The 140883-nt window shown below is 33.4% G+C and overlaps 16 protein-coding genes, 1 long non-coding RNA gene, 2 other non-coding genes and 2 pseudogenes across 30 annotated transcripts; 14 read left to right on the top strand and 7 right to left on the bottom strand.

Annotated features, from left to right (window-relative positions):
- Positions 1 to 6870: 6870 nt before the first annotated feature.
- On the bottom strand, positions 6871 to 11978 carry LOC11437395 (thaumatin-like protein 1b). 3 transcript variants are annotated; one of them, XM_024779845.2, is made up of 2 exons: positions 11031 to 11961; positions 6871 to 7496 (listed from the first exon to the last, which is right to left on the bottom strand). In XM_024779845.2, exons 1-2 carry the CDS (start codon positions 11795 to 11797, stop codon positions 7283 to 7285), a joined length of 981 nt encoding a protein of 326 aa, XP_024635613.2. In that variant the 5' UTR covers positions 11798 to 11961; the 3' UTR covers positions 6871 to 7282. The 3 variants fall into 3 exon arrangements, with proteins under 3 accessions (XP_024635613.2, XP_039688120.1, XP_039688121.1); XM_039832186.1 differs by lacking the exon at positions 6871 to 7496 and adding an exon at positions 7511 to 8269 and having other exon boundaries at positions 11031 to 11978; XM_039832187.1 differs by lacking the exon at positions 6871 to 7496 and adding an exon at positions 9382 to 9693 and having other exon boundaries at positions 11031 to 11977.
- Positions 11979 to 14914: 2936 nt separating this feature from the next.
- On the top strand, positions 14915 to 15017 carry LOC112420544 (small nucleolar RNA Z279/snoR105/snoR108). The gene has a single exon (XR_003010724.1). It is a non-coding gene; the product is annotated as a small nucleolar RNA Z279/snoR105/snoR108 (small nucleolar RNA).
- Positions 15018 to 16320: 1303 nt separating this feature from the next.
- LOC11426019 (protein PSK SIMULATOR 2) lies at positions 16321 to 22322 on the bottom strand. 2 transcript variants are annotated; one of them, XM_024779972.2, is made up of 12 exons: positions 21859 to 22322; positions 20240 to 20553; positions 20058 to 20150; positions 19832 to 19922; positions 19424 to 19517; positions 18931 to 19028; positions 18638 to 18707; positions 17765 to 17865; positions 17564 to 17680; positions 17334 to 17410; positions 17140 to 17184; positions 16321 to 17005 (listed from the first exon to the last, which is right to left on the bottom strand). In XM_024779972.2, the coding sequence occupies exons 1-12, from the start codon at positions 22084 to 22086 to the stop codon at positions 16504 to 16506; spliced, it is 1830 nt and encodes a 609-aa protein (XP_024635740.1). In that variant the 5' UTR covers positions 22087 to 22322; the 3' UTR covers positions 16321 to 16503. The 2 variants fall into 2 exon arrangements, with proteins under 2 accessions (XP_024635740.1, XP_003603769.1); XM_003603721.4 differs by having other exon boundaries at positions 17765 to 17862.
- An 18141-nt stretch (positions 22323 to 40463) lies between these two features.
- Positions 40464 to 43615, top strand: LOC11442516 (tubulin beta chain). The gene is made up of 3 exons (XM_003603717.4): positions 40464 to 41087; positions 42283 to 42552; positions 42647 to 43615. Exons 1-3 carry the CDS (start codon positions 40688 to 40690, stop codon positions 43327 to 43329), a joined length of 1353 nt encoding a protein of 450 aa, XP_003603765.1. The 5' UTR covers positions 40464 to 40687; the 3' UTR covers positions 43330 to 43615.
- Positions 43616 to 50841: 7226 nt separating this feature from the next.
- On the top strand, positions 50842 to 52548 carry LOC120579642 (uncharacterized). The gene is made up of 3 exons (XM_039832184.1): positions 50842 to 51152; positions 51241 to 51331; positions 51403 to 52548. Exons 1-3 carry the CDS (start codon positions 50845 to 50847, stop codon positions 52489 to 52491), a joined length of 1488 nt encoding a protein of 495 aa, XP_039688118.1. The 5' UTR covers positions 50842 to 50844; the 3' UTR covers positions 52492 to 52548.
- Positions 52549 to 55596: 3048 nt separating this feature from the next.
- Positions 55597 to 59017, bottom strand: LOC11442507 (FACT complex subunit SSRP1). Its single transcript, XM_003603716.4, has 4 exons — positions 58623 to 59017; positions 58389 to 58520; positions 58230 to 58300; positions 55597 to 56124 (listed from the first exon to the last, which is right to left on the bottom strand). The coding sequence occupies exons 1-4, from the start codon at positions 58884 to 58886 to the stop codon at positions 55800 to 55802; spliced, it is 792 nt and encodes a 263-aa protein (XP_003603764.2). The 5' UTR covers positions 58887 to 59017; the 3' UTR covers positions 55597 to 55799.
- Positions 59018 to 61877: 2860 nt separating this feature from the next.
- Positions 61878 to 64851, top strand: LOC11432127 (ER lumen protein-retaining receptor erd-2.2). Its single transcript, XM_003603714.4, has 6 exons — positions 61878 to 62234; positions 63242 to 63441; positions 63892 to 64032; positions 64176 to 64256; positions 64357 to 64481; positions 64566 to 64851. Exons 1-6 carry the CDS (start codon positions 62012 to 62014, stop codon positions 64612 to 64614), a joined length of 819 nt encoding a protein of 272 aa, XP_003603762.2. The 5' UTR covers positions 61878 to 62011; the 3' UTR covers positions 64615 to 64851.
- Positions 64852 to 66975: 2124 nt separating this feature from the next.
- LOC11437115 (arginine decarboxylase) lies at positions 66976 to 67436 on the top strand (the record flags this gene model as incomplete). The annotated part of the gene is made up of 1 exon (XM_024779093.2): positions 66976 to 67436. A coding segment is annotated over one exon (417 nt), but the record flags the coding sequence as incomplete, so codon positions are not given.
- Positions 67437 to 71930: 4494 nt separating this feature from the next.
- On the top strand, positions 71931 to 86230 carry LOC11428882 (gibberellin-regulated protein 11). 4 transcript variants are annotated; one of them, XM_039832183.1, is made up of 4 exons: positions 71932 to 72101; positions 72195 to 72243; positions 72627 to 72814; positions 86046 to 86230. In XM_039832183.1, exons 1-3 carry the CDS (start codon positions 72021 to 72023, stop codon positions 72806 to 72808), a joined length of 312 nt encoding a protein of 103 aa, XP_039688117.1. In that variant the 5' UTR covers positions 71932 to 72020; the 3' UTR covers positions 72809 to 72814; positions 86046 to 86230. The 4 variants fall into 4 exon arrangements, with proteins under 4 accessions (XP_024634967.1, XP_039688117.1, XP_039688116.1 ...); XM_039832182.1 differs by having other exon boundaries at positions 72627 to 72847; positions 86079 to 86230; XM_024779199.2 differs by lacking the exon at positions 86046 to 86230 and having other exon boundaries at positions 71931 to 72101; positions 72204 to 72243; positions 72627 to 73139.
- On the bottom strand, positions 79704 to 81367 carry LOC11428173 (zerumbone synthase-like; annotated as a pseudogene).
- LOC120579641 (uncharacterized) lies at positions 81431 to 83524 on the top strand. Its single transcript, XM_039832181.1, has 3 exons — positions 81431 to 81916; positions 82343 to 82729; positions 82896 to 83524. Exons 1-3 carry the CDS (start codon positions 81895 to 81897, stop codon positions 83492 to 83494), a joined length of 1008 nt encoding a protein of 335 aa, XP_039688115.1. The 5' UTR covers positions 81431 to 81894; the 3' UTR covers positions 83495 to 83524.
- TRNAP-AGG (transfer RNA proline (anticodon AGG)) lies at positions 81505 to 81576 on the bottom strand. Its single transcript has one exon. It is a non-coding gene; the product is annotated as a tRNA-Pro (tRNA).
- On the top strand, positions 83924 to 86035 carry LOC11436127 (uncharacterized). Of its 2 annotated transcripts, XM_024779557.2 has the most exons (5): positions 83924 to 84690; positions 84783 to 85052; positions 85180 to 85291; positions 85380 to 85446; positions 85902 to 86035. In XM_024779557.2, exons 1-5 carry the CDS (start codon positions 83944 to 83946, stop codon positions 85924 to 85926), a joined length of 1221 nt encoding a protein of 406 aa, XP_024635325.1. In that variant the 5' UTR covers positions 83924 to 83943; the 3' UTR covers positions 85927 to 86035. The 2 variants fall into 2 exon arrangements, with proteins under 2 accessions (XP_024635325.1, XP_039688114.1); XM_039832180.1 differs by lacking the exon at positions 85902 to 86035 and having other exon boundaries at positions 85380 to 85597.
- A 4131-nt stretch (positions 86231 to 90361) lies between the features above and the next one.
- LOC11426828 (uncharacterized) lies at positions 90362 to 94462 on the top strand. Of its 3 annotated transcripts, XM_024777736.2 has the most exons (14): positions 90362 to 90489; positions 90659 to 90800; positions 90880 to 90986; positions 91057 to 91114; positions 91213 to 91319; positions 91420 to 91597; positions 91706 to 91946; positions 92036 to 92102; positions 92179 to 92236; positions 92357 to 92411; positions 92517 to 92610; positions 92740 to 93096; positions 93182 to 93409; positions 93681 to 94462. In XM_024777736.2, exons 2-14 carry the CDS (start codon positions 90746 to 90748, stop codon positions 94086 to 94088), a joined length of 2013 nt encoding a protein of 670 aa, XP_024633504.1. In that variant the 5' UTR covers positions 90362 to 90489; positions 90659 to 90745; the 3' UTR covers positions 94089 to 94462. The 3 variants fall into 3 exon arrangements, with proteins under 3 accessions (XP_024633504.1, XP_039688113.1, XP_003603753.2); XM_039832179.1 differs by having other exon boundaries at positions 90399 to 90800; positions 92378 to 92411; XM_003603705.4 differs by having other exon boundaries at positions 90401 to 90800.
- Positions 94463 to 98212: 3750 nt separating this feature from the next.
- LOC11439888 (WEB family protein At1g75720) lies at positions 98213 to 100286 on the top strand. Its single transcript, XM_003603702.4, has 2 exons — positions 98213 to 98647; positions 99596 to 100286. The coding sequence occupies exons 1-2, from the start codon at positions 98492 to 98494 to the stop codon at positions 100082 to 100084; spliced, it is 645 nt and encodes a 214-aa protein (XP_003603750.2). The 5' UTR covers positions 98213 to 98491; the 3' UTR covers positions 100085 to 100286.
- Positions 100287 to 101586: 1300 nt separating this feature from the next.
- On the top strand, positions 101587 to 106011 carry LOC11428881 (transcription factor E2FC). The gene is made up of 14 exons (XM_024778176.2): positions 101587 to 102044; positions 102687 to 102876; positions 102978 to 103022; positions 103113 to 103198; positions 103345 to 103433; positions 103534 to 103588; positions 104455 to 104507; positions 104588 to 104638; positions 104721 to 104769; positions 104854 to 104919; positions 104998 to 105074; positions 105228 to 105426; positions 105530 to 105588; positions 105703 to 106011. Exons 1-14 carry the CDS (start codon positions 101958 to 101960, stop codon positions 105728 to 105730), a joined length of 1134 nt encoding a protein of 377 aa, XP_024633944.2. The 5' UTR covers positions 101587 to 101957; the 3' UTR covers positions 105731 to 106011.
- A 1715-nt stretch (positions 106012 to 107726) lies between these two features.
- On the bottom strand, positions 107727 to 110703 carry LOC11435492 (putative HVA22-like protein g). Its single transcript, XM_024777811.2, has 7 exons — positions 110454 to 110703; positions 109499 to 109539; positions 109296 to 109394; positions 109166 to 109222; positions 108978 to 109041; positions 108674 to 108883; positions 107727 to 108316 (listed from the first exon to the last, which is right to left on the bottom strand). The coding sequence occupies exons 2-7, from the start codon at positions 109528 to 109530 to the stop codon at positions 107924 to 107926; spliced, it is 855 nt and encodes a 284-aa protein (XP_024633579.1). The 5' UTR covers positions 109531 to 109539; positions 110454 to 110703; the 3' UTR covers positions 107727 to 107923.
- A 3977-nt stretch (positions 110704 to 114680) lies between these two features.
- LOC112419809 (uncharacterized) lies at positions 114681 to 116674 on the top strand. Its single transcript, XR_003009867.2, has 3 exons — positions 114681 to 115583; positions 116017 to 116267; positions 116396 to 116674. It is a non-coding gene; the product is annotated as an uncharacterized lncRNA (long non-coding RNA).
- A 4901-nt stretch (positions 116675 to 121575) lies between these two features.
- LOC11442506 (uncharacterized) lies at positions 121576 to 123861 on the top strand (annotated as a pseudogene).
- Positions 123862 to 128703: 4842 nt separating this feature from the next.
- Positions 128704 to 130568, bottom strand: LOC11432126 (FBD-associated F-box protein At5g56370). Its single transcript, XM_024779145.2, has 3 exons — positions 129522 to 130568; positions 129279 to 129434; positions 128704 to 129162 (listed from the first exon to the last, which is right to left on the bottom strand). Exons 1-3 carry the CDS (start codon positions 130068 to 130070, stop codon positions 128872 to 128874), a joined length of 996 nt encoding a protein of 331 aa, XP_024634913.1. The 5' UTR covers positions 130071 to 130568; the 3' UTR covers positions 128704 to 128871.
- Positions 130569 to 134436: 3868 nt separating this feature from the next.
- Positions 134437 to 137323, top strand: LOC11437114 (probable diphthine methyl ester synthase). 3 transcript variants are annotated; one of them, XM_003603696.4, is made up of 6 exons: positions 134437 to 134574; positions 134853 to 135150; positions 135247 to 135476; positions 135650 to 135689; positions 135896 to 135987; positions 136831 to 137323. In XM_003603696.4, exons 2-6 carry the CDS (start codon positions 134876 to 134878, stop codon positions 137016 to 137018), a joined length of 825 nt encoding a protein of 274 aa, XP_003603744.1. In that variant the 5' UTR covers positions 134437 to 134574; positions 134853 to 134875; the 3' UTR covers positions 137019 to 137323. The 3 variants fall into 3 exon arrangements, with proteins under 3 accessions (XP_003603744.1, XP_024633605.1, XP_039688110.1); XM_024777837.2 differs by having other exon boundaries at positions 134459 to 134574; positions 134856 to 135150; XM_039832176.1 differs by lacking the exon at positions 134437 to 134574 and adding an exon at positions 134729 to 134759.
- The last annotated feature ends 3560 nt before the right edge of the window (positions 137324 to 140883 follow it).

Genomic DNA, 140883 nt, shown 5'->3' with positions numbered 1-140883 from the left:
TATTAGTCTTCAAAATCTGTCTGACGCTCCTCAAAATCGGAGCACGATTGAACTCCATCGTAGCCCGATTTTTTACGTAGCAAAGGATTCCAAACTTGACCAGAAATCGGACTACGATGCCAGAAATCGGAGCACGATTTCCTGCATCCTTCAAGTATCAAAATTGTTCTTTCTGTAGCTTCAAACTTATGCAAAAACACCTGAACTCATCTAGAATTACATAAAAACTAAGCCAAAAGTAATGCATGATCTAGTGTCATCAGTGAAAATTCAATGACCTATTTGATGACATTTTCACTAATTTGAGGATCGAAATGATGGATATGCATATAATTCAAGGACCAATGTGATTGAATTTTTTTGACAGAAAGGTTTCATTCATTCATTGACAACCTATTTTCATTACAACATTACATGGACTTGGCACAATACAATAACATTTTAAACAACTCAGTCAAACAAAATACTCCTATCAATATCTTAATCAATCTAAGCTCACTTCCTACACAATCAACTTTATCCATCAACTTTGCCCTCCAAACCTCTTCTCTGCCCCTATCATTTGGCTTCTCCATCAACCTTGCATTTCTTCCATGACCAACACCGTTGTTTTTAAAATAGCCTAATTCTTCAGCTTCATCAACCCACACAAAAAATTTACAATTTTCACAATCATCCTATACAATCAAAAGACAAAATCAGTATAATTTAAACAAAACATTCATACATCAAATAACCATTGTTAAACAAACCTTATGCAGAGGGCAAACATTAAAAGGCCTTCCTGGGTTATTGACAGTGTTTGCTGTTCTTACAACACAAATTCTAGGACACCAACATTGAAGCTCTCTCACATCATCATTGTACATAGAGCTTGAAGATGAATACCGATTGTTGTAGTTGTTTTTGCCCATTCGCGCACCACCCATCAATTCTGAACACTGAATTTACAAGGCAGACCACTTGATTTATGAATTTCAAATTTAATCAAAAAAATTAGGGTTCTAAGTTTTTTGAATTGGGGAAGAAATTTGACATCAATTCATGGAAGAAATTTTGGGGATTTTGAACTCTATGTAAGGAATTATAACATTAGGGTTCCAAATTTATATATTTGGGGAAGAAATAGCCCGTAATGAGGAAGAGGAGAAAGGGTCGTTACTCACAAAGAAGGGAAAGAGCCGTTGCCAATTTTTAAAAAATCCATCAATTTGGTCCTTGGAAATTTTGTGTAAATCCATCAATTTGGTCCTTGGAAATTTTGTGTAAATCAATCAGTTTGGTCCCTGCTTGCGTGGCATCTGACGTGGTAAGCTTTGTCAGAGGTTAACGTTACACGTCACCTCCGTTAACAGATCAACTTAACGGAGGGACTGATTTGATTGACATTTTGTAAATTCAGGGACTAATTTGATATTTCGCAAAATTCAGGGACGAAATTGACCGATTTTTCAAAATTCAAGGACAAATTTGAGGTATTAGTCAATGTATGAATATTAAGATGAAGAAGATGAAGAGAAGGAAAAAGGTTAATTTGGGGTTAAACTTAACGGTAGGGATTTATTTGGCAAACGGAAGAAAAAGTGAGGGACCAAACATACATTTTATTAATTGTAAGATCAAAATGAAAACTTGAAATTATTTAGGGGACCATTCGATCAAATAAGCCTTTTTAGTATAATGATTTATTTATTTATTTTAACCAAAATATAATGATTTGTTTATGTGAATGTCTTATCGTGTTCTTCTCTATTTGCAAACATTCTATTGTATTTCAGATTTATTCGTCTAAAAACGTAAAATACATTAAAAAATTATCTATTATTCGAATTTTAGAATCCGAAAAATGGACGTGCAAGAAGTTTGAAGGATAAGAAACTCATTTTATTTCAAGATGAGTGTGCCATCATCAAAATTTGCGAGACTTCAAACAATGTCCAAATTGAATAAACTACTATAAACTAGTCCATTTTTCTGTTAAAATTTGTTTTTTTAATATATTTTCATTTATATAAAAAAAAATTCCTATTTCTTTTCTGTTTTTCTCTCTCTTATCTCTTTTATCATATTTTTCATATACTCCATTCATTCTATATATTAAATTATTTTATCCTTCTATTTTGTTTTTAATTCAAAATACTAATAAGTAGTTTAGAAATAAAAAATTTGGTTATAACGAAAAATGTATAGAGTAGTACAACATTATCCTTGTTTAGTGTAATTCAAATAGTGAGTTGAATGTGTTTAAGGTAATCAGGAGTTTAATTACTTGCCGAGGAGTGCTAGCTATACAGACTCTAATTGATTAAAATTAAGATGGATTTTACTAAATAAGGTAGGCTTCACATAAATTTTATGGGACCTATTTAAAATCCGATCAATTAAAAATAGTATGTCGCTAGCATAATTCTTAATTGGCTGCCTTCTTAATTACCGAGCATGAAAGTCTATTTTGATATGTGAATAATTATTCCAATGATATGAGGAAATAATACAGTTGATATTTTTCATTCTTTATTGTGTGTGACTCTCCCTACAAAGTTATAATAAAATCATGGTTTTGATTCAAGGAGTGAGTTCTTGTTGATTTCAATCTGATGACTGTGGTGCGTTCGATTCAAATATATTAAGATGTTGATTAATTCGTGCGAAATAATGAGAATGCATATGGTGTAGATGATAAGGCGAAACTTCAATCCCCTCGAAGACAATATGAGTTGCTGACGCTGAGCATGAGTTGGGAAGGAAATAACTGGTGTGCACTTGATTAGTTCGTTTTAGAAAGAAAAATTCACGTTGAGAGTATTTATAATTGGAAACTTCTATGGTACACTCACAATTTTGAGTGTGCTGGTACTCTTGTTTCACAAAATATATAAATTAAAGATCACTTTAATGAAATAAAAAGGTATTTGTTAATATTTATATTTTAGAAAACATCATTTCATAAGAAAAACTATCATTTCATTGTTTATAAGGATCATATTACAAAATTTACATTTTGTCATAAAAAATAATCAATATTCATTGTTATGAGTAATAAAAATTCTTAAAAATTAAATTTTATTTCGTCGAAACTTTTGGTATATAAAATTTAATTATCTTAGTTGTCAATGATAAAAAATAATTATTTTTCTTCAAAAAAACAACTCATTTATTATTAATTTTACGATTTGGTGTACCGATACACCCAAATTTATTTGGTGTACCGTAGAATTTGCCTTTATAATTAAGACGTTTGTTTTAACGAGATTGTTTATAGTAAGTGAAGTATTTGTACTCTTAACATTAAAAAAATGTAAATTTGGAAAGGGCGATGCTATTTATCGCGACTAGAGTATCTCACAAATTTCACGAATGTGCTTTTTCTTTCTAAAATAACATTAAACAATAAACTCTTAATATAGCTAAAGGTGTTTATTCCAACAATTCAAAAGAAATCACCGTCACCGCTCAAGTATATCACATAGATGAAGTGGAGAGAGAATAAGGAAATCACATAGTGCCATGGAAAGAAATATGAAGTGGATGGAAGACGTGAGATAACAAAAGACCTAGATTGAAAGAAACGGAGAGGGCAAAAATGATAAAAAAAAAAAAAAAATGGAGTTGGTGTGCCACATCGTGATATTCTCGCAATGCTTAACTTTGCGAGATTAAACATTAAACAACTTGTTTATATTGTTTGAAACGTGCTAGTGGCTTGGCATGAATGACAACGCGATCAGCCCACGCTGGCAAAAGAAAAGTGTACACTACACAAACACTATCTAACTTATAATAAAAAGTGTCTTTACAGATATGATAATTGATTATTGATGGTGTCTCAAAACCCAATTCAGTTGAGCTACACTTATCAGCATCTGAGTTTGACTTTAAAGATTGATATTGGTTATTTTCTCTCAATAGAGATTCCTGTAGTTGCAGGGGTGGGTGGATTGATCATACGAAAGGGAAATTCCTCCTAACAATAGGAGTATTAGGAAAGATGCGCCATATACCGGCTATTCATAGATCATATCATAATCATAATTATGGAATATATTACTATGAACACCGTAGTTTGTTGAAGCACAAGGTGTACCATAACAATCACGAAGAGATCAAAATTCTGACAAAATTACAACAAAGTCAATCAATGTCCATATATAAAAGCGGGCTCGACCATCAATTATGAGTACCAAAATTAAAGACTACACAACTAACTTTCAACCACCACAAGGTATGTGATTTTACTTTATCTAACAATAGTGGTATAGAACTTTGACAATTCCGAAATAACATGTCATTCCGTTCTTTCCATAAAACCCAAACACAAAAGTAAATACCCCCTTAAAAAAAAAGTAAAGACTCCCTCAACATAAACCCATTTAAATAGTAATGTTTAAATCTTTGGCTTAATAGCAGTTTTCGCTCCCTAACTTTTACGAAGTTGCGATTTTTGCCACCTAAGAAAAAAACTACAAAATTGCCCATTAAAATTTGCAACTGAAGCAGTTTTGGCCCCCCAAAGCCAATTTTTGGTAAAAAAAAATTAAAAAAATAACACGTGACACATCACTTAGGGTGTCAAGTCAGCGTAGACCGAGTCAAAATTGGTTTTGGAGGCAAAACTGCCACAAATGCAAAAATTTGGGAGATAGTTTTTTCCTCAAGGGTCAAAATTGCAACTTTAGAAAAGTTAAGAGGTTAAAACGGCTATTAGGCCTAAATCTTTTACTGCAGCTATAAGTAGGATTGTCCAGGACTCAATTCAGAAAGAAAATTGTTCACATGTCTACAATGTTGCAGTCATTGTACAACCCTACAGCCATGTTGTAAACGATAATATAAATTATATGTAACACCTGCTATGTGTCCTTGTCGCGAAACTAAATTGACAATAATAGAATTAGGTTATCTTTCAAATTTCAGATAATAGGATCAGATTAATAACTAATAAACACTTGGCTGCTAGACATTTGCGTGATCACACCACTTATAGCACCTCTAATGGGGTCCATAGTCAATTTCATAACTTTACATTATTGTATTTTAACTCGTTTTGCTTCTCATTGGAGCAATTTTGGGGTCTATTGAATTGAGATTTCAATGGATTTTAAAAGATTTTTTTGTTTTAAAAAAGTCTCGTGGTATTCAATCAAGATTTTTAAGGAAGGTAAAACATTCTTGTGCTATTCAATTAGGATTTTCAAGATTTTTTAATGAGTCCAATAAAATCTGGTGGTATTCAATTGAGATTTTGCATAACTTAGCCTCAAAACTTTTTTGTCTCCCCCTCGAATTTTTTTTTAGAAGATACATATACACTTTTTTTTGTCTGATTTGTTGTTATTTTTTAGTCCGATTCTTTCTATACATGTTTTTTACATACCAATTTCTCGTTTTTTTTTTCTTTCGTCCAATTTGTTTTATCTTTACAACAATTCATTGTTATTATTTTATTTTATGATTTGTTGTTACTTTTTCTTTTCACAATTGTTTCCCTGATATTATTTGTTTATATTGATTAATCATTTTCTTTTTATTGATATTGTGTTGTTGTTCTGGTTGTTGTTGTTGTTGTTGTTGTTATTATTATTGAGTGTTGTTTTTATTATTAGGTAGTTTTTCTCTTTGTTTTTATTGAATATATATTATTTGGTATATAGTCATCATACTTTTGACAATTAAGAAACAACAATTGTTTTAGGAAAATAACTAATTCGTTCTTTATAGTGATCAATAAACAAGAAAACAATCGAGAGAAGAGTAAAGATAGAGATAGTTATGTAGCTTGTACCATTGATGAAACTATTAGGTTGTTGCACCTCCTTGTGGATGCTATAAATAGGGGATTGTATGATGCCAATAAGTCGTTAGCAAACAACAAAATGTAGAGCGAATTTTTACGCAATAATCACTTTTTTTATTACAGAAAAACACTGGTTTTTCTTTATTCAAATTAAAAAAAAAAATCTTAAAAAAGTAGTGTTATAAATCCATTGAAATCTTTCTTATAAATTCATGAAAATTTGTGTTATAAATTTTGAATGTAAAAAGTCTTTTAAAATCTTAAAGAATCAATACAATATTACAAAATCTTTTAAAATCTCAAAGACTTCTTTTATCAAAATATTTCATGTTGTGTGATATGCTCCCTCTCGTAGCGTCCACTATATAGCACCTCTCATTGTGTCAGTTAGTTTACACGTAATTTACTTTAACGGTGTAATATTTTCCAAGAGTTGCAAGTGAAATCGTTTTTTAACAAATGAGTAAAAAATCAGTAGTTCATAAATTGATCACTGTTTTGTTTTAAAAAAAAATAAATGATAGTTACAAATAAAAATTTATGAGTGCATTGCATATTTTATTTTTTGTTGTTTTAGATGAAGTGGTAAACCCCTAAAATTAAACTCACACATAATTGTGAGGTATCATGTTCAAATCCGGATCACAACGTCTGACCTTGCAATTTCAGCATTTGCCAGTTGTGCTCGAACTTCTAAACCGTTGCATAAAGATTATATCACTAGACCAAAATATACCCGACCTATTTTTTTTTCTTCTGCTTTCTTCTAACGCACCCGACCTATTTAAACATAAGGAAAGGCTAATGAGTGTTCTATGGACGCTCCTAACAACCTTAAATAGTAAGAATTTATAAAAATTGATGAATTCAATGAATTGAAATTTAAACTATTTAACTTTTTAAATAAGTATTTTCTTAAGGAGAAATCTTTAAAGAGTGCCGACACTCGTTAACAAGACCCTTAAACATAAACGACAATGGGACAAGTTGTTGGAGTAACATAACAGTCGTTCCGCAACAAAAAATTTATTTCTTAAAATTGACTTCATTGTTTAATAATTAATCATTCATGCCACTTTGAAGAGAAAATAATTATAAACTACTAAAATACGAGTCCATTTGCTCGTCTGTTAATTATTATATTATCATCATATCATATGACAAATAAATGAATTCCATATCCCACAACATAAATAATTCTAATCTATTCTATGTATGATACCTATTCATCTCAATGACAAGGAAATAAATAATTGCCACCCACTCCCCCTAGCTTTTAATCCATGTGTAAAATGCACGTACCAGTTATAGCATTACCGGGAGATGTTCACAGTGTTGAACCACAGTTTCTTTTTTAATCAGGTGAGCCATGTTTTAGGGCCCAATGAATTAAACAAGGGATATTAAGGTCCCCACCATTGTTTTAGGCGTAAAAAACGTGGCTCATGAACCTAATTTGGTGGGAAACATGGCTCTTGAACCTACTGTTTAGAAATGGAAAAGCCGACACAGAAGCCACATAGCCGTTGTGATGGTAAGAATAGTTTGGGATTCCCACACATTGATACACGTGGCCCACGATATTTCACTCTGATCAAAGCCACCAACGTACACCATTGAGTTTGAGCCGTTGTTAAGCTGAGGCGATGATGATGAGTCGCTGCCATCTGATTTCGGATTTTGTCCCTGCCACGCCTTTTGACTGCAAAAACCAATTATCAACAACATGTATAAAACTTGATATCAGCTGAATTGAATTAATATGAAAATTTTAACATGATTGATTGAAGTGAGTCTAGAAAGAGTTGCATCTCACCTAACATAAAAACCTAATAAAATCTCTTAAATTCTAGTATGAACATGTTTTTTGTTATCTTGATTCTTAAATTGTACGACTAGTTTAGCGTCAATTCATGTAAAAAAAGTTATTAAATCAGATCACTAGCCGTGATAACTCAGAAAGTGAATTTTGACTAAAGATGAGTGAACCACATGTGCTTAATTAATAATGTATCCACCTAAAATTCTAATCCATAGATAGAATCAACTGAGATTCGGTATACTTCAATTGGAGTATAAACGACTTCTTTTCAACAAAAAAAATAAAGTATAAGCCACTTTTCCTTTCCTTTCTTCAATATCTGCTCCATACAAAGAAGACCAGATGCAGTGCATTATAAATCACTTTTAGTAGCCCTTCGAGCTAAGCAAGCATAGAGTTGCAATTGTTTTATTTAATTCTATGGTAGCACTGATAATTGATAGATTTTGTATAATTGGTTTTATAAAGTTGAGGTGGAACAACAAGTTTTGACATTAGAAAGCACATACAGAATAGTTAATTTAACGTTTTAAAAAACGGTTAGTAAATTTGTCACTCAAGAAGTAAAAAATTGTAACGTAAGACTAATAGAGTACTAAGTACTAAACGGTTTAGCGGCAAAATCTCAATCATTTCTGCATCCAACGTTCATACTTCATTCAAATTTTTTTACTAACGTAAATAAAAAAGCTTAATTGATTTGCCGGTCCCTTAACTTATTTTTTTATTCAATTTGATCTCATAAGTCGTAACTTTCTCAAACACGTTCTTTAACTTATTTTTTTTATTCAATTTAGTCCAATTTTAATAATTTTAATCCTCTAAAAAAGGAGACCGTTGGATTACGGAGGTCTATCAGATTGTATAGTGTATCACCAACACCTAATTTATTCCCTCATCTTCATCTTCATTCATCCTTCATTATCTTCGTAAAATAAAATTAAAAAACCCAATTTTTAATGTGCAACCTTTCCATCCATCGCATCTTTTGCAGCATCTTCATTTGAAAAGATGACAAATCCAAAGCCTCTAACTCTACCACTATTAAACTAATAATCATCGTCATCGTCATCAACATCAGCCCAAGAGGTTGCATTCAACGGTGCCAGAGCCTAGAACGCCTGCGATTCCGATTTTGTTGATTTGGAAGAACCCTTGTTCTTCTTGTCCTTGTCCGATTTCTTCTTCTTCTTCAAAGTATCAAGCACTGCAAAAAAACGTTTTCCGCTTCAACCATTTCATCTTCTTCCAAATATTCTTGGTGCGTTATTCTTCCTTCGTTGTTGATTGAATTTATTGGTTGCGATTCGTTTTGATTCACCGTTCTGTGAATTTGATTCGTGTTCCCTAATTTGCAATTTTTCATCTTTAGTACGATTTGATTTGTGCTTTTGCAGAATTGTGCTCTTGCAATTTCTTAAAACCTCTGCAAATCATTTACTGCTGTTACTGCCTCCTGCTCCGCCGCCACACCACCGTTAATTCCTGATGCACCGTTGTGACTTCCCTCCGCACCGCCCTTACGGTGTTATGGTTTTCATTTAGCATTCTATGGTTCGTTTTAACAGGTTCTTCATGTTTGAAATGGGTTTGTCTTTGTTTTTTAAGAATTTGTTGCTCAAGGGTGTGATTTGCATCAAGTTAGTGTGTGTTTGATAGAATTGAGTTTTATATAATTGATTTTGGTTAAAAGTGAGTTTGATGTAAATTGATTTATGTTTGGATACACTTTTTTAAAAGTGATTTTTATGAGTTGATTTGTTTGGATAGTTTAAATCAAAATTGATTTTGAATGTACAATGACCAAATTATCCTTTTAATTAAAACCAAATTATCAAATACTCCAACACAGCCCAAAACCCAATGGTAAAAAAAATTAAAAAGGTCCAATTTGTGTCACTCTTGAGATCATCACGTCTCCCTTTCTATTTCTCGAGAAGCTTCAATACTCTTCTACCCATTTCCATCTTCTTCTCCACCTCTCATTGCACCAACTCTTGTTGCCTTTCTCCTTCCTCATCTCACTATTTGTCTCTCATTCTACCATTTCTCCATCACTCATCAATTAAGAACAAATCTGAAGAAAAAAATAGGATAGATATGCAAAAAAGAAAGAAGAAGAGTCTACTACTTCAAGTGATGTGCAGTAATAAAGAAGAAGAAATATGTTTTTTTATGGAAGAAGAAGAAAGATGTTGTTTATTCATGGGAAATTGGAGAAGAAAACATGGGTATATTGGTAACTATACTTGTCATTGAAAAGTTAAAACTGTGAATCACTTTTCACTGCCGCTGAAGCTTTAAATTCCAGCTTTAGCAGAACCGGCGTTATGGATCTAAAACGTGGTTTCACAGATCTGCTTTTCCTTCATCCAAACAACACAAGAAATTGGGAAACGGCGTTTGGCAAAAGCAACCCACGTTTTGAGCTTAAAAAAGTGATGCCAAACACATACTTAGTAGTGGAAATTAAACTTTAAGATCTAAGAGAGATGGTGAATATCATAGAGCCAGATCTATTGCTACGCTTCAGTTTAATGGGTTGAGTTTGTTTGAGGAAGATGATGAACTTGTTGGTGATGCAGGTGATGTTAGATCAAGTGTGGTGTGTGTATGTTGAATGAAGATGAAGATGAGGGATACACTACAAAATCTGGTGATTGTTGACTGTTGGTGATGCAGGCGATGTTGTGAATGAAGAATGAAGTGTGAAGTAAAAAAACTAAGTGTTGGTGATACAATATGATAGACCTCCATAATCTAATCTAACGGTCTGGGATTAAAATGATCAAAATTGGATCAAATTGAATAAAAGAAATAAGTTAAGGAACGTGTTTGAGAAAGTTAAGGCTTATGAAATCAAATTGAATAAAAAAAATAAGTTAAGGGATCGGCAGATCAATTAAGCCAAATAAAAATCGAGTAAATAGTCAATTTCCCCCCTGAAATTGTAAGTTTAATCAATTACTCCCTGAAATTAACAAAACTTCAATTACCCCCTTGAAATTTCACAACGTTAATCACTTTAAAAAATACATATTTTTCCCCATTTTAGAGCCTATTTTGATGTATATATGCATGTAGTTTTCCCAAATTCCAAAATTAATAGTTAGTTTTAATATTTAACTATTAATTGTTTGTTTTTAAGAAAAAAATAATATAAATATTTAAGTTTGGGGGGCATTTTGCACATAAGTGCAAAACTTCAGGGGGGTATTTGCAAAACGTCATGTTTACTAACAGAAAAATTTGACGGAGGGGGTAAATTGACTGACGTTGTGAAATTTCAGAGAGTAATTAAAGTTTTGTTAATTTCAGGGGGTAATTAATGAAACTTATAATTTCTGGGAAAAAATTGACTATTTATTCAATAAAAATCATTTAAATATGTGAAAAATTAAATAAAATAATCACCTTGGGCTGTTGTTAGTGGAGGGGCAAAAAGTGATTGTGTATTCAGCCGCAGAAGCACATGTGAACGTGCTTGTCTTATCGTCGTACGCGTAGCTATACGCGCGTGGGCAAGCACTTTTAAATAACTCAGAATAACTCGAAGGTTTGCAAGTGTTGGGTGAACCATACGCGCCGCTGCAACAATACTGCGCCGTTCCAAACGCTTCACAAGCACTTTTACACGCCACACTCTCTTTCCCATCCACGGTCGTAACCTTAAGCTCTGAAGGACACGCACCGAGCAAATCCCTAATACAACCGGTATTCGTACAGTTATCACCGGAGCCACCTTGTGGAACCACAAGCATTGGAACGTTGTAACCGTCAACTAAACTCACGTCGAAGAAATCGAGTCCACCGGATCCATCGAGAGTGAATTCCGCTAAGGTAGCTGGTGGTGTTGCGCCGTTGCCAGAGCATTCGACTTTGCCGGAGTTACAATCGCCGGTGAGACAGGAGAATTTTCCGGTGGAGTCTTGGGAACAGACAGTACGGCCCCAGAAACGGCCTCCCCAGGAAGCGGGTGGGGTGATTGATTTGGAGTCGCCGGATTGAAGAACGAAACCGGTGGTTGGAAGCGGTGCAACGCCGGCGTTGGAGAGAATTCCCGGCCATACCGTGTAGTTGCATTTGTTAACGAGTGTGAATGTTGTTGATAATACCCCTGATATTGAAAGATTAAGTATGATAAGGAAAATTGAAAATAATTTAGTACTTAGTTGATCCATGTAATGATATAAGAACTTAACTTAATATGTAGAAGAAGAAGAAGAAGAAGAAGCTAGTTATGCAAGTTCTTCTTTCTTCTGTGGTAATTTAGGAACAAAAAGATTACGGAATTGGAATTTGGAACTGAAAGGTGACATTAACTTTAAGTTATATATAGACAATTATTTAACAGAAAATGAACACGAATTTCAGGGCTAGTTCCAGTGTAAATAGTTTAGCAATTTTACCGGCCATATGAAAAGTAACGTTCTAATCAATTTATCTCGTAATTCATCTTAAATTTACAGTGAAAGTCTTATTATCGTCTCTCAGAAAATACTGGAAATTTCTCTAAACAATGTAAACTAGCTAATGTTAGTCGTCAAGTTTCCAACACCTATAATCTATGGGTTTTTCTGAATTGTAGCATTGTTAATTAACTTGCTTCAGTAAATGGTGATGTGTGTGGATTCATTAAAATGTATTTTATATTGGCAAAATTCTATGTTACACCAATAAAATTTTGATTAAATGAGTTGTTTTTTAAACAAAATGAATTATTTTCTATCATTGATAATTATAATAATTAAATCTTATTTACCAAAAATTTCGACAAAATAAAATTTACTTTTTTTTAATTTTTATTACTCATGATAAAGAATATCGATTATTTTTCTTTGATAACTAGCTAATGAGTTGTTTTTTGAATTTTTATTACTCGTTGATAATTATAATATTGATTATTGAGTATTTCACTAAAATATATATATTTTTCCTTTTCTTCTAATATAAATTTAAGATAAGTGGATGATGCTTTGTCTTTCAAGTTTATAAATCGCTTAGAGTACTATTCATATATTTACCTCTCTTCAAATTCATTAGCAGGGCTCAAATCCATGACTTTTTATACAATATGTTTATATATTTTTTTATATGTAATGTTTACAATAACGACTTACTGTTATTTCCTTAAAAAAGAAAAAATAATGTCTTACTGTTATATTTGTTCTATTGTCAAATTTTAAAAAAAAATTGCCAACGAATTGATTAAAAATAATAGATTTTTTTTCATGATGATGGACTCCGGGATGAGGAGTAAGGTCACTTGTATAAATTTCGAGGGTTTAAAATTTGAGTTTTTGGCATCTTGTATATGTAAATAGAGTTGCTGATATCATGTGATAGTCTTAAGTGTTACACTTTGTGGAGTGTTATATTTAAAATGAGGTTGGATAAAATTAGATTAAGTGTAATCTTGTTAATCTGATGAATTGATGATACTATGAGGACTGAACTTTTGATGTTATTGTACAAACAGTGGACATTACTTACAACATTTTTGATGTTATGATGTTAACTTCATCAGAAAAGTCAGGGCCGTCTTAACAAATTCATAGGCCCGGTTTTAATTTTATAAGGGATGCAAAAAAAAAAAATCTGGGTCCCAAAAAAATAAATAAGTTATTTAAAAAAAATAATATTAAAAATCACACATTTGTGGGTCTTGAACACATGACCTCACACTCATCAAAAAGTGGCCACACCACTAAAGTAAGCTGTACAAATTGAACTAATTTGCTTTTAATAGATATATAACCATTATTTTCGTGGCTTACATATAAAAAAAAATTTGGGCCCCAAAAAATTGGAGGCCCGGTGTCGTCGCCCAGCCTCGACGAGCTATGGGCCGGCCCTGAGAAAAGTCATTCTCATAACTTCACCATAAAATTTTCCTTTTTTTTTGTAAATGATTTAAAGGGTCCAATAACATTTTCATTTTATATATGGTCTAATTTAAAGATTAGAATAAGGCTTTGAAAGTGTTCCAGAATGACTAAGATGAGAAGAAAAACTCATGTGACCTAAAATAGTGACAAAGATAAGGAACAATTTGAATGGCATGCCAGGGAGCATGGATGTCCTCTCCTTCTCCCGCCTCCCCATTTTGACAACTCTAGTTGATTTAGCTATCAACTTGAAATCGTATAAATTTGAAGGGATAAAGTATTCACTAGAATAAAATATAAGTAGATAATTTGGTTACTTTTTCGGAGTCCAGAACAGAGGCATATGTTACAAAGCACTTAAACAAATCAACTCAGTGCATTTTTGTTGCATCATAAGGATATGATCTAAAAATCATGTCAGGATTCCCTCAACAAACTCTACAACTTTCTGACCAATTCTCCTAAAACTGTATTTATAAACAGGGTAATATTAACAGAAGTAGAAAGATACACACAATTTATTATGAAATCCTCTCATCCATTTCTTTAAAAGTTGACTTGAACATCAAAGTATTTTCATCTACAATCCTCCACAAGAATCGTGGTATTCTAGTAAACCAAATAGGTAGCAAAATATGTATCCTTCCTGTCATTCTAGCAATAGGCCAACTATGTACAACAAGTATTCGTCATATATTCGGATTTAGCTATATTTTTGCTACATTTCCACATCAGTCCAAATAAAATGGCCACATTTGATGTGTAACCTTCTATCTTGAATTGGTCGAAGAGGAATTGAAGTGATAACAATGTTTAAGCTACCCCGCAATCATCCGCATCCTTTCAATTCCAATATCTGAGATAACATCAAATTATGCAAAAAGCAGGCAAATCAATTAAGAGTTGGTATTTACTTATAATAATAATATATATTTCTGGAAGATTAATTATTCTAATACCAATTTGTAACAAGATTTATATTTTCTAACACCAAGCTTTTGTAGTCTCCAAACAAGATTTATATTATGCTAAGGGATTTCCAACTTTTTTAATTCCCACTTGTACCAAATAAAGTATAGCTTGGCTTAATTTTGAGATGGTTGACGAAATAGAACTGTAGGCACTCCATCATTTAAAAGCTGTGCTATCTTGGCACGAAATAGAACTGTAGAGTAAAGGGGAATGAAAGGAAGATAACATGTTGTATTTGATTGTACCAATAAGGATTGGTGGATGCAAGAAAAAAGATAGCTAGCCAGGCATGAAAAAGTTGTGATTTGGCAAAACAAACAAGTAAGTTTGGTGAGACTTATGTCCCACATCGTTTAGAAACATAAGCTATAACAAGTTCAGGTTCTATAAGATGTTAACATGAAATGTAGTATAGCTCATGATCCTTCAGGCAGAACGGGGAAATGAGGAGTGGTTGGATCTCACCAATTTTGTGAGTTGAGTGTTCCGCCCACAGCCTGGTTACGACAATTGGGCACTCTCCCAATTCCAATCTGATCCCTAACCTGAAGGATTAAATTCAAAACAAGATTTATTTATTTTTAAATCTTTTTTATGTTGTTTTTAAATTTATTATTCTTTTTTGTTGCTAATATATGATTTATTTTGGTATGGTATTTCTTTCTAATGCTTACTCTCTTTGGTAGGATTATCAATGTATTTGGGTCTATATATTATCAATGTTGTAATCGGAGGAAGTATTTTGTTCAAATATTGTAAGTAAAATTACTTTTTATCAATGTTATGAAAATTAAATCGGAGCTTGTGAATAATGAAATTAATAAATAAACAAGGTAAGGGATTGGTCCTCTCAAAAAATGAAAAAAAAAAAAAAAGGTAAAAGATTGGTGAAATGAATGAATAATGTAAAAGACCAAAACTTGTTGAACCATGATTAACCAATTCAATTTAATTTGATCAAACTGTAATACAACTGAAATCAAACAAATTCAACTTAAAAGATTGAAAAATGATGAAATGGATAAATAAATAATGCAAAAGATGAAAACTTGTAGAACTTCTGTGTGACCAATTCAATATAACTAAAATCAAACCAGTTGACGAACATGTGTAGTATCACTTGAGAAAATTATTAAGCTGCAGTCGAATATTTCATGCAGTCACACAAATATATGTCGGATTAACCGTGCATTTCACATTTCACCACCTCATTTGTTCTCCCAAAATGAGACAAACTCCCCTGTTTTTGGTGAAAAAAAAAACTCCATTTACTGTCATTGAATGAAGCTTCGATGATATACTTCACTCATAATGAAGGCAAACTGGTGAGCTTATGTGCAATAACTTGTTACAAGTCAAATCACAACATAAAAACAAAACAATCACTTGCAATTTCAATGCTCGGTAAAATCAAAGTGGGCTTCTTTCTTGGATCTGTAACTGGCTTTGACACAGCAGTTTGATGGCTCTTCCGCAGTTGTGGGTTGCATTGACAGCAGTTGAAGCAGTGGGGTGGTCTCTGTCAAGGAGAGATGTGAGTGCTATTGTAGGTAGTGAATGGCTCCACCTCGGTTATGGGTTATGGAAGAGGACAGAGAAACATGAGCTACTGCAAGAGAAGAGGGTGAGAGGGAGGTGACCCAGTATCGACAGAAGAAGACGGAAGAGAAGAGTCACCACTGATGGTATTGGTAACTACAAGTGAACATGTGGTGAAGTAAGAAACACCTGGTTAATCCAATGATCTATTATTTCCTAATTGCAGCGACTGAATAGTTGACTTCAAATCCAAATCCATCCCAAACACATGTAAAATTTAAAATAAACTCCACTGGAGAGACAAATTTTTAGGCAAAATTGATTGCAAACTATTTCAGTATAAAATGAGTTTATATATGGATATATACATGATTAAGATTGTACAAAAAAAATGGATGGTGAATAATTGTCGGCATAAGGAAAGTGAAGTACCAAGAATCTTCAAAAGAAAAAATAAACAGCACAAGGCCTATAAATAAACGACGAATTCACGATCCTAAGCCATCCATAATATCCAAAACGTTATAGCTTTGGCGGTTGGCAATGGGTGTGGTACCCAAGAACTCCTTATCAGGTGAACTCCTAGCACTTTTGGTCTTGAGAGGGTGTCTGTCTTGAGTTTTCTTGGCAGCACCAAGTTCCTCACTTTTGCTAATGCCCGGGCTCCTCCTCCTTGTCATTACCTCCTCTAATAGTATCCTATCTTCGGGAGAAAGTTGAGTTCCTAATGGCTTGTTGTTTCTGTCTAATGATAGAATCAAAAACTGCCGCATCTTAGACTGAAGTTCAGGTCTCTTGGGAGGAGAAGACCGTATGGGCATTGCCATTGGCCTCGAGGCATTTTGTCTGGATCTTACAGAGCTGATCAAATGGTGAATCCATACCAACAATTCAATAATGTAAACATCTATCTTCTGCTTATCGGCATAGTAAAGTGTCTGGAGGCGAATTGGGTTGCTTTCTTTGGTCGTGTTATCACCAAAGTCGTTACTGCAATATCAAAACAGCAACATCAGTTATCATGGATTCTCATGGATCCTGCTGGCTCCACTTGTTATTTGTTCACATTATACAGGTAAACAGTAAACACAATCACCCAAGAGAGATTCATGTTTATAACTAACCTTGTGTTTGCCCATTCACCAACCCATCCAAAGCCTTGATGAGCCCTGTTAACAATATTGACAAGTAAAAGAAACGCATGAGCAATTGTAGTGAATGCTATTTCCATCTAAGAAAACAAGGCCAGCATGGGGGGATTTTTTTTTTAAATCTGACAGGTATGGACAAAAATCAAACAAACATTTGCATATCTTACTTGATTGTATTTGCCGCAAATGGTACGAGCCACTGAAGAGTCTTATTCATTTCCGCTTTGATATGAGTGACGGAGTGCTACAGAAAATTGCAATTACATTAAGCATAATTCAAAACAAAATAAATTTCAATCTTCATGAGGCAGGTGTGACTAACCCAATACCCACCAAAAAATTAAAAAGGACTAGAAATCGCAAGACAAATGGATGTCCAGGAAAAGGGAGGTTATACCTCTTTCTGGATGGAAATGGATTGCAACCGAGATGGAAGGGCACTCTTAATACTGTTTGGCAAACCTTGATATAATGTGTCCCTCGTATTTGGAGGAAGGGAGGCTGGGCGAGATGCCTGATAGAAACAGAAATTGCTTTTTAAACAAAACAACTATTTGATTAGGCAACACAAATTCTGTTAGCGCAATAAAAAACTTACAATCATATATATCTGATTGATCATGTTGGCATAGTGTAGTGCAAGACCAGCTTCACCTAGTCTTTGAGGACCTTTACCATTCTTGACAGCACCAGTACCTACCGTTAACCCACAATTTCATAACAATTTAGATGATTAACCATTAGATGTTATGAGTTATGACCTTCCAACGAGTTCTATGCAATAGATACAACACATGATGCAACATAGTAGATTATCGTAAAAGTCAATATGTGATTGCAACACAAACCAAAAAATGATTAAGGAATTCCCTTAATGATCTCACAGTTTTCCAAATGCTTTTACTTAGTAAGCCAATCCATCCAGAAAAAATGATTTAGCAGAACAATTGTAATCCTAATCAGTTATTAGAGCCATGGAATAAGACTGTAACAACACAGTATAATTTGAAATAAAAATTAGCAGCGAATATACCATGATTCCAAATAAAGCTTTCACCAGAAAAATTTACAATATATATAGCGTTTATTTACAAGGGCTTGTTTTCTTAATAAATAATCTGATGTCTTTAAGTTTCATGTAGCTCAACCACAAAAATGAGGGCAGTTATTTACTACAAATTATGTTAAAAGTAAACAAGAGCATAATTTTTATTTTGAAAACTGAGCATAAAAAAGATTGGAAAATTAATCTATAGTCAGCATGCTTTACTAAGACTCATGTCATATAGATAGGCAGGGTTGAAATTTTCTTCAATAAAAAGAGAAGGAATGTGGGCAATAGAGGTAGGTCAGATGTCAAAACCTAAGCATACTATATGTGATGAATTCCTGGTGCAGAAGATGATGCACATGCTTTAATTATTATTATATGCAGCATTTGCATTTTACTTTATACAAGATATGTTCGTACCATGATTTCCAAGGAGCTCGCGAATTGCTTGATGTATATAGGTAACAATATCAACAAGCTTCTCAACTATCTGCAATAAGCAACTATGATTATGAGTTCAGACAAAATAAGTCAGTTGTTGTAATTTTTTCTCAAAAAAAAGAAGTCAATTGTTGTAACTTTTAAAATCTGCAGCCACAAGATATACACGGCTACACTAATATCCAAAATTTCATTCAGGTAGGGGAACATGGGAAGGGAAATTACTGAATTCAACTAAAATACTAGAAATTATTCCTTTATTAATAAGATACCTCCTCTAAATATCTGGACCAAAGAGATTTCTTTTTCAGGTTTGTCACAAGCTTTTTTTGATGCTTTAACTCACTTTGGAAAATTGTGATACTCTCACCTGCATTTATAAAGAGTGTATAGCCGTCAATCATTAGCTAACTTCTGAGGATTTAAATTCTTAGGTGTCCTGCTGATAGACTGTAAGACAGACTGAAAATCTTCATCTGAAAATATTTCTCAGGTCACTGGTAATGAATATATTTTAGCCAAAAAAAGGAATTACTTACTCCTATCAATGGGTAACAGATGTTTGAAAACCAAATTCTTATTGTGATAACTATTACGAGATAAACTCCACCTCAAATGGTAAGATAAAATAGCAAATGAAGAAAAAAAACTATAACAATAATTTGAATACCGAGAAGTATTCATTTTAATAAAAAAAAATACAAAGATTTGACAAAAATTAGGGAAAGATTGGAATTTTATATTATTAAGTTTCTAAGTTCTAACCTTTCAGAGGAAGATTCAAGGACTCCATTTCCTTAATTTTTTGTTGATAATCATGTTGAAAACGTTCATAAGCACTTAATTCATGGTATAACTCCTACATTAAAACGAGAAAATTAGATATTTGAAAAAGAAACTACAAAAAGCATTCAATGGAAACCCTAACTTTAACAAGCAAAGAACTCATAGCAAATCAGAAGCAGGGAAACCTAAATAATATGAAAAACATATGAATACACCTGGCGATACAAATGAAAACTGCATATATATAATATAAAAGATCTAGGAATTAAGGATATGCATTTAGACATGCAAGAAACTAAAACAATGACAATGGCTTTGCTCATCCATCAGTTCACCAAGGAGATAAAAGATTATGCAGAACTATATTTGAAATGCCAATAAGCTTACCGCAGTATGATGAACTAGACTAGTGAACTCCTGCATTGTCTTTTCGGCATCTACTTGATTTTGTTTGTCGCCCAAGACATCCGAGTCTAATCTGATATTTCATTTTTGGACAAAGATTTTAACATGAAAAGTTTATTAGTTTTGTTAATTAATTATGAGTTGGATTAAGATAAGTCGGCATAATTTTCTCAGTTATCATAAATAAGCAATGTATAAGGAAACTCACCTAGAGAAATATCGATGTAGGTTGTGCCATTGTGGGTCTTTACACATATTTCCAAATCTAACTACTTCCCGTGAAAAGACATTGAATTCTTCCCTAAAAATTTCAAAAAGATAAGAGATAAGGAACACAAAGTAAATTCAGAGCAAAAACAAGAGCATGCTACTCATTAAACAAGCCAGCACCTTTTGTCCACCTCAGCAAAACTTATTAACTCTTCCATATCTGTTGAGACTAATTGTTGAATGCCTTCTGAATTTAAAACCTCCTTCTTGAGGAACTGAATGTTTTCTTCAGAAAGTGAGTGAAATAAAATAGCACCTTTGGTTATTGTATTAGCTACTTCAAATGCCAATATTGATATTTTCTTCCCTCTGGAAAGCTTGCCAGAGACAAAACCACCACTGGTGTTTAACTTTGGCATGCCACTTCCAAGTGTATCAAGAACTTCCACCGCCCTATAGCTAGCTTTACCCAATAAAGAGCCCTTTCTAGTGACCTATGATAATAAGAGACACCAATCATGAAACACTAAATTTCAAATGAAGAAGTTCCACTACAAGACCATAACATGCCAATGCTATACTAGAATCTCAAAGTGAAAGTAAAAAAGTAATGAAGTTAGGAACTACTTGATATGTTGCTGCTTATAATCTGACAATTAAAGCAGTAAGCTAGCAACAAGAGGCATTTGTATGGGGGGCTCACTTATCCATATCATGGAAATAAACAATCTATATAAATTAGGGGAGGGGGAAACTATTAGTAATTAAAGTAGCACCAGTGTTGTTAAACAGAGACCATGGTGGAATGTCGTGGGGTATTTTTGAACAACCGCGATAGACAACTTGTGAGGAATGCCTGCCATTGTGGTGCCAAGGGCCACAATGGCTTGTTCATATGGCAGATTTTTGGCCTCTGTCATATTACACTTATGCATTCAACAGCACTAAGTGATACTAATAGTAAAAAGGGCAGCCCAGTGCACTAAAGCTCCGGCAAGTGAAAACGCAGGGTCCAGGAAAGGGTCCCACCAAAGAGGAAAACAGGATTCGAACTTGTAAATAGAAACTCCATATCGGCCAACACAGAACGACTATACCAGCTATGTTTTTAAGTGATTCTAATAGTCATTTTACAAATATCCCTTAGGGAATTTGAACCTTGTCTCTTGGGGTTACAAGGTCAAGCTCTTACCACTACACCTCATGGACACAATATGCCCGAGTAAAGCAAAAGTCGCGCAATGAAGATTTATGCACCATTTCAGGAATTCCATAATCTTAAGAGTTTCTCTTGCTTAACTCATTTGAGTTGGCCTAGCGGTGTTGGCTTGAGACCATGGAGTGTGCTTCTCTCAAGGTCTCAAGTTTGATTACCCCGGTGCCAATTTTGGTAGGCCAGTCCATACAGAGCTTTGCCCTGGCTTTAAAAGATGCGACAATAGTGGACGGTGGGATTGGGCCCCTCGGATTAGTCGGTCCTTAGACCGTAGACGAAATTTTCAAACAAATTTTGAATGCATAAATTCAGCTTTCTTTCTTAAACATGTTTTAAATTGCAGACATCAGACGCAATTTAACATATTTTGAGGTCTCCTCAGCAGCATCAAGACCGCAATTTCGATTGTATGAGTCACATTTTTTCTGAAATATAACTGTGACCACAATTTAAAACCATAACCATGTCTTTAAGCTTAACTATAAAACATATCAGAAATTTCAAGTTTTACTATGTCTAATTACCAGCAAATAATAGTACAATCGCAACTGATTGAAGCGTAGAGAAGAAAAAAAGTAGTTACCTGTTTTTCCCCTATTGAAGCGGAAGTAGATAGACCGAATTCATCGGAAAACCCATTTTCTAGCTTGTTTTGCTTTTTGCTAGAAGACCTTGAATCTGAAAAATCATCTTTCCGATTTGTAAAACTGTTTTCCTTCTTGAGAACCTTCCCAGAAAACCCCAAGTTGTTCACCCCTCCAAGTTCTTCTGCATTGCTCTCCGCCATCCCCGCCGAACAAACCGCTCCCATTTTTATCTGTATTCTTCTTCACAATTCACAATCAGAAAAAGAAGAGTATATAGATTACAAAAGGAGAAGCAAAGGAATTAGGAATGGGTTGGGAAATGAAGAAACAGAAATGTCGCTGAGAATTTACGACTCTGATGTTTGACTTTGAACTTATTGAAATAAAATATTCAACAATAAAGATAGGTATGACGTGTACGTTCATGTTTATGGGATATTCATAAAGAGCAGTGGTTGAATTTTTCGAAGTAAGGAATAAAAAAATAATAAAAGGAAGGGAAACTTATAAAAGTAAACCATATAAATGGAAAAACGCGCAAATGAAATGGAAATTTTTGTTCGAGCAAGGAGGGAAATAAAAGTGAAGACGTGGCACCCCCAAAAATTAACGGGAAACGTCAGACTCTACCTTCCTCTTCTGTAGCGGTATACTACTACAGTACTAGTAGCACGAGTCGTGACACATCAATATGTGAAAATATGGAGGAATTTTAATTCTATGTAACCAGATAAATGATGTTTGACCATACACGTTAAGAAGCAAAGATGTATTTTTTATAAAAAGAAAATTGATAAAAAATGATTAAATATTTTAATGATAATGTTTTTATGTTTGGCAAGAATACCTCGAGAACACGTGCTCCTTTTATGAATTTTTTCGTCCAAAAAATTGTGATATCTTCTAAGAATGTTAACTTAATAAATGACATGTATACTCAACCTAATAAAGTAAATAGCATTTTATTAACTATTATTATTGACTAATTAAATTCACTTTAATTTTTTACTTAAAAGTTGTTTTAATTGACAAGATGAACAATTAATTTTTCTTGACAAACTTAAAGTTAATGTTTTAAAAATAAATAAAATGATATTTGTTTTCCATAATAACCTTGTAATTAATTTTTACATGAATAAAATGAAATTTAAATTGGAAAAATGAACTCCTAAAAAAATAAATTTCTCCTCCTCATAAAAAGTGGGAAAATGAACAAAATTTATACTTGAAACAACAAAATTGTATACTTTCAATGTTTAAGTCAGATTTATACATGGTTATAAATCTTAGGGTGTGTTTGTTTCAAGTTTATCCAATTTATTTCTAAGAATAACATTCCTTGAAATATAAAGATGGGTATTTTATTCCAAGGTATTTAGGAAAAATATGTTTGGTTAACCTTATAATATTCCTAGGAATCATAAAAATAGATATTATAATAGGTAACTATTTATGAATTTATTCTCATCTCCATGGGAACTTTATTCCCACCCTTTTTCTTGGAAAAAATTTTCTATTCCCAGAAACATTTTATATCCGGGAATAAAATTTAGTAAACTTGTAACAAACATAAGCATATATATTCCTATCATTTTATTTATGGGAATCAACAAATATAACTTGAAACAAGTTTTTTTTTTAAGGATGATTTTTTTCAATATATTAAATTAACTCACTCAAATTAACACCGAAGATAATCAAATCTTGGATATCGTATCGTTTTTGCAGATTGGTTATAAACCTTCTCTGAAACTCAAATACTACAAAATGGATGTACTGTGTCTCCTGCGTATCATGCACTGATACCTTCCCGATACGTATCAGAAGAGCATCCGAAGATTATATTTTATTTTATTTTTAAAACAATTATCCAATATTTTTCAGATACATCTGGGATACGAGCGATAGGCGGTGGAAAACCAATATGAACGAGCTATCTGATGTTTCTATTATATTTGGTATATATGTAATTGACTAAGTAATGATGTTTTTTATTTATGATATATCATATATGTAATTGATTAATTGACACTTTATTTATTATCAATATTACTTACATTTATGTTTTTATTGTTGTCGCCGTCTGTTTTGTGTCTCTTTGTTTGTTTGAGAACTATGATATTGTTGATTATTGTGTGAAAGGCAATTTCATTGTTGTTCATTATCGTTTTTCTATGTCTACTTGGTATAGATTCTGCGCTAATTTCTTTCTTTTTGAGTTTTAATCCATATTTTTTATTTTGAGTTTTAATATATAGTTTATATTTAATTTTTTATTGAAGTATCTCGGCCATATCGTATCTTGAATTTTAAATTTTTTTTATATCAGTGTCTTATCGTATCATGTATCTTGGCTTCATAGGAAACCTTAGTTGTTGTTTTTTTAACAAAGAAACTTTTGTTGTTTTTTTTTTAGCAAGGAAACCTTAGTTGTCGTAAACTCACATTTGTAGTTTAGTGTGATTTCTAGTTTTTAAGGGAGTTTACATTTTCTTCATTTTTTACCTTTTTTTATAGTATTGTTTTATAAAATTATTATTCTTGACTTTAATTCTGCACATTAATTTGGAGCACTGATTCTGGACATTAATTGGGTAAAATTTACTCATTAATTCTGGGTGTTCTTCCATTTCAATTGTGAATGTTAATTTACCTTATTCATTGGTTCTGGGCGTTGATTATGATTTATGAGCATTAATTTACCTTCTTCATTTCAATTTTTTATTAAGCCATTGAAATTTACTCATTAACTCTATGTGTTATTTATAAACATCAATTTACCGTACACCAACAAAAACAATTAATTTACCTTCAATTGTAAAAAAAAAAATAACAATGCATTTAAATATAAGGATCTCGTTAACGAATGTCATGAGCCACTTTTTAAACATTCTAAAATATACTACATCCGTCCCTAATTATAATGTCCTTTTGAAAAAATAATGGGAATTAAGATAATGGATATTTGTATTAAATATGTTTGTAATTACTATTGTTTTTACAATTTTATCCTTTAAGAAAGATGGTTGGCTTATGTTTTCAACATTCTATTTATTGCTGATTGAAGAAAAAGATGCATAATAAATAGAGGCATGTATGTAAAGAAATAATTAATGTAGTTGGAAATAGAAAAGAAGTCTTATAAAAAGGGACAAAAAAAATTCTCAAAAGGATCTTATAATTAGGGACGGAGGTAGTACAATTTTTATATTATTTAAAAAAAAAGTTAAATACTTTCATCTCTATAGTTTACGTTGAAGGTTGAATACACACATTTTCACGAGTATTTATCATTTATTGTCTTTAAAAAGTGTTATTGGGACATTTGTCAAATCATCCATAGCAACTATCAGTGTCTTTTCTACTTTCACAAGTGCACCTAGTAATTTGTATAGAGTTTATATTTATAGGGTCCTGCTAACCGGTGCCTCCGGGGCACAGGTTAAGCATAAAAAAAAAAAAAAAATCTTACCATAAAAGAAAGTTTTGTTGACTTATTTATGGATTAATTAAACAATTTTCAATCCAGTAATTAACATATAATTTCCCTATTTATTATCCTTAACCAGCAGTGCCCTGGGGGCACCGGTTAGTATTTCCCTTTTTGTTTTAATCATTGTACTTCCCCCACTTTTTTTTTTTGGTCAAGTAGCCTAGTGGCTAGAGCTCACACAATTTAATTGCGGAGAAGTGGGGTGTCCGGGGTTCGAACCCCGGCCCCTACATATAATATGCAATATCCCTACCAACTGAGCTAAGCTCACGGGGATCCCCCACTTTCTTATTTAAGCAAATATTCCTTTTGGTCACATTCATAATCAAATATTGTTTTTTTCAGGTTCATTGAATGATTTATGTAGATAAGGAGTTATTTAATAAATCTAAAAAAAAAAAAAATCTTATAAATGTGACTGGATTAAGTGTTCTTTTTGAAATTCATCGAACAACTGATTTATCAATTATTAGATGAATTCGAAGAAGAAAAATTATTTATATACAAGATCATAAAGAGTACCTTTTTATATGTATTTAAAAAATTGGATTAATTAAGTAAATGGTCCCTATAAATATTCATAATTTTGTTTTTAGTCTCTATAAAATAAAATCATACTTTTTAGTCCCTGTAAACTTTTTCATCAGCATTTTTAGTCCCTATAAAACTTTTCAATCAGCATTTTTAGTCCCTGTCAAAAATTTCCATCAACATTTTTCGACTTTCGTCCCTAAAATGTTTAAGGAAAATGTTACAGTGACTAAAAACAAAACTGTAAATATTCATAGGGACTAAAAACTTTATTAACCATAATATAAATTAAACGACGTTCATTTTAAAACAAATGAAATATATTTTAATCTTCGTTGTTTCCTCTTCTTATTATGGGCATCTTCTCCGTTTCAACTAGTATTATGGGCATCTTTCTAATTCGGGCGCTAACATATTACTAGAGATGAATACTTACTTGGGCATAAATACAAATAAAAATATTCTAACACAATAAAAAAAAATATAACTAAATAATCGAGAGTAGTATTATGATGAATGACCTCCTGAAAAGTCTTTGTGTTGCACCTTTTGTCTTTCAAATAAAAAAAAGAATATAACTAAATAATATCAATTGAAGTGACTAAATTTTTTTTGCTTAATTTTGTTGATTTCATATGAGTATATCCATGTCCATGACTAATGGATAGTTTTTTTTTTTAAGAATAGTAGCTACGCATGCTAGCTAGTGTCTTAATTAATAGCGGGTTAATATTCTTAGCAAGACTAAAAGAAATACATGTCAATCTATTGGAGAAATGAAATTTTTGACAATTATATCTTCCATACTTTTCTGGTGTTTTTTATATTTCTCTTGTTTTAGTATATATATGTCCCATTTTTTTCATTTGTCATTTAAAAGTACAACAAACTAAATGAGTATACCTATATTTACTTTTTTATTATCTAAATTATTCCCTTACACAACTTTTTCTATAATTAAGATTGTTGTTGGTGTCATTAGAAAAAGTAAGAATTTAGAATATATTTTTTGGTTATATTGTTTGTGTCATTGAAATGGATAATCATAATTAATTTAGTTTTTTTTGTGATGGTGAAGGTTTGAACCTCAAACCTTGCATATTTTATGCATTGTCCATATCAATTGAGCTAAGCTCACGAGGACCATGGTTAGTTTAGTTTGTTATAACTTAAAAGCAACAAACATTTATATTTTTAGTTTTAATTAAAATCGAAATAAAATAAAGACAATTCATAATATATGTAAGGTTCAAGGTTCGAACATCAGACATAAAAAAATCAATAGAAAAGAGGGTGTGTTGAGAAAAATGTGTTATAACTCTATAGTTTTTTTTTTTTTTTTTAAACAGTGTTATAACTATATAGTTAAGATTATACTCTGGCGTTGATTGTATGTCGAGAGAATCAGCCAGAAATTGATCTTATTTTCCTTCAATTGTTCTTATATTCAAAAAATTGTCACACATTACCCCTAAAAATAATAATTGTCGTATATTAAACTTGGAGGGCTTCATCACGTTGTATAGGATTAGTCCCTCCCCGCTAGACAAACCTCGTTGATAAAACCCAAATACCCAATTACCGTTTTAGCGTTTAATGTCTAACATGTTCATCTATACCTATTAATACCTATTAATAAAGGCAATACTTTCTTTTAATGTAGTTTATTTTCTTTCCTATTTTACCCCTAATTAATTGCAAATATTCCAAAAACAAATAAACTGTTTGAAGTGAAGTTAGTTACCGAAATTCAAAATAAAAATATAACTTCTTCTTTTTTGATAAAAACAAATGTAACTTCTTCTGCCTCTTTTCCATTACAACCTTCGATTACAATTTCACCTTCTACCTTTTTTTTTTTATTACAACCATTTCTTTCCATTGATACCATTTTTTTATTACTATCATTTCTTTCCATTGATATTCTCAACATGAAATGAGGTGGGCTATTTAAATTAATTCATTCCTTAATCCTTTCTTCTTATAATTGTATACAAATATCTTATAATGGAAAGAGATAACCAAAATATAACTAAAGGGGGAGGAGTTGAAAGTAACTGGTAAATTCTATGGCATGTTTCAAATCAAAGGCTGTGACTTGAAATCTAATTTCTTTTCTATGATATCTCTTCTTTGTTTCTTTCCATTGCAACTTAATTTTTTACTCCTTTCTTTCTGTTTTTATTCTTCATCAACAACAACCGTGAGTATTATTGCTGAAAAAGGAAGAGACGTATTTTGTCACTAGGACTTCATTCAAGTTGCTACATGATGAGTCATTTATTATCTATTTTAATATGTTATTTAGTTTTGTTTTATTTAGATTTAAGTTTATTTTATTTTAATATTATTTCCTTTTTGAGCCATTTTACTACAATTGCATATTGTTATATTTCATGAACGAATATTTGATGGATTGAGTCTTGGAGCAAAATAAAGGGGTTTTGGAGCTGATTCGGTACGAAAATACGAAGATTCGGAGACAAAAATATATCTCCCTCAAGTCAGAAACTTGGCACGGCCCGTGCTAGGCTTGGCACGACCCGTGCTAGGCTTGGCACGGCCGTGCCACCCTCTAGAACTACTTTTGCTGCTTTTGTTTAGATTTTAAGCTACTCTGTTTTAGTTTACTTGTGGAACATTCTAGTGATTGCTTAGATTTTAAGTCGAATGTAAACTATAAATAAAGTAGTTAGCCATCACAAATATTCATCTTTTCTTTGGAATTCAATAAGTGACAATTGTCTTTCTAAAAAAAGTTCTTTTCTTTTCCTTTACTTTCTTGTCATTTACTTTTATGCTTTCTCTCTTCTTCTTCATGTCTACGATGAACATGAGTGAGTAGACTTCTCTTTGTCTTGGGATTGTTGGATAAGTTTAAATGACATAATCCTAATCAAGCCAAGCTCTAAGCCTTAATCTTATGTAACCCTAATTTCTTATCTAAATTCACCGCTTTAACATGGATCAACCATTATCAAACTGTGGAAACGAAAGTGGAGGGTTTGATAATTGTTTATCCATCATCTCAAATATCAATTCATAAAACGAAAGTGGAGCTTTAATATTCGAACAAGTGAATTTAGACAAGGATTGCAAAGGCAGCGAAATAGTCTTTGCAATCTTTGAGACATATAGTTTCGATCTTCAAGGGAACTAATAATGATCAAGTCAGCGAAATATGCTTGGTTGTTAGAGAAACCAAAATCTAATAGTAATCAAGTCACCGAAATAGGCTTGGTTGCTATAGGAACAAAAGAGAATCTGTCTTGAGAAATTAGGTCTAACATAAAGTTATAAGCTTATAGTTTGGTTTGTGAAGGACTTGTCATTTAGATGAACCAATGATCCCAAGGCTCCTTTTATTATATTATCTTTTAATCTTTTGAAAACCCCAACTTGCAACTCGATTCTCCTCTAATCATCAAAGGTTAATTGAATTAAACTACTCCCTGTCGGAACGATACTCTTTTCATACTACTTCGGTAAGACCGTGCACTTGCGGTTTTATGTCATCACTACAACGATCCATAACCGGTAACAATTCAATATGGTGCATTTTTTCTAATGTTTTCTCTTATTCATACTGTCTTTTTTTTTTCCTTTTTTTTCACATTTTATTTCCTTATGTTTTTATCACAAAATCATTAATTTACTCTTTCATTTGTTCTTTAATAACTAGAGTGACCGTGGCAGTTAAAGTGTCGCCGGTTTGACATTATGGGCTTTTTCCCTTTGTTTCTTTGATTTTTTTCTTACTCATATTCTTTCTTTTTTATACTTCTGATTTCCTTATTCTTCTTACTCATATTTCTTCTATGGGGATGCTCCAAGTTTGAGACTGCATCTGTAACTACTGGCCCATGGATTGGAATGAATGACTTTTTTGACTCAATATTTCTTCTATGGAGTGAAAGACTTAATGCATTCTTTGTTCCTTCCTTAATTTGCTGCCTTTATTTTTGTCTTTGATATTGTAATTTACGGCTAAGTAGTTGCTCCATTTTTTGTCACGCTGCTAACACAATTTTGAAAAGAGTGTGTTCTACTATATATATGAAGCATTTTAATTATTGGGTTTTTTTTATTGGGTTGATTAGATTTATTTTTAGTTGATTAATTATTGATTCTGTCACCATATGAATCAGAATAGGTTGTTATGTTCATTTTTATATTTTCATCGAGTTAGATGTTTGTAACAAATTACATTTAAGTTTTTTCTGTACCAAGTTATTTTTTAGTCCGTAAAAATTTATGACTTTAGCCTTTGAGTATTGAAGTTCATAAATAACAATGTCATTTTTTTTTTACTTAGTTCTTAAATATTCTTTAAGAAGAGACATAAAAATAGCGGTTTCATAACTGTAATGACAAGTTTTGCCTCCAACTCTAAGACCAACGTGGAAGGCATGAATTATGTAAGCAAAATGGATATCTTTGAATTTTGTATGATTGATGATTATATTTATCATTTTGAACGATGTTGAACTCTTGGGTCTCATTCCTCATATAGGATAGAGATTTTAGTTTTGCAGTAATCTTCAATACCATCGAGATTTTGTCAAGAGATATTTATTTTCATCATTCTCGACGTCATATACCACACTATTTTTCTGATATGTATTTTTTTGAACGTAACTTTTTTATGATATGTTAAACAACATATTTATGTCTTGCAAGACAAAATATTTAACTGGTGAGTCATCATAATTATACTATGTGTTAATAATTATCTTCTCAATATGCAGGAATGGAAAAAATATCTTCCACCAAAACTTCAAACACTATGTTTTCAAAAAGGATTATCGGAATCTTGGGGAACAAGATATGGAGAGGTCCATCTTTCACCAAAGTTTCTTTGATTGTCTTGCTTGGATGTATTAAACAATTTTAATTTGTGTATTAAGGAATTGTAGGTTTCTTCAACCAAGAGAGGAAAGTAAGAGTATAACCAAGCTTGACAAATGATGTACTGTGTAGTTGAAATTGCTAAGAGAATGTGCAAAAAACATGAAAACTAAGCACATAGTGGGGGTGAAAATGCCAAGCAACAATGGGATGCATACATGTATGTTCATCTTTGTATCAATTTCAAATAATTTCAAAGTATAATTGACATTTTAAGATACTCAATATATATTTTCATCTTTGTAGTTACTACAAGTTTTTATCCTATTGTCAAGTATCAATTTTTTAATCGTGGAATAGCCCAACGGAGAAAACTTCTCAATGTAGTTTCCTTTTAAATTTATATTTTTTTTACACGAAAGTAATTTCATCATAATTTGTGTGCTACATATAAGGAATGAATAAAAAAACAGCATGAAGAAGAAGTAAGAAAGGATGAAGAATACCTAAGTCTTTGGGTAGGAGTCGTCCTTGACAATGATGATATTTGGGTGGAGAGAGATATACATATGGATACAAAATGTAAGAAATTAGTAAGGCGACACGGTGGCAGCAAGAGGGCAACCAGACTCGCGATGGCTTTGTTGAAGGCCAGCCCCCCTATTCTCACTCTCATGGTCTTTCTCACAAATATTTTGGTTTCCTTCTATTTGAAAGATTCCAAGTTTATATTTAGCAGTTTTATGTAATATTTTGGTATCATTATGATATTTTCATGTTGGATCATGTAAATGACATGATAACCGAGTGAAAGAGATTTTATGCTTCTTGACAGAGGGATTGGAAAAAATTTCAAAACTTTGTTTTCGTTCCATTTTTGCATGGAACACTAAATGAACAATATTTTTGTATTTATATATGCGTTAGCACATAGAAAAAGCGTACAAACGGGCACATAAGTTTTAATGATAATGCGAGTTTTAATTTGTCAAGTGCAATAGTGTATTTTCACTTAACATATATTCTACACTCATCTTATATATTAAATATGTATTTTCATTTTTTAGTTTTCAACTTCATATTTTGTATAATCCATTTTTTAGTTATGTTGAAAATATATATGTCAAAAACGTAGTAAAGTATATAGATACATTAGCGCAGTAGAAAGAGCGGACAGACGGGCACGAGAGTGCCCGTCTGGACGCTAGTCTCTAAAATTGCAAAACACTCAACTAACCATGTAAATATTTTTTAGGCTAAACTACAGTTTTGACCCCTAAGTTTGCCAATGTTGCGATTCTGGCCCTCTAATAAAAAAAAATGAAAATTTTGCCCCTTTGCAATAGTGACCTTTTGTTCAATTTTAACCGGGTCAACGCTTAGTTGTCACGCCACCTGTATATTTTATCATTTTTTTAATACAAAATGCAACTTGTGTTATTACTTGAATAAAAAATAAAATAGTTAAAGGCTTGGCACGTGAATCACAAAAATTGAAATTTCATCTTCCAAAAATTGAAAATTTCATCTTTATGTTCATCTTCACCAAATTCCAGAATCAACAATCAAACTTTATTCCCCCAAACTTTCATTACAAAAACTGAAATCTCAATAGCATAAAGGTGATAGCAAGCTTGAAAGAGAAAGGAACAAAGTCGATCTAGAAAATAAAAACACAACAAAAGCAACAACACGGTTCCAACAAACTGGTGCTTACAATAGAAACTAGCAGCCATGTTAAAAAAACAGTCCCAGCAAAATAAATAAAATCCCTATATACAACACAGCCAGAACTGGCAGGGTTTGTTCGAATTTTAGGAACAAATTTTTGGGTTTGTTTGAATTCTATTTTTTGGTTTTTGGGTTTGAATCAAATTTGAATTTGGGGATTAGGGTTTGAATTGAAAAGAAGGAAGAAGAAAAGGAAAAAGAGAAGAAAAAAAATTGGGAAGATTAAGGTTTTCTAGGTGTTGTGTGTTGTTGATGAAGATGATGAAGGAGGAGAGATATTTTTTTAAGAAACTAAATTAGCCCATCTAAACTGGTATATGGGATAATCGAACACGAGACCTTGATGAGGATTATACTCCCCAGTCCCATATCAATATCACCATATTAACCCAAGTGGATTCCCATATGAGATATTAATGACCGTTCAATCAAGATTTGATAGATTAGGTTCGAGTTCAGTATCTTAAATTATAAAAATTAAAATTTACATTTCTTTTTTTGTAATGTCTCCTCTTATTGGGATTCCATGCATTTGGAATATCAGTGACGGTTCAATCAAAATTGCATAGTTTGTGCTCAAGTTCAATATCTTAAAATATAAAATTTAAATCTCCTTTTTTTGTTTTGTTTAATTTTTTAATTTTAATTAAACTACAAATGTGCAAATGTGATATTCTTCTCGTGATGAATGGAGTCCAAATTCCCAACTCCACACCCACCAAACAAAAAACATCCAACCAACGTGGTCAAACGCAAATAATTGAGCTTGATAACCATATAGTAAAATGTCTAATCTCTAACAATATTTATTTATTTATTTTTAAATTCAAAACAAGATTTATTTATTTTTAAATTTTTTATAGCGTTTTTAAATTTATTATTCTTTTTTTTTTTAAGGAAAATTTATTATTCTTTTTTGTTGCTAATAAAAAATTATAGAGACATAATTTTTTTTTATAGAGACATAATTTTATTATTCTTATTATTCTCACACCGTTTTTTTATAGAGACATCATTTTTTTTTTTTAAATCTCCCCTTGTCTTTGGTATGGTATTTCTTTCTAAAACTTACTGTCTTTTGTAGGATTATCAATGTATTTGGGTCTATATATTATCTATCCTCTCTCTTCTCTCGTTCTCAAACCCTAACCATCACCATTTTCTTCTTCTTTTTAGAGGGGTGATTTAGGGTCAATTTTGACCCAAAAATCACCCATTCGAATTGTTTTTCCTTATATCCTAATTCAATAAGTGATTTCACATATTTTATGTTTTCTTTCGTTTGTTTTTGTAATTTCGTCGTATTTGAACGACTCTGTTTGTTTTAATTTCCCGTCTTTGTGTGGTGCGTTTTTGATTTTCCGTCTTAGTGCAGTGTTTATTTGATTCAGGTTGAAAGATTAGCTTTGAGCAAGTGCAAATCCGATCAATGACAATGACTTTGGCGTCGTCAACTTTGCAGATCCGGAGACATGAGTATTCCGAAGACATGAATATAGTCATATTAGTCATATTTGTAGGCATATGTACTTTGCCTTTTTACGCTATTAACATGGATGTTGTGAGTTTGTTCACAGATTATTCATTTTTGTTTTTAGCGAATTTGAATTTGTATTGTATCGATGTACTCTATCAATTTAAATGAATGAATATCGTTTATTTTTGTAAAAAAAAAAAAAAACAATATGATGGAAAAAAAAAAGTTTATAGTTAATCAATTTCTTAAGTATATCTCACAACTCAGTATTAGTCTCTCAATTTTGCTTAGAAATACATGAGTGAATCAGAGATATAAGGTTGACGTATCTGAACTATAATATGGTCTAAATACATCAGTTATGTAATGAATTTGAAAATGAAATAATTGTGACCAGAAGGAGTATAATTTTGAGATGACTTTTTCGCTTCTAATTTTTCATTAATTTAAACTATTATAATTACAATTTTATCTATTTTACCTTATTTTTGAGAGGATCACTTTTTTTTTACGTTGATGTTTAACTCATTAATAAAAAAGACGTTATATTCCATTAAAATAGAAACAACATCTTGTCAGGAAAAAAATAACAAGAACACCAATACAATAAGAAAGCTGTATATATTTTTTTGCTACCAGTAGCCATTAGGAACACTATTTTACACTATTAAAATAACTTATTTTAATCTTATTTATTAAAAATATTTTATTATAATATATACAATTAAGCTAAATCGTATACCATCTTTTTAAATTATACACGATTAAGTACCGTAAAAAATGGATAGACATACACGTAAGTGTATGTATTTTCACAAATAATAATAATAATAATTGAAAGTGTATTTTTCCTTAAAATCTAAGGTTTGATTTTTTCCATGCTGATTTTGATGGATTAATTTAACTTCTAAAAAAAAAATTAAAAAATCATTGAAAAACAAAATGCCATCAACATTAAGTCATCTTTATTGTGCAGATGCTACTAGGCTTGCAACTTGTGTCGGCGTAATATATCGGTTGTTTTATTATTGGACCTAAATCCAAATCCTAAATAATTAAACATTTATACCATCTAGTCTAGCACAACGACTCACAATCATTTTGGCAACTTGGCTATCACAAATATTATTTTCAAATAATAACAATGGCAACATACTCCTTCACGGAAAATTCTTAAATGGACACAAACACAATCTAAATTATTTAGTGCACACACAACAATATACATTAATCAATGTTTTTATTATAATAAAAACAAGTTGATTTTTTATTTATTTATTTTACATGGTTTATTAGGCAATGCTAACCGGTGCCCCTGGGGTACTGGATAAGGAATAATAAATAGATGAATCTCACTTGATTTACCTTAATTAAAGTGTAAAATATTTCAACTAATTAAAATTAATAAATGTTATATTCAATATCTCTTTGCCATCATCAATACCATATTCAATCTTTTTTTTTTTTAACTTTTTTTTATCTTTCAAAAAATAAAATATTCAATCTTTTTTTTACGCTACGTTCAATTTATTAGGTATTATTCAAAAAAAAATTGTTCTTTTTTTTACATCTTGTCTTTATGTTTTTATTTTTATTTTTATATTAGTGTTTTTATTTGTAGATGATAAATAACATCATTGATGATGTTAGTGCTACAAAAACAAACAATAAATACAACTATATCTTATTTTAATTAGTTGACTTATATCTCACTTTAATTTAGATAAACCAATTGAAATCCATTTATTTATTGCCTATTTATTATTTATTATCCAGTATCCCAGAGGTAGTGGTTAGCAACACCCTACTTTATTTTGTATGTGTGCAGTGTGCCTAAAGCAATTATATTTATAATTGTGACTACACAAGAATGCTCCTCTTTTACACATCATTTTTAACAAACTCTTTTTTAGCGGTTAAATTTCATGCAAGTAATTCTTGCAGGTAATATATGTTAGAATGCGATGCTAACAGATCACCTTATTATAATATGCTCCATTCGTTTTCTGTTTTTGTTTTTGTGTAGCTTGATTACGGATTTTTGTGTTTATATTCACCGTTGTTTTGATAGTTTAAGAATATAATTTGTCAATTATACTTGTTATCAATTACTATTACTTTACTTATTCGTTTTCAATCAAACTAATTAATATTTTGTATTTGAAAAAAAATTGTTGGTTATAATATTGAATCCATAAAGAATTGAAATTATATAAATCTTGCAAAAAAGTAATCTCATCATTCAAATTATACCACACGGTGTGAATCTAATATTTGTTGAAGTTATATTTGGAGCCAAAACATTGGTCAAAGGGGTTGGAGGGAAGCTGAGTTTTGAGGGGAAATGGGGTGGGTGGGTAGGCAACATAAATTGACAATTGTGTGTGCAGAAGAAGAAAAAAGGATTTTCTTGGAAATATAGAGAATGTATAGCTTGTTTGTTATGCGAGAAAGGAAAAATATTAATTTATTGGTGTATTAAAATAAGAGTATAATTTTTTTTTTTGAAGAAACTAAATGATATATATATATATATATATATATAAAATAATCAGTCCCTTAAGCACAAGATGTGCTAAAGGAAGCTGAGAAAGTTAAAGACAATACAAAAAGGCTAAATCCGCCATAAAACAAAATCCAAAAAACAGACTTTACACAATAGTCTGTAAACAAGGTAAAGGGTTTTGCCTCCAATAAGAATAATCAAAAACGAACAATATGTAGTTAGCTTTCAACCACCAAAACGTTTGGAGTTTAACCCTTTCAAGAAGAACTTCCAGATGAACAATTTGGTTTTGAAAAATCCTCCTGTTACGATCTTTCCAAATAGTAAATAAGACCGAAATCCAAATAATAGAAAAAGCTTGCACAGAATGCTTTGAGAATCCTCCAAGTGCACAAAACTGATTAGCATGTGAATATAAATTGTCATTGAGAACCGTAACAATACCTAACCAATCCGATAGCATAAGCCATAACCGACCATAATAATCACATTGAAAAAACAAATGATCTCTTTCCTCCTCCTTGCCACATAAAGCACCACAAAAAACATTGGTAGCCTCGAGGACATTCCTCTTGCGAAGATTATCCTTTGTAGCAAGTCGATTCTGAAAGAGCCTCCAAACAAAAATATTAACTTTTAAAAGTATAATTGAAAAGACAAAAAACTCTAAAAATTCACTTCCTTAATTTGATTTTACTATTCTAAAATGACATTAAAAAAAGGGAGGGAGTAGAAAACAATAAAACGATATTTGGCTAAAAAAAAACACGACAATGTTAGTGTTGGTGTGTTTAAATTCAAATCAATCCAAAATAAAAATTTAAATCAATCACAAAAAAATCGAAAAGCGCATAAAACCGACTATTGTTGGATATTGTTTGTGAAAACTCCTTGGGTTGAATTTCAAATCACTTTTTCAAAATCAAATCGAACAAAACCGCATAAATAAATTTTCATACTTATCAAAGGAAAAAACAAACACCTTCGTTTTGAGATTAAAGTTGTCCTTAATCCAATACATGAGATTAATGTGTTTGTTTTTGGGAAACACATTATTCCCAGGAATAACATACCCGGGAATGAAAATATGAAAATTTGATTCTTGGGTATTTGTTAAAAAAAATGTTTGGCAAATAACTTGACATTCCTGGAAAAATTGGAAGTTACATTTTTTTTTTTTTTTTAAATCTATGCATAATATCATGGGAATGCACATTCTCATCTCTTTACATGGGAATAAATTCATGGGAATAATGGAAGTTATGGGAAGTTACTCCATTCTCAGGAACCTTTATACCTAGGAATATTTTTTTCTCAACCTGATAACAAACATGGGTATAATCATTCCCTAGCCATGTATTCCCGGGAATGTCATTCTTAACCTTGAAACAAACACCCCCTAATAAAAGGTGTTCACATCTCTCGGATAAATCCTTCAATACCTTCTGCTATGAGCCGACAACCTTATCTCTTGGAATCAACATATTCCTTATTCCTTGTACAACATTCATTGGAGCCAGGTCATGTAAACTTGGTCCTTAAGACATGCAAATAATGAAAACAAGGTCGTATACTTGTACGACCCGTACAGAGAGATCTTCAACGTTATAGCTCCATACTCCTTTCCAGCACTATATCTTATTACATTTTTAGTATGCTTCACAACGTTGTAGCTTTCAACATATTCTCATGATCTTTCATTCAAACCAACACTAGAAAGCATAAAAGGTTCCTAAAACTCAAATAAATATAAAAAACTATAAAAGACTAATTACACTGAATAAAGGCTAAATAAGCTTTGCATGCACTCGAGGATCGCATGAAATGAGAGATAAATGCAAAGTTATAATTGTCATATTTGCCGGCTATCACTTATAAAATTTGTTTGGTGCTACCCATTGTCTATATTAACAAGATGCATATTTTTTTCGGTAGCCAATTTCATAAGAACTTCACAGTTAACCGTGCTTAACTTGGAGCAATTTTGGGATGGGTGACCTTATGAGAAGTTTCCCAAAAAGCGGGCGAGTGAGGACAAAACATGTTGAAAAGACTCATGTTAGTTTGTGGGGTCAGTCAACAATCCTGACAGTAGTATGGAAGTTACACGCTTTGTCTTCGCCACAAAACTGTCAAAGTACCGTAAATTGTTTTGCTCGACATACACCCCGTCGACAAAAAAACTCTCAATGTATACAATAATTTATCAGAAATGATAACTGAACACATTTTTTCAAACACAATACAGACATCATGGGTAATTGTGACATTTCAACTTTAATTGGAAGTGCAATTTTGTCATTTTCCCTCTTATTCTTCATCCTCCTTTCACTGTTTTTCCTCTTCTCTCTCTAACTGATCTTCTTCTATGTAACATCACCTTCCATTCACCTTTCCTTCCTCAACAAAAGTAACAAAAACATATCAGCAGATTAAATTCACATAACAGACCAATATGAAAATAGAATCTGAGTAGACTTTTCTTCCGAAGCATATCCTAATTGATAACGGATCGGAGACAATGGGAACGACCGGATCTGAGAGGACCGGAGATCGAGCCACCGGACACATCCTAATTGATGATGGACGGTGGCGGTTGTGATGGTGTTGTTACATTCAGGACATGGCGGTAACAACAAGGGGAGAGAGAGAGAGAGAGAGAGAGAGAGAGAGAGAGAGAGAGATGGAGGACAAGGAGATGTTAGTTGGAGTGACGTAGGGAAGCGGTGGACGACGTAGGGAGGCTGTCAGATGAACGGAGGCCTGTAAGAGTGAGGCCATGGTGTAAGAGAAAGAAGTCTGTTGTTGAAGAAAGGAGAAAAGGAAATTAAAAAAATAAAATAAAATAGATGTAATGAGCAAATAGTATACGGTGTCATTTTTGTGTCCTATATTTTGTGTTTATTTATCATTCTTCATAATTTATCCACACTTACAGCCGAACACAAATAGCTTTAAGAAATGATCAACTCGTAACTTGGCTCGTAAACACACAGTCTCTCCTTTAGATCTTCAGCAAATTTAAATCATTACTAAAAATTACATACCAACGATTTAGGGAGCAATTATTTTTGTTATCATACCCTTCATTATTTACTTTCTCTCTCAGTTATTTTAATCTCTTTTTCCCATGTCATTAACAACGATAATTTTGCAAATTCACTTGCAATATATTTTTTTTTACAAAATTAACTACATTCCTTAGTATGTGTGAAAATGTCAAAACAACTTATAATGAACAATAGAGGCAGGGGCGTCCCTCAGGGGGTGCAAACAGCTCAAACGAGCTGGGCCTCCACCAAGGATGGGCCTCAAGAGTGGGGGTTCCTCATGATTGATTTTGGTGTTAGGTGGGGGTTCCTCATGTATACGGTAGTCATTTTTATCTCTGAGTGTACCGCATATATACGGCACCTTGTATTTATCTTTTAAAAAATATAAATAGAACATCGCTCTTTTAAAAAAAAAAACGTTTTGATTTTATCACTGGTCTCTTTTCATTCCCCGAACTGAGCCTCCGAATTCTCAGAGACGGCCGTGATAGAGGGAGTAGGAGGCAAAAGTACATCAACAAACCAAACTCTTAATCTTAATCCTAATAGCACAACTCAGTTCTTCAACATACAAACAACGATAAAGAATAATAAAAGATACACCATCTTTAACTACCTTCATTCTAAAAAATAATATTGTTATTGGTATTCACTCATTTCAACTATACATGTTCTTTAAATTGACCAATTCAACCAGGTTGATAAGTCACAAGTAAGGCTAAGAAATCAATTTACCTTAGTACTAGTAAAAAACAATGAAATGATTGATGATGCATAATAAAATCGTGAAAATGCACCGAAATAGATGCGATCCGAATGCAATAATGCAGCAATGGGGCAATAACGTAAAAAGAAGTTAAGAAAAGTGGGGTCCTTGAGGATATCGTGATCAAAGTTATGCGCTGGTTATAGTTGGTGTTCCTCGTGCCTGTAACATGGTTGTAACCCTTCAAACAAATGAAATGAAACGAACGGCTCCAAAACAAAACAAAACAAAATAAAAATATCCCTCCCGCCCCTCCATTATTACCATATTAACCCCCGCATTTCCCTCTCTTTCCATAAATAAATCTATCTGTCCCTCTCTTCGATTGGAACCGCTCAATCATATTCTTTTGTTTGAGCCATTTCATTTCATTTCATTTCCCCAAACACACCAAACCCTAAATCTCATTCTTCATCAACGATGAGAGAGATCTTGCACGTTCAAGGTGGCCAATGCGGTAACCAAATTGGATCCAAATTCTGGGAGGTGATATGCGACGAACACGGCATTGATCCAACTGGTAAATATGTAAGCGAAGGTGGAAATGATACTCAATTGGAAAGGATCAATGTGTATTACAATGAAGCTTCTGGTGGAAGGTATGTTCCTAGAGCAGTTCTTATGGATCTTGAACCTGGTACTATGGAAAGTATCAGATCTGGTCCGTTCGGTAAGATCTTTCGTCCTGATAATTTCGTGTTTGGACAATCTGGTGCTGGTAATAATTGGGCCAAAGGTCATTATACCGAAGGTGCTGAGTTGATTGACTCTGTTCTTGATGTTGTTCGTAAAGAAGCAGAGAATTGTGATTGCTTGCAAGGTAAAAATTTATGTTTCTCATCACTCAATTGAGATTAATGTTTCTTGATTCTCACAATGTCATTTGCTTAATTAACTTCGTTCAATTTCGATTCATATCTAGATCCGTTGAATTTCATTGTTCATGTTTATCTCTGTTTCTATGTCTTGATTATCGATGATTGAAATCGTGACGATTCAGAGGTTATAAAATCCTGCAGTATAATTGAAGTAAGTTGAAGAATGTGCACTCTGAAAATTCTAGAGGATCCAATTCAATTTTTGGAAGATCTATGATATCGATGCCCACACTTAACTTAAAATGCATTAAAATTTGCTGATATTTTGTTTAGATCGGTTGTTTGTTTGATATAAAACGAAGCTTCCGTGACTTTTTTGTGTAATGATAAAATATTTTAGGGATTGATATGATACGGAAATAAATAAAATCAGTGATACGTCAACATTCCTGACTTTCTGGATCCCTCATACTTTTTGCTATCTGTAGATCTTGGGAAACATGATGATGATTGAAAGGCATGTAGGGGGGACCACCTTATCTTTTATAGTAGTGCATAATTAAATAAAATTATTTATAAAATAGGATTATTTTCTAAACAATGCTTTTAAATAAAACATACCGACATATATATATTTTTTATAATTGCTTGTAGTCACAGAAATGGGATCCTATGATTACAACCACCGGCAGTTCCACCAAAAAAAATCATGGCACGTGACATGATTTTACTAACATCATTCTCTTCCAATTTTACAAACATTGGAATTAATTAAGACAAAAATAACCATGAGATTGAATTGAATTACCATGTGCAGAATAACCAATGTAGATCCACGAAATAAATTGTTGTTTAATTTTTAAAACATTAAGCTATTACAGTAGTTAGTAGTAGTAACTCAAATCATAGTAGTGATCTATAAGCTACATGAAACTGTATATTTTTAAGAAGGTAGACTGAAGGGCTTCTGAAAAGTATTGTTACACAGTGCTATGATCAAGGTTCCCTTACTGGGCAAACAATATAATGGGGCTGTTATGCTTTGATGATCTTGTACTTTTGTAATATGGCACAGAATTGGTGCATACTGCTGCAAATAGTTTAATAATTTTCTTATGATCTTTATGTTAGATTTGTGGACTTGGGTATTTGCAATCTATTATTCAGAAGTCTGAAAATTTCATTCAATTTTGTCAGGTTTTCAAGTTTGCCACTCCCTTGGAGGAGGCACGGGTTCTGGCATGGGAACACTATTGATATCAAAGATTAGGGAGGAATATCCAGACAGAATGATGCTTACTTTCTCTGTTTTCCCATCTCCAAAGGTATCTGACACAGTTGTTGAGCCATACAATGCCACATTATCTGTCCACCAACTGGTAGAAAATGCAGATGAGTGTATGGTTCTTGACAATGAAGCACTTTATGACATTTGCTTCAGGACATTAAAACTCAGCACCCCTAGCTGTAAGTATCATCTCTTCTTTTTTAGTACCTCAATTAATCAAAGGTTGTCTAAATAGTAACTTTAGTTATTTCTTTCCTCATTGTGTAATTGCAGTTGGGGATCTGAACCATCTGATTTCCGCAACTATGAGTGGGGTTACCTGTTGTCTGAGGTTTCCTGGACAATTGAACTCTGATCTCAGGAAGCTGGCTGTCAATCTGATCCCATTCCCACGTCTTCACTTTTTTATGGTTGGGTTTGCACCTCTCACTTCTCGTGGGTCTCAGCAGTATGTATCCCTTACTGTCCCGGAACTGACTCAACAAATGTGGGACGCCAAGAATATGATGTGTGCTGCTGACCCTCGACATGGTCGATACTTAACTGCATCTGCAATGTTCAGAGGAAAGATGAGCACCAAAGAGGTTGATGAACAAATCATCAATGTGCAGAACAAGAATTCTTCATACTTTGTTGAATGGATTCCCAACAATGTGAAGTCTAGTGTGTGTGATATCCCACCCAAGAATTTGAAGATGTCGTCCACTTTTATTGGGAACTCTACTTCAATTCAGGAGATGTTCAGGAGGGTCAGTGAGCAGTTTACTGCAATGTTCCGGCGCAAGGCCTTTTTGCATTGGTATACTGGGGAGGGAATGGATGAGATGGAGTTCACGGAGGCAGAAAGTAACATGAACGATTTGGTAGCAGAGTACCAACAATACCAGGATGCAATAGCTGAGGAGGAAGATGATTATGAAGAAGAAGAAGGTGAGGAACATTTTGTGGAGCAGTAGCTGGATCAAACTCTTGGGGTAATGCCCTATTGGTAACTATGTTTACTATACAACTTTGCTGCTATCCGTGTATCTACTACAGCCATAAGCTTTTCTTTTATTCTTATTTTTTTCATGCTTCTTTACATTTTGCCAATTTCATTTGAAGTGTAATACTAGTATTTCTGAACTGTTTGAAAATCTGAATGCGTCCTGTCAGACAGGGTTATTCTATACTTCTATTATTCCTATAATGCTATGAATGTATTCATGTATGTGTGTGAATTAGAGTTTTATTTCCTACCTATTCGCTTTGTTTTAAGAAAATGGTTGGACTTGGAACTTTCCTATCATTGCTTTATATCCGATACCATGAACTCATGGTGTGTGTTCACATGGGAAGGTTGATTCCTTTTCAACCATGGGAATTTTTTTTAAACCACTAGATTGAAAGGGAACATTAATCTTACTATAAACTATCCACACTATATCTTTCTTTTTATTGTCTTCTCATGAACCACCAATAGACCCACCACCGATTCCAAGAGCCACCCCTAAACCATTGATTTCAGCCTAAATCTTTTCTGCTCATCATCTTCATCCTCTTCCCAATCCCCCACCCAAAAAAAAAAACAATTTCATTATCTTCTCAAATCCAAAAGTTAAAGAGCATATATCTTGGCTATTGTCCCTAAATCAAATGACCTTTAACCCATTTTCTAAATCCAGTTATCTTTAACCCATTTTTCCTGATTCCAACAAGCTTCAATCTTATTTAACGGAAGCTTCTGCAATCTTTTACTATTGACGTTTTGTGTTTTTAGATAAAATTGGTACTGAGAAATGAGTTTTTCTTGAGAATTTGGGGGGTTTACGTAATCTTCAACATTTAATTAAAAAATATATTCCAGGATTGCAAAAAAGGGGCCAAATCAATGGAGTAAAAAAAAGTATAAGCTTTTAACACATGATGGCATAGATAATCATATATTTTCCATGGAATTTTTAAGGTTAAAACATTTATGATTTTGTCCATTTTTTCATTTTTGATTTCTGCAGTAAATGTTGAAGATCTCATCTTATCCTTGAAGATGATTTTATCATCTCTATCATTTGCCATTGAATATGTTGGCTGGGGGTATTGATAGCAGAAAGCTTTTTTTTTTTTTTGTTTGAGAGAGAAGCAGAAAGCTATGCCTCTCAATAACATGAGAGATGGATGACAGTGAGAAAAAATATAGTGTAGACAGTCTATGGTAAGATTAATGTTCCCTTTTAATCTAGTGGTTTAAAAAAACTTTTTTATGGTGGAAAAAAATTCCCATTTCCCATGTGAAATGCCACCTGAACTCATCCCTTACTCCTAGATTCATGCTTCATTTGGAAGCTGGAGAAAAAATTGCATGGAACAGTTAAATAGTGTGCACACTGTTTGGTTGAGAAGATATAATCAAAAAGTGGAATCTTTGATTTTTTTCTCTTTGGCGTAAGAGAAACGAGTGTATAGATAGATAGTATGGTCCATACATGACGTATCATCAAATGACCAATATTTATACTTTTTTACAGTTACAATGCTACAGAGGTTGAGCTCTCTTATTGTTTTTTGACAGCGTCACATTAATTATTGCAAGAAATTGAATTCCAATATCCACCACATATTCATTTAATGGAGATAAAAAGATTGTAATGGGACACAATTTTCTGTCCAATAACATTTTCTGTCCAAAAACATATCCAAACACACGCTACACTACACCTAGAACAATCTCTCAAAACACTGATCATATTGGATCCCCTTCCCTTTAACTAGAAGATGGTTGAAAATTTAGAAGTAAAAATATTGTTCACCAGAATATACTAACAAAACAATTAACATGAACTCGTCCAACCCAAGAAACTATATAGTTGGGCATATTGGCGAAGGTTGATAAAACCACCCATTATCTTCCATTATTTTTCACAAATTTCTTTTTTATTGTATTTAATTTCTCTCTTAAATATTTTTGAGGTGTCATGTTTTAATTGGATGTGACCAAATGCCATTTCTATGTGAACATCGAAGAATTTCTCTTCGTAGACACCTTAGCAGTTACTGAGCATGTTTTGCACTAACATATTTAAGGCTTGTTGTTCAATAACGTCTTTCAAAGGACCATTATTGTATCCTAGAGAATCCACAATGAATACCCTCAATCTTAAGCTCTTAAACGGATCCCACATTGAAACGTCACTTTTTCATAATTTTTAATTATAGTACCTAATAGATACTCAACCACTCCAATAGAGACAATCTATTAAAAGATCTAAATAGAATCCACCAATAACTCTTTATCATTTACATTTCAACAAAAGTAACTAAACAATAATTATTTTATTAAAAAGTTGTGTGGGATCCACTTAAGAATGAGGTCTTTAAGTGAGACCCCGGTCTTAAGAGACCCCCAAATAATTTTCCCACAATGGGGTACCCAATAGGTACCATGTCTTAAATGGTTAAGACCTCACCATTGTGGATGGTCTAATAGACTCTTGAAAAACATGATCAGCTCCTAATTTATACTATTGAAAATAAAGCTCATCTTGATCTAACACTGTAAATCTAAGTTTGAAGGAGAATATAATCTTGAAGTGTAATCATTAGGATGCGGCTAAGATGAAAATGGAGAAAGAAATAAAGGAAGATGATGGAAGAACCAACGTTTTTAAAATATGAATTTTGGCTCTATGAATATTTTTACAATGTATGATTCATCATACATTGTATGCCATGTAAACCACTTTATAGGTGATGATGACAACATAAACTAAAATTAAAAACATTCATAACTTACAAGGATTGTGCGAATTTTTTTTTTTTTGACCCACTTTTCGAAAAAAAATTCAAGTTTGACCCCCTTTTGAAAAAAATTCCCAAAATGACCCACTTTTGGTTTTTTTTTTTGTCTTTTAGTGGCGTTCCCGCCACCTGAAATGGCGGGACTGGCCGCCGGATCTGACAGCCGTCGCGTCAGGCTGGCGCTGCTTTTTTTTTTAATTTTTTTTTTCGTTCCCGCCGTTTCATCTGGCGGGACTGATTATTTTATTATTTTTTTCGTTTTTTCTATTTTACAATTAAATAATAATGATAAATAATAATAATAATAATGATAAATAATAATAATAATGATAAATAATAATAATGATAAATATTTAATAAAAAAACTACTTTCTCCGCGGAAACCAATTACGCCAATATAACCTATGACCTCCCGTAGCACATAATTTATCTTTTTTTCATTTTTTCTTTTTATTTTTTTGGCAGCATTGTTTTACAATTTTTTTTTTTTGAACAAATAACATTTTTTTACATAAAATAAAACACAACAAATAATAATGATAGATAAAAATATATTAATTTATTTGAACACATAATACATAACGTTATTAACTACCGATTATTTAAACTCGGACAATTTCTCCTAATATGACCGGTATGCCGACACAACCCACACCGTCTCGGTGTTGGAGTCCTCTCCACCACCTCCTCGTCCATTTCAGTCCTTATGCGGGTACTATTGGGTCGACCTTTCTTTAGTCTTCGCATGTTTGGATTATGGCAAAGCACGAGACCGTCGTATGGAAGCCAATAACTCTTGTCGTGGACTACTTTGAAGGCTGTGTTGTAGATGGAGTAAACACTCTCGTTTTTGAACACAGGTGGAATAAGGGTTGTGTAATCATGGCGAAATGAAGAACACGCGGCTATGACATGAGAACATGGCAAATGTAAAGCTTGAAATTTCCCACAATCACACCACCCCGCTCGTAGGTCCACCTTGAAAGTTCCCATTGGCCTTCCTTCCCTGTAGTTGACGGTCTCACGGACTGAGAAGGTATACCTTTCTCGGTCAAACTGTTCGACATGATGGGTGTTGGACTTAACAATGTCATCCTGAATCGCATTTTGGCAATATTCACTGACCAAATCTCCGGAACCTACCCTTGCAAACGCTTTTTGAGCCCTATCAGCAAAGAGACATGCCAGCCTATAGTAGGTTGATTGAACTATAGGTGTAACAGGTAGGTTGCGTGTTCCCTTAAACACAGAGTTCCACGACTCAACGATGTTGCTTGTCATGTGGCCCCATCGTCGACCCTCATCATATGCTTGAGTCCACTTTTCTTTCGGAATATTGTCCACCCAATCTAATGCACGCTGATTTGCCTTCTGGATTACACCACGATAGTAATTGAACAAGGGTACGTTTAGGGCATATCCTGCATGTTAAGAAAAAACAATTAGTTAGATAGTGAACCTATTTAATAATAACACGATGTAAAAAAAAACTGTAACATAATATTCTTACCCATATTATTGACAACATCCTTAAGATCTCCATCCTTGATTGTCCTCATGAAATTCTGCTTAATGTGTCGAATGCAGTACACATGAGCTGAACCAGTTGCTTGCCAACCATTCCTTGGGTCATTGAATGCGCTTTTAATTGATTCATGTCTGTCGGAGACCATGCAGACAGATATTCCCTTTGTGACGTGCCTTCTTAGATTTTTCAAAAAAAAACTCCAGCCCTCCTTTGTCTCACCTTCGACAAGCGCAAAGGCGATTGGAATCGTTTTGTTGTTTCCATCTTGTGCTACCGCAAGCAACAATGTTCCTTTGTACTTGCCATACAACCACGTCCCGTCGACATGGACAACTGGTTTGCAATACTTAAACCCATTGATGCATGGATAGAAGGCCCAAAATAGACGATGAAATTGTGTCTCTCCATTCTCGCCAATCTGCGTTTTTAAATCGAAGACGGTCCCTGGCATTGTCTCCTTCATCACATTCAACCATTGCGGAAGATCCTTATATGATTCCTCCCATTTCCCGTAAATAGATTCGATGGCAGCGTTCTTTGCTAACCACGCCTTTCGATACGTGGTTGTGTAGTTAAACTTTTCTTTAATGTGCGCAATGATCAATTTTGGCGTTACCGAGGCATCCGCATGCACAAGTGTTTTGATGCTTTGGCTTATAAGCTTATAGTTGAGCTTGCGATGATCCTGCGACATTAAAGTCGAAGTGCAATTGTGTGGACCCATCATGGTCCCAATCTTCCATTTGCCTGTCTTTTTTCTAAAGGAAGCTCTCAACTTAAATTGACAAGTCTCGAGGGTACATTGAATGACATATCTTGTTGGATCTGAGTGTATAACATCGTAATCCAGCGATCGTCGAATGTGGAAAGACTTGATTGCATGCAAACAATCTTCTTTGTTGTGAAATGTCATTCCTTCTTGAATAGCCCCATCGACAGGAACATTCGTATTCCAGTGATCGTCGGTAGTCAGAGCATCATATGCATCAACGTCAACGTTACGCATATGCAACGGGGGACAGTAAGCGGCTCTGATCGGCACTGCCTCTAGCGGTGGTTGTGGTTGTGTACCAGCCATAATGTTCCTCCAAATATTTTCTTCTTCATTTCTGTTTTCATGTTCGTCTTCTTCATCCGCATCATGCTCAAGTGCCTCGTCTTCTTCACTTTCACTTTGACTACTAGATTCTTCTTCTTGATCTTGAATGGTGTCTGGGATGTCTTCAAACTGACGAGTGAAAAGATCTTCAAGGCGGGTTTGTGTTTGTGGTTGCGTTTGCGGTGGTGGTTGTGAAGATGATGGTTCAAATTCATATTGTGTTTGTGAAAACGGTTGGGTGTACGGTAATTGTTGTGATGAAGAAGGGGGATCAAACTCATATTGTGTTTGTGAGAGTAGCTGGGTGTATGGTAATTGTTGTGATGAAGATGGGTGTTCAAACTCATATTGTGTTTGTGAAAACAATTGAGATGTTTGACGCGGTTGTGGTGTTTGATGATGTTGTGAAATCTCCCGATTTTCAATAATAACTGATAACTCAATGGAACCAACCGCATTAAAATATTTGTGAGTGGCAAACATATCTGCAATGTCATCGTTGTCGTATATTTCGGTGTCATTATACTGGATATGACCTTGAACGAAGGCTTGTGGTGCTCGATATATAATTTTAGATATCACCTGAGATTCAGTGAGATGTAGCTTCTGCTCTATTCTTTTTTTCAAATGATCAATGTTGCTTTTGATGCTAACATAAAAACATTTTCTTTGCTCACTTTCAAAAAATGAACCAAATTGATTTCTTGAAACTTTTCCATTGTAGTGAACAATGAAAAATATATTCTCTGGTGTGGGTGCCATTGTTGTTATCTTTCTTGAATAATTTTGCTTGTTTCTAAGTGTTAAGAAGAGCCCATAATATAGAGGAATGCATGGATGCCAACTGATATGACATGCCACGTGTCAGCTTTTAACTGGGCCAAGCCATTCCCGCCATTTGGACTGGCGGGACCAAGACAAAAGCCTGCACGCGCTACAGTAAAAATCAGGTCTGCAGGCGCGTGAACAGTGAAAAGCAGACGCGTGAACAGCGCAAAGCAGGCGCGTGGCAGGGCAAAGCAGGCGCGTGACTGTACGAAGCAGGCGCGTGACAGGCTTTTCTGGCGTAACAGGACACGTGTTGCGATTTCACAGGCCAGGACTGGTCATTCCCGCCGTATGGACTGGCGGTAATGAAAGGGAATCCGGTTTCCTGCAGAAACCTGCTGAAAAGACCATTCTACAAGCTAAAAACGATAAATGCATCAGTGAAATGAAAAGACGATACTGAATTATTGCTGAAAGTTGTTGTGGACATAAATTCACAAGATGAAAATTTTCATCTATAAAATCAGTGTTCTAGTTTCACATTACTACACACCAATTTTAAAATTCCTCTAAAAAAAAAACCAGTGTAAAGCTTTCTTCTATAAAATCAGTGTTCTAACCTTTCTTTCCTTTTCAAAAAAACCATACCGTAAAGCTTTTCTTACCTTCTAATTTAAAGATGGGAGACATACTTTATTTAGGCAACAAACATAGATCTCGTCATATTTCAGAAACTATTAATGTAAGTTTATATTATTTTATTTTAATTGAAACTTAATTATATTAATATTATTTATGTTTAATTATTTATGTATATCAATTCTATTAAGAGTATGTATGTATAATTAGTAACACTCAATTATTAACAATATTGATATTTTGTAGAACGAAGACCAACATTATCTTCGAGTTCGATGTCATCGTAAGATTTCTCCGGCGCCCCCAACCATTGAAGATAGCTTAAGGTCAGCCGGCTTGTGGGACTTTACTAATTTAAACAAATATAACGTTGATAATCGTTTAATAGTCGCGTTATGTGAAAGATGGAGGCCGGAGACCCACACATTTCTTTTTCCATCGGGCGAGTGTACAATAACGTTGGAAGACGTTCATATGCTCCTTGGTTTAAAGGTTAACGGTGAACCGATAACCGGTAAAACAGAAGTCGGGTGGGAGATTGTTGAACCTATATTAGGAAGTAAGCCATTAAACACTCGCCATGACGGGAAGAGTATAAGATTATCATGGCTTCAAGAATATATCAACGGTGTTGGTATAACAGGTCCCCCGACGACTCTACATATGTTTAGAGCCTATGTCTTATACTTGATAGGCTCTCGAATAATGCCTAATAATAGTGGTAATCTTGTACATTTATCGTTTTTGCAATTGTTGGATAAATCACCTGAGGAGGTTGGACAGTATAGTTGGGGTTCAGCTTGTTTGGCCACGCTATATAGATCCTTGTGTGACGGTGCAATATATGGCAATACCGAAATGCCTGGGTGCACAATTCTCTTGCAAGCATGGGCGTGGTCAAGAATGTCATGCTTAGCTCCCGTGCCAAGGATACCACCGCAAGCTCATGCACAACTTCCGTTGGCAAATATGTAAGTAAAATAAATGTTATTTTTTTTATTAATTTTTACATAAATTTATCCAGACTTTACTAATTATAACATTTTCAAAATTAACTAGATGGCTAGAACATGGTAATAAATTCGTGGAAAATCCTCGGCATAATCTTGTATGTACGCGTTTAAAAATCGACACCATGACATATGATCAGGTATTACACTTTCTTTTAGTCATTGCTTTTTAGTCAACAATTGAAGACTAATATTCATTCTTTTTAAACAGTTCTCCTGGAGGCCTTATGTCAACTTCAATTACAGCAACGAAGAAGAAAGCCAGATATGGTCTGCAAACACATATCTCATCTGTTTTCAGATTGTCGAGAGACATCAGACAGACAGAGTAAGGCTTCAATTTGGCTTACCGCAACACCCACCTTCCTTACCAGAAAATTTGAAAGATTTCCACAAAATTAATTTGTCAAAAGATAGAATTAAAGGCTCGTGGGGAGATAAGCATCATCGTCAAGTCCAAAATTGGAACCAACGTCATCAATTAGCACTTCACGGCGTTCGGTATAACCATGAGGTTTATCCAAATCGTCAATATTTTGCATGGTATTGGGAATTTTTCGGAGATCATCTGTGGCTTTCTAGAGAAGTATTATTGTCAAACCCAAGGCAAGCATGTGCATCAATTTTACCAGGATTGCCGCGTGACTATCCTGCAGTCCAACAAACTTATACGGTGCCAGATGAAAATATGTGGTCAAATACACCTCCACCCTATAACCAATTCATGACACCTCCACCCACTAACTTTGACCAAACCTTTAACCCATCCACCAACTACAACTACAACCAAACTTACCAATCACCGCCACAACCCACAAACCAAATCTTACATAACACCCCAATCCCATATCCAACCTATTCTCAACAAAGTCATCATGGAGAAAGCTCTCGAACATCAAACTATTCATTTGATGACTACAATCCAACTCAATACACCACACAAACCGGTTATCCAGACCAATCACAATACTCCTCGTTCAACCTACCAACCCCTCCACACTTTGTCAACTATCCCCAAACAAGCTATGCACCTCAATGGCCAAATTCACAAACAAATCCCATAGAAAATCTGGCAGCAGGGTTTAATGACGATGACTTCGTTAATGAAATCTGGACCAATTCAGCTTCACAAATGCAAAATGAAGTCGCTATGGAAACTAACGATGATGCTGAAATTCTTGACGAGGATGTGGAAGAGGAAGAGGAAGAGGAAGCGGAAGAGCAACACCAACGACCCGTACGGAACAAAAAAGATAAATTATGTGCTACGGGAGGTCATAGTTTACATTGGCGTAATTGATTTCCGCGGAGAAAGTAGTTTTTTTATTAAATATTTATCATTATTATTATTATTATTATTTATCATTATTATTTAATTGTAAAATAGAAAAAACGAAAAAAATAATAAAATAATCAGTCCCGCCAGATGAAACGGCGGGAACGGAAAAAAAAATAAAAAAAAAAAGCAACGCCAGCCTGACGCGACGGCTGTCAGATCCGGCGGCCAGTCCCGCCATTTCAGATGGCGGGAACGCGCTAGAAGACAAAAAAAAAAAAAAAAAATTCAAAAGTGGGTCATTTCGGTATTTTTTTTCAAGGGGGTCATATCTGGATTTTTTTTGGCAAAAAGGGTTAGAAAAAAAAAAAATTCGGATTGTGCAGGACAGCATTTTTTATTTAATTTTTATCTTTACTCATCGCATCAAACATGATTGGTTGTGATGTACAACAAAAACCTAATCTTTTACATCCGGTTGTTCATTTATCAATATTTTCTTATAGCAGAGTTTAATATGATATTAATCATGCAATAACCAATTGCAGACCTTTTTTAATGGCCAAAGAAAAAAAGTCAAGTGTTATGTTGTTAGTATTTCCTTCTATGTGAAAGGGTCGAATTTAGCACCTGATTTTTTATGGTTTAATGATACGAACTATTAAATTGCAACCCAAAAAAATATGGTTTAATGGAAATTTTTTTTTTTCTGCCCTTATTTAATTCCAAAAATACAAAAATGCCCTAGTTTTGAAAAAAATTGCATAAATGCCCTACTTTTCAGAATTTACTGATACCTTGCAACCCCCACTTGCGGGGTACCTTAAAAAAATTTTAAAAATTAACTACCCCGCAAGTGGGACTTGCGGCCTCCTTTTTTTTTTTTTTTTTTTTTTTTAAATTAAATAACTATAACTACACGCCTATATTTTTTTTTTTTTTTTTTAAAAAATTAATAGATTGCCACCCCCACTTGCGGGGTAGGCTTAATTTTTTTTTTAAATTTTTTTAATACCCCGCAAGTGGGGCTTGCGGGTTTGTTTTTTGTTTTTTTTTTTTAATTTTATTAATAATAATAATAATAATAATAATAGTAATTATTATTAATAATAATAATAATAATAATATTAATAATAATAATAATATTAATCACTAGACATCCTATAAATAAAATAAAGACTAAATTTCTACTGATGTCTAATATTAATGCAATCTTTGCGGGAATGACCAGTCATCCTACAAATACCGCATCTTCTCTCAGTTTCCACATCGTCCATCTCGGTCCCGCAAGTGAGGGTTGCAAGGTATCAGTAAATTCTGAAAAGTAGGGCATTTATGCAATTTTTTTTAAAACTAGGGCATTTTTGTATTTTTGGAATTAAATAAGGGCAGAAAAAAAAAAATTCGGTTTAATGATACGAACTATTAAATTGCAAACAAAAAAAAAAATCTTCAGCACTAAGAACATTAGTTTGATTAAAAAAAAAAACATTAGTTAAACTGAATTAAAAAATAGCATCAGAGTCATGGAAGTATTAGGATAAACATCGCTCGCAAATACACGAGCTTCTCCTTATCACAAAATAACTCTCATCACTTGCTACTTGCTTAAAATAAAAAAATCATCCACCTGTAATATATAAAAAAATGCAAAATAATACCAACAAAAAAAAACCAGAGTTTTATAAGATATAAAACTTAAGTACTAAAAAAAAGCATCAGAGTCATGGAAGTACTATACTATAAGATAAACACCGCTCGCAAATACACGAGCTTCTTGTCATCGCAAAATAAACTCTCATCATCTGCTATTTCCTTAGCATTAATGATAAAAAAAATCATCCACTTGTAGGATAAAAAAAAAAGAAAATAAAAAAAATGATGATCATAATTAAAATCAATAGAATAAGATAGTTATCATCGATCGAGATGCAGAAATAGAAGGCAAACGCAACACAGATGAAAACAGAACGTGCGGCACAAAGTGACAAGTGAGAGGCATTCGTTTAGGTTTTATAATGGACTTAAGGCAAACCCTAAGCTTGCACTTACAAATACGGCATTTGGGCTTCCACTGCTTTGGGTCAGTAAAATAAGTCCGGTAATCGCTATTCTCCTATCTATTTTTGCTCATTCCTGCCAAATAGCTGAACGTGACTTTTTTTTTTTTTTGAAAGAAGCCGAACGTAACTTAACTCACTTAAAAGTTTGTTTGATCACACATGTATTTGAGCATACTACTTAGACGCACACAAACAAAATATATAATTTTGTTTTTTCAATGGATACAAAATATAATCTAGAAAAATTGACATTACATTTTTTTTTTAGCCAAATTATTTTCTTTTTGTATGATTTTACCTGGATCAGATCTATGTCCCCTAGTCTCTATACTTTTTTTTTTTATATTTTTTTTTAATATATTTTACTTTTTTCTTAAAAAAATTTTGTGTATGATAATGTTCAAATGTGAGCATTTCGTAAAAAATGTCTATCCATAGTGCAAGTATTTACTTTATGATTTTCTTTTTCGCAACAAACATTTATCAAAATAAAACTCAAAATTCAATGAAAGTTCATCAATAGTCAACTCAATTTCACTTCCAATCAACTTTTAAGCGTGTAAAATCTGATGAGGTCGTAACTTTTAAAAATACCTATTGAGCAACCATCAAATCCATCTTGACAACTACAGAAAATTTATTATAGATAAGCCAATAATATAGAGAAATGATATTTGTAAAACCATTTTATAATAATTTTTTAACAACTTTCTCTCTCATACATACTCACATTATATTCTTATTGACTCACTTCTTTTTTCTCTCTTTAGTGTTTTGGACCAATAGAAAGAGAGCACCTGATAGTTGTCATCAAAGTTGTCACACATGGTTGTACAAATATCACTCCTCAATAATATAAGTTACTTTGGTTTCTTTAACCCATACAATTCATTAAAAAAAAACAAAAAAATCGATTGCAGTTGAAATAAGCCAGAAGCCACTGGGGAAAAAGCATAAATTTGGATTAAATTCATAAAATTTTACAACAGATTAATCTTTCTGCCACATGCAATTTATGTTATTATTTTTAAAAAAATTCCAACATTTTTAACTATTAGGATTCCTCTCCAAAAAAAAATTAGGGTGGATTGTTTGCATAATTGACAAATTAAGGTCTACAGCAGGCTACACAAGCACACAACTGAAAACTAAACTCTGAACATGCAATCTTCTTCAAAGTTTACATCATGTCCTCATGCGCCCCTTACAAGTTTTGTGTCAGCAACAACAAATGCCAGGAGAAAAAACATACAAAATAATATATCATAGTTAAGCCACTTTTCTCTTCTTTTTTGTTGCTGAACCAACGTCAAAATCAGAGTCATAATCCTCAGAGCTTGAACTTTCAGATTTGCGCTTCTTGGTTGGCTTCAATGTGGAGTTTGTCTGCTTTGATGTGGAGTTTGTTGGCTTCTTTTTAATGGAAGAATTTGGGGTAGCTGGGCTTTCTTTCTTAACTGTAACAGATTTGGTGCTTTTCTTCACAGCAGTTACAGACTTAACAGGAGAAGTGACCTGCTGCAGAGCTTTCTTTTGCTTCTTCTCAAATACTTTCTTTGCCACCTCTTTAGGAAGTAAGCCTGATTCCATCAACCTGCAGTTGCAATCAGTAACACAACCAAACAATCTTCTACGCTCTATTAACTTAATGAAAGTACTTCTATTGCTTGAAAATAAGTTACACAACATATCTTTCTAGTCAGTTTTGATCGGGGATAATACACATTTCATTACATTCTTTTAGATATTTGGTCGGATAGCTTTTACTCCTTCTACCAGACAAGATAAGAAGAAAAAGCGGGAAAGGAAATTTCAATCTGCAGCAGGTTGACTTGTTTAAATAAGGGTTTAAGCCATTAGAGTATAATATGAGCATTCAACAATACGATGCCAGTAACTGGGTTACGACACAACTTTTTACTTTGTCAAGTGTTCTATGATCCATGTACAGCACTAGCAATTTAAAATGATACAAGGGGATGGAATAACAGGGGAAGAGAGACGAGAAAAGAGGCGCCTTGGGGTAAAGGGTCATGGAAAAAAAAAACAGAAAAAGTTGGATATTTTTAAGTTTGGATGTTACTGACTTAGTGTGAGCGTCGAACAAAAATGTTACCCCAAAATCAATTAACAAAGCTCAAGACTTTTTACCTATACTTGTCTTATGTTTCAATTTGTCCCACGACTGTTTCTAAATCTAAATAGAACAATTAATGTAGTCCTTCATAGTTAACAAATCAAACACTTGTTAGGTAATTGCAACTGCAAGGAACGTCTTATACATACACTGAATCAATAACTCAGACAAGAGAACAAAAGATGATAAACCTAAAATAACTCTGACCTAAGACAAGAAAACAACAAAATAACCGTTAATCCAAAGGATATAAACAATTTAACAAAATATCAGATACAAAGAGTGATGTCAGATCTAGGGCTTTGATCATGAAAACTGCAAATCAAATATAGACAGTAAGGAACAAGCGAACACATGCGTAAGGCCTGATAGTGGTGGCATGCAATTTACAACCACTAGGAACTACAGGGCCGGTGTATGTTTATCTATGAGTTGGAGTGCTGGTGAATACATATCCCCAAAAGAAAAGTAAAAAAAAGCTCAAATGTCTTCCGTAACAGCATGATTAAACCTTGTATAGTTTTGTTTTCAGGTCCATCTCAACCAACATTTGAGAGAATTTAGAGAAACACAAGGGGGGGAAAAATCACTTCTGTCCTTAAATTGGTTTCTGGTTTTACCTAAATACAAGTAATTACTCATGTACCCTATGAAGAAAATAATAGCATGTGTAACATTCACTTTAGCACACACAATTCAATATATTTCCAGAGGCCTAGGCCAAGGTTGGTGTTATAAAAGAAAAGTACTCTGAGTCCAAGGCTCCCATACAAACATAAAGGGTTTTATTAAATCAAATGCAATGTTACACATGACACATTAAGAGCATTCTGTTATTTGTACAAAGTGCATTTGAATGGAAAGGGTCTGACAGTTGGCCTTTATTGTATATCAGCAAAACCAATTCTACACCGTACAGGGAATTAAGCTCGCTGATAAGATGAGGCCCTAAGGTATTTGGAGGTTTGAAATTTCTCTACAGTCCAAACAAGTGTCGTGGAACCAAAATTTTAAAATAGAAACATGTTAATTGTCTTCCATTCACAGTTGGCATGTCATTCATCTCTACTCTCACCTCCTAGTCGAATTCAGAACTAATCTATACATAGTGTTGCTCAGTCTCTTCTGAGTGGTATAGCGTGTTTTTCATGCTCACATAAAAATTCACATTCATGGTGATAGTGTTCTTGCAAGGGAGCCAAAGTCTAGTAATCAAACTTACTCCATCTTCTAATATTGTTAAAGTCCTATTTGGATAAACATCTTAATTAAGCACTTATGGTATACGTGCTATAAGCACTTATCAATTAAGTACTTATTTATACACTATTTCTATACCTAAAGATAAAATAAAGTCAAACTTTTTCGTAAGCTATAAGCTACAATCATAAACTACATTTAGAGCTTATGGAAATAAGCTAAAAACAGTTACCAAACAGTCTCAAAAGTCACAAGTGCTTATGTGCTTAAATAAATCAATCAAAACCGACCCTAAATATGATGAATTGCAATTAGCAAATGAGAAACAGAAACATAAGCAGAATAGGCCGTTGAGAATTCACCAGATTTGTGCCATTTCGCTAGTGGGAATTTGTTCATGTAAAGTCTCGTAGAAAACCCTAGAAGGATCTCTCTGAAAAAACATGAAAAAGATTACTTGCAAACATAAGAATGAAATCAAAAATAAAAATAAAGAGAAGAAAGTGCATTGTTATGCAAACCTCTTCAGGTGGATCACGTTTTTGTCCAGGTAAATCATAAACCTTCTTTACTTTCTTAACCTTTGTTTCTGTAACAACAACCTCTTCCTCTTTCTTTACCTTCTTCTTTTTCTTCACTTCTTCCTTCACAACCTAACACAACACAATACTATAAAAAACCGAACATACATTTCTAAAATAGAACAATAAAAAAATAAAAAAATAAAACTAGGTCTGAGAATTTCGATTATGTACCTTGGTTTTGGAGATCTTTTTGGCGATAGGTTTGTCATCGTCGTCTTCGTCGGAATCATCATCATCGTCCTTGAGTTCCTTCTTAACTTTGGAGCGAGAAGCTGAAGTGGCACGAGAAATGGGTTCTGTTTCTTCTTTGAGTAATTTCTTGAGTTTTGAACCCTTAGAAAGAGGTTTAGTGTTGGAGTTTTTGGGTTTTTTCAAACTAGAAATCTTGTCGTTGTCGTCTTGTTTTTTCACGGGTTTCGAATCTTCAGAAGGCATTTTTGTGAACAATCGATTCTAAGGTTCAATGTGGAAGGTGAAGATGAACAAGGTTTGGGTGATTCTCTCTACCTTCTTCGGAATCGCTATGTCTTTTTTTTCTCTCTCGTTTTCGGGACTCTGGGGTTTTGAATACCAAAACTCTGCGTTTTGGGTAATTCGCACGCAGATAATTGGGCTGGGCCTTAAATAAGGCGCACTCTTAAAGAGTTTCTTTTCCCACCCTCCAAGTTTTTCAGACACTCTATTTTGGAGGGTTTTTGAACTTTTTTACATTTTTCGAATTATATAATCCAAAATACTTAGTGTGTGTGAGAAGCTTGGAGTATGAAAAAAGAAAATCTTAAAAAATTGTCCCTTATATAAAAGAAAAAACCAAACTACCATCCTCATAAAAAAATAGTCATTTTCTAAGAGTGTGTTTGGATGAGGGAATGTTTCGAGGGAATGTAATGTTTTAAGGGAATTCAAATACTTTGGGGTGAATTCCATTGTTTGGATAATAATTTGAAGTATTTTCAAAATGATGAAAATTTATGAAGTATTTTGTTCAAGTTAAATTTAGAGAATTTCAAATGACACCTAAAAGCTAAGAATTTCAAATTTCTTCATTGTTGTTATTTTTCATATTTTGCATTTTGGTCCTCAAAATTTCCAAAAATTTCAAATTGGTCCCTCAAATTTTTCAAAAATTATAATTTGACCCCTAATTTCAATTTTCAGATTTGGCCCAAAAAAAATTAAAATTTATAAAGTTGCCCAAAAATGATGACAATGAATTTTTTTTATTACTTCATCCAAACAAAAGAATTGAGAAATGAAAGTAATTTAATTGAATCATTTAAATTGCCTTAAATTCTAAATTCCTTAAAAAAATTCAATTACCTCGTCCAAAGTACTCTAAGTGTTTTTAAAAAAATGTACTTGTACCCAATAAGAATGTACATGTGTTATTGGCAAAATTTTGAATTTGACAAATGGAGCTGAAGTCAATGTAAAAATCAATATTTTTGGTAAGGTTGTAAATTGATATTTAGGAGTCTTTTTAACCGATAACAATACAAATTCAACAAAGAAAAAGCCGACATAAACAAAAATCAAACTTATGTTAAGCCGCAAAACATATCAACACCCTTTTTAACCGATTTCATCCTTAAAATTTGAAGTCTTTTTTAGAGACTTTTACAACAAATATCCAGACCTGTAAATCTACATATTAACTTGTCCGGACTTCCTCAATCACCTTGATTCAAATAATATACTTGGACGATTCTAGTGAATGCCACATATGACGACCGTTGCTTACAATTAAGGTGTCCGCAAAGTAGCAAACTAAAAGTAACAAATAATTGGACAGAATAGTAGCATAATAAAAATACTACCACCATTACAAAGCTTAATACGAAAGCTACCTGTGAATATATTCTTCCAAGCGTCCTTTGAACTTAGGCTGCGTTCCTCTTTTGGTATCAATCCAATTCCAAAACATTCAAAGAAAAGCTGGTAGTATATTGGAGATGGAATAACTGCACCTCATGCACCCACCTTAAACTTTAACACTTTATACCAAAGTGAACAGAAATTAATCACAATGTCACAAAAATTCTCTCTAAATGTCAATAAATTTGCGGTGTAGTACAATTCCACTTTCTTTCTCATGTATTATATAAATTATAGGAAATTAACAAGCTAGTAGCATAGAGCATTGGAGGAAAAAAAAATGGCGTGGCCTTTGAAGTCGCCTCCTTTGCAACTAGTATCTATAGTTGGGATTGTGATGTTTTTGCTATTTGTTCCATCTTATATAAACTTCAAACAAACAGTGCACAAAGCCAACATCAGTTTCCACTTCTTTCTCTTGATTTTGCCACTCCTGTTGATTTTTATTGCATACTTCATCTCCAAATGCGGGCCACGGTTTGTAATTCCGGTGGATTTCTTTGGTCGACGGTTAATACAATCACGCGCACAAACAGAAGGAGGAGGATCGTCACCTTGGGGCGTTGCGGCGCTGGTGGTGTTGCTTTTGGTTTTGGCTTCCAAAATCTCCAGCTTCAGGTCTATGTGGTCGCCACTCATTTGGAGACCCCATTAGTTGATGTATCATATCATTTGTAAGTCATAACATCTATGAAATAGAAATTTGTCACCTATCTTACGCATCTGGGCTCGGCCAATTATGTGCAATTTCACATACAATAATCAAATAACTGTTGGTTATGTTATCATCATGGTTCCTAATTGTAATTAGGACTGCTAAAACTTTGCGAATTTTGTTGATGTGGATCCAATAAGGATTCATCATATAAGGATTTTTGACCTAAGTGTAAATTTCTTGAATTGAGATAGAAAATGAAAGAAAATTTAAGAAAATTGACCAAATAGGAATAGAAAGAAAACATACAAATGGAATTAGATGAGAAGTGGGAAGAACGATCGCCACATTCAAGATGAACGATAAGATCGAATCGCGGATCCGCCACAAGAATAAGATGCTCTTGATAAGGATCTAGATTCGATTCATCCAACAACCTAGAAGAGCAATTCTAACTCTCTGTTCAATCAAAGATTGAAATATCAAATTGTATTAACCTCCCAAAAAATGATAACATGATTGTTATTTATACCTACTCATTGGCCATCACCTATAAGGCCCAATAAAGAACTAGAAAAAACAAGGAGCATTATACAAATCCAAATTAAAAACAATCTAAGTTTTAAAACTAAACAATTTATTATTACAAGCAATATTCACTGAAGAAAGATTCCTTAAAAAAAAAAAAAAGATGGCATATTGGTCGTCGTCACCTTAGATAAATTTACCGTGTATTTCTAAAGCTGTAATTAAGTTATTTTATTAGCGTAATAATCGATAATGTACTTGAAAATAATTTGGAATTTCCTCCATTTTCAGCTGACGAAATTAGAATGGGACAAAACAAGTTTGTAGTAATTGGGACGGTGGCGGAACAGAGGTTAGTTGAGCAACCCACCCGTCACGCAACTAATAAACATTCAGTTCTAACTTTAACTCCTATATGACGTGTCACGCGAACAAAACATTATAATTGAAACCAACCCAGAAGAGAAGAGAATAGATTCACAAACAAACAAGGAAGAAAACAATGAAGGCTACGAAAAGCCCGATCCACGCCGTGACCAAATGGCTTCGCCGGCAACCGCCGAAGATGAAGTTGTTTCTGGCGATTCTTTCGGGCATTGCAGCTTTGGTTTTTCTTAGAATGATCGTTCACGACCACGACAATCTCTTCGTAGCTGCTGAGTTTGTGCATGCATTAGGAGTTGCCCTCCTCATTTACAAGCTTGCTCAAGAAAAAACATGTGCCGGTAAATACGTTTCAACAACATTCCTTTTTGAAATTTACCATAAAAATATTCAGATTATCATTATGTTAAGTTGTGCTTGTTGTGTAGTGCCGAATAATCATGTTTGTAACACTTTTTAGTTTTATAAGATTGACATTCTATTTTTGTTTGTCTAATACCATGCAATCACCTAATTTGTTGTTGAAATCGGCATCATGTTTTTTGCGGTTTTGTTTCTACAATTGCAGATTTTATATTTTCTTAATTTATTAATTATTACAAGTGTTGTTAACCCATTTGAATTTGAATTGGCCTAGTCGCGTTCACTTATAATCTTTGAGTGTGCTTCTCTCAATGTTTCAAGTTCGATTTTTCTTGGTCCCAATTTTGGCTAGGGACGGTGGGATTGGACCCCGTTGGATTGGTTTGTTCTTGAGTCGGATACCGAGTTTTAAAAAATAATTAATTATTATGAGGTTGGAAATTAAATAGTCCCACAAGTGTAAGAGTAAGATTAAGATAAACAATTGGTTGAACTTTTGGACTAAGAGCCTCCACACTTAAAAACAAACCAGTCCACTATGTTCCCACACTTTAATTGGGTATGTGCAATAATCCGACAATTAAATGCCCAACTAAAGTATTTTTTATTTTTGAATTAGATAACTTATTCCCCAATATAAGCAAATTGGTCCAAGAAAGTTTTTTGACAAAAATAAACGATATTCATTCATTCAAATTGGTCCAAGAAAGTTGATGTGTTTGATTTAAATTTTGGACCATATAGATCAACTTTTTTTTGACCAATTTTTGCTTATATATTGAGACATGCATGGAAGTAGAGGACAACTAGTTTGATATGATGTCTATTGTGTTATACGATATATCATAGTGATTTTAGCAATAATCTGGCCTTTGTTTTCCAGCATATAAAGAAAAGAAATGAGAAGAAGAAGATAATCAATCTTCTATATGTTTATCTAAAATAATAACAGGCTTTTTCTCTGTGTGTTAATAAATCTTCGCAGGACTCTCGCTTAAATCACAGGAACTCACAGCTATATTTCTAGCAGTTAGACTATACTGCAGTTTTGTCATGGAATACGATATACACACCTTACTCGATACTGCAACATTGGGGACGACCCTCTGGGTTATTTATATGATACGCTTCAAACTGAAATCCAGTTATATGGATGCTAAGGACAACCTTGCAATATACTATGTGGTAAATCCTATGTCTTCTATATAAAGTATGCAGTCTCTCTTGTCTTAGCTATAATCTGCTTACTCAGCTGTCCTGCTAAGCATCTCACAATTCTCTCGTCGACTTTATCCGATAATTTATTGGAAAATAAACTTTCATTAAGAAATTTATATTTGTTAAAGTTTGGTTTGCACTTGTGTCAAATGAGGTTTCCAGTTAAAGTGCATTTTGTAGTACTTATTAGTCACTCCTCCTGTATTCTCCCACATAAAAGGAATATTATTTCAATGTTTACTGACGAATTGTGTTTATTGATGAATTGCGTTTTTATATCTCAATATGAAAGTACTTTTGTTGGAAGCATTTTATTTTTGATGCACTATTCTTGGTGAAAAGGACATGCATGCAAGTGAAGTGAGGATAAATTGCTGTGAGTATGGAGTATGTTAATTTCCTTATACCAAAATGCAGGTGATACCTTGTGCTGTACTGTCTTTGCTTATTCACCCAACAACCCGGCATCATTATGCTAACAGGATTCTCTGGGCTTTTTGTGTTTATCTTGAAGCTGTGTCGGTTCTACCTCAGTTGCGGGTCATGCAGAACACTAAGGTCTCCTAGAAATATATTTCAGCTCATTGCTTTTTCTTTACTATCTTTTAATCGTCCGAGACAGTGTTTATGATTACTTCGTCCTTTTTGTCAGTTAGTCTTTCCGAGTAGACTTGTAGTTAACTCTGAAATTCAACTTTCAGATTGTTGAACCATTCACAGCACACTATGTTTTTGCCCTTGGAGTTGCAAGGTTCTTGAGTTGTGCACATTGGGTTCTGCAGGTTTGTTGGGATTTTAACTTCTAAGATGTTTTTATCCCCCAGTTCTGAAAGTATTTTAAATTATTTTATCATAATATCTTGTGATTGTTATCCTGCTTAGGTATTAGATACTCGTGGACGTCTATTAACTGCTTTGGGTTATGGATTGTGGCCTTCTATGGTACTTCTATCAGAAATTGTCCAAACTTCAATCCTGGCAGATTTCTGCTACTACTACATCAAGAGGTGGATTAAACATTGTCATAACATGCAACATAACTCTTGATATGCTCTTGTAAACTATCTGACTCTTTTTCCCTTTGGTTGCAGCCTTGTTGGGGGACAACTTGTTCTTAGGCTTCCTTCGGGAGTGGTGTGATTTTAACTTTCATTTTCAGTTCCTTCAAGTTGGATTCTCTTTTGCATTATAGTGCAGAAATCGGGACACCTTTAGAAGTTAGATGTGTTATCTATCAGGGTCATCAATGTTGACAGAGGTCAGAATGTAATATATGTAACTCGGACATTTAATGTTATGTTCTCATATTTCTTTTCTCTGAAATCACGGTTAGCCCTCGATTTTGATTTGAACGGCCTAAATTATATCTATTATTAATATTAGATAAATTCTAGTCTCTAAATCTATACCCGATCTCCTTGTATGTTATATTGGCTTTAATCTGGAACTTGAACACGCCAGACCCAAAGCTTGTATGCTGATTTTATTCACTTCCTGCAATAGGGGAACTTGTGATATTGCTTCCTTTCAAGTTCTGTCATTGGGTATCAACAAAATTGGAACCTTCATATTGGAAAGCCCAGAGGGGGAATTAGACGCAATCTACCGACCGGTTGGATATCTGCATTTTCCAATCCGTTTTTTTTCCATTTGTTACCTGCTCCACTCCCAAGTTCCAATTGCATCCCATGAATAGAGTGTAAAAACTTGGTATTTTGTAGTGACGAGTCTTTTACAAAGTTGTATTGTGGTGATGCAATTTGCATGTGGGGTTTTCAAGTGGTTAAGAAATCCATGCCTCATGCTAGAGTTTCTGAGCCTGAATTATGTTATGGTTGTGATTATGTTGCGTTTTACACTTCTTTTTCACTTGCAAGGGAATCGTTGGCATTTCAGCCACTCGTTCATTTTTGCACATAACACTGCAATGCCATGGAAGGTTGAGTAAACACATCCATTAAGCCTCCATTACCATCACATTCACAGTACAAGGTTGGTCCTGGGAAGATCATTCTCAGCATAGTTTTAGGAACAGTCACTGGACTAATTGGTTCTGTAATCTTTCACATTGGTGGTTCGTTGTGCTGTTCAGTATCTATTCTTCCCAAAAATTGCCTCAAAGACACTGCAAACAGCTTTAACAAACGAAAACCATTTGCTTGGTTCGAATCCAACCCGGATACTACAAAACAAAACTATTCTGGAAAATGGTCTCAAAAGGCTAATACCCTTTGGGAGCAATTCACCAGCGTATAAGAGAAAACCAAAACCAGTGAAGAGGCAAATACAGATGGAACTGAACTTCTTGGTATTATGAAAGGTCTTCAATATTTTCATTTCACTTGTGTGCCTCAGATTTTGCACTTATGTCAAAATTTTGTTTCTTTTCCTCTTTGTGCTTTTAAATTTTTTTCACTCTTCACACAGTTACCAAGAATTGCAGTGTAAGTTCTCAGTCTATAATTGCCTTTTTCGAGTTTTCTATTCATGCTTCTTATCAATATGACGAAGGAAATCCAAGTTTTTGCTTGTACCTTTGTTCCAGTCCCTCTGAATATTGCTCAAATCATCAAAAGCATGTATAGATTGATATACCTATCGGTTGTAGGACACATCTATCGAGCTTATGAATTCTTGTTTGGATGAGTTGGATGATGTATTTTGCAAAATTAAGAAAATGGTGTATTGTAAGTACAAGTCAGATGATAGATTGAACTCATAGGCATTTTCGTTTTTAGCCATTTTCCTTTTTAAGAAAATCCTCACGCAATCCTAATAATAATGTACACTTCAGCAATACAACTCAACTATGTTGGCATAGTTGGCACCCCATGTCTCACAATAAAATCATTTGCACCACAATTAAAAAAAAGAGGATACAACTTAAGGGGACTAGGCGAAATCCCAACAAAGAAATCATAAGAACCTAAAATAAGGCAAAGATGAACTTTTATAAAAAATAAAAAAAACTCTTTAGAAAATAAATGTGAAAAGACGGAAACAATTGGCCCAACCATTCCTTAGCCTCCAAGGAACCAAAAGGACATTGTAGAAAGATTCCGCAACTAACTTAGAATCACATTCTAACAAAACAAAACTCCAATTCCTGTCCCTTATCCATCTTAAATCCCTCATCCCCGCAACAAGCTCATCATATTCATACAAAGAAGATTGAATACCAAAATAAGAGTAAAAGATGTATTAAATTAAGGCTAAAATATGCTTTTAGTCCCTGCAAATATAGAGAGTGTAAGTTTTGGTCCCTGGTAAAAAAAAAATTTGTTTTTCATCCTCGCAAAATTTTTTGTTTTTTAAAAAAGTCCCTGGGCCCATTGAAGCAGCCATCTGTCACTATGATGTCGACGTGGCACACGCTGACTGTGCATAAGTAGCCATGTGGCATCTGATGTGGCTTTTATCAATTAAAAAACAAATTTTAAAATTTCAAAAATCATTTTCAGTATTTAAAAATAAATAACTTTATTTTAAATTGAATTAAAAAAAGACATAAAAGAGAAAGGGGGAAAATCTGAAACTCCCAAATTGCGTCCTCTCTTCTCATCTCTCCTAAATGGGTTTGTTGTTCCTTCGAAGTGTAATCAGGACAAGTTTTTTGTAGAGGATATTGTTGAATTTGGTTGGCAGTTTAGGTTGGGGTTGGAAGCTGGATCGAAGCCTGAATTGCTTTTGGCTTTGAGCTGTTTGTGTAAAGGTAACAGAGAAGCTTTTCTGGTTTGTAATGGATTCAAAGACAATTTGGTTGGGAGGAAGCTTGCTTTGAACGGTGTTATTGCTCTTGAGCAAGAGGAAGAGCTTAATATGGTGGTTGAGATTAGCAACAAGCTTTATATTCGTCTTGAATTGCTTGCTGATGGTGTTGGGGAAGCTGCACAAATTTATCTATTGCTTATGGGTTAGAAGAGTATGTTGCAGAGCTATTGTTCATGCTGTGTAGTTTTTTTACGAAAAATAAAATAAAATAATTGAATCTAAAGCAAAAGAAAAATGTTGTTGTTGTCCTGCACCTGCTTTTTTCTCTCTTGAATCTTGATTCCTTTCGAGTTTCAATCCCACAAAGCAAATGTTGCTGTTGTTCATTCAGATTTGCTCTATACCGATTAATTTTCGAAATTTAATTACATTTCAATTAAATTAAAGCTTTTTATGTATTTTAAATTTCAGAAAATCAATTTTCAAAATTAAAAAACCCTTTTTCTAATTTTAAAAATTGTAATTGCCACGTCAGATGTCATATGGCCTCTTATGCACAGTCAGCATGCGCCACGTCGGCATCAGTGTGACAGATGGCTGCTTCAATGGGTCTAGGGACTTTTTTAAAAAACAAAAAATTATGCGAGGATGAAAAACAAAATTTTTTTTTACCAGGGACTAAAACCCAAACTCGCTATATTTGCAGGGACCAAAAACATATTTTAGCCTTAAATTAATATAAATAACATTTATGTGCTATTATGTATTAACCCACTGTCTAGACTCTTATACGATTACAAACGTAACATATTACTTTTATACACCGTCTTTTAAAAGAACAGAAATGTTGTGTCATGAAAAACATCACAAATGCATTCCGAGTGAAATGACAAGTTTAAAGTCAATCATATTAATTAATTCAATAACCATCCGTGTATGGTTAGCCATGCTCTTTATTGGCTACTTTCATTTCGTGAACTTCTTTTCGAGGGACTTTTGTGAACTTTATTAACGTAAGATAAGATATTGTATTTTTCTTTTAAAATTACAATTTGACGGGGTTTCTTTAATTCAACTAGGTTGAGTTTACATATGTTCATTCTAGGAAGGAGACTCATCAACGAGACCTGAGCTAGGTCCCAATTCAAACTCAACATTATCATGCTTAGAAATATGGATTTATCCTTCCATAAAAAGTGTGCGTTGTTATCTCTCGCTCACATCATTCAAACTCTGATTTCAACGTTGAAGTGTCTATAATGATTTGTTCTTCATCAATTTATTAGAGTTAGACTTTGTCGTAATTCCAAACGTTGAAGAGTGTTATAAACAATACACGCTCTTTTTAACACACTTTATAACACACAATTTTTTATTAGATAAAATCAATCTAAATCTCACACTTTAGAAATGGTTTTCATATGATGATATCCACATAGATTTCGCTCAATAAAATAGAGTTTTAAAAAGATAATGTTACTAGCATTCCGTTTTATCTAGCCACCATTAAGATCCACTTAGGATAAAATTTGTTCTCATGTAAAACCTTTTCTTTGTAATAAATCTAATACTACAAGTTAATTACCACTTAATACTAATTATCCCAATAAAAGTAAACTCTTATTATGAACAAACTTTACTTATTATATATCGGGCATTTCATTACTCCTTATGGTGATCATCTCTATACTATTCCATATGTCCACTATGGTTTGTGTTGGAACACTAGTTAAATCTAGTGAGAAAATTGGATAAGAAAAACACGATGTAAGAACTAGTGTGAGTGTGTGACTTAAAAATGTCCCACATTGGTGAGCCACACCAACTAGAAAGTGTTTATATAAGGGTACAGTGACCTCCAAGGGTGTGCCCTTGGGGTACCCACTTTTGTGAACAGGTGAACGCTTACAAAAATATATATATCACGCGCGACAACGCCGTCGTCCGACCGAACCGGGCCGGGCCGGGCTTGGGTCGTGGGTGGAAAATAATATATATTTTTTTGTCACTTGAAAATGTTAAAAAAGCGCTACGCGTAACAAATGAAATTTTCGGATATATCCAATTAAAAAACAAAAACGCGTTTACTTAAGGATTAAGCAGACTTAATCCCCAAGTCTCTCGTTTTTGTTACGAACTCCTCCTTTAAAAGGAGAGCTCGCCCCCCCTCATTCTTTACACCGAATTCCACAGTCGATGATTCATGTGCGATTCTTCTCTTCTCCCTTCGACTTGTGTTAACGAGTCGTTCTTCTGCTTCTACTCCTTTCTGTCCCTTTCGGTTTCGAATAGAGCGGCTACGTACCGTATTGAATAGTTTTAATCAAACGATTAAACTATATTTCGAGGTGCATATCTACGAGCGATTGTATACTGTGCAGTATATAATCGTAACAGTGATCTGGCCTGTTTTATCCTAGAGACGGCGTGGTTGTTAGTCTACCTTGCACAACTTGAGTAGTGCCGCGAAACGTCTTAAAGAGAGCGACCTGATCGTGACTCAACCCGGTAATTCCTTTGGCAGTACTAATTTCAAAAATAACAGTTTGTCTACATTGTTATTGAACAAAAGATAATTTGATGTTACCATATTACAGCTATGGTGCAAAGACATATACAGCTGGCAGAATTGGCTTCTTAACCACTTTTCCTATTTTTATGTTTACTATGCTAGCTGATTTATCTTCATGCATCACAAATTCATTGCATGATCCAAATTTATCCATCACAATCTCCCAAAGCCTAAGTTGGCGGCAGGCCACTTAGCAAAAATGTTGGTTCTTATAGTAAATAATTCAGCACTTGTAGTTTTCCATGTATTCAAAAAACACAACTTTTCCTTTTATTCATCCACTATTTCATTCTCCCCAATAATGCAATCTAATCCCAATCCTACAAAACGTTTCTCCTTGAGTGTTCAATGTTCATAACTCCATAAGATCAAATTGTATTAGGTAATGCTACGTTTAGCTCCTAAGTATACACACACACACACACACACACACACACACACATGTATATAATTGTTCACTCGTTTAACTCCATAATGCATCGAGTGCTTAAAATTGCGTAGCATGTTCACTAGCTTCATAGCCACCAAAAGAAATTGTTCACTTGCTTAATTTGCAACGGTTTTGGTAAATAAATATGCTTAATGTCATCCTTAAAAATGATTACTTACAATATTATTGTGATAAAAATTAAGCATTAATTTAGTTGGTAAGAAATAAGAGAAAAGAGCATAACATGAATGAAAATGCAAACGTCTTCCTATGTTTGTTCTGCGAAGGAAAGGAAAATACGAGCTATTGGATCATGATCCCGTTGTCTACATTCATAATGTGAATACGTGACCACACTCATTTGATCTGATTGTACACACAAAGAAAAGAGTTAGTGTAAATTATTATCATTTGTTGAATAATAAGAGTATAAGAAGACTACCAAGTATCCATCATTTCTTATCATTTATTATTATTTTATTTTTGGTGCAGCATTTCTTATCTTATTTATCATATATATTGACATTAGTTTCGGTATAATATATTTAATTGACGTATTTAATAGCATGTTTATGCCATTTTATAAATATATAATTTTCTATCAATCAGTACGTCAATTTCTATTTTACACTATACAAACTTAAGAATAAATCTTTCCCTAATCCTTTTTTAAGAATAATAATCTTATTATTAATTATATTTTTCTCAGCAATTCAATTTTTATAACAAGTTATTTGTTATAAGGGTCTGCCTTATATATCCTAAACATATAGGATACTGGTCAGGTTTGGTGGGGGTAAAAATATAATTAAAGGATAAAGACTCACGAGGTTATTATGATTTAACAAGAAGGAAATCATACACAACTGCACTTTGGGATGAATATGTTGTTGTGGGCAAGTGTGAGTTATATGTTCCATATCGGATAAAAGAGTAAAGGTTGAACACCTTATAAGTGAGAGGATTCAAAACCCATTGCCTTAAGATTTTGGGTAAGAGTGTAGTGTCTCTCTCACAAGTGTGGTTGTTCTAGCATCGATGTGAACGGTCCCCCAGCTCCCCTCGTGACCTAACAGGATAGTCCGCATGGTTTAATTTTGTTATGCGCACAATGCACACTCCTAACCCAAAGTGCTAAGGATACTTTTGATGATTAAAATAGAATATAGATATGATATAATAAAGATTTGAATAAAGATATGACGGGATAGGAATATCATAAAAATATATTTTATTATGTATTTGATGGACACATGATAACAAACATGACGTTGTTATTTTATTTTGATAAAGAAATTATGTCATTGGGATTTTTAGAGTTTACCAAAGTCAAATCAAGCCTTAAGACTCATCGAGCGCTAACAAGAATACTTACCATGAATCAATTTTTTATTAATTGAGTCAATCTTCATTGAAGATATTATTTTTATTATAATTTTTTTTTTACAAACAAAAATTATTATTTTATTGATACACATGACCTAATGATAACATGTGATATATATACATTAAATTTAAATGATAAGATTACTAAAAAAAAAGATTACCCTAATTGTAATAAAATTACATATACTTTTTTGTTTTCAAATTAACTTGTAGTATTTTTTGAATTTGATAGGCTAACCAAAAAATACAATTTAAAATTTTTGAATTTCAACCACCAAACTGAGCTAGTCAGTCACTAGTCAGCACTAGATCATCTTTAGTTTACAACCTTGCCTTTCAACTATAAATAAAGAGTCCTCGATTCTCAATTCAGTGCACATTTTAAGAACAAGACCTTTTAAGTAATCAAGCTAATCCCTCTTTTCTAAATTGCTATAGCCATTAGCAATGGCTCTCTTTAAGCTTTTAGTTACATCTCTTCTGGTAACTTTTGTCACTCTCCATCTTGTTCATGCTTTGGACCACCCGGTAATTCAAACCTATTGTTGCTCTCTTCATTCTTTTATGATTTTCAAGCTTTATAAAATAACCAATTTAATTTAATTGCATGTGTTTTTGTAGGAACCGCAGGTACACGCAGAAACTCAGGTTTCTCTTCAGCAGCAGATAGGTAAAATTACTATTCCATAAACAGCTTCTGTTTGGTTTTAATTGTTTGCTTAAAGTGGAAAAAATATATATTAAAAGTGGACAGTGAATCAATTAATGAATAAAAAATATATGAACTAAACTAAGGAAGAACGCATTCTTAATTATACAATACGAGAATGCAATTATAGCCAAAAATCTAGTTTTTAACGAGTATGTATGCTAATGGGATAGAAGAATAGTAAAAAAAAAAGGTTAAGTATAATAAAGAAGCACAAATCTGTTTCTACTTCACATAAAAATCTTCAAACAAATTAATCTCTAAACAATTTTATCTAACAATCAAATTTACTTTAACCAAAAATATGTGTGTGAAGTAGATGATAATTATGATATAAATTTCAGATTGCAATGGAGCATGTGCTGCTAGGTGCCGTTTATCATCACGGCCGCACCTCTGCCACAGGGCATGTGGAACTTGCTGCAGTCGGTGCAACTGCGTGCCGCCGGGAACTTCCGGTAACCAAGAAATGTGTCCCTGCTATGCCAACCAAACCACCCATGGAGGCAGACGCAAGTGCCCTTGAATTGAGTTGAATTCATCACTTCCTTAATCACCATGGAAAATGCAACTTATTTATCTACAATATAATTTGCAATCGCATATATAATGCGTTACGTACAATAACAAGTCTATGTGTTTGGAGCAAAGACTAGCTTCGTGGAAAACAAACTCTGTTTTCAATACGTTGAATTGTTTGCAGTGTGTTTATGAATATATTTTGAAATAATGTTTTTTTATTTCCAGTGTGTACTATGTATTGTGACAGTGATCCAATTCGTCGATTAAGTTGTATGACCATCGAGAAACTTGGTTACTGATTTTGTTTATTCCACTACATTTCTTTTTATTAAAAATGGTTTGGTTGTTCCGATGGGTTCTAATTGCCTCGAATAAGATTTTTTTTTCCTTCGGAATATATTTTTACTTATTCATGTTCTGGAAATAAATAAAGCCCGTCAAAATTAAAACTTGATACGGATTTTTCCAAAAATTTACTGATTAAGTTAATAAATTTTTTCTATCAAATTGATCTATTATTCTCAAATGGTGCGTCGCGACGTGTTCAAGCTTATTTTGAAAAAAGTCGGTTATCCCTCTCTCGTCCGAAATCTCTTGGGGCCGACCTTCTCTTTCTCTCCATCTTCCCTTTTTCTTTCTTTCTATTTTGTTCTCTCTCTTAGAAAAAAACTGGCTTACTTTTTAAAGTAAAAAACTTGAACACGTGGGGGGCACGCATTTGGCGCCAAGTGAGATCCCTATTATGATCACTTATGCGTGTTATCAATCTATTGAAATTGTATAGTGCGAAAAGGTGACAACTAGGGTACCTATGGAAAAATGGTGGATAATTTACCCCAACCAATAAACATTCACCTTTTTAAGTGGTATCCATAAACTATCTTGACCCCACCAATAAATTGCTCATTATGATTGGTTGGTGGGTAAATTACCCACCATTTTTCAAAGGTAATCTAGAAAAAACCGTGCGAAAAATAAAAATAAGTACATAAGCCTTTGATTTTATTTGAAGAGACAAGGCTACAACGATTATTTTATATCCAACCTTTTAGTTATTATGTTGATTATCAAAATAAAATTAAATCTATTGTTGGTCATGAAATACCAAATCTGATTTTTGTTAGTAAATTAATAAAGTCGGATCAATAATTGTTTGAGTTAATATTCAAGCTCAGATTCTTTTAAACGATTTAACCTTTAACCCAACCATGAAATTAATATAAAATGTTGGGAAAAAAACTAAAGAAAATCACTTAACAGGTTAAACGATTTCACAGCAAAGTAGCATATCACTCAACTTGCACCTTTGAATGGAAATTTTGCAAATTCTCTTATGACACACAAGTATCTATGTCTCAAATAAGGAAACAACTAGAGTTGTTTTTTTTGACAAGAACAACTAGAGTTGTTATGATGAAGAAAATTTAAACTAACTTTCAACGTTTATAAGTGTATATTTCTCCTTTTCTTCAAAGTCTCACATTTTTTTCATATTCATCGATTTCATCCTCGCATAATAAAGGATTATTTTCATGGCGAACCACATTTACACAAGAAGCGGTCTTCAACTTTTTGTGAGTGGATGTTTACCTTTCTAGACATAGGTGTTTTAGTTTGATGTCAAAACTACAAATAGTTTAAAATTGATGTAAATATGTGCCCCCTCCATAATCTACTCATGCCAACATGTTTCTAAACCAAAAAAATTGAGTGGATAGGCTTTTTTTCGTCTTTGTATTTGTACAAATCAATCAATTTCATCCACAAATTAATTAAAATAACTAGAGCGCCATGAGATCCATAATGTTCAATCATTTTAGCCCTTCCGTCAAGTCCAATCTTTAACAGTGTTGATGTGTCACATTAAGCGTTGACGTGGAGTTTCAAGTCAGCTTACACGTGTACAATGATAAGTTTGATATAAAATTTTGATTTTTTTTGGACTTCTTTTATGAAATGAAAGTCATTACAAATTGTTATACTGTGGATTTGATCCCTAAATTATTCATTAAAAATCAAGCTGGTCCATGAATTATGTCACTCACTATGAAATTGATCCTTAGATTATCTATTTTAATTATCAAACAAATCCCTGATATTGTCTATTAAATGCTAAAAACTAAAAGAACGTGTTTAACTGTTTATTTATTACCATTTGCATGTTTGAAATGAATTTTCATCGATGTTGAACGTAGTCTCAAAAGTCTTCATGTAAAAGACCTTATTATCTAGTTCAATTGCGATTCAACTTATTAAACCTTGGTCTGAAGGTCTCGTCAATTTGACCATGTTCTGGTTTTCAAAATATTTCTTTAACTATATAAATATAATAAATAAGTTTTGAAGTATATGAAATTCGTCAATATAATATTTAAAATATATGGAATATCATCTATATAATCTTTAACATCTTAAAAGCGATAATTTAGTTATTGCGAGCATGCTCGGTTAGCAATTGTTACAATAGGTAGGAGTCGGAGTTCGGAATCCTAATTCATCGTTTATTCAAGTGAATTTATAGCCATTAAGTTAGTTATAAAAGGCTTTAAAACACTACTTATAAAAACAAGGGTTAATCAAGTATATGTTCCATATCAATATTCAAAATTACATTTATAGCCTCTATAAAAAAAACACGCACATATTTTTTTTTGCTAAAATATGGTTTTGATCCATGCAAATATACCTCGTTTTGAATTTAAGTAAAAAAAAATTGTTGTTTTTGGTCCCTGCAAAATATTTTACTTTTGAAAATAGTCCCTGAATGAATAGTCCCTTCAGGGACTATTTTCAAAAGTAAAATATTTTGCAGGGACTTTTTTAAAAATCAAAAGATTTTGCAAGGACTATTTTTCTAATAAATAGGTTCAGTCATCATGTGCCATGTGTGCAAATCATCACAAAAGTGGGGTCAGTGACCAAAAACAAAACGAGACATATTTGCAGGGACCAAAACCATATTTTAGCCTTTTTTTTTTTTAGAACAAAACACACACATTTTAATCTTTGTAACATTTTTCTTTAGTATTATTTGAGACCTAAAATGCTGACGAAATTTTTTATAAGGATTAAAAATGCTAATGGAGAATTTTGCAAGATCGTTTTTCAAGGAAAAGGGCTCTGTATGTAGGTATTAAAAGAAATTGTGAATATTTACATGCAACATTTATTTAATTCTCTAAGAAAAACATTTATTTAATTATTCCCTAAAAAAAAACATTTATTTAATTAACATTCCAATTAAAATAAAATAAAACGATGGTTTAGAAATTGATATGTAGAGAAATAAAACAGAGGAGCGAGAAGCGTTCAATTTAATAAAAAGATTGAATCGGAAGAAGAAAAGTCAGAAGAAGAAGAAAACGATGATCTATCGGAGGTGGAGTCTCCTTACAGGTCCGACGGCTCTCGTCGCTGGCGTGGTGGCCACTGTCGCCGTCGCCAACTTCATATTGGTCAAGAATGTAATTCTCTCTCACTCACCCCTTTTATGCGGTTGATTCATCCCTGTTTATATTTGTTGAAAAAGATTGATTTTTATACATGTAAATGATGATTCATGATCTGGGTTTCCAGTAATTTAATCAATTTCATTTGGGGTTGTGAGGGTTGGATTTTGAGATTTGTCATTGAAATTGTGTAATTTGGGTTGTTTCGTTATGTTCTGCCATTAATTATGATCACTTGATTCTTTTTTATTTCTGAATGAAGCTGAAATTCTGGGTCATGTTGATTAATTTTGCTTCTTCGTTATGGATTGATTTTCTCCTCCAAGGAATTTAAAACACATTATTGAGTTTGATTTGGGTGTAGTAACATGTATTTTATTGGTTATTTTTTTTCCTTGAGGTAGGCAAACTTATATTATTTCAATTGCAATAGCTTGTTGCATACAAGTATTTTATTGACTAATTAAGTGATTTCACGTTGCTGATTAATTTTCTAGCCGAAGTCTAAGCATAGTTTTAATATATAGTTATGGAAGGAGTGATTTAATCCCTTAATGTATTGCATATTAGGATTAGTCACTAAGATAGGAGGATTATACAAGAGAACCATGTTTGATTTAGTCTTTGATTTAGGTCCTGTTTAGATATATAAGTACCTAAATTTGCAGTTTATAGCATAAGTACATAGCATAAGGCCCACCAGAAGAAAAACTAAATTAAAATCCCCTTGGGAAGGTTACAAAGTGAGCATCTCCCAAAAGAGAGTTAGAAATAAAAGCAGCAACGGACATAAACATTCTACAAGGGACCTAATTTATATGGCGTAAGAGGATTCGGAGAGGTCTTAGGCTTATATGGCATGCAACGGTTTGGGGTATTTGGCAAGCTAGGAATCAAATTATTTTCAACAATGAGTCGAAAGATGTGGACTCTATTGTGGAGGATATTAAAGTGCTATCGTGGCGGTGGTGCTTGAATGGACTAAAAATTATGACTTGTCTGTACTACGAATGGAGTTGGAATCCGAATGATTGCCTGTTGAGAAAATAGTTTGCTGTGGGGTTTTTTTGATGTAGGTGCCTTGGCTAATCCCTACTGCTACTCATTTGGAGGGGCTGCTGTCATAGTGATCGGTTGTGGAGGAGCCTTTTTTGGCTTGTCTGTGCTCCTGTTTTCTGCTGTGGGCGTTTTTGTGTTGGTATCCTGGGGAGTTGCTGGAAGTGTGGTAGCCTTGTTGATAGATTTTCATCAATTTCGTGCTGATAGCGAGGCAGGGGTATGCTTTTTCTTTCTTGGGCTTTTACGGAGCAGTAGCTAGTTTCTTGGGCATAGAATTAAGTAATGCTTTCCTTCTTGCTGTATGTATATTCCAGCCTCACAATTTGTACTGTTGTGATGCTGTTTTGATTTTTGGCCTGGCCTCTTGGTTATTTGTTTGCAAGGTAGTGTGGTTTAAGGTGTTTTAGAAGGTGTTCCGCCTATATACGGCGCCTTGGTTTTAGCCATTTTTGGCTCCTTCTGCGAGTTTTTGTGCGTCTTGCACATCTCGTCGAGAATAATATTAGCTGTTTCAAAAAAAAAAAAAGGGCCCTAATTTAGCTAGACTATCCGCCACTTGGTTAGCCTCTCTTGAGGTTAATTCTGACATGATCAAAATTGACCATTAAATCCTCAAGACCTCAACCATCCTGACCAAACCGTGACAAGCGTGGGTCAACACACGACCTGAGTTGATGGCATTAACTGTTAACAGAGGATCTGTCCCTTTCTCCTTTACAAGTTGTAGACTCCAAACAACTGCCCAAAGCTCCGCTTTAATCACAGAACATGAACCCAAATTTACAGCAAAGCCACAAAGAAAAACTGTTTTTGTATAAGTTCTGGATAGCTAGATGAAATCAGCTGAAGACAGTTTATGAACGTGTCATAAGTTGTTTTTATAAGTTCTTCTCAACAGCCTCACAAGTGCTTTGCCAGGTAATAAGTTCAAATAAGCCAATCCAAATAGGGACTCAGTTCTTGATTTTATGCTGTTCAATTGTATTTTCACGTTTTATGAGCATTGGGACACGAGATTTTGTACAGGCCCAACCAAACACACTATTAGTAAGGTCCAATTCAAGGACTATCCATTTTGCAGTAATACCTACAATAACTGTTATTCTGCTAGGTGAGGTTACTTAGATGAACAATAACAGTTCTTTGAATGGTTTATATGCTAATGTTTTGAAGTTGTTATCTCTCTCCTATCCACAATATTTTGGTTGCGTTTTTCCCTGAAGAGTTAAATATTATGTGATTGTAATTTACGTCTTTTATTGTACTTTCCAGGACCCATTTACCAAACCAGCCGAGAGGAAGTTTGGCGACCAACCTGCAACCAAGCAGTAGGAATTACGTCACAGTGGTTTGTATTTTGATGTAATCTATACAATTGATTTATGAGCCATGTATACCTCTTTGCAAGACATGTTCGCTAGTTAATAAATTCCGAGGTGTCGAATGAAGTCTAGACTCTGGAGTATGGACTCTAATCCACTTCTTTTATAGATAGATCTCTATTCTAATGTCTACTGAAATGCAAGACAACAGTTAAACAAAGACAGGCCAATTATCCATTGCTTCCAATTTATTTCTCCTTAAAATTCACAACACTGAATTTAGTATTTTTGTTTTCATAAATAATAATAGGCTAGATCAATTTACAACAATTTTAATGTCTTCAAGTTTGATTCATCAGTGGCATGTTATGCTAAGCAAATGTGAAATTGTCGCTCATTTAACAGAATGAGATGTCTCATTTCTTCTTATGTTTTTCTTCAAAATACATATAGATGCATACATTATTTAATGTTGAATGATACGAAAATCCGTTTTTTAGTTAAGCTGCTAGCTTACCGTGGCCATGGTATTCTTTATGTTCCTATTTTTGAAGAACTAATGTATAGGATTTGATCACTTTCAGCAACTTTCACAAATTTCTAACTTTATTGGGAGAAGGATATTTGTACTTGTTCATGATAAAAAAAAAAAGTTCTATCACCACCTCCTTAATATTACTTTTTAAGAAGTCATTTTATCTATCTACAATCAAACTGTAGAGTGCTCTGAGAGCTTCAGTCACTCTTGTTTTCCCTACAGACTGGATTCAAATGCCATGCGTTCAGAGAGCTTCGGTCCTTGAATTGGCATCCAACCTTTTGGTAGGAACCTAACCCTGTTCAGAGATGCTACTCACATGGCATGATGGTCAAGAGCATTGAAAAGGTGAATTTGACTCAACTTTAAGGGGATGTTTGGATCGACAAGTTCATTAATCACTTATTAAGTGTTTATTGTATAAAGCCTTATGTGTAAGATGTTTCTACAATTAGATGGGGAATAAAGGCAAACTCCGCACAAGTTCTGAATAATTTGTTATTGTAAGTTATCTTGGAGAAATTAGAAAAATATGCTGAAATCACCATATAGTTATATAATGAGCTATTTTTAATGAGTTTTGCATTTCTAGCCTTATATATTTATTATTGTTATACAAATCTAAATAAGCTCTTTCAATCCACCCCTTTAAACAAGCTTTAAAAATTGAAAGCAGAATATCTTTCTAATGCACTTGATCTGGTGCAGGAAACTCCAAATTCTTAAAAGATGTGAAACCTCCATCCACAACCAAATTATGCCCGTGCAAGGAAAAGTGCAGCATTAGCAATATCACCGGGTTCACAATTCGCTCCTTTCAGGACACACCAACATTACGAACAATTTCTACAAGTCGCTGCGAATCAAGATGTGGATATATCTGTTCCATTTCGCTCATGACAAAAGGAGTAGGAATAGCAAAAGGCGGTATACAATTGACTCGGATTCCATGCCTGTATAGCTCTGAAGCCATGGATTTAACAATGCCTATAACCACAAACTTGGATACAGAGTATGTATGCTGTGCCATCCCTCCAATCACACCAGTGACACTGGCGGTGCATAGAATGGATCCTGTTCCACGCAGGATCATTACACGCGCTGCATGCTTGATGCCAGCCATAACGCCACGAACATTTATTTTCATGACTTTGTCAAACGATTCTAGATCGAGGTCAACAATGTTTGGAGGAGTTTTGCAGGGTATCCCTGCATTGTTATACATGATATCAAGTTGTTTGTATTCAGAAACGGCGAAATCAACTGCATCTGATATGTCTGATTCTTTTGTGACGTCGCAAGTTATGAAGGTAGCATTAGGTCCGAGTTCTTTTGCAGTTTCTTGGCCAAGTTGTTGTTGGATATCAGCAATAATTACTTTTGCTCCATTATTGATGAATTTTGTTGCTGCAGCTTTTCCTATTCCACTAGCTCCCCCCAGTTATCAGTGCTACCTTGTCTTGTAGCTTCATGGACCACCACATCAAACGTGAATGAAAGGCATTAACATTAAACAACAAAGATCCTTTTGATAATATTTACTCAATGTTGAACATCATTTGATCATCCTGTGGTTTCTTTGGTCTAACCTCGGCCGTTTGATTAATCTAATGAATAAGAGTATTATATCATGGTCGTTAAATCAATCAAACAGTCAAGTTTTTATCAGAATAAGTAACAGTTTGCCATCCTATGGATAATTAGAAAAGGAAAATGTAAACTAAAGACAGAAACTGAAGGCTTGTTAGGCCATACCTTCCAGTCTGAGTAGACAATAATCTGTTGATGCTCTCAGCAAACAAAGGCCTTGAATAGGGAAGATTTTTTTTTTTTCTGTTTTAAATAATTAACAGAAGCACTGCAAGCTGAAAACATATTCACAAAACTTCACATATGCATCCAAGATTAACCAAGTTAACACTACAAAAGTTGAAAGATATTCAATAGTAGATAAGTGGAAAAATACAAACAGAACATCTTATTCTTTATTTTTTTAATCATCAACTGAAAGTATAGATAGCTGAGAGAGTAAATTAAAATAGAGAAAAGGTGAAAGCATAAAAATGAAGTGTAAAACCAACCTCAAACAAATTCTTAACATGATTTTCTGCCAAAATGAATCAGATCTCACACACTGGAGTCATGTAGTTTGAGTCTCTGACCTTTTTCCTTGCATCCCTATAAGACAAATAAAATTAGAGAGAGAAAAAAAAAAGTGACTTTTAATGGTGTTATAGAAAAAGATACTGGAAGGGTAATTTGGTCAATGGGGTTAAGGAATATATATGCATAATGCAGTGTGAAATAAAAATGAATAGAATAAAATACAAAAGGGGCATTCCGAGAATTGAACTCGGGACCTCTCGCACCCTAAGCGAGAATCATACCACTAGACCAAATGCCCATTTATTATTTCGTTTTCGCAATTGTTGATTAATTACAATACCTTTTCCCGCCAAAACTGAAATTTCCGCTTCATATTCCCAATAATTTTGATTTTCCCCTCTTCATTCATAAATTCTTTCCCTTGCTATTCCATCTTCACCTTCATCATCAGTGTTAGGGTTTTACTTCATTTTCACTCTCTACTGTATTCAATTTTCTCATTTTCTGTGCGATTTGAAATTATTCAAAAACAGTGTTTCTCTGAATGTATTGCAGTTTCGTCTTGAATTTTGTTTCGAATTATTATGCCTGTTTGGGATGGAAGTAAAGCACATCGATGATCAATCTCATTCATAAGCGTAAGTTAATCAGAAACTAAAATAGAGATTAATGCACTTTATCCATATTATATTATATCATCCATAGTGTGCTACTGCATTGTAAAAAATGCAACAGGTTGAGTTGAAAAATGTGAAATATGTGTATGAAAAATGTAAAAATTAAGAAGTAATTGTGAACACCGCAGCACCAACACTTCTGATCTGATGGAAAGCAACAACTGACACGACACCGATGCATGTGATTAGATTCAATCAATTCTTTTTTCAAATATTTACCGGTGTCGACTTGTCTGTTTGTCAGTGTCGTGTCTCATATATTATGTGTATGTGCTTCATAGACTGTGAACATTATTGCTTATGTTTCTTTTTGTTGATTATTATGGAATATTATTATATAGATAGAACTTTGTTAGGTTGATAAGAATGTTGATTCAACATGATTAGGAGATGAAGTTAATGATGCAAATAGCGATGAGAATTATCAGGAAACTGAGCTTTTTGAGGATACCTTAGTGATCAACGGTCCATTCACCGAAATTGGGTTGGAAAATCTCGATCTGAATAATACCGAGATTGTAGAGGATTCAGAGCCTGTAGAGGATATGATAACTGGTACAGTATGTGAGTATGAGACAGAAGTTGTGTTTGATAGCGAGGACGAAGAAATGAATAATACAGGCAAAGTGACTGTTGGTAAAAGATTTCTTGAGGATGAAAGTAGTCCAACGGTATACAATTCTTCGGTGCTCTTCAAGAAGAGATTGCCTAAGCTACCATGTGAGCAAGCAAACTCAAAATCAAATGGCACCACTTGTGGGAAATCTATTACTGGTATGTGTTTGTTTATCATCATTTTAACATTAGGACTTAGGAGGCTGTTTTTGGCATTTTTAATTATTCTTGCTTTGACTTACCTTATAAGTAAGTAGTTTACCGAGTATTTGTTTCTAGAAAGTTCATGAATGATTGAATTTTCGAAAACATAATGTGCTTGAAGGTGAGAGCTTTGATGACAACAACCATCAATATCTACCTGCTATGTCATATGATGCTCACTCACCAACCGTAGCTGCACTAGGCTTTGTGGATCAGTACTTGTCACAGATAGATGTGGATCTATTTCAAGGATTTCAAAATGGAAAGATTGCAATGGAGAAGTCACCTCAAGTCTCGAGTGCAAGAGGATCAATTAGTCTGGCTAAGAAATTTAAAGCTCGGACGCAAAGTGAAGATAAAGACCCACTCAAATGGGCTGACAGTGATCAAAATTTAAAAGAAGCTGGTATTTTCTGTAAAAAACTTGAAGCATCTTTCAGTTTTGGAAGCCATGGACTGACGTATAACAGAAGAAGACAGCAAAAAGGTAGTCGTCTTCAGAACCAAGGAAAATGTAGTGCAAGTAATGGATGTGATGAGAACCAAGGAAACTATAGTGCAAGTAATCAATGTGATGAGAATTTAGTCCAAGAACCAACAATGGCAACTGACAATAATAACTCTCTCAAGGAGTTGTATGTTGAGTCATGTGCCGCAAGAGGCGATGTTGATATTTATACAAGTGTAGCACATACAGAAGACATGCTGATATTGGCTTAGACACTCAAATAGCTGCTGAAGCTATGGATGCTTTAGCCAATCTGTCCCCTGCCGGCTTTCATTTTAGTGATGCTCACCAACCAGAGAACGTGTTTGATGCATCTTTGAGTGATTTGAAACAAAGCTCATCAGAAAAATTCTTCATTTAAAGGGAATCCTGGTTCGCATTCTATTGCACTAAAATCCGACAAGCGAAATGTATCTTCTTGTAGGTTCAGCAAAGTAACTTCTAAGTCCTCTAGTAAGCAAACTTACAATCAAGACCCAAATCTTGTCTCAGGGGAAATGAAAAAAATAATGGGAAGCAAGTCAACTATTGAAGGGAAGTTAAAAAATAATACCAGTTCATCAATATGCAGTGAAAGTGTATCACGTGAAGAGGTTTGCTTGCTAGGAGAGGATATGAATTTTCAACCAAGCCAAGCCAGAATAAGAGCAGATGGACAAGAATGAAACATCAACCAAGCCATCCTAGAGAGAAGAACAATAATGTTGAGGAGGATATTATTAGATATAACAGGAAGGGAAAGTGTTTAGTGGCAGATCCAGTGGCTTCAGATGTTAAGACTAAATGTCTTAATTTATCTACTAGCTCATATGGCGTGGCTAGGAAGAGCAGTTTGAACCACCAGGTTGAAGTTAGTCCACATATATCAGTTACCAGCAGTTTTTCAAAGGTTGATTCTTGGGCTTATCCGAAAGGACCAAGAGGGAAAAGAAAGCAAGCTAATGCCCCAAGAGTTTTGTGTATTGATGATAAAGAAAACAATGTCTATTCCACTAGAAGTCCAGAGGGCCGAAATGCTGTGCGTAAATCTTGTCTTCTCCCAGTTTCAGCTGGTGATGCTATAAAATTTGAAACACTGCATGATATGCGTCCCTTGTTGCTGGAACATGTTGAAATATTATCAAACAAGAGTGTTGTACAATCGAGTTCAGAAATTTCTGCTTCAGTTGCTCCAAGTGAAGGCATAAAAATTTCAAATGCTAACCATACATGCAATAAGCACCGCAAAAAAGCATGTGAGAAAAACCTGCCAAAGTCTTCACTTTTGAAGGAACTTAGCAGATTAGGTGTTCCCAAATCCACATTAGAAATGATGAATAAAGATTTGAGACATCGAAGAGATATGACAAATGTTCGAGTTCTGTTTAGTCAACAGTTGGATGGCAATGTCCTCAAGCAACAACAGAAGGTAAATTATTGCTTTTATGTTTATGATAGGAGTCTAGGAGATGCTAAATGTTGTGATTATCGACTAGTGATGTTGTTCTATCCTCCTTGCAGATCTTGGCGCGTCTTAATATATCTACTGCATCAAACTCAGTGGAAGCCACTCATTTCATAACAGACAAGTTTACACATACAAAGAATATGCTGGAAGCAATGGCTCTTGGTAACTTAGTATTGACACACTCATGGCTTGAGAGTTGTGGACAAGCCAACTTTTTGATTGATGAGAAAAATTATATTTTGAGGGATATGAAAAAGGAAAAGGAAATAGGCTTTACCATGCCAGTTTCTCTTGCTCGAGCAAGACAAAAGCCACTCCTGAAGGTGAATATTCATCCATGCATGCCACTCCACTGCTGCAATTGACCTGTGGTTTCAATATTAGGTGTTTTGAATTATTTCTTATGTCATGTTCATCACATATTCTTCATAAATTGTTTTCACTCTTCAGCTAGTGGATGAAAAACAGATATTTGCAGACAAGAATGATAATATCTTAGATGATCTATTGGTTCTTTCTTGTGAAGAAGACTTTGCAATATGCCGCCATTTCCTTAAGAGAGGTTTTGAATCCTTCCATCTTCTCAATGAATAACGCAGTCACATTTCATCCCTTATTCATGTGACATATGAGAAGACTTAAATTTGCAGGAGCTGCTGTTTACAGTTCAGAGCTTGTTCTGAATGGAATTATAATCCAGAAATTGGAACTCGAGAGGTATAACTTGATATATGAAAGCCATTTATCCTTCATATTGATGATATGATATTTAGATGTCGTTTGGAACTTGTGAGGTATGATGATATAATATTTGGAACATGTATATTAGCCTAACCATACAAAGGCTACCTTTGATCTGTACTATGTATAGCTAGCTAAACTAAGGAAGAACACGTTCTTAATTATACAATAGGATAATGCAATTATAGCCAGTTTGTTAATATATTATCATAATGAAACGCCATTTTTAGTAGCTTATAGAAAAATCTAGTTTTTAACGAGTATGTATGCTAATGGGATAGAAGATTAGTAAAAACGGTTAAATATTATAAAGAAACACAAATCTGTTTCTACTTCACAAAAAAATCTTCAAACAAATTAATCTCTAATCAAATTTATTTTAACCAAAAATATCTGTGTGTAGTAGATGATAAATTTGATATAAATTTCAGATTGCAATGGAGCATGTGCTGCTAGGTGCTGTTTATCATCACGGCAGCGCCTCGGTCACAGGGCATGTGGAACTTGCTGCAGTCGCTGCAACTGCGTGCCACTGGGAACTTCCGGTAACCAAGAAATGTGTCCCTTGAATTGAGTTGAATTCATCACTTCCTTAATCACCATGGAAAATGCAACTTATTTATCTAGAATATGATTTGTAATCGCATATATAATGCGTTATGTACAATAACAAGTCTATGTGCGTGGAGCAAAGACTAGCTTAGTGGAAAACAAACTCTGTTTTCAATACGTTGAATTGTTTGCAGTGTGTTTATGAATATTTTTTATAAGAGAAATGATATTTGTACGATCAATTTGTGACAACTTTTATACAACTTTCTCTCTCATACTCACATGATGGTCTTATTCTCTCTCTTCCTTTTTTTCTCTCCATTGTTTTTGATCAATAAGAAGAGAGAAAAACAAGGTTGTCACTAAAGTTGTCATGGAATGGATGTACAAATATCATTGCCCTTTTTATAATAATTTTGTGTATTCATATTATATTACTAATCCTGTTTTTTTAGTTTTTTTTGATAAAATGATTTTTCTAAAAATCCTATACAAACAGTTAAAAATGAAAAAAAAGTGAAAATCTTAAACAAACGGGGCCATAAGGAGTGACTGAAGATAACTTAACTAGTGAAGAAACAAAAGATGTGAGACAATCGCGCATAGAACATGACTCTTAGCGCCGAGACTAAAGTCATCATAAATGGAAGACTACTTCTACTGCCCGAACCCACCAAGCAATTCATCGTGGATGCGAACTACTGGATTAGGATCGCTTCACTCTAATTCCAATCTCCCTCCCACATTCCATTAACAAGAAATAAATTAATTGTTTTGATTTCCAATACACTAATTACACACTGTTCCTTAAATAGTTATTAATTATGATTCTTAAAGAGTGTTCGGAGCACTCGTTAACATTTCTCTTTTATTAATTATGACTCATAGTTCTCCTTCATGAAACCGGCACCTTATGAAGAATGCTATACTTGGACCAGATGTCCTCCGTAACACCGAGAAAGTTAGATTTATATTTAATGCACTTAGAAATAACAAAGGGGTCTTAAAATAAGAGACAAACAAAAATTCTCAAAAAGGATCTTATGATTAGCGACGGAGGTAGTATAAAATTAGTATTACTATTTACTAGTAAACTTTTAACAATAAAATCCATTCTCCACTATTAACTAACCGCATTATGTTGCGTTGTGTTTCTCCAAACACGTGTATCAGTTTGTGTTCACAACATCCACATGACATGACCCTCTGCTCTTGTGCGTGCTTCTCACACACTTGTGTTGGTCATTGGCTAGTCTAGTAGTACTTGTGGCATGGGAAGATTTGTTTGTTGTTGTTATTAGGCTTAATTGATCTGCCGGTCCCTTAAGTTATTTCTTTTATTCAATTTGGTCCTATAATTCTTAATTTTAGCAAACTGGTCCCTCAACTCACATGTCGTTGATCAACGTGGTCCCCTCAAAATAGAGATTGTTGGATAAAGGAGATCTCGTGAAGAAAGAAAGTAAATAAATTAAGTGTTGGTGATACACTATAAGATCTGGTAGACATCCTTTATCGAACGATCTCTATTTTGAAGGGACCACGTTGATTAACGACGGGTGATTAAGGGACCAGTTTGCTAAAATTAAGAGTTATAGGACCAAATTGAATAAAAGAATAAATTAAAGGACCGGCAGATCAATTAAGTCTTGTGATTATTAGTAATAGTACACACCGGAAAAGGAAACATAAAAATGCAGAACTGGAAAGACACGAATTAAGACCAGCTTTCCAGTTTTCACATACATTACTTGCAGAGAAAGTCTTAGTTGGTCACAAACACAAATAAATAGTACTTAGGCATACACACATGGATGAGAAAAATTAAAAGATAAAAGTAAAAGATGATGAAATTAATTTATTTTTCTATTAAATTTTTCTAATTGTGAGTGTGTCTCCAAATGTTTTTCATTTGGATTTGTGTCCATGGAAGAGTTGCTCCATATTTACATGTAGGAATTCTACTCTTTACCCAAACATTTTTGCTCATTTCCAAAGTAAATGACGAAATTACCCTTACGCATGTTAATTTATGTCAGCGTAAATCACAACGTGAGAAACAATTTCCCACCGGAGTTAAGCCCCGCTGACAGAAGCCTACACCAATTTTCATAAATCTACTACAATAAATATCGTTAAACCACTATGTGCATAAAACTGCAGTTATCCATGTGGGACAGGTCATGCATTTTGTCAGGCACCAATTTTTCTTTGAGCTTAAATTAATGATTTTTTTCAACACCCAATTAGTGTGTTTGTTACAGGGAAGAAGGTATATAAAAATCAAACTAATTTGTGGGTCCAAGTCCCACCAATGTTTTTTCGATTTTGGTGAAAGGTTAGAAAAGCTAATCCTAGAGAAAGGAAAATAATGGGTCCATAACATGGTATCAATTATATAATAGTTGCAGGTTTAATCTTAGAGCCAGCGGGACTTAACTCCCGTGAGATTTTTTTCCTTTTATTTTGGAAATCAACAAAATCGTTTGAGTAAAGAACAGAATTCTACATATAGTGCATTCTTCACCATCGTAACGGCCCGAGATGGGACTGGAAGATATAAGAATGATATGCCGTCCACATGCTTATCTCCTTTTTGCAATATAAATGCATTCTTCATCAACATAAAAATAAAAATGGTCGACTTAATAATAACAATACGACTCCTAATACTAGTTATAATTTTTTTTTGAAGGAATACTAGTTATAATTTTATCACATATTCATTGTAATGCAATATAAACATATACTCATAAGTGCTTCATTTGATCTTTTTGTTGTTTTTAGAAAAATAATCACTTGTATTGATTTTAACATTACATAAGCTGAGATTCAATAGAAATAAGTATATTGCTAGGAAAAATAATAATGTTTCATGAGTATTTATAAAAACAAATAATTTAAGACAAAATAATATTCAAAATAAGTGTATTCAAAAATCAATTGCAACACGCACAATTCATCAAGAAATTTGGAAATTATGAGTAGGAAGAAACATCAGTCAGATATTGTATAAAACAATTTGAGTGGTAGTTGTATGATGTATCACCAATACTTGATCAATCAATAAGAAGAGGATTGAGACGAAGAACAATGGAAGAAGATAATGTTTTTTTTTTTTTCTTTCTACAAAAACAAAACATTTATTCATTTAAATTGATAGAGTGCATTATATCAAATACAAACATTGCTAAACAAACTCACAACACCAAGTTAATAACATACAACGACAAAATGCTACAAATAATATGCTAAAATCTAAGTCACTGGAATTCACATGCTTCCGGATATGTAACGTTGACGCCCAAATCATTGATTGAACTTGTAATTGACTCATGCTGATCTTTCAATAGGAACTAAATGAATACGGCGACAAGACGTGAAATCAAACGCCGCACAAGATGACTAACAACACAACGTCACAATTAGACGACGAAATCACAAAAACACAAAAGTAAAAACTTGATATGTAAAAACCACACCCCTCCTCGAATGGAGAAAGAAAGTTTACAAGAGAAGTTGAAATTTCTCACACTGCACCCGGGACACTGGTTAAAGAATTATAAAAATAACTTTTTCTTGAAAATTGTGAATGTTACTTTTTGAAACTTGAAAAAAATGTTGTTTTTAATATTAATTTTCTCTTTTCTTACTATTTTTAGTTGATTAATTTAAAGATAATTTTAATGATTTTGGGGTGTAATTGGATATTTAAGAGGGATGTTATTAAAAAAAATATTTAAGTAATTTTACTTAATCTTTTATTAAAATTATTTAAATTGAATATGTTTCTTTTTTCTTTCAAGATCAACTACTTGAAAAAGCAATTTTATTTCTAAATTATTAAAATGAACTAAAATTTCTTTAAACTTTACTCTTATCTATCAATTTGATATTTAATAATTTAAAGATCAAATTAATAAAAAATGGATAGTTTAAAAACTAAATTGATAATGCTGTAGTATAATAGAACCCATAAGGAGAGGAGAGTGTGTGTGGGGTACTGGTCGTTTCGGGTTGCATTCAATTTAAAGCACCCACGAGTGAGTTAATCTGATCATGCTTTTTCTTGTTTTTCCCATAAGGATTGGATTGGACGTACTTTTTGAGCATTTTGAGATATTAGGAGAAGTAGAAGATCATATTTGCATCGTAGTTAAAGATTAAAAACTCATTTTATCATTCTACAATTCCCTTTTAATTACTCATCATAAAGAAAACAATGTAAATTATTATTATGGATTAAATTATGAGAGATAAATAAGTAATAGAACCTCACGGACAAAAGACAAATGAGAGGATGCTTCCTTTTTTTCTTTATCTTTCTTTTCACGTGAGTGAGTGTGTTTAACATTTAACTCTCTTTTTCTCTTTCTCTTTCTAACTCAGAGTCTGTTACTATCGTATTCGTATCTACTACCACTGCTACTTTATTTTCACAAAAGAACCTGATTCTCTGAACGCAAGGCACAACATTGCTTTCTTCTCTTCTCTTTTATCTTTTCCTTTTCCTTTTCCTTTTTGTTTTCTTCTTTAACATAAACACCGCATACATTACATAGTCTCATTCTCATTGCTGTTTTTCAGTCAGAACTCAGAACCTTAACTTTTCATTTCTCCTCTTAATCATAAATAGATAAATATCATCAATCGAGAAAGAGAACAAAAAAATACAAAACTGTGGAATTGGAATGGATGAGACGAAGAAGGTTATTATTATCAAATGGATAAAACTGTGATGAAGAAGCGTGGTGGTGACACAAAACAACAACAATCTGGTATTTTATTCTAACCCTCTTTCCCTTGTCGCTTTCTTCTCATAAATATTCTTCTCTTTTCTGATAAATATCATCATAGGTTTGAAAAAATCAAAGAAAGAGAAGGTGAGAAGCTTAAGTGCTGTTGCTGAAGCATTATCAATGGGTTGCAATCTCTCCGATTCTCATAAATCAAATCCCAAAAAGGTTCGTTCTTTCTTTTCTACCAAAAATATTTTCACTTTCTTTCTTCTTCACCTTCAAAAATATTTTGTAGGTTTTCAATGAATGCAATGCCGTTGATCATTCCTCTGTTCCCCGTAAAATACGTTCAGGTACCATTTTTCAGACTGAACTCTCTTTTTATGTTTTTTTTTTTGAAGTTATGAAAAAAAGGTGCGATTTTTATTTATTTTTTAATTGATAATTTCAGCAATGAAGAAACGGGGTCGCGAATCCGTTTTAACTGATTCAGAAAAGTTGAACCATAAGTTCCAAAGAGCAGAATCTCCTAAAAAAGATAGCATAAAGAAATCCAAAGTGAGTATTACTAAACCTCTTTATTAGTATGATTTAAAACTTTATCCTTTATTTTCCTTTTTATTACTTTTTTTAATTTCATGTAATTTTGCTTTTGTAGAAACAAGTTGTACCGGGGCCCATAACAAAAGATGAGCAAGAGGTTGCAGAGACACTCTATGCTTTGGCTGGAATGTTTCCTACCAGTTGTGGTACTAATGCTGACAATGAAGTATACCGTGAATCGTTACTGAAGAATTCGGTTTCTCAAGAGGAGAGTACTAATGCTACTTTTCAAGGTTATTTATTCTCTCTATCACATTGCTTTCATTAGTTATTTAATTAATAATAATAATTACTGTTTTATGAATTTCTGATTAATTTTTTTTATTTGTCATGTGTTTTAGCCTCAGAAGCTGTTGAAGATACTAATCTTATTCCTGAAAGTTCGTCTATGGGAGCAGCAAAAATTAGTTCAAGTGAAACCATTGATGTTGATGACAATGATTTAACTGGGAGTGCAGATAATTTGGTGGCAACTCAAATCACTGCTCCAAAAGTAAATCTGCAGGGTGTGCCTATGATGGTTAAGAGTGAAAATGGTTGCAAAGTTGAAGTGCATGACTCTGAATTGTCTATTGAAATGGGGTGTGTAGTTTTTAAGTTGCATTGTGTGAAATCTCTATTTTCAAATTCTTTTTCATATTTATTTATTGTGTTTTGTCATCATATTGCAGATTAAATGTGTCCACAGAATCGCAATTTTCACATATTGGGGGAAAAGTAGAAGTGGAGTATGAGACGGTAGTTGTTTAGAACTCTTGTTTTTACAAGCTAGCGCTAGTATGACTGGTGTCTTATTTATCAACTTGCGTTTCAGGTCGGAGGCATTGGTTGTAAGCAAGAACAACATATAATCAAGTACCAAAGAGAAAACGGTATGTGAGGACAGAATTTTGCTCGTTGGTTGTTACAAGCAGTGATTTTTCTTACTTGGGTGATGACTAAAGCATTTTATCATTTGGTTAATACCTAGACATCTTTGGTTGTTTTAACAGAAGGTCTAACATTATTGCCAGGCTCGACGTATGCAACTAATGCTTCTTGTTTGCAGTAAATTTCTTTTACTCAACTTCATTTTGACCTTGTTATGTAGCCTAATTTCCTCCACCCCCTTCATTTCTGCTCATCCAAATTCGATGGATTTTTTTTCTTAAGGTCTTCTGCTGCCGCTAAAGCTCCACATTGGCTGAATGCTGCTATTTGCAACTCCAAACACGATTTGATGGAAAGTTGTTCTTCAGGTGGAAAGGTAAGAAACTAAAAATTCATGCTTAGTATTGTTGTTTTGCATGATTAAGAAGTTTTTCATCATAGTTGATGCTCTCCACTCAAATGCCTATTAGTTGTTTCCAATAATAAATGTTTAATGACGATGCAGATTTCCGAACCTGTTGTTCATAAAAAGTCATGGAAGAGTTGTGCAGCTCATGTTCACATTAGTCAGCTCATCCGGAGTTTAGAAGTTCCAAAAAAACATGGTGCCAAAGAACCCGAGCGTTATGAATGTCACCAACCCAGAGTACACCAAGGATCAAAGTGTGGAGTTCTAATCAAAGCACAAAACTCAAATGGGACGAGAAATGGAAATAGTTTTGATGTTGGAACAGTTCATTCTGCTAGTTTGGACATTTTTCCTGAAACTAAAAATGGTATTCTTCAGCAGCAGTGCCATTATCTTGACATATCTCTCTCTAAGGATCCTCCGATGCCTGCAAAATGTGATCCTCTAAAGCAAGTAAGCTTATGAATGCTTTTGGTAATGATGTCCCCCCTTGTTCCCTCTTCCTCATGATCTGATGATTATATTTCATATTCTGTAGAATTTCAACTTCTTGTCCTTGTCCTTGTCGGCTGGAGGTAACGGGTTAAAGGTTGAAGACTGTTTTACCAAAGGTGGAATTAGGAGGTTAGAACAGTTCTCAAAATCTCAAGTGCCTTATTTTCGGTCTATACAACAGCAGCATGGGCTCATGCCAATACCAACAACTCCACCAAATCAGTATACCTCAACTTCTTACATTGATCAGCTTCCTGCTGCAGGACCACAGGTTTAAATCTTTCTCACTATAGACTCCTATGATGTTATATTAATGAACTACAAATTTTAGGTGCCATCTTTTACAAAGACAGCTTATAGTGATTTATATTATTGTTCAAACATGAATGTGGCAGGTAAAGTTTATTGTTTAGAATAACCTGCCCCACCAAGAAAAAGGGACAATGTGCAGTTCATATAAATAACTATTGTAGCTCCTAATTTGTTACTGTAATGATAATGAGTTTTGTAACTTTGTTCCCTCATGCTTTAATTGAATGCAGGTTCGGTTGCAGCAACCTCATTATTATGGTACACCATTGTGTGGAACTAATTATAGTTCGGCAATTTCATATAAACAGCAGTACCAAAACTTTTGGGCGGCGCAACTAGTAGCACAAGGCGGGTCTGGTGTAAATAACAATGTTACGAGGGTCCAATATCCTAATTGGCGAAGTGGAAGACATGAAACTTGTGCAGTGAATCCGGGTGCCCAAGTCATGCTTCCTCACCATTCCCTTGCATCGCTAGAATCACTTGGTTCCAAGATAACTTCAACCTCTGAGCAACAACCCTTTACACCCGCCTCATCAATTCCACTATCTAGGATGAATGGGGTAGAAGAAAGTAGAGGTAGGTTCCATGGTAGCTGTGCCTCGTCGTTGCAATTGTTGTGTGATGAGCGTATCTGAAATTGAACGCGTAAGTTCAGTTTCTGTTTGGAAAGGCATGGAAAGATATTTCATAGAGGAAAAATAAATGCTGGTGGATAAATCTGAAAACTTCCAAAATATTAAATTAAAAGAAAAAGACAACTAGCTTACTGATAATTTTTCTGTACCTTTCCAAGTTAATACTTGTTTTGGACTCGTAGATACTCCGATTTTGTTTACTTGTGGAGTGTAATGTATAACAATCCAGAGGAATACAATTACCAAACAAAAGAAAGGGACAAGCAGGTTGCCAAAGAACGCAGTACACTATATTACTGTTATTGTTTATAGACTTTATGGAAACACACATGTTGTCTGCTGATTGCCAAGGTTTAGAGGCAGTACACTTGCAACGTGGTTTGTTTGGTGCTGGTTAAAAATGCAATTTATGTTTCATAATTTTTCTCCTAAAATTAAATTTGTAATTAATAAATTTAGTCTGAATTATGCAGCTCAATACTTTAATTTAACCTTTAAGATTTTAAATAAAATTAATTCCGAGTAACGAAATACTAAATTCAAAATACTGTAGTACAAAGTAGTTGTGAATTGAACGTACTTTGATGGATTTATTATTAGTTGGTGAGTCTCTTTCCTCATTTCGAACAGTCTTATTGCTCTTGCAGAATAACTTCAATGTTCCTCTAAGAACTACAACTGTTGGATAGCAAGGGCGCAGAAAGGTCAGCCCGAAGGATTCAATTTATGAAACTATTGATTGTGATTTTGTGTGTGAAAATATGACTAATACCTCAAATTCGTCCTTGAATTTTGAAAAATCGGCCAATTTCGTCCCTGAATTTTGCGAAATATCAAATTAGTCCCTGAATTTACAAAATGTCAATCAAATGAGTCCCTCCGTTAAGTTGGTCTGTTAACGGAGGTGACGTGTCACGTTAACCTCTGACAAAGCTTACCACGTCAGATGTCACGCAAGCAGTGACCAAACTGATTGATTCACACAAAATTTCGAAGGACGAAATTGATGGATTTACACAAAATTTCCAAGGACCAAATTGATGGATTTTCAGAAAATTGGCAACGACTCTTTCCCTTCTTTGTGAGTAACGGCTTTTTCTTCACTTCCTCATTAAGGGCTATTTCTTCCCCAAAAATATAAATTTGGAACCCTAATGTTATAATTCCTTACATAGAGTTCAAAATCCCCAAAATTTCTTCCATGAATTGATGTAAAATTTCTTCCCCAATTCAAAAAACTTAGAACCCTAATTTTTTTGATTAAATTCGAAATTCATAAATCAAGTGGTCTGCCTTGTAGATTTAGTGTTTAGAATTGATGGGTGGTGCGCGAATGTCAATCCACATCTTCCACATTGAGAATTGGATGGGACATATAATCAAGAAGTTGTGCAAAGCAAGGTGTGGCTAGGAGACCAAAGAATTGGATTGACACTGAGTCTGAAGAGCAAGTACAAAGTAATGTGGCAAGTGTGAAAACTGTTGTTGAGAATGTTGCTACTGAGGTGCAACAAGAGGATGTTGTTAGAGTTCCAAATCCAAATTACGGGTCATCCACTTCTACTCAACCCCAATACATGGAGTTTATCCCAACTCCAGGATTTCCAAAACAGTGATGCATGTTTTAATTATGCTTTTGGACTAGTTTAATTAATGCTTTTTTGGCTATGTACTGTTGTCTTTTTGGCTATGTAATGTTGTTTTTTTTGGCTATGTAATGACTTATTAACATCGAATATTGACTTATGATATAATGCAAATGTTTGTCTTTTTATAATCAAAGTATTTGTCTTTTACATTTTACTTTGTTCAGCAAATGTATGCACAAAGGATCACATTGATATCTGTTATGATAATTCAAGGACCAATTTGATGGTATTTTCACTAATTTGAGGATCGAAATGATGGATATGAATATAATTCAAGGACCCATTCGCGCACCACCCATCAATTCTAAACACTGAATCTACAAGACAGACCACTTGATTTATGAATTTCGAATTTAATCAAAAAAATTAGGGTTCTAAGTTTTTTGAATTGGGGAAGAAATTTTACATCAATTCATGGAAGAAATTTTGGGGATTTTGAACTCTATGTAAGGAATTATAACATTAGGATTCCAAATTTATATATTTGGAAAATAAATAGCCCTTAATGAGGAAGTGGAGAAAGAGCCGTTACTCACAAAGAAGGGAAAGAGCCGTTGCCAATTTTCTGAAAATCCATCAATTTGGTCCTTGGAAATTTTGTGTAAATCCATCAATTTGGTCATTGGAAATTTTGTGTAAATCAATCAGTTTGGTCCCTGCTTGCGTGGCATCTGACGTGGTAAACTTTGTCAGAGGTTAACGTTACACGTCACCTCCGTTAACAGACCAACTTAACGGAGGGACTGATTTGATTGACATTTTATAAATTCAGGGATTAATTTGATATTTCGCAAAATTCAGGGACGAAATTGGCCAATTTTTCAAAATTTAAAGACGAATTTGAGGTATTAGTCGTGAAAATATTCATGAAACTATTTTTTATTTTTTTTGTTACAATTTATGAAACTATTTATGCAAAAAGAATAATGGGAAAAACTAAGCTGCTGACTGAAAGGCATTTTTTTAATTGTCATGCTAAAAATGGAATTAAAAAACAAGTTTTATATTGAAAAGATGACTTTTGAAACTTTTAATACATTAAATACACAATTTTTAAGAAAAAACTTTTACAATTAATTAATTTCTTAACTTATGTCTCAAGGGTACAAATTAGTTTTTTCCCTTCTTTAAATAAATTGTGATGCGTTAAACATGGATACTCTGCTTAGCTTTTAAATATGCTATCAATATCATTCTCATATGGAACTAATCACGCAAGGCATTAATCTAATGGAGTTTAGATACGCCACAAAAATTTCATTAGCAAATTTTTTTTTAGGGACCTTCATGTCGCTTTATGTATAACAAATTTTTGGTGTAAATCGGATATATTTGTGTGTAGATCATTATAGGAGAAGTTGATCGTTGAAATGATAATTGATACAACGGAAGTCCAAGATATAAATTCTTTTTCCGGAATGGAATCTTTCAAAGAGGTCTATGGAATTCTATGGATACTTGTACCTATTTTGATTCTTGTATTGGGAATCACAATAAGTGTACTAGCAATTGTATTTTGTATTGGGAATCACAATAATTGTACTAGCAATTGTATGGTTAGAAAGAGAAATATTTGCAGGGATACAACATCGTATTGGACCCGAATACGCCGGTCCTTTTGGAATTCTTCAAGCTCTAGCAGACGGAACAAAACTACTATTCAAAGAGAATCTTATTCCATCTAGGGGAGATATTCGTTTATTCAGTATCGGACCATCCATATCAGTAATATCAATTCTAATAAGTTATTCAGTAATTCCCTTTGGCTATAACTTTGTTTTATCTGATTTCAATATCGGTGTTTTTTATGGATTGCTATTTTGAGTATTGCTCCCATTGGACTTCTTATGTCAGGATATGGGTCAAATAATAAATATTCCTTTTTGGGTGGTCTACGAGATGCTGCTCAATCGATTAGTTATGAAATACCATTAACTCTATGTGTCTTATCAATATCTCTACGTGTGGATTAATTTATCGAGTCAGGTAGGACTGCAATAAATGACAAAATTCACTCGTGATCTCTAGCTAAGTTGTCCCTTACCATCTCATTCAAGTGTTCTTGTGTTATGTAGAACAAATTTAATCAGTAATATAAAATTGTATTTGTGCTCCATTGAAGAAAAAAAAAAAAAAAAAAAAAAAAACAGCCCTCGTATCTAGCTAGCTATATCAAAAAACTCTCAAATTTCACGTTAAAAATAGATAAAGTCTGAAAAAGAATATCGAAAAACTAAAATTAAGGTTTCCATAAAAGTCTCACTAATCAAGAACAAAGGTAGGATAGGTTGCTTGATAACTTGGCAACCATGCAGTGGTGTATATTCAATCTTGGGAGCAAAGGAATAACAGATTCTATACATTGAGTTAGCTTCTCTCTTTGGAAATGCTAGCTTCTCTAAGACAACAAGTCCTATAGTATAAGTTGGGTATGGGTGAAGGGTCCTCTTCAATTCTGTTAAATATAAAACAAAGTTTAGGCAAATTAGGTTAGGTCCAACATAACATAACATAGGAACAATATCCAAGACCAATAGCATATCCACCCACCGCTTTGGCTCTCTTTCTGAGATAGTATAACAGAATTGTTCTAGTGAAGTGGACGCGAAGAAACGAAGCTTCCAATCTTCATACCATATATTATGCCAATTGTCTCCTTTAATATTGTCCATTTCTACTACACATTACTAACTACTACTTATAACCAACCTAATTATCTCATTCTTCTCTCTATCTCTATCTTCTAACACAAAGATGAATAAGAATAAAGAGGGTGTGATGCTGCTCACCAGAAATACAGAGATAGACACAAGGGCGCCATTCAGGTCCGTCAAAGAGGCTGTTACATTATTCGGTGATAAAGTTTTAGCTGGAGAGCTCTATGCAACTGCAACCAAACTCAAACACCAGGTTCTATACACCATCACATCACTCAATTTTATTAGAATATCAAAATGGTTAATTACTTGAATTATTTAAATCACCAATAAGGAATTCTTGGACATTTTAATTGAAGGTCCATCCATCAATAAGATTCTCCTATCCTATGTTTTTTTTTTGAAACAGGGTACAAACTACAAGTGCAGATTGTCATCAATTTGCAGAGTGTGTCATGTGCTTGCTTGTATTTGTGTCTTTTGCTTTCTTCACCGTCTAATTGAATAAAGGAAGTGAAGAAAAAAAAAATTCTGCTTTTAATTTTTACTTTTGTCTGTGCACTATATATAAGTAAATTCATTTGTGCTTTCAATATAGTGTGACAAGAGAAATGCTAGCAACACACATTATTGAAAAGTATATGTTAGAACGTGTGTTGATAACATTTCTCATTTCTCAGTTTAACAATATGATGCGACATGAGTGATAGATATACTCAAATGGGTGTTGCTATATATCTCCCAATAAAATATATAGCGAATGATTCACGAATGTAAATTGCCTTGATAACAAAAAAAAAGAGCTCCCCACTTGCCAACATGGTGCTAGCAAAAATAAAGGGAGTATTGTTTTCAACGTATTGTGAAACTTCGTGAACCCACTTCTCGCTATATAAAGCATTTTCCTACTCAAATTCTCGAATGATAGATATACTCAAATTATTAATCATTTGGTCAGAAAAATTAATTATTGACCCGTAGGTATGTAAAAAGTAAAAACATCAGATTACGGTATAAGATTAGTATCGGCTGAGTTAGCTTAATTTACACACACCAAAATCATTTTGGGCATCTTAGAGATTAATTAGGATTATCTGACGGTCTAATTTCCTCATGATCACTTGTTTATGGTTTAAAATTTACACTTCCACACATGATTAATAATTTATTGTTGTTCGTCTCCATGTCTTCTAATATATAGATTCACAATGGAGCAAATGAAAATGGGGTTGATCAGTCTTCAAGGGTTGAAAACGTTACAGCTGAGCTGGAGGAGACACGAGAAAATCTAGAGAAAGCTAAAGAAGAAAGCATGTTGATGGCACATTGTATGTCATCTCTTCAGGAAGAACTCGAACGCACGAAGCAAGAGCTCGAACAATTGAAGCAACGTGAAACTGAAAAACATCAAGTGGAATCATCAGAAACTGAAGACGTGAAGTTTGTTGAGAATTTAACAACCTTTGAAGTGAAAAGTTCAAGATTTGATGAAGAATTAATGATGGAGTTTCAAAAGAAAAGGTATGTGACGTTCGCGAATCCACCGTCTGTTTCTCATGTGATGTTACCTCAAGGTGTTGAGAAGTTGGAAAGGCACCCTTCTCTTAGGAAGAAGAAGAAGAAGTCATTGATTCCACTTATAGGAGGTATTTTTTCAAGGAAAAAGGGAACTAGCCAAGAAGTTCCATGATGAGTGACGAGTTTGTATGAATTTTAGCGAGTATAAGTATGCTATATGCATCACATTACCAGAATAATTACCTAACCGGGTTTTGTATTCAAGTTTCTTTTCTTTTTGAAACGAGTATATTTTTGTTTTGTTTTCGTGTGTCATATGTATCTAACTGCCTCTAATAATATTGTGTAAAATGTAGTTGAACTTTGTGAGTTGACGACTAGTAGAGTAGCAGAGTATGGATACTTGCATATTGTGGATGTTCCATGCATTGTTTAAAAAACTAGACCGGACCGGGACCGGGCTGGTCGAATTGGTTGAGTCAAAACTCAGGTTTGGTGAACCGGCGGATCAATACATGGACCAGGCTAATAAATATTTTTTAAACATAAACTAGAAACTGCTGCTAGCAGAATCCAACTGGGGAGAAGGAGATCGTAGATGTACCCCTTAACAATACAAATGTTTTGATCGAATAAAATAAACATGGAAAATCAAAATCACTTATGAGTTGAAATCATTTCCATTTTATATTCTCTAATTTCTCTCTGTTAGTACTATTGTTTTGGAAATCTAGATACCTAATATATATTCTACACCTTGACAAAGAAATTAATGAACTAATGAAAATTTAAAGATAGAGAGAAAATGATGTGTTAAATGAAAATGTATGATAATTAAAGACACTTATAATGATAGTAATCTAAAAAGAGACATTAAATGGATCACATATAAACATCACTTATTTATAATTGTTAATGAAAATATCAATTAATAATCAATGACTCAAGTAATAATAAACCAAAAATAGTCCTTAAATAGGTGCCATTAATACACACTTTAATATGTGCATTTAAAAAATAAATAAAAAGAAATTGCAGAGAGTAAGGCATGTAAATTTGAGATAGTGGGATCAACTTTTATCCAAACTTTTTCTTATTTTGATTATAGAACCTGTTAGTTGGTGAAGAGAAAAAAAAACATTGTATAGTTGTCGTGGAACTAATTGCCATTTTTTCCCTTCCAATGTGATCTTTAATAGGTTGATGTCTTTATTTAATAAAAAAACTCCTTATTAGAGATGTTCAATATCATTGGTGATAAAAAAAAGGAGAGGATGGTCACTTTTATTATTTTCTCGCATTTCAATGGATAGATTCAGGTAAAAGGGTGTATATTTTTTTTTATCTCTATCTAGATGGATAAATTTAAACAGAAAGTGATTTTTAAGAATTATAGCGACGAAAAAAGAGATATCTTTCATGAGTTAAGATTCTCATCATTTATTTGCTCTATTACTACTACTATAGTTGTTATATAATTTTTTTTGACTCACTTAATGACACATTTGTATTTATATTTTAAAAATTATAGTAACTGAGAAAAATGAAGAGGATCGTCATGACTCATCATCTATAAAAAAAATATTTGATTTTTTATTTAATTTTTTAATGGATGGTTTGAATTTCAAAGGGAGAAGGAGGCCCAGACCCAGGGAGAGAAGGTAGAAAAATAAATAGGCCCAAAGAGAAGAGAGAGGAACAAAAGGCGGGGTGGCGTGTGTATTCGAACTCATACAAATACAACAATACACCCACCGCTTCCTCCTCTTCTTCTTCTTCTTCTTCATCATCTTCTGTTAGCTTTGGACAATCTCATTCACATCGCATGACTTATCGCTCCCATTGAGAGAAAATATTCATTCAATTTTTTTTATTTTATTTTATCGCGTAATAGGATTTTATTTTCATTTATTCCCCTCAAATTCAATTCAACACTATAGCTTTCCTGCCGCTAAAACCCTTACTCACTCTATTTTAATGAATTAATTAACTACTACTGCTGCCACTACTAGTGTTGTTGGGTAAATTGATTGGGTTCATCATTCATGTCGACTCCAAGCGAGGATCAAATTCCTCATTTTTCTCAATTCAATTTCACTCCTTTTACTTCTTCTTCTTCTTCTATGTTTCCCGTAAGTCTTCTTCTTTTTCCTTCTCCAATTTTTATTTCTTTCTTTCATTTCACAATATCGATCGGATCAGATTATTTAACCAAAAATTTCCGATCATTCATTTATATCTTCATGTTTTTCTCCAAATATTATAAATCAACCGAAGATGTTAAGAGATCTCTTCTTTCATGTGTTTCAATCTAACCCTAGGAATGCACCAATGTTATATTCTCTCCGGGATTAGTCTATGAGGTTCAGCGCTGAATTTAAAGTGGAATTAATATGCCGCTCACTCCTTAGTTGTTAGAAGAACTGTTCTAGGCACACTTCAGAATTGAGATTCAATCCATTCATTAGTTATACAAATTTTAGTGACTCTTTCTTTCTTTTTTTTTTTTTTTTTTTTTTTATGTTATAGGGAGCAACAATGTTACAATTTGTTGCTCTTCATAATACTTATTCAATTTAGCAGTTTTATATTTCAATTCTGTTTTCAGCTCAACTAACTCTTATAATTAACTCTGCTTATGGTTTAATTTAATAAATAAATATCAGAATCTAGAATGAGTATCCAACAAATATTAGTCAACAATGTTACAAATTATATATTTAATTTCTGCTCACACTTTAAATGCTTGCATTCAATTCAACTGTCTATTGCAGTTAAGTCAAAGAAATGAAATCAATAATGTCAACTTGCACACTAGTAGTAACGTTGAAGCGTTTCCGAGTCAGAGCAACACTGTTAATCTTCCTCCACTTCTTCAAACCCAACCCAACCCAAGAGGAAAGCATAATGGTAAATCAAAAGTTTCAAAAAATTCAAAATCTGCCAATCAGATTTCAAATACAGGTAATTTTCTTTTAGAGTATGATAATGTGCGTTGGTTTGTATATCATTATCTGTATTCTCACATTATTTTTATTTTATGTTGGGTGGATTTTTCCTATCAGACTCTCTGAATTCAGCCACAGTCAATCGTTATGACAGTTCCTTAGGTATGTCCACACTCAAGTGATCTTTTATGACTTTTTGTCATTAATTTAGCTCTTTTTATGACGAACAGCTACATCATGTACTGTTTGCAGGATTGCTAACCAAGAAATTTATCAGTTTGATCAATGAGGCTAAGGATGGTACCCTTGATCTAAATAAAACTGCTGAGATCTTAAAGGTATAGAAATTGTCTTTCATTGTATATATGCCCGATGGTTCGTATTAGCAGGTCTGATTTTGAGCTTCACCTCCTAGTGCTTTAATAAGACATGTATAATATAATTTAACATTTTTTAATAATAGTAATTTGACATTTGTCTTCAGGTTCAAAAAAGGAGAATTTATGACATTACAAATGTTCTTGAAGGAATAGGATTGATAGAGAAAACTTCAAAGAACCATATACGGTGGAAGTAAATATCTAATATTTTTATTTGGTATATACTATTGGTTTGATTTTTATCATGTTTATGAAATGAAATGATAATATATGATGATGGGCCTTATTCACAGGGGATGTGATGGACTTGAGCCACGAGAACTGGAGCATCAAGTTAATACTCTAAAGGTTTGTCAATCTTTTTTTACTTGTCAGTTAGTTAATATGTATTCCACATTTCCTGCTTTTACACATCTGGTATGATCGGATGATTAATTAGGATTGTAAACATCTCTACTCAGTTTTTCATAACCATGTTTTTTATATACTATTTAGTTTCCTTCCAAGTCATAGGTTTCAGGAATCTTATTGTCTTCATGGCATCATATTTCTTGTCACCGATTAGACATTGCACCTAGGAATCTCCGGTTTGTATACTATAGATGAAATAGAATCTCTCCAAAGTATTTGTTGGTAGCAGTACAGTTAAGGTTGCTGAGGATGATAACAGTGGTCTAAACAAAATACAAGTTACTAGCAGTAAGGTGCAACTTGAGCTGCTGAAGACATTATTTATTGACGCCGAAAGGAAACTTTTGGGCTGAAGATATATGCATTCTGTAGAACCCTCAAGATTGAAATACTTCTATGTGACTTGTCTCTTTTACATAACAATATATAACATGATGTTTTTAATTTTGTTTGTTGGATGAGGCAGATGCGCAATCTAAATGCTGTTTGATTTGATATCATCGTGTTGGAAAAATTAACATATAATGAATGAATAAATAAAATAGATGAAACTGTTGTCAAATTACTAAAAACTGATAGTAATGAAACATAAGCAATTAGTCTTCTTGGTTCCAATTTTCCCTTTCTTAGGTTCAGGTAATAAAACCTTTAGCCAAACACTCTTTACCCACAAAACCCTAAAATAATAATAATAGTAATGTTAAATGCCAAATATGTGTAGAACATATGATACTATTTAGCAAATTAATGCTCTGCAGTATAGAAATGGTTTGGTCCAATTCTGATAATTTGGTCCATTGCAGGATGAAGTTGATAGCTTATATGCCGAGGAATTCAAACTTGACCAGTGTATAAGGTTCGCTAGGTGCTACTAATATCGTTAGTTTTATTTTGACTTATCTGTTTTATCTTGAAATTTATCATGTCAATTCTCAGTGAAAGAAAGGAGCTTATAAGAAACCTGGAGGAAGGTGAAAACACTGGAAAGTAAGAACTTCTGACAAATTTTCCTTTGAGTTTTGATTTCTTACTGCTACTTTATGTAATAGTGAGCTTGTTTGATCATTAGGTACCTTTTTTTTACCAAAGAAGATATTCTTACCCTTCCATGCTTCCAGGTCCTTTTTCTCCAAGTATCGAAAACTTTGTATAAATATAGTGCATCCATTATTATTACTCACTTTTGTTAACTGCTTTTACAGAATAAGCAACTTATTACAATCAAGGCTCCAAAAGCTAGTTTCATTGAGGTCCCCGATCCTGATGAGGTGGGATTCAACTTATATGGATGTTAAAATATGTTTAGTATAACAAGTTTCTTATTGACTTCTCACTCAAATGAGCAGGAATTAGGCTTCCACCAAAGGCAGTACAGAATGATTGTTAGAAGTGCAACTGGACCGATAAATCTGTACCTCTTGAAGTACTTCTCTTCTGCAACGTTGCACCCTAATATTTTTTTCTTTATTACTATGTTCTCTCCTTGCTTACTTGTTAATAATTAATATCCTTTTTCATTGTTGGTTTAAAGTCCGTATTTCATGTTGTCTCTAACTGATCCTTTATATGCTTGAAGCAAGCACGACCACAAGTTTGAGGGTGTGAGTGCCAAGCAGGCAAAGCTAGAAGATCCATCACGGAATAGCAACGGCTGCAGAATGGACGGTGTGGGATTATTAGAAAACCAAGGTTTTCAGAAAAACCCTTCTGGGAGTTTAAATTCGCTTGACTCAGAGGCTTTTGGAATTCAACAGATTACTCCTACGGATTTGGATGTATGAATAGAACCTCTAATGATTAATTAATAACCAAAAAACTGCAAAATAAAAATGAAATTTTAGGCCAAAGTTTTAATTCATTTTACTTGTATTTTTGCAGGTTGACGGTGATTATTGGTTTCAATCAGATCCCCAAGTTGGCCTAACAGAATTGTGGCGGTAGAAATATTTTCTTTCATTATATGAATTTGATTCTTGGGTTTATCTCTATTGAGGATACAAATTGACCAATTTGAAGGCCTGGTTCATTAATGCTCTTTCCTCTTTGTTCAGCACAAGTGCAGTTGGCTCAGATAGATGAACTTTTCAGTTCTCAATGATTAGTTCAACTGCGATATCGCATTTGCTTAGAGTAGGCATCGCTGATATATATGGTCAATATATGTAAATGTTAGGCTGCTGATTGTTGCATATGACACAAAGGGTACATTTCAAACTGTAAATGCTAGCTCTTTTCTTTGTTGAACATGCAGTTGCTTAACTAGCTAGGACTGCCGAATACCATTAGGGTGCCCGTGACGCCAAAAACAGAACAATAGAAAATAAACATATACTAAATTACAATAAGTTTATTTTATTTAATTTTGTAATCTTATTTTTTTTGGTAATCCGTGGTTGAAAATAAGAAAGGATGGAGTATAGATGAAGAAAAGTCCTTTATGTTTATGCCTATCTATACCTCGAGGATGAGAATGTACCTTGGTGAATCAACCATCTTGTTACCTCAGCCAAACAAAATAAAAAGTTTAGTTTTAATTTTCTGTGTGATCTCTTTGTTTAATACTGTAATGTTCTATGGTGATTCAGCGCCCATCATAGTCCACCTCAACCAAAAAATTGCCCACCAAAACAAAATAAATTAAAATTCTATTATTTTAATTCAAGCTTCAAAGGATTTATTTATGATGAATTTAGAACGCAGAATAATGTTAAACTCAAATATTATAAAAAATATATAACTTTTATAAAAAATTAACATTGTTATGATTTGAAGAAGGAAAATTTATACAACTTTAATTTTGGCGTAATTTAATGAGAAATGATAACTGGACACAAATTTGTAGACACAATATAGCCACCGTATACACAGTTTTTTTTTTCCCTTTCCTTTTCCTTCCCTGTTTCCTGTACACGGTTGCAACAATTTTCTTTCATTCCCTTCCTTGTACATTGTTCAACTTCCCTTGTATACTTTTCAACGATGGCAGCTCAGAACAAACTCACCCATTTCGATCACCGTCGTTGTCTCCGTGGAGGAGATGACCGACGATAAAGATTATGTTGACGACGTTGGTGATGGGTGAAGGCGATAGTTGACCGGCGATGAAGATTATGCTGACGACGTTGGTTGACACACGCTGGAGAAGAGAGAAGAAAGGGGAGACAAGTTGATAATTATGTTAGAGTATGCAGTCATAAAGTACACAAGTTTTTGATAATTGTGCGTCCATAAAGAAAATTTATAGGTTAATATCTGCAGAAGGAAGAAGAAACAAGGCTTGTTGATAAATATGAAATATGAATGAAAAGGCTCCACATGACAAAACCATGATTTCTTTGGCATATATTCATTCATTTTCTTGTGAATAGAATTTTTATGACAATAGGTACAATATACTACTTGAAAAACTAAATGTATGATTTTTGGTAAGATTTTTTTTTTTAATTTTTAAGTTTAGGGGGCATTTTGCACATAAGTGCAAAATTTCAAGGGGGGTATTTGATCATAACCGTAAACAGTTAACAGAAAAATTTGACGGAGGGGTAAATTGATTAACGTTATGCAATTTAAGGGGGTAATTGAAGTTTTGTTAATTTCGGGGGTAATTGACGAAACTTACAATTTCAGGGGGGAATTTGACTATTTACTCGAAAGAAGAGGGTTGGTTTTGTTTTGACAAAATTGCCCCTTATTTTAATGTTGAAATGTCAATACTACCCATGGTGTTGTATTTGTGTCTCTAATTTGTATTTGTTGTTGTTTTCTGAGGGGGAAAAAATGCATGGTTTTTTTTTTTTAAAGGAGAGGGAAAGAAAGGCTTGGTGGTTTTTTTTTTTTGTATTATGTATAATTTACCATTTTAATTTTGAATTTTCTTCAAAAAAAATGTAGACACTTAATTAACTCAATTTATTTAGAATTTTATTTTGAGTGATCAAGCGTCCCAGTGTTGGATTTTGCACTGAAAAGGAGAATTTTTCTTATAACTGTAGTATATAAAACAAAGATTAAATGGACTTCATTTTATTATTTAATTATTTAATAAAAATTAGGGAAATTAAATTCGCTCATAAAATTACTGGTAGGTCAAAATCACACATTTTCTAGGTAGTGAGACTATAGTGTTCATAAATATTTTTGTTTAAAAAAAAACAGAAAAAGTTGAATGGAAACTGAGGCAACTCACTTGCATACTACTGTAATATTCTACAGCAATTCAAAGCAAATCGTACTTCACCTAAAAAATTGAAAAACATTGGAACTTTGGAAGCCCTAATGAGTTCCATCTGATCTAGTTTTTCTTAGTCTGCCCCGTGTAACCCTAATGCTTTCTTCCATTATTGTTTCGCTTGAAGGAGGGTTTTCATTGGCAGAAGAGGATGACGGAAGTGCCGCTTCAATCTGCATTGGTTCTGCCTCTGCAGGTGCAGATTGGTTGCCAGATTCTTGCGTAGGAATATTCTTTTGAGTATTTAAACCTGCTAAAGAGGAGAGTGTTTTAGGTACTTGCGAAGAACCCAACTCCTCTGCTAGTTCCTTCTGATGCTGGCTTGAAGATGAGCTAGAAGTGGGAGGAGTTGGCCCCTCAGCTGGTGGTGCTGTTGGAGGAGCATGTTGGTTACTACTGCTGGATGCAGGTTGGCGGGCCCTCACACCCGGTCGTTGCTGTTAAGAGACAATGTCATTTATTTGTGAGAAAGCATGAGAAGGAAATGAGATAAAAAAAAATCAGTATACAAATTGAAAATGATTCTGGGCACAAGTTTTGTGTGTGCAAAATATATTTCCTTAGTTTTATCAATTCAACTGGTATTAGTTAAATTCTGTGCTGATATGCACAATTTAGAATGTACTTCTTATTTATTAAAAAAATTGGAATAAAACAAAAGAATGAAGGATGAACAACATGGTCTACATCTGATGGATGTAAGAAAGTTGATACACTATACTTGGTAATAATTACAGTGCAGTTAAGCCACACCTCAAATATCATGGTTAACAAACCAACACATGCTTAGCTACCTGAGCAGGGCGAGCTGTTGGCGTTGATTGAGCAGCAACATACTGCAAAATGTCAAATATTCTAGTCTGGCCGTAACTAGCAGCTTTTTGCCAATACGAAACTGCAATATCTCCTGCTCGTGTCTTTAGTTCCATCAAGTTGCGATCAATATCTGGCTCGTGCTTCGCAACATATGGTCTAAAGAAAGAATCATACACATATGTTGTTCCCTAACACATGCAATAATATTATGTTAAAGATCAAGCTGAAAAGAAGCAAATAATAAAGCTATATCAGATTCAACCACAATAATTAATTTCATACCTTTGTTTTCGGGTACCATAGATATATAAAAAATGCCAACTTAGTTTCACTATACATTGGAACCCTTCAAGAAGAAAAAGTCGATAGCTAGTTTTAGTAATAATCAATCAGAAAGCATAATAAAACATTTTTTCAGTGAAAAAGAAGGGCATGGCATTATCTGCACATAACCAAGATAGTATTTCTACCATGATATAAATGTATCACCAATTCGCTCACACACCGTCAAAAGAGCCACCAAAATCCTGCAAGTGAAAATTTAAAAAGTGGCACCATTATATACCAATGATTTAAAAGTTAGGTTTCGTGGAACTATACCAATACTGGCACCAAAAGCGTAGCTGTTCAATTTCCGGCCTATTCTTTTCAACTGCTTTATAGCATTCATATGCTGGGTAAGCATAACCAAAAACCATCCTGCAAACACATGAACACTGAAATATAAAATAGTTGAATTTGAAAATTACAGCAAAAACCCATCATATATGAAGGATAAAAAATTTATACAGTCATAAACATACACAAGTATCCTCGTAACAAAGGATCCAATCATTTTGTATCCCTGTCATGATAAGAAGAAAGAAAATACAATCAGTTAAGCCAAATAGGATAGCCTCCATGAGTCTGAAATTGAAGAAGTTATAAATGTGCAAATTTTAGTACCTCAAATTAAGGTTACTTTACTAAGGGTTGACAATGTTATCAGATTTATCAAAATTCACTATGAACACTGTGAGGCTATCCTAATCCTAGTTTCTCTATTAGGACCATGGTGGCTGCTATTCAAAAATCTGCTGGCTGATATACCGGCCGGCACTAGTGGAAAATATTAGAATTTTAGTTTTTCTTAATACTTAAACTAAAGAATCTGCATGTGTACCAAACATGGAAAAACTGAATAGTGAATGAGTATTACTATTACTCCTATATTTACCATAATAAGTAAACCTTTCAAGTCCAGGTTGGTAGGGATATTGTGGTATGCAGGGGCCGGGGTTCGAACCCCGGATCAAATGCCCCACAATTTACTTTAGGGGTGAATTTCTAGCCACTAAGCTACTTGACCAAAGAAAATAAATTTTTCAATACATTATCTATTTTACACCATCCACTATTGATAACACTGGTTCAGTATGAGTTTCTCTACAAACATGAATGGAATGCTGCTGACATAATGTTAGGTTTGTTACCCCTCTTTTTGTAGAGTGCAAAATTGAACCAAAATAAAAGGGGTTGGTTCATGATGAATACAGAAGCTTAAAATTGGTATCCTATAATATCATACTGCAGTTGAGAAAACGCGATTAATTTTGGGTTTTCTATGGTAAACAATGGAATTATTTGAAATTGAATTGGGACGAAGTAACACAATTAGCAACTAAACAGATAATCGGTTTCGAATATGAAACTAATAAAAGGGGGATTGAATTTAACGGTGAAATGAAAGGAAATTGAGAGGAATGAAAATTGAATTACCTGGTAAGAGAAAAAGAAAGAAGAAGGGGAAGTGTTGATTGGAAAGGATAAGTGTTTTTTTGGGTTCAGTTGAGCTTCGGTGATGACATAGAGGGAAATCAACGGCGGTTCCAATACGGCACGGCGAGAAGAGTGAGGTAGAAATATACTTGGAGCATGGAAGAAGAAGAAGAAGAAGAATAGAAATGAAATAAAAGAAGCGCAAAATGAGAACAAAACTTGGAAACCGGAGGAGCTATTTAAATTGGAATTTCTTTCCAAATTACGCGTGTCTATGTGGTGACTAAAATTGATTTTGATTGAATTAATTTTGTAGAATTGATTTTAGTTAGAAATGAGTTGAACAAAAATTGATTTATGTTTGGATAACTCCCTAACAAAAGTGATTTATATAAAATATGTTGTTTGGACAGTTTGAATCAAAATTGATTTTGGATGTGTAAATTACTAAAATGGATCTCAACATTTATTTGTAGATTTTCTTAACATATTACAAATTGACATTGAAGAGTCTTATTTGATGGTTCCAGTGCCCACAATCACCTCATCGTCACTACTCGAGTACTTGTGTCTTACTCATATGCAGCCACCGCAGTATTAACCACACAATCCACCATCCCCTCTTGCTGCTTTGTGTACACCACATACAGTTACAGCTCTGTTTCCTTTATACACAACACAATTGAATTTTGAATTCCAACCAATTTTAATGGCAGATTATCCAATTTTACAGCACTAATTTTCAATTATTTCATCTCTCTTTCCATAATGTTCTCTCATCAAATTGAAATTGAAGTTTATCACCTAAAAAACACACAATCAAGAAACATGCATGTTGTTGTGGAAAGGGGAATCTTTTATGACAATTGGAAGGGCAAAACAGCCAATACCCATGTTATGGAAAAGAGAATCGATTTGTCCAAATTGAAAAGCTACGGATACCAGCTTCACCTGAAACGCGAGTTCAAAGAGAAACACGAGTCGGCTAAGTGCGATCCAAACATGTGAAACACACGGCATATACGATGAGACACACATTTTGGACAGTCCACCGGGAAACCAAACAGGGGCTACATGGACTTGATTTTATTCTTTTTGCGTTAATGGCTTAATGCTTTAGTTTCGGCCAAAGAGCATGATAATTTGAAGTTTCACCCTGAGGTTAATATAATTGGGTAAAAAAATTATTTTACTGCTAAGGTAATAGTTGTGCTGACTTTTTTGAAAAGTCTGAAGATTTTTCCTTCTCTGATGTCATAATTCGCATCTGAGTCTTCTATTAGACTTATTCGGTCTCTTGGTTCTATACCAAAAAAAAAAGTACACTGTGGCAGGGCCGGCCCTAGGGCATAGGCCACGAGTGCGACGGCCTAGGGCCCATGCCGATAGGGGGCCCAAAATAATTTTTAAGGTAAGGGGGGTGTATATAGAAATATTTGGATTTCGGAGGGTATATATAGAAAAATTCTCTTCAAAGGCCCAAACTCTGACATGATAAAGGAATGAGCTGATATCTGTTAGTATTTTTGGCTCTTTTAGTGAGATTTGCTATATATATCCCATGTAACACAAAATTTTCTATATACACCCTCCTATAAAAAAATTTGGTTGTTCTTGATAATATGCTCAAAAATTTATTATCGAAGAAATTGGTGATATTTTTTGGGCCCTTTGCTCCTAATAATGTACTTCACTAATATTAAAAATATCGACGATATTTATTATCCAAGAAATTGGGATAATTTTCGTAACAAAGCAAATTCTATTTTAGTTGAAAATAGGGTGCTAAAATTTCAGTCTACTTCACATGTGCTATTTTTCTCTACTTCTTCGGTATTTTTATTTTGTTTTGGTGTATATAGAATATTTAATTTATTTTCAGATGTTGTCTAAAAAAAACATTTATTTTATAGTGAAAAGCAAAATAAAAAAACGAAATGAAAAGCAAAAAAACACAACTATGAGCTAAAAAAATTATGATGCATTATGTTGTAAGGATCCTTTTTCATATTATGCTTAATGCCCGTAACACTCTAGGAACGGATCTGCACTGTGGCAAACTTAAAAACAAGAATTCATAATTTACACCCTTCTATCCACGTAGCTATGCATGGTAATCAATATGTAATAAACAACTGCTAGAAAATGATAGTGACCGAGATAACTAAAATAAAAAACAATTGGTAACAGAAGGAAAGGAAAAGTTGCGAGGAACTTGAATGAATTTTTTTATTTTATTTTGGTACAAAACTGAATGAATTTTAATTGCATGAAAGCCGCCAGTACATAATTGAAAATGCATATAACATAGAGGAAAAAATAAGGCAGAGTTATTGTCTTTCAAACACCATCGACTCGCGCTAGAATCAAACAAAAAAAGCTAGAGATACAGAATAATATATCCTAGCCACCCCTCATCACCCCGGAAATTTTACCCTATATCCCTTTAGTTATACTTTCACCCCTACATTTTATCTGAACTACCTAATTTACCTTTTTATAAAATTAAAAAATTTCAGTTTTTTTAGAGGATTTCTCAGCATTTTATTTTGTGTGATCGTCCGAAAAAGAGATTATAAGATTTTAAGTTTGTCTGGGTTTTCATCATGTTCCATCATCATCTCAATATAGTGATTTAATCATGAATTTGTTAGTTCTGTTCGTTAATCATAAATTTGTTTTGCTCGGCTAATCATGAGTATTCATTTGCTGTGTTTTGATGCATTCCTGATTTGATTAGCGTTTTTATGTAAATCTAATACCCGGTAATATTGTTCTCTTTCATGCCCAAAATCAATTAAAATAAGTCATTGATTACAATCTTACAGATGTAGAATTAAGCATTTAACCATGGGTTCCATGGCATCGATAATTTAAACAATAATAAAATGAATTTACCGAATAGTTTTCACTGCTTTTGGGACAAAAATTATGACTGAAAATGTTGAAAAAACGTTTCCAGAAAATACATACATGTGGGGTGAACTCATATGGATTTGGAAATGTTGAAAGTGAGGGTGAAAAATAATTGTGCAAAAAGTTATATGACAAAAGGATAATAATGGATTTTTTTATAATTTGTAGGGTGAAGGTAAAGATGCAGGGGTATAGGGTAAAATTTCCTTACATCCCCTTAAACATAAAGATAGAAGCAAAACTTTTTTTCTTATATAGAATTTTTATTTATTTTAGTTTTTGTAATTTTGAAACAAATTTTCACCGAAGATACTTCTGAAAAATATAAGTATTAGTATAAAAAAATCCACGCCTTCAGAGTTTGTTGTTTTCTTCTTTCTTCATTGGTTTTTTTTATCCCCCCCTCTTTCTTCATCGTCCTCATCATATATAAGGTATTTTCATTCCTTTTCAATTCTAGTTGATAATTATATCTATTATGTCAATTTGATTCGAATCTTCTTGAATTTTTGGGATTAGGGTTTGTAACCTTTTTTTTTTTATGTGAAAATAGAATGTTTTGCGATGGAATTAAATCCTCCATCACACTGATTTTCTGTCTTTTTTTGGTATGTTTCTTTATCAATTCAATTTGGAGATATTTCAATCTTCTCTTATTTGTGGGATTATGGTTTGAGAGTAAACACATATTTTAAGACAAATACTAGACACCAATGGCAAAACGGTAATATAATTTTAAACATAGGGGCAACTTGGTATTTTCACCCACTTCTTCCCTTCTATTCCTTCCTTCCTCTTCGTGTGTGTTTGATACGGCGGCGGTGAAAATTGATTTTGATATAATTGAGTTTGAGAGAATTGATTTTGGTTAAAAGTGAGTTTGAGGTGAATTGATTATGTTTGGATACACTCACTTAAAAGTGATTCTTATGAGTGGATGTTGTTTGGATAGTTTGAATCAAAATTGATTTTAAATGCGTAAAGACCAACTTACCCTTTTAATTGTATTTATAACTAAATATCTCATCTATATTTTAGATAATTATTTCAAGTTGTCATAAATGGATTTTTAGTGCTTCAAAAATTCATTTTTAAATAATATTAATTAATTAATAAGAGTTATAATTAATATATTTTTATCATTTTAGGTAATGATTTATAATTAGTTTTAAAATATTACTAAAATAGGTTGTAATTATTATTATTATTATAACTAATAAATTCCCTAAAAAAACTAATAAATAAACTTCAACTTTTTTGTTTAAAATTGGGCATTTTATGAAAAAATAAATAAAAAGGATCCGACCTTTATCCCTTACCCGTTATCCTTTGTCTTCTCAAAACCAAGAGAAAATCTTACTCCCACTCAGGCACTCATTGCATAAACCCAAAAAACAACTCCATAAAAGCACTTAGTAAGAATAGAAACTTTGATTTATTTTCTTTGTTTGAAGTTTAATTTATCATGTTTTCCCCTCTTCTCTCTATTTCTTCTGCAAATCTGAAAAATTAGGATAGATCTGCAATCCATGCGTTATGGGTAATTAGGAGAAGAAGAAGAAAGATGTTTGCTTTGCTGAGAAACATGTTTATGTAGGAAAATGGAGAAGATATCATGGGTATTTTGGTAAAGTACCTTCCACTTGAGAAATTAAATCCAAAACCACGTTTCCTCCGCCGTGAAAGCTAGGAACACCAGCGTCATTGGAAATGGCGTTTTGAGCTCTGAACTGCGTTTTCTAGATTCAGTTTTTATTCATCCAAACAAGACAAAAAATGGGGAAACCGCGTTTGAGAATGGAAACGGAGGTTTGGCTGAAAAAACGTGTGGCCAAACACACTTCTTCTCTTACACGATCTATTTTCATCTCTCACTGCAACTACAATCTTCACCACCACTGACCTCACCACCTCACCCTACTCATCGGTCACCACCACCATCGTTCTTGTCAATCACCACCACCACCGTCCTCACCATCACACCCTTCGTTTTCAACACCACCACTCCATCACGCCATCCTCAACACCGTCGCCGTCATCCATCACATTCGTCATTTCCTCGCACCTTCAATCTTAGACCTCACCTTCAATCACCACCACCACCGTCGCTTCCCCATCACGCCGTCGGCTTCCTCCGTCGCTCTCTCTATCTTTTGACCTCCAAATTTGTCTCATGACCAACATCTCTCATGGTGGCAGCATTCGAAGTTGCCGGTGAGTGATCTTGCAGAGAAACGTTACAAGGAATAACATAAAAAAAAAAAAAAATTATAAAAAAAATGATGTATATATGAACAGTGAAATACGAATACGATAGGAGGCCTATACTGCATATATACATCATTCGTATTCTAATGATGTATATATTCTCAGACCTAAAAAGTAGGCCTATGACAGACCGCAGGTTAGACTTAGACTTTAAAAAAATATGGCAGGTCAGACTTAGGCCTTGCAAAGCCTAACTCGGACTAGCATATTCCCATCCTTAGGTCTAATTCTGGAACAAATCTTTTTTTCTCATGTAGATTTTTATTTTTTAAAGAAACTTATATACTACATGTTCCTCATTTTATTGTTATTATTTTTACATTTGTTTTTGCCACTTTTAACTAATTATTAATTGTCCTCTGTTGGAATTTATTTAAAGGAACGTTACCAGCAGCCTAGACTCTCCCCAATGAGCACCTCATCACAAATGGGTAACTCAACCTAATCCTATTTTCATAAAACTATTCTTTTGCTGTTTGATTTGATGTATCTCAAATAATAACCTCGCCCTTTGGTGTTTCTTATTTCATCAATACAATAAAAAGAAAACTTCTCCATGGGAAGAAGCCAAAGGAGCAAAAAGTAGAAAGTACTGAGGGAGAGCTCTTTATGATGCAAAGACGTTGGAAAGTAACTCTCTCTCTCTCTCTCTCTCTGCTGTGTTTGCATTTGATCAAATAACCTCAGCTTATGGTTGTTTCTTCTCTTAGTTTCTATGTGCATATTTTAATTCTTTAGGATCAATGTCTCTCTAACAGCATGCATACTTGGAGCATGAGAAAAGGTTTGCTGAACTCTTCAAGAAGCATGCAGAGGAAAAGAAGCGGATGCTGATTGAAGAAGAAAAGTAGCGTCTTGAAAAAGGGAAAGAGGAGCAGTTACTGATAGGTTGAAACCATGTTATGCTATGCTCTTGGCCAGAGAATCGTGTCGTCTTTTGTACAAGAGTTTGGCTCTATGATGCAGAAGAATTTTATTTATACTCAAACACACAAATAATGTTACTTTAATGTAGTATACGAGAAAGGCATGAATTTTTCAAAAACCAAAATTTTTTGAAAAAAAAATCTGAAAATGATCTATTAGGGGTGTTAAAAAAATTTACGAGGTGCAAATCAAACCGAAAAGTTTATAGAGGCAAAAAGCGGAAATGACATATATTATAGGGATGAAAAGCACTAGGCTTTATATAAATCCTAACCTCCCATCATCATTCAAATATAAGTTTACATCCCCTTGGATACAAAGATGATTTCTGTAACATCTGGTGTTTGGCATTTAAATCTATGGAACAAGCACTGTGAATTATCATGTTACTTAATACTTTTGAACTGCGCGCATGACATATTCTGCAAATTGAAGCTCGCACTTTTTGCCTCTATAATTCTTAAACAAGCAAGTTTTGAGCTGAGATGAAAGACATTCTTGAACAATCTTTGGGCCCTCCCAAACGTCCTCATCATCATTGTCATCATTTCCATTCTCTATCCCATTTTCTATCTCCTATTAACAATAAGTAAATTTCCACAAAAACAGAAACAAAAGTTAAGATCGGTAGAGGTAATGTTAAACAAAATAAATAAAATATCAGGAAATCAATCAAATTATATGTGAAACCTCATGAATGATAAGATGTTGAAGCTTTGGACTGTGTTGAAGCATTTCTAGCAATGACATCCACTTTTTAGGCCAACTTTTATGCTCTAAGTTAGAGAATAGCTCCATTTGAGTTGGATTGTAAAAAATGGGTGTTGGAATATTTTATTATTTATTATATTTCAATATGGGCAAATATCATAACAATAATTATATTAGTTATTTATCAATTGTGAGCCTTAGTTGATTAGTGATCAAATTAAGTAATAAGGCTATTAGATTTCTAATTGGATAATTAATTGAATATTTAATTAGTTGATATGAACTCAATGAGTGGATGTCTGTAACACCCCGTTTTCCCAACATAAAAATAATCAGAGTATTCACATAAACGGAATGTCACATTCTTTTCTTAAAATCATAAACTGAATAAATAACTATTTATCCTTTAAAATTCAATAACAAAATCTTTAATACTTCGCAGCGGAATTTATTCAATAACTAAAACAGTCTTTGGCACGAAGGCCTCTTCATAAATATCTCATAAAAATTCAATTAACAACTTAATCATGTAAATTCATAAGCAATACGTAAGGAATAGAAAAGCATGCAACAAAGTTCTCATCCTGTTACGTATCAGAGCACCTAAGACACACGAGAGAGAAAGCTCACACGACATCAACTATTCTTGGTTACCTGCAAGTTATTCATACGAAGAGCAACATTTCCAAGCAGAAGGGGTGAGATTTCACAAAACAATAATATTAAACATATAATTCAACAATTATATTTAACAACCTAAATTCATCATAATATTCATCATAGACATTAATATATCATATATCACATCTTTAATAGTTCATATAAAGAATCACAGCTTCAACAACTTGGTAACTTAAACATCTTTGACTCGACAAATGCGACTCCAACTTGACTATGCAACTTAGACCTCTTATATGCATGTGGTACCATTTAGGACATCAAGCCCTCATCGTATTGAGCGTAAATAGGCTCTCACAGCATCAAGCCCTCTCCCATCGCGTATTATGTATAAATATACATTACAGAGCATCAAGCTCTCTCCCATCTCGTATTATGCGTATGCAATGGACTCAACTTCTTAACATTTTAGAACATCGACTTCTTAATACAAATCCAATAAATTGAAACATCATCCTTCATCTTAGACCGACTCATGCAGCTTAGTTAAATAACAACAGCAACATAACAGTATACAAAAACAACAAGACATAATAATATCAAATGCAAGTCAACAACGTCTCAATTATTCACATATAATTCAAGTAATGCATATACAATTATATCACAATCTAACAACATCAAATCATCATAAATCAGCTTCACAAATCATCATTAATATTATATACAATATTCATAACTACCCCAAGGTTCAACTCTCAACGACTCGTGCGACAAAGATCGCAAAATCCTAAACAAGGCTTCTGTAATTGGGCAACTCGCGAGGCGAGAGCCTCTACTCGCCATGGCGAGTTCAGGTCAGCTTCCAAAAAGTTCATTCTTAATTAATCCAGGTTCAATCTCATTCTACATTCTTTCCTAATCATTATTAAACATGTTCAGGCACTCAAAAGCATCTAAGGATCAACTCAAAAGTCAAAATCACGAAATCTTGCAAGCTCCCTGGTCAAGCTCGCTATGGCGAGTTCATCTGCTCGCTATGGCGAGCTGCGACGTGCAACTCGCGAGGCGGGTAAGGTTGCTCGTGTGGCGAGCGATGAAGTTCATCACTCGCCGTGGAGAGGATCATAACTCGGGAGGCGAGCGATGAATGTCGCTACGGGCAGAAGTGTAGTTTTTCACAAAAATCACTAATTCTCATGGTTTTAAGCCTAACCTTGATTCCAGAATTCATCATAATCATTATCTAAGGTCTAGGAACAATTTCTACGTCAATCTAACAAGCTTCCACCGTTTAATCATTAGTTCCTCAATTTTAACCTACTTTTCGATTTCTCTAAAACTCATTCTACTTCATGTTAAACCTAACCATTGATTCACATACTTAATAGAATTGCAAAGTTAGTCTCACCCTTACCTTAACAATGAAAATCACAGCTCTCTAGGTGCTTCTCCCTTCTCTTGGATTTTTCTCCCTTTTCTCCAAAATTGATCGTACGTTCTTTTTTTTTTTTTAAACTAGGTCTCTCCTATTTATAAAAATCCTTAACCTACTTGTTTTTCTCTTAAATCCAAATCTTAATATTCTATTCTAATATATATAACAAATAACAAATAACAAATATATCTCTATAACATATATATATTTCCACACTAAATAACATATATTTCTACAACAAATTATATATATTTCTACAACAAATCATATATATTTCTATAACAAATTATATATATTTCTACAACAAATAATATATATATTATACTAATAACTACCAACATATAACATAACAAAATACCACTCATCAAAATAAATCATACAAATCATATAAGTATATTCTAAACTCATTAAATAATCAAATAATTAAAGAGGGCGTTACAATGTCCGGATGACCCATTAACAGAATAATGGGAAACCCTAATGATCGTCCAATATAAAAAAGAGGCTATGGTCCTCAATACACCGTACATGGCAAACTCTCTCTTCTCCCCATCTGAAGAGAACTAGGTACCGGTTGAGGAAGAACCAAATCAGCCGCCGCTAACCATATTTTGTGTGTTTCAGATCATCACACCTTCTCATCTTTGTTGTTGTTGTTAAGATGACTACCATGAAAGTTTTATCCAGGTATTCTTAATACCCCTGATTCTTAATATCCTTGATAAATCAAACATGTCATAGATCCGATCATAATCATGTTCAATGTTTTGTTTGCTTCCGCTATCGATTTATAATTGTTGAACATGTTTTATAAAATCTGTTTTTATTAAGACCTAAATTTTCAATGATGGGGACTTGGATATAATGGGGCCATGTCTGCATGAATTACAAAGACGAGAGAAAATTAGAAAGCAATCATGATATTGTGATTTGTTTTGTAAAATGAAACAAACTATTACTTACCATCTTTATACTGAGACTACGTGCTCTGGAAAGCAGGAAGAGAGGAATAGGTTTGTTATCAGAAAGCTTGGATGTCACCAAATTGGGCAAGCATTTGATCTTGTCTGCTGTTTTAGGAACAAACTCCCTCAAAGGATATACATTTACATTATTTGTTTGCAATTCCTCTAGAAGGGGAAAGGATAATAGAAAGTCGATGAGCTGTGTATGAGTGTTGAAATAAACACCATCCAAGTGGAGAGTTTTGAGTAGTGAAATAGTACTATTTATTTGAGGAATGTCTTTGACGATTGTTAGGCGTTTTAATTTGAGAACAGCAAGTGTCCTACAAGTGAATATGTTGGAAGCTAATTTCAAGTCGAAAGTATGAAACAACATGTTAAGTTCAAGGGTTTCAGTTCGTCTTTGTATCGCTGCAATGATAAGTTTGGTGATATTGTTGGGTTCAGTGGCGGAGTCAAGAATGATAGAGTCGCGCAAAAAATTTATCGCGTCTTTTTTACGAATAATTTCACATTTTCTGCGGATATATTTTTACTGCGAATCCTAAAATCCTAAGGTATTATCTCACCTAGGAACCTAAATTCTTGGCAAAATCTGCAGGAAATGTGTTTCCTGTGGAATTTACACAAAAATCCGCAGGAAAAGTTAAAACTTCTAGTAATGGCTGGACTTGTTACAAAGAAAGTTGGAGCTGGCCCAGGCTAGATGGGGGGTGGCTCCGCCCTTGGTTGGGTTGGTCGTATCTAAAACAACATTTGAAGCGGAATGATCGTATTGGATGTGTGTTGTCGCGCGATAGCATGACTGAGTAAACCATACTGCAAATAGTGGTTGTTTTCGTGAAGATTATGTGATCGGTGAAATTGAGAGTGAAGACTGAGAGCCATAATGGTTTCCACCTCTTGGAGAGGATGCTTGTGGCGACGGTGTCTTTGGTTGGGAGAAAGGAGAGAATGTGATAGATAATCGAGTCCGGAAGGGAGCTAACCTTGTTGCGCTCTTCTATTGGAATCGATGATCGCCGCTTCTTCGACTTGGACATAGCTACTGATTGCAAAAACCAGAAAAGTGAATTCTGAGGATTCAATAGCTTTATATAATTATCCAATTTATTTATGGGGAATGCTAATACACACCCACCATAATTTTAGAAGGTGTGCATTAGCATCCTACACTCATCTACTTTTGACAAAAATTACCCCTTTTCTCTTTTTTAATTGTCCCTAAATGGGTGTCCTTTTAAGTAGTTTCTCAATATATTAGTTTCTCTCTCTTTCTTAAAAAACCTTCACCACGTCAAAAAAAAAAAAAAAAGATGGATAAGCCATGGAAACCAACCGCAAGCAATTGAAACCAGCCGAATTCCAAACCAAAAAACAGTTCTTAATATTCTTGATCAAAACAACATGGTCGGCCGTGTCATAAAAAAACTCTCACCACACCCTCAACAAGCGTTGGTACAGTGCCGTTCCGTCGACATGTAGTTCCGATGCCGACCTTCCATCCTCTGTGAACTGCCCTCAAATGGGATACGGCGCGCGTGAAGTTCCTTTGACAAGGCAATACGGTGGCACGTAGCTGGCCTTGCTATTTGCTTTTCAATAATAAAAGGGAAAAGAGTTATTTTTTGTCAAAAGTAGATGGGTGTAGGATGCTAATGCACACCATCTAAAAATTATGGTGGGTGTGTGTTAGCATTCCCCTTTATCTATTGGTCTAATTCTGAAACAAATCTTTTTTTTCTTGTATAGTTTTATTTTATTTTTTGTAATTCTGAAACAAATTTTCACCGAAGATACTTCTGGAGAATATAAGCAATAGTATAAAAAATCCACGCCTTCAGAGTTCTTCCTTTACTTCCTTCTTCATTGGTTTTTTTATCCCTCCCTCTTTCTTCATTGTCCTCATCATATTTGAGGTATTTTCATTCGTTTTCAATTTTAGTTGATAATTGAATCTATTATGTCTGTTTGATTCGAATCTTCTCAAATTTGTGAGATTAGGGTTTGTAACCTTTGAATTGATTTTTTTTTTTTTTTATGTGAAATAGAATGTTTTGTGATGGAATTAAACCTTTGAATTTCTTGTATGTTTCTTTATCAATTCAATCTGTTCTGTGTTGTTTGGAGATATTCCAATCTTGTCTTATTCCTGGGATTAGGGTTTCAAACCTATGAATTGGGGATTCCAATTTTGTGTGTGACAATCTAATTTTTGTTTATTTTCAAGGGTGTTTGTTGATTGGCTAACATAATTATTCTATTTGTAACTTCGGGTTTCTTTTTATTACTCCCTCCGTCCCTTAATAGATGATCTAGTTGACAATATATATTATTGACTTGACATACTTTGATCATACTTTTCTACTAATTCACAAAGATAAATAATATTAAGATGTTGTTGGATTCGTCTCAATGAATATTTTTAAACTATTAAATTTTTATAATTTTTTTTAATAGATAATTGAAGATATCAAAGATAAAACATATGCATTGGTAAGTGTGTCAGAGTCAACTAGTCATCTATTGAGGGACGGAGGGAGTATATTTTTTTAGAGAAACTTATATACTAACATGTTCCTGGTTTTATTGTTGTTATTTTTGTATTTGTGGTTGGAATTTATTTAAAGGAACGTTACCAGCAGCCTAGCCCCAGTGAGCACCTCACAAGCGACGCCGCCACAAATGGGTAATTCAACCTAATCCTATTTTCATAAAATTATTCTTTTGCTGTTTGATTCGATGAATCTCAAATAACAACCTCACCCTTTGGTTTCTTATTTCATCAATACAATAGAAAGAAAACTTCTTCATGGGAAGAAGCGGAAGGAGCAAAAAGTAGAAAGCACAAAGGAGGATCTTCTCCATGGGAAGAAGCCAAAGGAGCAAAAAGTAGAAAGTACTGATGGAGAGCTTCTTTATGATGGTGAGAAGCCAAAAGAAATCAAATGCCCGATTTACGCAAAGACGTTGGAAGGTAACTCTCTCTGCTGTGTTTGCATTTGATCAAATAACCTCAGCTTATGGTTGTTTCTTCTCTTGTTTCATATGGAATAATAAACAGTCTATAACAAGCTGAAAGATATAGATACAATAGACCTCAAGTGGTGTCCAATTATACCCGATAAGGCAAGTTTTTCTCTTAAACTTTCATAAATTTAGTTTCTATGTGCATATTTTAATTATTTAGGATCAATGTCTCTCTATCAGCATGCATACTTGAAGCATGAGAAAGAGTTTGCTGAACTCTTCAAGGAGCATGAAGAGAAAAGGAAGCGGTGGATGCTGATTGAAGAAGAAAAAGAGCGTCTTGAGAAAAGGAAAGAGGAGCTGTTACTGATAAATTGAAACCATGTTATGCTATGCTCTTGGCCTGAGAATAGAGGAGCAGTTACTGATAGGTTGAGACCATGTTATGCTATGCTCTTTGCCAGAGAATTGTGTCGTCTTTTGTACAAGAATGTAGAAGAATTTTAATTATAATTCTGTTATGTTTCTTCTTTTCTATTATGTGGTTTGATTTCTTTTCTTGTCTAATAGAGACTATGTTTATGTTCTGCTACAAGATTAGTCCTCATGTTTTGATTGTTTTAATAATCTGATTAGTCCTCATGTTTTGATTGTTTTAATAATCTAAATCCTAGATCAAAATTGTATATGTCTAAATATTCTTATTCTTATTTCTTTTTACTAAATTTAGTGGTGTGTAAAATGTATAAAATTTCCTACTTCCACTTCGGCCACAGCAAAGACACCCAAGTTTGTAGCAAAACCAATATGTGAAATTTCCTAACTTTGATAATCCATTGACTTTATTATTTCTATAAATAACTTCAATAGTCAATTCAAAATTTCTAGCCGTATTTGATGATTCAGAAGCCTTTCGGACAGCCAATGACATTAGAGTTTGCTGTGTGTAATGATAATATTCCAAAATCTAGGATGCATAATTGCAATTATGAGGTATGAGGTAAAAGAAATCAATCAAAGGTGTGCGTCAACAAAAACATGAATTTATTTTGTCCAATATATAACACGAGAGCTAAATTGTTGATTCACATAAAAAAAATCACAGTAATAATTTAAAAAGTCAAAAATTGTGTTTGGTTACAACAACAAAGATACTGAAACACACAAATAATGCTATTTTAATGTACTCCAAGTATTGAGTAAAAATGCACGAATTTTACTAGCAACGAAGTATTGAGTAAAAATGCAAGTAAAACAACCGAACCGTGTCAATTAACAAGATAAATGAGCAATAAAATTGCTTGAAGATGATTAGATATTGCCTCAAGTTGCATAATACAGAATAGTGTTGGCATGTTGAGATGATCAAATTAATATTAACAATTAAAGAAAAATGACAAGACTGTTTAGTGTGGATTATAATTACAAAAACTGCAATGCTGTATTCAGCGAAGGAAAACATCATGAGGGCATCACGAAATTGAAATACATCAAGGCAACTGGAATACACGGGAGGTGGGTTGAAATAATGTGAGTCAATAAATGAGTGGAAGTGGATGGAATACGCTTCGCGAGCAATTCGGGAGATACTCCCTCACAAGATACAGCATTTCCGTTGCACATAACATGGCTTCGTCGCTTCATGTTTTTTTGGCTAAGAATGAAATAAGCCAAATTATGAAATTTATAAAGAAAATGGAGTTCTTTCTACAAACAAGTTTGTCAATAGGTACCTTCTGTCCTCTGCAAAACCATGCAATTATGCATAGAAATAAGAAAGATTCATCCTCTCTTTACACAAGACAAGGAAAGAAATTTCTGAATAAAATAAAATGAGAAATTCATAAGGAAAGGCCGTTTCTTATGAACTTGAAAAGTTGATCTATTATGAAGATTGGGGAGAACATAAGAAACGCAAACGCGACAATGTAAGAATATGTTCAATTCGGTAACACAGAGCAAGATGGCTGTCAAAAAATTGCTTATCTTCAACTGCTTTACTCCCAAGTCCCACCAGGCCACCACCTAGAGCTGACATGTGTAGGTAGGTTTTTTCACAAACTCAAATAGAGTAAAATATAGAACAAGGTAAAAAAGAAAGGTTTAGAAATCGTGTAACCACCGAAGCATAATAAATAACAGAATATCAAAGCTCCTTCCTTGTCCATGAATTTTTGTATTCCATTAGAATTTGAAATTTATGGTTCATGGTAATTATTGATACTCGCACCAGAGGACTTTTCAACCAAAAAAATTCCACCATCAAAAACAATTCTCAAACAATGACATCCACCTTATTATTAAATCCATAAAATGATAAGTGCAAAACAACGGGATGTTCAAAAGAATCAAAGTAGAATACCTTCTCAGCATAGAAGCTATGTGATACCACTAGTGATCAAGATAACTAAACTAAAAAACAATTGGTAAGAAAATGAAAGGAAAAGTAAAAGTTGAGAGGAACTAGAATGGATTTTAATTGCATGAAAGCCAATGCATAATTGAAAATGTATACGACATAGAGGACAAAATAAGGCAGAGTTATTGTCTTTGAAACACCATCGACTCGAATAAAACAATAAAGCTACACATATAGAATTATATAAATCCTAACCTCCCATCATCATTCAAATATAAGTTTACATCCCCTTGGATACAGAGATAATTTCTGTAACATCTGGTGCTTGGCAGTTAAATCTATGGAACAAGCACTGTGAATTGTCATGTTACTTAATACTTTTGAACTGCACGCATGACATATTCTGCAAATTGAAGCTCGCACTTTTTGCCTCTATAATTCTTAAACAAGCAAGTTTTGAGCTGAGATGAAAGGCATTCCGGAATGATCTTTGGGTCCTCCCAAATGTCCTCATCGTCATCATTTCCATTCTCTATCCTATTTTCAATCTCCTGTAAATAATAAGTAAATTTCCACCCAAAACAAGAAACAAAAGTTAAGATATGTAGAGGAGTAGAGTTAATCAAATTATATGTGAAACCTCATGAATGATAAGATGTTAAAGCTTTGGACTGTGCTGAAGCATTTCTAGCATCCACGTCCACTTCTTAGTCCAACTTTTACCCTCAAACTTAGAGAATAGCACCATTTGAGATAGATTGTAAAAATGGGGACTTCATCATAGTGGGGCCATGTCTGCATGAATTACAAAGGACTAAACCAGCTTTATACTGAGACTCTGTGCCTTGGAAAGCAAGAAGAAAGGAATAGCTTTGCTATCAGAAAGCTTGGCTGTCACTAAATTGGGCAAGTGTTTGATCTTGTCCGCTGCTGTTTTTGGAACAGGTAATTTAAATACATATACATTATTTGTTTGCAATTCCTCTAGAATGGGAAAGGATAAGAGCAAGTTGATGATATGCCTATGATTTGGTAAATAAACACCATCCATTATTTGAGGAATGTCATTCATGATTGATAGGCCATTTATTTTGAGAACAGTAAGCGTCCTACAAGTAAATATGTTCTGTTCGTCTTTGTATTGCTGCAATAATAAGTTCTGTGATATCCTTGAGGCGGAATGATCGTATTGGCAGTGTATTGTCGCGCGAGCGATAGCATGACTGAGTAAACATGACTGCAAAGAGATGTTGTCTTCGTGAAGTTTGGGTGGTCGGTGAAATCGAGAGTGAAGACATAGAGCCATAATGGTTTCCACCTCTTGGAGAGGATGCTTGTGGCGACGGTGTCTTTGGTTGGGAGAAAGGAGAGAATGTGACAGATAGTTGAGTTGAGTCTGGAAGGGAGACTAACCCTGTCACACTCTTCAATTGGAATCGATGATGATCGCTGCTTCTTCGACTTGGACATGGCAGTTATACCCTGTTTTTGACACAGGAGGCTGTTTCCAGGACTTGAACACGTGACCTTTCAGTCACATGACAACAACTTTACCGATGCGCCAATCCTCCCCCTTAAGGAAAATCATTAAATTAATAAAGAAAAGAGTTCTTTCTACAAACAAGTTTGTCAACAGGTACATTCTGTCCTCTGAAAAACCATGTAATTATGCATAGAAATAAGAAAGATTCATCCCTTTTTTACACTAGACAAGGAAAGAAATTGCAGAATAAAATGCGAAATTCATAAGGCAAGGTCGTTTATTATGAACATGAAAAGTTTATCTTTTACGAAGATTGGGGATAACACAAGAAGTACAACAATGTAAGAACCTGTTCAATTCTGTAAAACGGAACATGATGACTATCTAAAGGCTGCTGCTCTTCAGCTGCATTACTCCCAAGTCCCACCCAGAGCTTACAAGTGTAGCTGGCTTTTTTCACAAACTCAACTATAGTCAAATATAGAACAAGGTATAAGAGAAATGTTCAGAAACCGTGTAACCACTAAAGCATAACAATGACAGAATATCAATGCCCCTTCTTTGTCCATGAATTTTTGTATTGTATTTGAATTTAAAATTTATGGTTCATGGTACAAAAGTGACATCCACCTTATTAAATCCATAAAATGATAAGTACAAACCAATGGGATGTTCAAAAGAATCAAAGTATAATACCTTCTCAGCATCGAAGCTATGTGATACCTTTTCAGGCCGAGTCTCAACCTTTATTCTGATTAGACCTAGACAAAGTAGAATAACTTTAGCCAAAGATGAAGCCAAGACCATAATTGGCCTGGGTAGTCACCTGTAAATATTGGATGTGTATCCTTGCACAACTGATAGTTGTATTTCATTCCTGTTTTGTGAAGCATCTTCAATAATCATATAATAAAAACCACCAGTCAAAACAAAATTAAAAATAAGCATGCATAAGGAAGGAAGAAAAAAGAAAGCAAGCAAAACTCTTTAAAACAAAAAGGGAAGATAACTCTCAAACATGTGTTCGTAATGAAGAAATACAATTTGGTTATGAACCTGATGAATTAGGAGGTTCTCGTTCTCTTCCTGATTATGAGAATACAACATACCGCCACTGATGACATTAGACACTGATTTTGTTCTATATGTCATCCTTTTTGCCTTATTGATGATGAATTGGAACATACTGATGTTGAAGGACAGTCACCGCAAGAACAGCCAAGACCACATGGGCATTTTGACAGATGCTTACAATTTCAAGAACTAATAAGCATATTCACTCAAAAACGAGAAGTATGTGAGCAAGTGACTGAGCAAAATCTAGTGCGAACATATTGCATCTTAGAATCTAGTGAGACTTCTTAATTCTATAATGCTATAATAGGCATTTTCTCACCATGGCCAAAATACCCAACAAAAAAAAAAGTGCAGTGACAAACTTAAAAACAGGAATTCAGAATTTACACCCTGTGATCCATGTAGCTATGCATCATATCAATATTTAATAAACAACTGCTGGAAAATGATAGTGATAGAGATAACTAAAATAAAAAACAATCAGTAAGAAAATGAAAGGAAAAGTAAAAGTTGAGAGGTACTGGAATGGATTTTAGTTGCATGAAAGCCAATACATAATTGAAAATGTAAACGACATAGAGGACAAAATAAGGCAGAGTTATTGTCTTTCAAACACCATTGACTCACACTAGAATCTAACAAGAAAGCTAGACATACAAAATTATATATATCCTAGCCTCCCCTAGTCATTCAAATATAAGTTTACAGCCCCTTGGACACACAGATAATTTCTGTAACATCCGGTACTTTGCATTTAAATCTATGGAACAAGCACTGTGAATTATCATGTTACATAATACTTTTGAACTGCGCATAACATATTCTGCAAATTGAAGCTCGCACTTTTTGCCTCTATAATTCTTAAACAAGTAAGTTTTGAGCTGAGATGAAAGGCATTCTGGAACAATCTTTGGGTCCTCCCAAATGTCCTCATCATCATCGTCATCATTTCCATTCTCTATCCCATTTTCTATCTCCTATTAACAATAAGTAAATTTCCACCAAAAACAGAAAACAAAAGTTAAGATAGGTAGAGGTAGAGTTAAACAAAATAAATAACATATCAGGAAATCAATCAGATTATATGTGAAACCTCATGAATGATAAGATGTTGAAGCTTTGGAGTGTGCTGAAGCATTTCTAGCATCCACATCCACTTCTTAGGCCAACTTTTACCCTCTAAGTTAGAGAATAGCTCCATTTGAGTTAGATTGTAAAAAATGGGGACTTGGAAATAGTGGGTCCATGTCTGCATGAATTACAAAGACGGGAAAACATTAGAAAGGAATCATGATATTGTGAATTGTTTTGTAAAATGAAACAAACTCTTACTTACCAGAGTTATACTGAGACTCCGTGCCCTGGAAAGCAGGAAGAGAGGAATAGGTTTGTTATCAGAAAGCTTGGCTGTCACCAAATTGGGCAAGCATTTGATCTTGTCTGCTGTTTTAGGAACAAACTCCCTCAAAGGAAATACCTTTACTTTATTTGTTTGCAATTCCTCCAGAATGGGAAAGAACAAGAGAAAGTCGATGATCTGTTTATGAGTGTTGAAAGTAACGCTATCCAAGTGGAGAGTTTTGAGTAGTGAAATAGTATTATTTATTTGAGGAATGTCTCCGAGGATTGTTAGGTGTTTTAATTTGAGAACAGTAAGCGTCATACAAGTGAATATGTTGGAAGCTAATTTCATGTCTAAAAAATTAGACAACATGTTAAGTTCAAGGGTTTCAGTTCGTCTTTGTATTGCTGCAATGATAAGTTTGGTTATTTCGTTGGGTTGGTATGCAGCACAACATTTGAAGCGGAATGATCGTATTGGCAGTGTGTTGTCACGCGATAGCATGATTGAGTAAACATGACTGCAAAGAGTGGTTTCGTTCATGAAGGCTGTTTGGTCGATGAAATCGTTCGAGTGAGGACTGAGAGCCACAATGGTTTCCACCTCTTGGAGAGGATGCTTGTGGCGACGGTGTCTTTGGTTGGGAGAAAGGAGAGAATGTGACAGATAATTGAGTCCGGAAGGGAGCTAACCCTGTCACACTCTTCAATTGGAATCGATGATGATCGCTGCTTCTTCGACTTGGACATGGCAGTTAATAATATTATTGCCTTTGAACTCACTCTTTGGGAAACAGAATTTGGACCTTTGTTGAATTTTGAAGCTGTTACGGAAGAAGTTGGAACTCGTTACCTAAGCTGCGAGGATTTGATTGTGTTTCAGATCGCTGGTTGAGCCCAGATGAAAGGAAGGAGTCAATGGCTAGGACAAACTGCTAATTCTGAAACAAACCTCCAAACGAATGAATTCTCGTAATATTATTTTGCCGCTCAACTTGTAGGTTTAGGATTTAATGGTACAAACCTAAATACCCAAATTATCTAGTCTTCACAACGCCCACAGATCTAATCTAATTCTAAAACTAATCTCTCCACTGACAACAAACTAGTATACTCTTTATGAAAAAAACTAGTATAATAAATACACACTTTCAATTTATTCTTTGTAACAAACATAATTTTAATTTTAAGACGGAGAAAACTAAAAAAAAAAAAAACCAACAATATAATAAATATAACATCTTTTAAAACATAATTTATCTCATGAACTTTGAGAGAGCTGACAAGATTTTCAACACTCAAAGTTTTTAAATCTTTAGCTTCCTCAATAGCAGTTACCTTTGGTCTCCATCTTGCAGGTAAGCTTCTAAGTATCTTACTCACATGATCAGAGGCTACATAACTTTTCTTCAGTATTTGAAGTCCAAAAACTAGAGTCTGAAATCTTTAGTACATTTGCTCAATACTTTCATCATCTTTCATTTTGAACAACTCATACTGATGAATAAGCATAAGAGTTTTTGCTTCTCTGACTTTCTTACTACCTTCATAGTTAGCACAGAGAGAGGCAGACATTGACTTAACAGTGGATTTGTTACTCATCTTCATATACTCTTCTTTAGGTATAGCTTTGACAAGTGCTCCTCTGATTGTGTGATGCTTCTTGTAGAATTTCTTCTGAGCAGAAGTATGTTTTCTCCTATCAATAGCAGTTCCTTCTTCATCAACGACCAAGTCACCAATACCATCTTCTAGTATGTCCCATAGTTTTTCATCTAAGCCCATGACATGACTGTAGAAGTTGGTCTTCCACCAGGAAAATTCTACAGGATCTCCATTGAACTTTGGAACTTTTCCATAGTCAGATTTCTTGTTGCTACCATAGTCATATGGAATAGCATTTCTCGTACTGGTTTCAGGTTCCGCACGGACATGTTTTTCTCATATCTTTTTCTGTTACACTGTTAAGTGTTTTGACAACAGACCAAGGTTCTAGATACCAATTGAAGGTGAGAAAAACACAAGAAAGGGGGTTGAATTGTGTTGATTTTTTCTTTTTTTTCTTATAAGCTGAAAACTCTAATCAGAAGTAGATAGAGTTCTACTTCTGAAGTGATGTTCATAACTAATTGCAGCGGATAAACAAAGAGAGAGATGAAAGACACAAAGCAATTTATACAGGTTCCTTCCACGAACCGGAAGTCAGTCCTGTCCCCCTTGCACTTCCAATGAGAGTTCACTATATAATATCTGATTACAATTGCTCACTGCTAAAACTAGCAAGAGACTTCAAATGCTCAAGCACAACTGCAAGAGACTTCATATACTTCTGAACACAATCAAGAGACTTCTAATGCTCAGGCACAATTGCAAGAGACTTCTTAATTCAAACATAATTACAAAGAAAAATGTTTGAGGTTGAACACTTGATATACAGTCAGTGGTGTTCACAATACAAATCAGATATAGACTCTAAAGACTCTAGAATTTCTAAGATATGAACTTTGATAAGAAATTCTAAGTGAACTTTTGAGTGCAGAACAATTTCAGCAGAGTTTTGACACTTGTAATTCTTGGTATTGTTATGTATGTAACTATGAGTCTTCACTCCTTTATACAGAGGTGTGAAAGATACGTTGAATTGTCAGCACATTCAAAAATAGAGTCTTTTGAAGCTTTTGATCAATCAGCAATTATTTTTTGCCTGATATAGTTATTGTCCTATGAAGGATCAATTTCAAATGCATTACCATTGTGAATGAACATCTTTGCAGACATAACTGTTTTTCTTGTCTTGTAGCAGAGACAAAAACAGAGTAGTGGAGGTAGTGGTTGTACACTTCGTACAAACGTACTTTGTAAACGCTCTTTGAAGAACAAGCATCCAATGCCTTCAAATCCTTTCAAAATAGTCGTTGCTTCACTTTTCCAGTCTTCTGCAATCTTTAGACGATGTTGAATCCATTAAACAGCTTTTGAAACCTTAAGTTGCATCCCATGATGAACTGCAGCTTCTAGTGATTTTTGGCTTCTGATAAACTTGTTTTTGATGAACTAACTTCTGATGACGTCACCACTTCAGGAGCACTTTGTCTTCAGGAGCAGTTTTCTTCAAACGCTTTAAGCTTCCCTTTTTGTTGATTCCTTTGCTTTTTATTGTTCTTCCAAGACCTTTTTAAGATGTCAAATTTTGTCTATAGTCATGTACACTTGAACAAATATTAGCATATACAATTAACAATTTTTAATATCTTGTTATCATCAAAACTCTTAAGGGTTAATGTTAAACACATTTTGTTCCAATAAACACCAACAATATAACATTATTATAGAAAAATATGTTTAAGGGTATAATTGAAATAACAAAAAAGTCAATCCAAAATAGCTGAAATATGTTATTTTCTTTATATATAGTATAAAATATATATATATATATATATATATATATATATATATAAAATATAAATGTTAATATTTTAAAAATAGTAATGAGTTTTCTAAATCTAATCATATCGACTATCGCATATTGATATATAAAAAATTTCTTCCGCATATATTTAACGATCTTTTAAATATAAAACAAAAATCATTGAATAGAAACACTACATTAATGTCTCCGTGAGCTTAGCTCAGTTAATAGGGACATAGCATAATTTACGCAGGGTTCGGGGTTCGAACCTCGGACACCCTATTTCTCCACATTTAATTGTGTAAGCACTAAACTATTAGACCAAAAGAAACACTACATTAATGTTTATATTTTAAAAATAGTCGAGTTTTCAATAAAGATTGAGTCTGTTACTTTAAAATTATTATTTTCAATATATTTTACGTGTTGCTTTCTTAACAAATAGCCTAGCATGAGCTTCCTTAAAAAAAAAAAAAAAAAAGAGTCTAGCATGACCCATTAATCAATCATTTTTAAAAAAGTATAAATTAGTACTCTCTCCGTTCCTTTTTAATTGTCACTTTTAAGTTTTTTACAAAAATCAAGACAACAAAAACTCCCTCCGTCCTACAATAAATGACCAATTTGAAAATGTGTAATTTTGACCTAACTAATTTTGACCATATTTTTCTACTAATATACAAAGATAAATAATATCATTTAAGATGTCGTTAGATTTGTTTCGATGAGTATTTTCAAAATATCAAATTTTCATAATTTTTTTTAATATATTATTCAAGATATTTAAGCTTAAAATTATGCATCAGCATGTAATAACATCAACTCTGTCAAATATTAAAGGACGGAGGGAGTATTTTTTACTACTTTTGATAAAACAATTCATCTTTTTTCTATAATAACCTTTATCATTTAATATCTCATTTCATATATTTATCTCTCTCTATATAGTAAATAATCAAGCGTAATAAAGGTAAAACAACATTTAATAAGTGACAGTTAATTAGAAACATAAAAATTCTGCAAAAATGAAAATTAAAAAGAAACGGAGTGAGTGATTAATATCAAATAAATGCTAACCGGTGCTCTAAAATACTTTATAAAGACATTAGATAATTTCTTAAAAAAAAAAAACTTTAGATAATAAATTTTTATGGAAATTTACACATCCAATGCATCTGAAATTAAAATATTAAATTTTTTCAATTCATAATTCTTTAATTGAGTAAAGTTTCCTTAAGCATTAAGACTTTTAATATTAACCTAAAATTACTTGACGTTAATTAAAAAGAGCTAACCGGTGCACGGTGCTCTCGGGCATTGGTTAAACATACTATAAAAGAGAATTATTATTGTAAAATGAACTATTTTTGGCTTTATTATAGATAAATTACACAATCTCAATGCATTAAGAATTACTATATAATTTCATTATTCATATCATTAAAGTGGACACCGGTTAGCATTTCCTTTAAAAAAAAATAAAAATAAGGATATTCATTAACCTAAAATTACGGAGTATGAGTTTTTGAACCCAAAAATCCATAATATTGACTACTTTTCATTTGCAACAACTCTTGCAGCAAATTCTCCCTCCCGCGCAGCCGCCTCAATCCTTCTTACCTCTCTCCGCGCTGTAACAGTAAGTTCTTCTCTACTGTGCTTGATTTGTTGTTTTTCTACGATTTGATTTATTGCTCTTGTTCTTCATCGATGCTTTTCTTCACTACATTGGGTTTCCATTCATTCCAACCATTGTTTTGTTGCTTGTTGCCAGCTGATTTTTCTCCACTGTCATTGTATCAATTGATTTCACGATTTTGCATTGTATGAATTCAGTACTTTTCTATTTTGAATTGAATTGATTCGATTCTCTGTGCGAATTGAACTGATTTGTTATTGTTGATTTGAATAATCAAGAAGGAGCACGTTTCAGTAGAAAAATGTTATACATAATCGGTTTAGGGTTGGGCGATGAGCAAGATATTACACTCAAAGGTTTAGAAGCTATTCAAAAATGCGACAAGGTTTACATGGAAGCTTACACTTCCCTTCTCTCCTTCGGTCTCTCTTCACACGGCCTCTCCAACCTCGAAAAACTATACGGTAAACCCATTATTCTTGCCGATAGAGAAATGGTTGAAGAAAAAGCGGATGATATTCTCTCCCAAGCTCAACTTTCTCATTCTGCTTTCCTTGTTGTTGGTGATCCTTTTGGGTATGCATCTACTCTCATATCTAATCTATATGATATGATTATGCCTTAACAATTTTATTGTTTTGCTTCAGTTATTGATTTTGGTGTTTTTCACAGGGCTACCACTCACACTGACCTTGTTGTTCGAGCTAAGAAGATGGGAATCGAAGTCAAAGTTGTGCACAATGCATCTGTCATGAATGCAATTGGGATTTGTGGTTTGCAGCTATATCGTTATGGGGAAACTGTTTCAATACCTTTCTTTACTGAGACGTGGAGACCTGATAGCTTCTATGAAAAGATTCAACAAAATCGAAATTTGGGACTTCACACACTTTGCTTGTTAGGTTAGGTTACTGTCTGTTATTTTTACTCTCAACTTGTGCTCGTTTGAAATTTTTGTGCCTGTATCAATGTCGCTTTTATCAAGAAAATACATTGAATGTGGAAAGGGTACCAAAGCTCATTCTTTTTGCTTATTGAGAAAGCTAATATAATTTTCACTTTGATATGGTTACAGATATTCGGGTGAAGGAGCCGACACTTGAATCTTTGTGCAGGTTGGTTTGACAAGTAATCCTTTATTTTCCATTGATTGGGTATTTTCTTAAGCTATCATTAAGTATTGGTTGCTGAGGTTCTCTGGAAATCGCTATTATGTTAGCAATATAATGGCATTGAGTTTTGGTCTTATTAAATGGTTTGTTTTGTCTATAACTACCTATTCACTGATTTTCATTTATCTTTGTCTGTTTCTTCATTTTAGAGGAAGAAAAGCATACGAACCTCCCAGATATATGACTATAAACACAGCCATTGAGCAGTTATTGGAGATTTCACAAGCACGTGAAGAATCTGGTGAGTACTTTGACCATTCACATCACTCTAGGCATGAGTTTCATGTCTGGATTATGCATTTCTTGATTGTTGTAATAGTCAAATATACATGTTTGAAATTTGATATGTATTTTACCTTGTTTGCCAGAAACTTACTCTTATAAGCTCATTTTCAGCTTTTTAAAGATTACTATGCTATCAAACAATGAAAGTTCCCCTAATGGAATAAAAGAAACAAACTGATGTGTAGACATAACACTGCTGCTATTATCAATAGCTTTTCTCACCCAAATTCCTTTACCCTTTATAATTTGTGGCTGTTTAAATAGAAGTCAAAGCACTTATATATCTAGGATTTTTTTTTTATGCACATTTGCTTACTTCCTCTTTGGCTCTTTTCATTTGGTCTACCGTATCTTCAAAGACACAAGAAATAAAATGATAATATTCGAAGCATTAGAGCCCATAAAATGTGATCCCATTCTCATTCTCAAAGATTATATAAATACTACACTTTGCCATCTAGTCTCTAATGTGTTGGATTGTGCAGATGAACTGCTACAATTAGTTCAAGTCTTGAGAAATTATAGTAACACTAGACTCGTTATAAATTTAGTATGCTAAAATGCTCTAGTGTCGAATTTTGTTTGAGCTGCTGATATATATCGATCATTGATTCATTTCTATATTTGTGGTTCATATATTTTAGCTTGCAGTTTCTTTTCTGGATGATATACGTGTCTTATATTATTATTTGATTATGAGACAATTTATCTCTGTGATATTTGTTTGATACTTGAGCTATTATTTCTCACAAGAATCATATCCATCAAACTGAAAGTAGTATCCCACCTTGCCTTGCAGCCTACACAGAAGATACCGAGTGTGTTGGGCTTGCTCGTCTGGGAAGTGAAGATCAAATAATAGTAGCTGGAACAATGAAGCAACTACAATTGATTGACTTTGGAGCACCTTTGCATTGCCTAGTAATAACAGGCAAGACCCATCCCTTAGAGGAAGAAATGTTGGATTTTTACAGATGCAAACCGTAGTTAAACATCGAAGACACGTGGCCATTTAATTCAGAAAAAAACCTGTTTGTGTTGAAGGAGTCCCAAAATTTGTTGTTTTGTAAAACATTTTGTTTGCCAATCAGTGCCGAATGTGTTTATGTTTAATGTTTAATTCATTAGTGGCCTAAAAATAACAGTGTAGGGGTTTTAATTTTTGCATATCCTAGTTTTAGCAGAATTGAAAAATTGAAGTGTTTATCCTTGTCTCAGATGATGCTCCTAGTGAAATTATGTAAAAGGATTAAGATTTCAATAGTCTGTAAAATTAATTTTTGACATATTAATGCTTCTTGTTTGTTCTAGAAAACTTCACTGGCAATTGCATTCGCTGCAATTATAAATTCCTGCACCAGCTCCTTCTAACGCTTCCTTCATTCTATTTTTTCGTTGAGATCCTTTTTTGAATATTCAGCAGCAGCAGCTACTAGTGAACATATAAAAATGGGTTTGTAGTTTAGCCTTTTGCAAATCATTTAATGGGATTATTTTATCTTCTATGTGAAGTGGTTTGGTTTGTTTGGAAATGAAACTATCTTATTTCAAATGTTGTTTGATCGATAATAGATGTAACTATGCGTCATTTAATTATAGATCACCTGCCTCAACAAACCATGTTGATACTAGGATGTATATCGAGATCCTCAACAGTAGAAGCTAGGCATAAGATCACAGTGTTCAAATTTATATTGCTGTTGGAGAACTATGTGATTGAAAAAGTTTCCTAATCTAGTAATTAGAATGAAGCAAAATTTATATGCAACTCTATTAGCTGTCATCACCTTCTTTAACTTAAACAGGCAAGGAAACTCTGCTAGAATCTTCAGGTTTGATTTATTTCTAGCGTATGATGGAAACATGACTACAATGGTTTTATTTGCTCTATGACTTCTTCCTTCCATCCATGAGCATTACGACGACACCCCCTTTGTAAGAACAGGTCATGTTGTATCAAGTAAATACTCCCTCCGTTCCAGTTTAACTGAGTCAGTTTTCCATTTCACACAGATTAAGAAAAGTGTATAAAGTAAAGAGAGAGAAAAATAGTTTTGAGTGCCTTTTTCAAGTATTTGTGCATTCTTGTTTATCATAAATGTAAAGTATAATATATTGAATTGGGAGTTGTGAAAGTAGTATTAATTAGAGTTATAATTGGAGAAAAGTAATTAATATTGCATTGAAAAGTGAAATGGATCAAGATTTGTGGGACAATATTTTTTTACAAATGGGTCAGTTAAATTGGATCGAAGGGAGTATAATATACATCTTTGCGTTTGCCTATGTAGTTCATTTTGGGACCTCTGCAGCAGGAATCAGAGGATCAACCTTTTGGTAAGACAAATGTCAAATTTTTAATATCTACTCTGGAAGTTTCACGCCATCAAGTTGCTCAACTCCAGCAGTAAACTGCATAAACAATTTTTTACTTACCATGATTGTCGTTATGCTTTGTAGCATGCACCTCGTTATCTTTGATTTCTATTTCCTTTTTTTTTTTTTTTTTTTGAATAATCTTATATTACTTGAGAATGTTAAGATTACATCTCTCAAATGGTTGAAAGCAAAAAATGTGTGTTTTTCATTTGGTTATCATATATGGTGGCAACATCCCTTTGCTTGTTTGGGGATTGGCTGATTTGCTCTTTTTATTTTCCTTTTTTGCTTTGATCGGAACTTTGTTGTAACTTTGTTTTGTTTTCTTTGGCACTTCTTGTGCTAGGGTACAAAACTTTTGTTAATATATCTCATTTTGGATTGTTAAAAAAAAATCTTATATTTTTCAAGATAGTCTTTGATTTAGTTTGTGATAGGTAGTTAAGAAAGATTGTGTTCCTGTTGCTAAACACGCTAGATTAAGTTACTTATTTATTTTCTTATTCAATTTCCATGTGGCTGTGGTAGGTTCCTATTTCTAAGTGAAATCGTGAGAAATGAATAAGGCTGCTTCATTTTTTTCTAAGAAATTTTGCCTCTCGATTGGATAGGCTATCGGATGTTATTTTTGGTTTTCTTCCCTATAAAATTTTCGATTTTATTTGTGTCGTAAAATATTTTTTTTCCGGAAAACACCCCTTAATAGGCCATTTTCAGATTTTTTTTTTCAAGAAATTTTGGTTTTTGAATGGCCTATTAAGGGTGTTTTCCTGAAAAAAAATAAATTTTACTAGGATGCAAATCAAACCGAAAATTTTATAGAGGTAAAAAACACTATTAACCCTAAAATAAATGTATTTTTTCATAACTATTATTTCAGTATATAATATAAATATAAAATTATTGTCTTCCGTACAAAAAATTGAGCTTTTATATTACATATATTTATTTTATTTTATTTTCGAAAGAATTACATATATTTATTTTAAAAATTTGTGCTTTTATATTACATATATTTAATTCAAAACTATAGTAATGGACATTTTTATTTATTTTATAAAATGAAGAGAATCTCAACCCAATATTTATATTGTTGTGTTCAAGTATCAGAGTCGGAGCTAGAAATAGGGGGACCAAGTTTAAAATGTATACTATAGTTAAACAAAAAACAAGTTCAAATGTACTACATATATGAGAAATTTAAGCTACATTTGACGTTAATATTGGGAGAAGATAGAAAAATTAGATTCACTTATGCAATAATATAAGACTTGAATGAAAATGCTAATGATGGAGGGACCACGTTGACATTGGTAAATTCTACAGTAGTATAAACAAATTATAAGAAAATTGGGGGGACCATGGCCTCCCTTAGCCACCTCCGTCCCTCCGCCCCTGTGTCCAACTAAGCCTAGCTCCTGAGCGAGTGTTTGTTAACGTGTGTCAAAATGTTTGACGCTAGCCATTCATGTTAAATGAAGATCCAATTTGATTTGATATTAATTATTTTCTTTCTATCCAATTTAGACATTTAGTCTTGAACAAAATATAATGCCTAATTTATCTTTTTAAAGGCTTAATACATGTTTTGGTCCCTTAACTTATTTTCGGATTTTATTTTGGTCCCCTAACTATAAAGTGTCTCAATTTGGTCCCTTATGTCTTCTGTCGTTACCTCTTTTGGTCCTCTCCGTTAGTTTGTTTTCAAAAATAGTTAATCCTTGTCCACATGTCATTTAAGGTTGGAGATCAAGGGCTAGATTTGAAAAATACACAAGTATACAATGGGCTCACAGAATATAATCATTTCTATTTTTTTTTATTTTCCTAAAATTATAAATTTAAAATCACCATCAATCTACATCTTTTTATATATTTTTAAAAATTAAAATATTTTTCAGAATTTTGTAGGAAAAAAAAAATCTGACCTTTTTTTTTAAATTTCGTAATAAAATTATTTTTTTTCAAATTTTGAAAAAGATTTTATAAAATTCAGGAATAACTTTTTTTCTTCATATTTTATAAAAATCTGAAATTTTTATATATTTTTCAAAATTAAAATATTTTCCAAAATTTTGTAGAAAAAATTAAAAATAACCTTTTTTTTTCTAAAAAAAATATGACCTTTTTTATAACCTTTTTAAATTCAGAATTCTGGATTATTTAAATTAAAATATTTTCCAGAATTTTGTAGAAAAATTCGTATCCAAATTTTTAAAAATTAAAATATTTCCCAGAATTTTGTTGAAAAAATTTTAAAAAACTTTTTTTTTTCGGAAATCTGACCTTTTTTTGAAATTTCGTAAAAAAAATAAATTTTTTTCAAATTTGTAAATCTTGGAAAAGATTTTATAAAAATTCTGGAATATTTTTTTTTCTTCTAATTTTAAAATCTGAATTTTTTATATATTTTTTCAGATTTTTAAAAATTAAAATAATTTCCAGAATTTTGTAGGAAAAAATTTAAAAAAAC

This window comes from Medicago truncatula, chromosome 3 (assembly GCF_003473485.1).
Source record: "Medicago truncatula cultivar Jemalong A17 chromosome 3, MtrunA17r5.0-ANR, whole genome shotgun sequence".
Taxonomy (NCBI): domain Eukaryota; kingdom Viridiplantae; phylum Streptophyta; class Magnoliopsida; order Fabales; family Fabaceae; genus Medicago; species Medicago truncatula.
Note: the sequence above shows the minus strand (reverse complement) of the source record. Positions and strands in the feature narration are given on the sequence as shown.

Coding starts and splice junctions, on each gene's coding strand:
- LOC11437114 (XM_003603696.4), top strand. CDS start 134,876: ATGTTATACATAATCGGTTTAGGGTTGGGCGATGAGCAAGATATTACA. Junction 135,690..135,895: donor ACACTTGAATCTTTGTGCAG/GTTGGTTTGACA, acceptor TCTTCATTTTAG/AGGAAGAAAAGCATACGAAC. Junction 135,988..136,830: donor ACAAGCACGTGAAGAATCTG/GTGAGTACTTTG, acceptor CTTGCCTTGCAG/CCTACACAGAAGATACCGAG.
- LOC11439888 (XM_003603702.4), top strand. CDS start 98,492: ATGAATAAGAATAAAGAGGGTGTGATGCTGCTCACCAGAAATACAGAG. Junction 98,648..99,595: donor CAACCAAACTCAAACACCAG/GTTCTATACACC, acceptor TCTAATATATAG/ATTCACAATGGAGCAAATGA.
- LOC11428882 (XM_039832183.1), top strand. CDS start 72,021: ATGGCTCTCTTTAAGCTTTTAGTTACATCTCTTCTGGTAACTTTTGTC. Junction 72,102..72,194: donor TTCATGCTTTGGACCACCCG/GTAATTCAAACC, acceptor GTGTTTTTGTAG/GAACCGCAGGTACACGCAGA. Junction 72,244..72,626: donor TTCTCTTCAGCAGCAGATAG/GTAAAATTACTA, acceptor TATAAATTTCAG/ATTGCAATGGAGCATGTGCT.
- LOC120579642 (XM_039832184.1), top strand. CDS start 50,845: ATGTTTAGAGCCTATGTCTTATACTTGATAGGCTCTCGAATAATGCCT. Junction 51,153..51,240: donor CAACTTCCGTTGGCAAATAT/GTAAGTAAAATA, acceptor AAAATTAACTAG/ATGGCTAGAACATGGTAATA. Junction 51,332..51,402: donor ACACCATGACATATGATCAG/GTATTACACTTT, acceptor CTTTTTAAACAG/TTCTCCTGGAGGCCTTATGT.
- LOC11437395 (XM_024779845.2), bottom strand. CDS start 11,797: ATGGATCAACTAAGTACTAAATTATTTTCAATTTTCCTTATCATACTT. Junction 7,497..11,030: donor TCCACTAACAACAGCCCAAG/GTGATTATTTTA, acceptor TGGTTTTTGCAG/TCAAAAGGCGTGGCAGGGAC.
- LOC11442516 (XM_003603717.4), top strand. CDS start 40,688: ATGAGAGAGATCTTGCACGTTCAAGGTGGCCAATGCGGTAACCAAATT. Junction 41,088..42,282: donor GAATTGTGATTGCTTGCAAG/GTAAAAATTTAT, acceptor CAATTTTGTCAG/GTTTTCAAGTTTGCCACTCC. Junction 42,553..42,646: donor AAAACTCAGCACCCCTAGCT/GTAAGTATCATC, acceptor GTGTAATTGCAG/TTGGGGATCTGAACCATCTG.
- LOC11436127 (XM_039832180.1), top strand. CDS start 83,944: ATGAAACATCAACCAAGCCATCCTAGAGAGAAGAACAATAATGTTGAG. Junction 84,691..84,782: donor TCCTCAAGCAACAACAGAAG/GTAAATTATTGC, acceptor TCCTCCTTGCAG/ATCTTGGCGCGTCTTAATAT. Junction 85,292..85,379: donor CCGCCATTTCCTTAAGAGAG/GTTTTGAATCCT, acceptor TTAAATTTGCAG/GAGCTGCTGTTTACAGTTCA.
- LOC11428881 (XM_024778176.2), top strand. CDS start 101,958: ATGTCGACTCCAAGCGAGGATCAAATTCCTCATTTTTCTCAATTCAAT. Junction 104,920..104,997: donor AGGTCCCCGATCCTGATGAG/GTGGGATTCAAC, acceptor TCAAATGAGCAG/GAATTAGGCTTCCACCAAAG. Junction 105,075..105,227: donor ATAAATCTGTACCTCTTGAA/GTACTTCTCTTC, acceptor ATATGCTTGAAG/CAAGCACGACCACAAGTTTG.
- LOC120579641 (XM_039832181.1), top strand. CDS start 81,895: ATGATCAATCTCATTCATAAGC. Junction 81,917..82,342: donor GATCAATCTCATTCATAAGC/GTAAGTTAATCA, acceptor CAACATGATTAG/GAGATGAAGTTAATGATGCA. Junction 82,730..82,895: donor TTGTGGGAAATCTATTACTG/GTATGTGTTTGT, acceptor ATGTGCTTGAAG/GTGAGAGCTTTGATGACAAC.
- LOC11435492 (XM_024777811.2), bottom strand. CDS start 109,530: ATGATTGGATCCTTTGTTACGAGGATACTTGT. Junction 109,223..109,295: donor CGCTTTTGGTGCCAGTATTG/GTATAGTTCCAC, acceptor TTTCACTTGCAG/GATTTTGGTGGCTCTTTTGA. Junction 109,042..109,165: donor GGTGATACATTTATATCATG/GTAGAAATACTA, acceptor TTCTTCTTGAAG/GGTTCCAATGTATAGTGAAA.
- LOC11426019 (XM_024779972.2), bottom strand. CDS start 22,086: ATGGGAGCGGTTTGTTCGGCGGGGATGGCGGAGAGCAATGCAGAAGAA. Junction 19,518..19,831: donor GTCTAGTTCATCATACTGCG/GTAAGCTTATTG, acceptor GTTTTAATGTAG/GAGTTATACCATGAATTAAG. Junction 17,006..17,139: donor GGTGAATGGGCAAACACAAG/GTTAGTTATAAA, acceptor TTGATATTGCAG/TAACGACTTTGGTGATAACA.
- LOC11442507 (XM_003603716.4), bottom strand. CDS start 58,886: ATGCCTTCTGAAGATTCGAAACCCGTGAAAAAACAAGACGACAACGAC. Junction 58,301..58,388: donor AACGTGATCCACCTGAAGAG/GTTTGCATAACA, acceptor ATGTTTTTTCAG/AGAGATCCTTCTAGGGTTTT. Junction 56,125..58,229: donor AGCGAAATGGCACAAATCTG/GTGAATTCTCAA, acceptor TTGCAACTGCAG/GTTGATGGAATCAGGCTTAC.
- LOC11426828 (XM_024777736.2), top strand. CDS start 90,746: ATGGATAAAACTGTGATGAAGAAGCGTGGTGGTGACACAAAACAACAA. Junction 91,320..91,419: donor ATAGCATAAAGAAATCCAAA/GTGAGTATTACT, acceptor TTGCTTTTGTAG/AAACAAGTTGTACCGGGGCC. Junction 92,412..92,516: donor ACTAATGCTTCTTGTTTGCA/GTAAATTTCTTT, acceptor TTTTTTCTTAAG/GTCTTCTGCTGCCGCTAAAG.
- LOC11432126 (XM_024779145.2), bottom strand. CDS start 130,070: ATGAACGAAACCACTCTTTGCAGTCATGTTTACTCAATCATGCTATCG. Junction 129,435..129,521: donor GGAGTCTCAGTATAACTCTG/GTAAGTAAGAGT, acceptor TAATTCATGCAG/ACATGGACCCACTATTTCCA. Junction 129,163..129,278: donor AACATCTTATCATTCATGAG/GTTTCACATATA, acceptor TATTGTTAATAG/GAGATAGAAAATGGGATAGA.
- LOC11432127 (XM_003603714.4), top strand. CDS start 62,012: ATGAAGGCTACGAAAAGCCCGATCCACGCCGTGACCAAATGGCTTCGC. Junction 64,257..64,356: donor GTGCACATTGGGTTCTGCAG/GTTTGTTGGGAT, acceptor TATCCTGCTTAG/GTATTAGATACTCGTGGACG. Junction 64,482..64,565: donor TGCTACTACTACATCAAGAG/GTGGATTAAACA, acceptor CTTTGGTTGCAG/CCTTGTTGGGGGACAACTTG.